The 144,179-nt window shown below is 44.8% G+C and overlaps 2 protein-coding genes and 1 pseudogene across 2 annotated transcripts in view; 2 read left to right on the forward strand and 1 right to left on the reverse strand.

The window, feature by feature from the left end:
• Positions 1 to 2,556: 2,556 nt before the first annotated feature.
• On the reverse strand, positions 2,557 to 11,225 carry LOC110504221 (D-aminoacyl-tRNA deacylase 2-like; annotated as a pseudogene).
• A 4,906-nt stretch (positions 11,226 to 16,131) lies between these two features.
• LOC110505773 (rho GTPase-activating protein 5) lies at positions 16,132 to 80,035 on the forward strand. Its single transcript, XM_021585205.3, has 7 exons — positions 16,132 to 16,472; positions 18,162 to 22,066; positions 23,135 to 23,285; positions 53,042 to 53,119; positions 66,479 to 66,610; positions 77,442 to 77,547; positions 78,262 to 80,035. The coding sequence occupies exons 2-7, from the start codon at positions 18,353 to 18,355 to the stop codon at positions 78,587 to 78,589; spliced, it is 4,509 nt and encodes a 1,502-aa protein (XP_021440880.1). The 5' UTR covers positions 16,132 to 16,472; positions 18,162 to 18,352; the 3' UTR covers positions 78,590 to 80,035.
• Positions 80,036 to 93,605: 13,570 nt separating this feature from the next.
• LOC110505775 (A-kinase anchor protein 6) overlaps positions 93,606 to 144,179 on the forward strand; it is a 234,487-nt gene continuing 183,913 nt past the window's right edge. The window contains exons 1-2 of the mRNA XM_090221110.1: positions 93,606 to 94,172; positions 127,364 to 127,745. Of these exons, the coding sequence (XP_090077236.1) occupies positions 127,413 to 127,745 (333 nt within the window). The 5' untranslated portion in view covers positions 93,606 to 94,172; positions 127,364 to 127,412. The remainder of the gene's footprint in view (positions 94,173 to 127,363; positions 127,746 to 144,179) is intronic.

The following is a 144,179-nucleotide window of genomic DNA, read 5'->3' on the forward strand; positions in this document are numbered from 1 at the left end:
CATGGTGGCGGTGGGGTTATGGTATGGGCAGGCATTAGCTATGGACAACAAACACAATTGCACAGAGACACCGTGACAAATTCCTGAGGCACATAGTCGTGCCATTCTTCCGCCACCATCACTTCATGTTTCAGCATGATGATGCACAACCCCTTGTCGCAAGGATCTGTACACAATTCATGGAAGATGAAAACGTCCCAGTTCTTCCATGGCCTGCATACTCACCAGACATGTCACCATCAATTGAGCACGTTTGGGATGCTCTGGATTGACGTGTACGCTAAATTGTTTTGAGAGACTAGTCAAGGACCATATCACCTCCTCCCTACCTGACACCCTAGACCCACTCCCATTTGCTTACCGCCCAAATAGGTCCACAGACGACGCAATCTCAACCACACTGCACACTGCCCTAACCCATCTGGACAAGAGGAATACCTATGTGAGAATGCTGTTCATCGATTACAGCTCAGCATTTAACACCATAGTACCCTCCAAACTCGCCATTAAGCTCGAGACCCTGGGTCTCGACCCTGCCCTGTGCAACTGGGTACTGGACTTCCTGATGGGTCGCCCCCAGGTGGTGAGGGTAGGTAACAACATCTCCACCCCGCTGATCCTCAACACTGGGTCCCCACAAGGGTGCGTTCTGAGCCCTCTCCTGTACTCTCTGTTCACCCACGACTGCGTGGCCATGCACGCCTCCAACTCAATCATCAAGTTTGCAGACGACACTACAGTGGTAGGCTTGATTACCAACAACTATGAGACGGCCTACAGGGAGGAGGTGAGGGCCCTCGGAGTGTTGTGTCAGGAAAATAACCTCACATTCAATGTCAACAAAACAAAGGAGATGATTGTGGACTTCAGGAAACAGCAGAGGGAGCAGCCCCCTATCTACGTTGACGGGACAGTAGTGAAGAGGTTGGAGAGTTTTAAGTTCCTTGGCGTACACATCTGAAATGGTCCACCCACACAGGCAGCGTCGTGAAGAAGGCGCAGCAGCGCCTCTTCAACCTCAGGAGGCTGAAGAAATTTGGCTTGTCACCAAAAACACTCACAAACTTTTACAGATGCACAATCGAGAGCATCCTGTCGGGCTGTATCACCGCCTGGTACGGCAGCTGCTCCGCCCACAACCGTAAGGCTCTCCAAAAGGTAGTGAGGTCTGCACAACGCATCACCGGGTGCAAACTACCTGCCCTCCAGGACAACTACAGCACCCGATGTCACAGGAAGGCCAAAAAGATAATCAAAGACAACAACCACCCGAGCCACTGCATGTTCACCCCCCTATCATCCAGAAGGCGAGGTCAGTACAGGTGCATCAAAGCGGGGACCGAGAGACTGAAAAACAGCTTCTATCTCAAGGCCATCAGACTGTTAAACAGTCATCACTAACATTGAGTGGCTGCTGCCAACATACTGACTCAACTCCAGCCACTTTAATAATGTAAAAATTGATGTAATCAATTTATCACTAGCCACTTTATATAATGTTTACATACCCTACATTACTCATCTCATATGTATATAGGGTACGCTATACCATCTACTGCATCTTGCCACCTTGATGTAATGTATCACGAGCCACTTTAAACAATGCCACTTCATATAATGTTTTCCTACCCTACATTACTCATCTCATATGTATATACTGTACTCTATACCTTCTACTGCATCTTGCCTATGCCGTTATGCCATCACTCATTTATATATTTTTATGTACATATTCGTATTCATTCCTTTACACTTGTAAAGTTAGTTGTTGTGAAATTGTTAGGTTATATTACTTGTTAGATATTACTGCATGGTCAGAAATAGAAGCAAAAGCATTTCGCAACACTTTCATTAACATCAGCTAACCATGTGTATGTGTATTTGATTTGACATGTCACCATCGATTGAGCATGTTTGGGATGCTCTGGATTGACGTGTACGACAGATTGTTCCAGTCCCCGCCAATATCTAGCAACAGCCATTGAAGAGAAGTGGGACAAAATTCCACAGGCCACAATCAACAGCCTGATCAACTCTATGTGAATGGGGATGTGTCACACTGCATGAGGCAAATGGTGGTCACACCAGATACTGACTGGTTTTCTGATCCATGCCCCTTACCATTTTTTAAGGTATCCGTGACCAACAGATGCATATATGTATTCCCAGTCATGTGAAATCCATAAATTAGGGCCTAGTGAATTCATTTAAATTGACTGATTTCCTTATGTGAACTGTAAATGTTGCATTTATATGTTTGTGTTGCTGGTGCAGTGCTTATAAATCCCCACTAGATGTCACAAGTTGCCATTTATAAACCAATTCACAAATTGCAACAAGGATGTCAAAACAAATATTTAAATTGAGTTCAGACTTTCTTTTGACTTCATTATCGTATTACATTTGTATAATTTAACAAAAGAACATGATACAAACACACAAATTATAATAAAAACTATTGGCAGCTTTCATCAGATCTACGCATACAGTACCACCATTTTGGGGACAAGAGTGCAATTGGTCATTCAATGTGAAATGTAATTAGTATTGGAAGTTTCAAAACTCCATCATGTGTGTGCATGGTCCGTTGGTATTCAGCTGCACCATGTTTGATGATGGTTGCAATCTCACTACTCTTACTGGACAAAGCAAGTTCCTTCTCAAAGAAGGAGACAAAGTTAGAATACAGCTGCAGGCCCTCTTCTTTCCCAATGTTATTGTGGTACTGCATGCCCTTCCCTTTGGCCTTGGGAGAGTGTAGCCTGAGGCACGATGAGAACGCTCCCAGGTAAGTCCAGCACTGACACATACTTCCCAGTCAGCCTCACACAGAGTGTTCGCTGTAGATTATAGTATAGCAAAGTGATTAATAACCACTCAGTAGCAATACTGCTTTACGATTCATTGAAGAACAGTAACATTTACTGTTCACAGTCTTGCGAAGCCCAGGTAGGTGCATTATTGCAGTATTGTCCAAAACTGGACAAGCTGAACACCTACCCATTTTGGGCATAATGTCCTCTGTAGCACATTTGAAAAAACAGATATATACCATCCCTCTGTCAATCTGAAAACATGAAATCTTATGAAAACACCAAATTATTATCTTAGGCAAGGTGCAATTATTATTATTAGCATGCATTCTCACTATAGACCATATTTGCATTTGAAAAAGGAGTAGAACATAATTCAGTAGTACCTCCACCCATTCAGCATCAGATTGATCATCTGCAAGTTTGACTTGAAGCATTGCATAGAGACACTGCTGAAGAACAGATCTTGCTTGTGGAGAACCTGCCTTTTCAGTCACACTATGTCACGCCCTGACCTTAGTTGTCTTTGTTTTCTTTATTATTTTGGTTAGGTCAGGGTATGTTTTTGTCTTGTCTATGGTTTTTTGTATATCTATGGGGTTTTGGTATATCTAGGTAAATGTAGGTCTATGGTGGTCTGAATTGGTTCCCAATCAGAGGCAGCTGTGTATGGTTGTCTCTGAATGAGGATCCTATTTAGGTTGCCATTTTCCATTTTGTGGGTTATTGTCTATGTGTAGTTGCATGTCAGCACTTGTTGTAATTAGCGTCACGGTCGTTTTGTTAGTTTGTTTAGTGTTCTTTGTTTATTAAAGAAGAATGTATTCTTATCACGCTGCGCCTTGGTCTCCTCGTTATAACGAACGTGACAGAATAACCCACCAAACAAGAACCAAGCAGCATGAAAAGGAGGAACAGTGCTTAATGGGGAGATGGACCTGGGAGGAGATATTAGATGGAGCAGGACCCTGGACACAGCCGGGGGAGTCTCGCCGTCCTAAGGAGGAGTTAGAGGCAGCGAAAGCGGAACGGCGATACTACGAGGAAAAATACCGGAGAATAGAGGAACAACGACGATATGAAGGTACGCAGCTAGCAAGGAAACCCGAGAGGAAGCCCCAAGAGGCAGCCCGAGAGGCAGCTCTATCCCGAGCCAGTATGGGAGTTGTAGCGATGAGACAAGATACAGTGCCTTGCGAAAGTATTCGGCCCCCTTGAACTTTGCGACCTTTTGCCACATTTCAGGCTTCAAACATAAAGATATAAAACTGTATTTTTTTGTGAAGAATCAACAACAAGTGGGACACAATCATGAAGTGGAACGACATTTATTGGATATTTCAAACTTTTTTACAAATCAAAAACTGAAAAATTGGGCGTGCAAAATTATTCAGCCCCCTTAAGTTAATACTTTGTAGCGCCACCTTTTGCTGCGATTACAGCTGTAAGTCGCTTGGGGTATGTCTCTATCAGTTTTGCACATCGAGAGACTGAAATTTTTTCCCATTCCTCCTTGCAAAACAGCTCGAGCTCAGTGAGGTTGGATGGAGAGCATTTGTGAACAGCAGTTTTCAGTTCTTTCCACAGATTCTCGATTGGATTCAGGTCTGGACTTTGACTTGGCCATTCTAACACCTGGATATGTTTATTTTTGAACAATTCCATTGTAGATTTTGCTTTATGTTTTGGATCATTGTCTTGTTGGAAGACAAATCTCCGTCCCAGTCTCAGGTCTTTTGCAGACTCCAGGTTTTCTTCTAGAATGGTCCTGTATTTGGCTCCATCCATCTTCCCATCAATTTTAACCATCTTCCCTGTCCCTGCTGAAGAAAAGCAGGCCCAAACCATGATGCTGCCACCACCATATTTGACAGTGGGGATGGTGTGTTCAGGGTGATGAGCTGTGTTGCTTTTACGCCAAACATAACGTTTTGCATTGTTGCCAAAAGGTTCAATTTTGGTTTCATCTGACCAGAGCACCTTCTTCCACATGTTTGGTGTGTCTCCCAGGTGGCTTGTGGCAAACTTTAAACGACACTTATGGATTTCTTTAAGAAATGGCTTTCTTCTTGCCACTCTTCCATAAAGGCCAGATTTGTGCAATATACGACTGATTGTTGTCCTATGGACAGAGTCTCCCACCTCAGCTGTAGATCTCTCTTCAATCTGTCTCTTCAAACCGGTGAGTATTCAATATATAGATTGTGTTCAGTCTGTTCAAATACAACAAGTTTAATTTAAGCCTTGAGACCACAATGTACAGTCCACAGTAAACTCATTGGTTGTTATTTTGTCCTAAAGCATAAGGTGAAAATAAATAAAGGAATGCTTTGGTTGTTTGTTGTTATTTTTACTTGATGCCTGGTGAGTTGTGCTTTTCTTTTTTAAATAATATTTAAACAATCTTCCATCTTCATGAAATGCAACATGTTACTAAGTCAGAGATGAAAATAAACAACCTACTATTGCCCACTTGACTTGGAAGCCTAATAAGAGTTGCAGTTACTCTCTATAAACACCTGGTGGCACTGCATATCCAATCAAACATCCCCAACCACCAGTCGTATCAGCCTGGTCTCATAGACTAGATGTAACATATTGAATGTAAATCTGGTACACTCAAACTAGTATGATATATTACATATGGTATGGTTACATATGACAGAAGGTTACTTAAGACAAAAACTAAAGTAGGGTGGCTGGTCAGGCGTATAACGTGAACATCTAGCAACCCAAAGATTGCATGTTCGAATCTCATCATGGACGACTTCAGCATTTTCCTAATTAGCAACTTTGCAACTACTTACTACTGTTTAGCTACTTTGCAAGTAATTTGCATGTTAGCTACCCCTAGCCTAGCTAACCTTAGCCACTTAGCTAACGTTAGCGACAACAAATAGAAATTCATAACATATCCCGTTTTGCAAATTTCAAAAATGTCGCAGGAATTGGTTTTCGGAACAACATATTGTACTAATTGCAATTCGTAACATATACGAATTTACAATTTGTTAAATATACTAAATGGATTATGGACATCCACAAATTAATACATACCATACAAATCGTAACATATCAAACTAATTGGACTTTCTCGGATTTACATTTACTATGTTATGTCTACCCATGAGTCCAGGTTGGTGATATTTATTTCCTCAGCCTGAGTGGGATGAGCACTCTGTGACATGCGTCAACAGGACTACTTCCCGCATATTTCTGTCACTCCCTAGACTCATCTAACTACAGCAGCTGTTTCACTTTCAACCAAACCAGCCACCAGGAAAGCCAAGCCAGACAGCTCAGTGTCTTATCAGGTCAATGAGCATTGAACATTTACTGCTTTTCCTGTGTAGCTGTGGTTATTCATTTGCATGCTGTTCTATATTTTAGGAACAAAGTATGACTGTGTTTATATAGGCAGCCCAATTCTGATGTTTGTTTCACTAATTGGTCTTTTGACCAATCAGATCAACTCTGAAAAAGCTCTGATGTAATTGGTGAATTTTTTTATCAGAATTGGGCTGCCTGTGAACGCAGCCTGAGAGGTCCTACCAAACCCCTTCAGACTAGTTCTTGACAAAATGACAAGTAAAAGTGCATTTAACCTAGTAAAATACTACTTGAGTAAAAGTTTTAAAGTATTTGGTTTTAAATATGCTTAAGTTTAAAAAGTAAATGTAATTGCTAGAATATACTTAAGTATCAAAAGTTAAAGTATTAATCATTTCAAATGTCTTATACAGTATTAATAAGTAGTACTTTAAAGTATTTTTTGTTAAGTACTTTACACCACTGCTGAGGCCTGTCCTGTGTTTGGAGACACTGGCTGGGGTTGAGACTGGTTGTTGATAGGATGCACTTCTGCTTAGATGGTCCCCATTAAAGAGGAAGGCCCACTAGTGCAGCCATCTATTTGTGGTTCTGTTTAAAGAACTGAACAGTATTGTGGTCAATTTATTTCCATTCAAGTCTTGTTTTCAGTTCTGTGCACTTATTTCACCTCAACTTGACCTTTATTTTTAGGGACACTGATCAGCATGATATTGTCTTTAATCCCATATATTCAATGCATTCAGAAATAATTCAGATCCCTTGACTTTTTCAACATTTTGTTATGTTACACCCTTATTCTAAAATGTATTTAAAAAATGTGCCTAATTAAATAAAGGTTAAATAAATTAAAATATTGGTGGAGTGCTGCAGAGATGGTTGTCCTTCTGAAAGGTTCTCCCATCTCCACAGAGGAACTCTGGAGCTATTTCAGAGTGATCATCGGGTTCTTGGCTCTGACATACACTGTCAACTGTGGAACCTTATAAAGACAGGTGTGTGCTTTTCGAAATCATGTCCAATCAATTGAATTTACCACAGGTGGACTCCAATCAAGTTGTAGAAACATCTCAAGAATGATCAATGGAAACAAGATGCACCTGAGCTCAATTTCGAGTCTCATAGCAAAGGGTCTGAATACTTATGTGAATGTGATGTTTCAGTTATTATTTTTTATACGTTTGCAAACATTTCTACAAATGTGTTTTCGCTTTGTCATTAGGGTATTTTGTGTAGATTGATGAGTGAACATTTAAAAACAAATCTATTTTAGAATAAAATGAGCAAAATGTGGAAAAAGTCAAGGAGTCGGAACACTTTCTGAACACACTGTCTTTACTGTACAAACCAACGTCCATTGACTTTAGGTCAACTTTCGGTATAATGCTAGTTGATCCCCAAAATATCATTACAACAACCATATAATTAATAACTAAATACGGCAGTATATCATTTGCTTTGTGTCCATCAGAAAATCACAAGTTCCTCTAAAAATAAAACTCTCCCTCCAGTAAGTCTAGATGTCTTCCTGAAAGGGGAATGGTGTAAAGCGAAGATGGAGAAGTGAGACTTAGAGAAAGATGAAAGGTGGCTGTAACAAATGAGATGAAATGAGGGAGATACTGCAAGGCAGACCTGCTAGCTCAAGGCTACACAGTCACACCTGACAACGCCAGCACTGAGGAGGAAAATGCCAAAGGGTCCAAAATGATGACTCCTGTGTACAGTAATTATTGGTGTGGCTCTTACAGACACCGGACAGGTTGGATGCTTTACAGATGAAACGTGTAGAGGATGGCCTCGTTTGCCAAGTTCTTCCTCCAGATTTCTTTCTCTGACATATAGAGTGTGTGTATTTGTGGGAGTGAGAGAGTGGGAGAAATCCATTCAGTGAGTATTTGATTCAGTACTGAGTGACTCCTTAGTGACTGGCACTCTTCCCTATGGGCAGCTGCCAGTGGCTCTTGCCCAGACATGTGGTGCTTTTCTAGGCAGAGAGAAGCAAGGTATTCCCATACAAACACAACAGCATAGTTAAACATAGGTCAGCTTACTTAAATGATCTCCCTCTCTAGGTTGGGGATTTCTCTCTGTCTCAGTCTGCAAGCTATTCCCTTTTTAGTGCACTATTTTTGACCAGGGCATTTACGGCTTCGGTCAAAGGTAGTGCACTCAATAGGGGGAAGAGTGTGTCATTTGGGACGTATCCTCAGTCTTTACTGCAATAAACATACCATGATACAAAGGAATGAACTACGGTACTTCCTGAAGAAAAATCTATAATGAAATTGGGAAAGCATGGGGGGGGGGGGGGGGGGGGGATTTGGGGAATTTATGTCTGTACACAGATTCTCAATTGTAATCTTATGAAGTGTAAGTCTCAAGGCTGTGGGTAACTGGTGAAAGGAGTCAGGCACAGGAGAGCTGAGATGCGTGGACAAGGTATTTAATTCAATAAAAACACCAGTATAAACACAATACTATGGTGCTGGAAAAATACCGATACCACAAAATAAACGGGCGTAACAACAAAACCCGGCAACAATAATACCAGCCCTCAGATACAGCCTTACAATAAAACAAACACGCACACAAACATGGGGGAAACCAGAGGGTTAAAGAATGAACGTGTAATGGGGGAATTGAAACCAGGTGTGTAGAAAACAAAGACAAAACAAACAGAAAATTAAAAGTGGATCGGTGATGGCTAGAAGGCCTGTGACGTCGACCGCCGAACGCCGCTCGAACAAGGAGAGGGACCGACTTCGGCGGAAGTCGTGACAGTAAGGAAAATAAAATGAATATGTGTGTCTAAAGAGTTTTAAAACGCCATAACCTCATAACTCATAACATGCTATGCACTCAATTAAAGTGCTCAAATATTTAAGATGTAAAAATAAGTCTTCATACTGTATATTTATTGCTGTAAATCATCCTAAGTGAAAACATCAATTCTACACGAGACATAAATATTTTATTGATTGAGGTTATGTTAAGTCATTTTTTTTCTTTGAGCGCTATACTTTAAAAAATATATTTTTACACTATGGTTAGTTTTGAAAATGTCCGATTGAAAAGATGGTTTGTATTTTCCGTTAAATATACCCATGAATTCAGTTGGGTGTCATTCCAACAGTTCACTCTGCTTCTGTCAGCAACTAAATTAACTATAACTCTCTATTGTTGTATAAGCCACATCCTGCATTCCAAAATTAGAGAAGAATGGATTTTCAGAGACGAAAAAAAAACAAAAAAAACATCTGCGATTTTTTTGCACTCTGCAGGCAGGGATACTTTCACTTTCTAAAATCAGTTACTAAACCTGCCATTCAAAATACAGAGCCCTGCTATTGCTGTATGCCGTGACCTAAAAAAAAACTTGTCTTTGAACTTATTATCAGACAGATTCATATCATGATAAAACAATCTCCAGACCTCATCATCCCAATTAAATAAAGCTTAGCTGCAGGGTAGGATGGAGTTGGTGTTCATGGTGGTGGTGGATGAAGTCTCTCACACTCCAGCTCTAGGCAATCTCCCCACTCCTTATCCCCCACATCACCCCCTTTCCCCTCTATCCATGGCCCCATCTCCCTTGACCTTGGGGTCCCTGTCCTGCCTGGCAGGCCCTAGCGTTGATCCATTGCCATGCCAATGCAGCTACGGCAAGGCTCTGGGTAAACAGCAGCAGCTGGTTGCAATTGTGCTGTGTCACTGGGAGGGCATGTGTTGGCTCAGAACAGGAGTGAAGGGGTGGGGGAGGTAGGGTGGAAGGAGGCGGAGGGGGGACTGCAGCAGCGCCCCCACACACCCCAGTCATCTGTCTTCCTGTTCTGCTCTCTGCTTACTGCTGAGAGCTCTAGAACTTTGCAGACTCAACGTTGCTAACAGAGCTGAAAAACGACATGCAGACTCAACACACTGCTAACAGAGTGGAAAAACGACATGCAGACTCAACACTGCTAACAGAGTGGAAAAACGACATGCAGACTCAACACACTGCTAACAGAGATGAAAACGACATGCAGACTCAACACACTGCTAACAGAGATGAAAAACGACATGCAGACTCAACACACTGCTAACAGAGCTGAAAAACGACATGCAGACTCAACACACTGCTAACAGAGCTGAAAAACGACATGCAGACTCAACACACTGCTAACAGAGCTGAAAAATGACATGCAGACTCAACACACTGCTAACAGAGCTGAAAAACGACATGCAGACTCAACACACTGCTAACAGAGATGAAAAACGACATGCAGACTCAACACACTGCTAACAGAGATGAAAAACGACATGCAGACTCAACACACTGCTAACAGAGCAGAAAAACGACATACAGACGCAACACACAGCTAGAAGAGCTGAAAAACGACATGCAGACTCAACACACTGCTAGAAGAGCTGAAAAACGACATGCAGACTCAACACAGCTAGAAGAGCTGAAAAACGACATGCAGACTCAACACACAGCTAGAAGAGCTGAAAAACGACATGCAGACTCAACACACAGCTAGAAGAGCTGAAAAACGACATGCAGACTCAACACACTGCTAGAAGAGCTGAGAAACGACATGCAGACTCAACACACTGCTAGCAGAGCTGAAAAACGACTTGCTTTCAGAGCCTAGGATCTCTGTTCAGTGCACAACAGGGGAAACCATCCATGTAAATTGGATGATATCCTAGGCCTAGGACACAGCAGTGTCAGATACACATTGGAAATACAAATACTGCTTTCTTTGGTATCAGGATACACATTTTTTATTCTCCTTTGAGTCAGATTTGATTCAGTTGTTTCAGTTTGGAGTTCTTTATTTCAGTGTCAAGCCTGGTTTGGAGCTTATTAGGGCTCACCTCTTCCCCTGCAGCTCCAGAGTAAACAAGAGACCAAAGATGTAGAGGGATGTAGAGGGACTCTCAAACACAACTGGCAGGAGACTGTAGATCTGAGGAGATAAAGAGAGAGATTTGAGGGTTGGGGAGGTGAATAATTCATGATTGTGGAGAAGGAGATTTTAGATGAAGCAGGGGTACTGTGTAGAGCCGGGACCATACCAGTATTGCAATAGTCATTAGTATTGTGGCAAGGAAACAAAACAGAAAGTGGATGTAACTTTTTTTTAGGAAAACAGCCCTAGAGAGACAGACAGAAGAAAGCTGGGGTATTGGCCTGCAGCTGGGTTTTTGATGTCTGGGCGGGCATGCCCATAGAAATGTCATTCTTAGAATGGGGACCCCCATTCCAGTGGGTGCTGAGGAGGCATTAAAATTGATGTGGTCTGAGGGGCTAAGTCCATTATAGGAACGTTGTGTCAATGGGCATGGCTGGGTGGTGTGTGAGACTTGGTCTGGGCGCATCAACGTCTTTACCTTGCTCTCTGTGTCTGCTGCTGAAGGACGTGTGTCTGAGGCATGGGCCAGTGGTGGGGATGGATGAAATGGAGGAGAACACTAATGTTGCCTCGACCTCAGGGTTCCATTAAAAATTAAGCTTAGGCTGCTATAGTAATATGTAGCAACTTCACCATCAGCTCTCAAGAACATTCGCTTCTGTACCAGGACTTGATCCAAGCAAAAGAATAAATCCAATATGCCTTTATTTTTCCCAAAACGTAGAGGTGATGATACACTGTACATCGATTTGAGGGGAATTGTATTTGTGATTGTTTGTTTGACAACCTTTCAAGCCCATAGTTAAAGAGATATAGCACACACTTGCCGTAAATGACATCACTATCTTCAGATTAATCATTTACCCACATAGTCACTGTAGTTTCAATAGCGATAGCAAGAAGGCAGTCAATATAGTATGAAGTGTTCTGCAATGTTTTAAGGCCTATTCTTGAGACAGATGGACCTTACATATCTAAGACAGATATGATGGTGGTGGTTATTCTAGGAGTTCCTTGTCTAAGGCCTACAGTATGTTATGTTTCAGCCAAAATACTAATGCACCATAAGTGCTGTGTTGGATGTTACAATAAATGCCCCCCATCTCTCACAGGAAGCTATAGCCTTTTGAAACTTAAGGAGATAATAGTTATAGATCAGAACATTGACCATTAGAAATCAGCATCACCACAACACAAAGCTACAGGGATTAATCAAGCTTTGTTTCCACTGTGAGACTGTTTCCTCGGCTGAACACTGCTTTCTATTCACATGCTGTGGCCTTCCTGGCTAATGCACAGAAAAAAACTTTTTAGTCTTGTTTCCGTCCACCTGTTAGCTAAAAGGACATATAAATACGTGGATGTGACAGGTGGCTTGGTGGCTACAAGCAGCTACCTCCCTGTTTGCAATCTACACAAGCAGGGCAGACTGAGGTTAAATGGAGGCGACATACGATTTCTCTCAGGTGATCAAGGGTCCAATTGATAGTGAAGTCTCACCGACACCTTAACCTGCAGACAGAGAGCATGAAGACACCATTGTTGTGAATTGAACACAAACACTCACTCACACAGACAGACTTGAAGCTGGTAGTAGCTACAGCCCTTAGTGCCCCCCCCCCCCCCCCCCCCCTCCCCGCCACATAATACAAATGAAGCCTTAAGCACATCTGAACATCAAAGGGTTGTTGTGAGTTGTTTTCATTGAGGCCCTTTTTATTTTCCTGACTAATTTGTCATCTGTTTCAAACCTATAAAAACATACGTTTTATAATGCAGACTAAGACCTGTTGCTGACAATGACAGAACCATGTGGATGTTGTGAGTTTTCTCCTGTACAGGCTGTACTGTAGTGTCATTGATGTTTAATACACGTGCATGGTGTTGTGCTGACAGGAATATATACAGTATAGAATAACATCCCATCCCCATCCTAAGAATTATAATTTTTTTGGGGCGTTTGCGAAAAAAATCGGTAAGAAGGAAGTTGCATGTCTATACTCTAGCAGCTTATAAGTGCATACGCTTCCAGTTCACCGTGGGAGGCTGTCATTAAGGTCTTTTAACATGAGTATCTCCCATAGGCAGCTGTTTCACGCCTTATGAAGGGCACCCTGTCGCGCATGGAAAACCCAACTTGTTTTTGCTCAAAGAGGAATGAATTGTTATGGTTCCTTATGATAACACCACTCCGCATCATTGACATGAAGAGGGCCAAAAGCAGAATGAACAGTCATTTAAAGGGTATAGGACTTCATACATTTATAACCCATACATACCACATACATAAGCAGTACATAAGTGTTTCATAACAACCACAAGACAACAAAAATGTCAACTTACTTATACAGTGCCTTCACAAAACATTCATACTCCTTGACTTACTCCACATTTTATTGTGTTACAGCCTGAATTCAAAATGGATTAAATATATATTTTTCTCTCAAACATTTACACACAATACCCTATAATGTCAAAGTGAAAACATGTTTTTAGAATCTTTTGCAAATGTATTGAAAATGAAATACAGAAATATCTATTTACATAAGTATTCACACCCCTGAGTCAGGGCGGCGGTAGACTCAGACTATACTGATCGTGCAGGGTAGTTGAAAGAGAAGGCAATTACCTTATTGTTCTGAGGACAAGGAGGGTGTAAGGACCAATAGTTGAGATTCTCAACCAACACTTACATCAGATGAGAACACACTACTTACTGCCTGTTGCTAGGAATCATCACATCTATTTACAGGTTGTTCTTGTTCCATCACAAGCTTCACACTTGCATGGCATGGCAACTTCACACATAGTCTGCTCTTGGAACTGATTTGAATTAAACCATTGGCTAATAAATACGTTTCCTCCTCCTCTTTTTACTGCATCACTTGTGACAACAATGACACTGATGACACTGTGCGAAAGTTATATTGATTGACCTTTGACATGTAAGCTGCAAAGCACTGAGAAAGAAAAAAATAGAGAGAGAGAAAAAAATAAAGAGAGAGAGAGAGAAAGAGAGAGAGAGAGAAAGCGAGAGAGAGAAAGAGAGAGAGAGGCAATGAGCCTTTTGGCTCTGAGTCTGTTAAGTTTGTAACTAACTAGTTAAATAAAGGTTCAATAAAAAATGTAAAATAAAACTAAGGCTCTGATTCCAATGCCTTGTTCATGTTCATATTTATAGATGCACTGAAACAACTCCCACTTTCTCTCCACATTCAGCGTTGGTTGGGAGAGAATGCCCACTCTCACTAGAATATTTACACTCTGTTTCAGTGTGCCATCATCAAAACAACAATGCATAGAACTATTAAAAACACGATTTTAGTTTGAAGGATTACATGAAAATATGAACACTTAAGTGACACAAACAATTGGACAAAGCTCCCTGAGCCTTCCAGCTTGTCCCTGGTGTTTAATGTCACAACAATTGAAGAGGGACAGTTGAGCCCAAAACAGACCCAGACAATGGAGCTTGGACTCTCAGCTTCACTGATTGCATTATGATGACTAACAATAAAACAGCACAGCGATGTCTGGATTTCCAACTCAATGTAGAAAAGGCTTGTATAAAAGGGTTGATAACTTTGTGTCTGTCAGTTGTGAGGGACACACTTTCTTTGATACAATTCTTTTTCAGAAACTTACTTCCTATCACATTTTTTTCATAAGATGCTTGATGCAGATATTTTACATGCACATTACAACATGTAAGTTGAACATCATCATGTACCATCATTGCATATGCATAGTTTATCTACTAGGGCTCTGTCAATCTTAATGGATAAAACCAAATCAGGTTGAAATTAACTGTACCTCCTGGATAAAACAAAATCAGGTTGAAATTAAATGTACCTCCTGGATAGAACCAAATCAGGTTGAAATGAACTGTACCTCCTGGATAGAACCAAATCAGGTTGAAATTAACTGTACCTCCTGGATAAAACCAAATCAGGTTGAAATGAACTGTACCTCCTGGATAGAACCAAATCAGGTTGAAATTAACTGTACCTCCTGGATAGAACCAAATCAGGTTGAAATTAACTGTACCTCCTGGATAAAACCAAATCAGGTTGAAATGAACTGTACCTCCTGGATAGAACCAAATCAGGTTGAAATGAACTGTACCTCCTGGATAGAACCAAATCAGGTTGAAATGAACTGTCCCTCCTGGATAGAACCAAATCAGGTTGAAATGAACTGTACCTCCTGGATAGAACCAAATCAGGTTGAAATGAACTGTACCTCCTGGATAGAACCAAATCAGGTTGAAATTAACTGTACCTCCTGGATAAAACCAAATCAGGTTGAAATTAACTGTACCTCCTGGATAGAACCAAATCAGGTTGAAATTAACTGTACCTCCTGGATAGAACCAAATCAGGTTGGAATGTATTCTACAATGAATTTCCACTTCAATGACAAATTAATCATCAACAGAAGACACTAATGTGTATAGAACAGTGTAAAAAATGTGTAGAAGTGTAGACTATGGTTGAGTGAGAGACAAGCTGTAGGGATTCCCCCTTCCCTCTAAGTCAAGATAAAAGCAAGAGCTTAACAAACAAGGTTTTGCAAATGTGCCTAGAATCCACTAGCGGAGCATTGGAAGTAAAGGCCTTAGGGTGAGCAGCATATTGTGTAGTATTAAAAACCTGCAGTTGAATTTCTCCAGAGAGCTGTACACTATTTTGAATAAAAAACTAGGTTTGTCTGTCATATAAAACCCTCATGGAATATTATTGTAATTCACATGAATGTTACTGAAATTCTTCAGATGGCTTCTTTCAGATGTGCATATCCCTGTAATAAACTTGCTATAACCATGTACTAACTTGGTTTGGCTCCACACTACAAGTAACCACAAAGATCTGTCAGTAGCATCCTGTATTTGCAAAACTAGATGGTCCAACCTTATGTACGATTGAACAATGTAGGTTATTACATTCTCTAAGTAGATGTTTATTCTGGTTGACAATGTGCCATCTCGTGGACATGATCCCTAATCACTGGTCTCTAATCACTATCACAAAAATAAGCCACCAAATGTTCAGGCATTAGCGAATACTATTTCCAGACATGATTAATTCACACTATTACATAGCAACCATGCACGAGCGTCGCGCCCCTGCTTTGAGCCCTAATGGAAAAGTTACTGGAGAGAGAGAGAGTGGGTGAGAGCAGGATGTATCAGTCGCCATTACTGACTGGGATGAGAGAGAGGAGGGAGCAGGTCTCCGATTACACACATACCACCAATTAAACAAAATATATAAAAACAAACACATTTGGAATAGAAAGAGGATACACGGAACGTTCCCCGTGAATTGCAGTGCACGAGCCGTTGAAAAATGGAATTTGCTGGAGTAAAATAATACACTTGGAATGCTACCTTTTTTCGTGGTCTCGGAGCTGGGAGCGACCATGTTAGGTAGGGGAATGTATTTGGAATGTACTGAATCGAATTTCTTCATTAGCTACACCCTGGATAAAATTGTCTGTGTCAAATAAATTCAATTTTTTTTTCAATTAAGGATCAAGGGACGTAACGAAATATTCCGGCAAGGTCATTCGTTTGTATTTTGCGCTGAGTGAAATGTATTATTGTTCGACCTGCTACCACTATTTTGCTATCTAACTAGGCAGTGTTAGCTACAGCTAGCTAGTGGGCTAAGCTCAGCCAGAGACTACTCTGGAAGCAAGCGATTTTAGCTTAGGCCCTTGAGTTGGCTATACAAGTCATTCTTCCAACCAAATGCCATTGATGATGGGGTTATCATTGTCATAGTTTCTGATTACAATGGCATAGCCAGACATAACCTTTTATTGCATGGGTTATTATAATTGTTACCATGTGCAGATAAAGCAAACCACGTTTGCTAGCAACCTAATTGGAAGTGTGACAGTTTCACTTGCTGGACGTTTCTTGCTTGATAGTTCGCACGCAGTTAATGTTAGCTAGCTAGGACAGGTACATTAGCTAGCTAACTAATGAACCTCGGATTGTTGCAAGATGATAATTGTTACTGACAAGTTGTCCAGAGCAGCGTCGTGCTTTTGAATAACCTCTACATCTCGTGGTAGAGGATTGCTTTTGAGTTTTGATTGATGTGCCTCCCTGGCAATGACATTCTTGGTTGAATACCATTATCATTCATTAATGACTGGGGTTTAGAAGGGCGCACCGTTCAGAACGTAGCAGATCAGAAAGAAATGTAACCACAGCCAGGCACTACAATGGTTTGCTAGTGATAGGCTACCTTCTCACCTGGGCAATACTAGTCACACATCTCGATAATAACAAAAAATGCAGTAGATATGCAATAACTAAATTCCTGTTTAATACTAGAAGCGCGGGACCGGTGTAACTACAGTATTATAAATCGGCCGTCAAAACTGGACTGTTTGCTTTGTAAGATGTCATGATGGGGTGTGTTGCATGATTCTTAGGTGACGAACATGCGAAGTGCAACAAATAATAGCCAGTATTGTTGTCAAAAGGTTCAATGATGACAGGTGCAATAGTTCTCTAGTAACATCTGCAACAATAGTATTGCTGGAGTAAACTGAAATATAATCCATATTGAATGATGATGAATAGTAGGTTTCTGGGATTTGATAAATAACTAAATTATGATCTTGTCTACTTACGCTTTTTTCATTATTTCTAGGTCACTGCCTCCAAGTCTGAAGTTGCATAACATTTTTTATCTTCTGCACAAATTGGATAAAATTATTATTTTTTAATGGAATGGCCAATATCTGTAGGGGAAAATTACTAATGAAAAGAGTCACTGACACTGAACAAGGAACTTATTTGTTACACTCCTGCAGACAGTACAGGATTTATCAACATTTTTATTTGCAGTTTATAATTTTTTTTTTGCAGGTTAACCTCTGTTGTAGGTTATTGCCTCATATGACTGACAGTCTCTAGAGCGGAAATAGCCTACTGTAACTGTTCAGATTGTATCATTAGTCCTGTGGCCTGTTTGCAAAAGTTGTTCACTATAAAGGGAATACTGTGCCATTTGGTACGTAGACCATATTAGGCCTATATGATCTGTTTTTTTGTGTTCCTATGTGTGTGTAGTTCAATTATACACTCTTTCTTTTTCAGGGAGGTCATAATAATGGAGAACCAGCTGCCCTATCCCAGCTCGAGGATCTAGGAGGATAGAGCGATTCACCACTAAAGGTAGAAAGCCATGAACGTGCACCAGCACCCTATCTAACCAATTGGAGTGGAATGATAGCTGTGCTGGTAGAAGCCTTTCTTGAAATTGACAAAGCAATGACAGGGGGAATATAATGGCCAAGAACAAGGAGGCACGCCCCCCAACATATGCTGTTAGTGTTGTCGGCCTCTCAGGGACAGAGAAGGAGAAGGGCAATTGTGGCGTGGGCAAGTCCTGCCTATGCAACAGATATGTGTGTTCCAATGCTGACGGCTACTACACTGAGCACACTTCTGTGTTGAGCACAATTGACTTTGGAGGTCGTGTGGTGAACAATGATCACTTCCTCTACTGGGGTGAAGTGCCACACCGAAGCGATGACGGGCTCGAGTGTAAAATTCAAATCATTGAACAAACAGAGTTCATTGATGATCAGACTTTCTTGCCACATCGCAGCACAAACCTGCAGCCCTATAGTAAAAGGGCTGCAGCCTTCAAGCTACAGTCTGCTGAGAAGCTGATGTACATTTGCACCGACCAGCTTGGCCTGGAACAGGATTTTGATCAGAAGCAGATGGCCGATGGGAAACTGAACATTGACGGTTTTTTATTGTGTATAGACGTGAGCAAAGGCTGCAATAGGAAATTTGAGGATCAGATGAAATTTGTCAACAGCCTTTATTCTCAAATGGTCAAATCGAAAAAGCCCATCGTCATTGCTGCAACTAAATGTGACGAGTGCATGGAGCAGTATCTAAGGGACCTTCAGGTGTTCGCTGCAAGCAAAAAGAACCTCCTGGTGGTAGAAACGTCAGCTCGATCGAGAATCAATGTAGACCTCTGTTTTAACGCGTTGACCCAGCAGATGGACAAAACACGAGGCAAACCTAAAATCATTCCTTATTTGGAGGCCTATAAAGTTCAGCGACAATTAGTAGCCACAGTGTCTGACAAGTTTGAAAAGAGGATTGTACAAACCGTCAGAGATTATCACACAAGTTGGAAAACAGTGAGTAACATGTTGAAAAACCACCCCGACTATGAGGAATACATCAACTTGGAAGGCACCCGAAAAGCTAGAAACACCCTCAACAAGCACATCGAACAGCTGAAGCAGGAACATATCAGGAAAAGGAGGGAAGAATACCTCTCGAGCCTGCCAAAAATTCTCAATAACTTGCTCAACAACTTGGAAGAACTCGAGAACCTGAGCTGGTCGGAGGCTCAAGGTATCTTGAAGAGCAGGGCTGAGTTTCATTTCTGGTTTGTGGTGCTGGAGCACACTCCGTGGGATGAGACGGACCAAATTGACAAAGTCAACGACAGAAGAGTGCCCTTTGATCTCCTTAAAACGTTGGAAGGGGAGAAGATTTTTCAGAACCATGTCCAACATCTGTTCTCAGAGAAAATGCGGTTAGAAATGAAGAATAGATTCAAGAAGACATTGGATAGAGTCCATTTCATCAGCCCTGGACAACCCTGGGAAGAGGTCATGTGTTTTGTCATGGAGGACGAGGCCTACAAGTATATCAGTGAATCTGATCACAGAGATGTTTACAGCCAGCATCAGCAGGAAATAGTTGAAAGGGCCAAAGAGGAATTTCAGGAAATGCTTTTTGAACACGCAGAGCTGTTTTATGACCTTGATTTAAATGCCACCCCAAGCTGTGACAAAATGAGCGAGATCCACACTGTGCTCAACGAGGAGCCCAGATACAGAGCTCTGCAGAAACTGGCCCCTGACAGGGAGTCACTTCTTCTCAAGCACATCGGGTTCGTCTACCACCCCACGAAGGAGACGTGTCTGAGCGGACAGAGCTGCGTTGACATGAATGTCGAGCAGGTACTGGCTAACAGGCTAGTTCAGCTGGACCATGGTCGCTCTAATCTCTACTATAACAGTGCCAACATTGATAAAGTCAATTTGTGTCTCTTGGGAAGGGAGGGTCTCGCACAAGAACTTGCAAATGAAATCCGAGCCCAGTCCACAGACGACGAGTACACCCTGGATGGGAAAATCTATGAACTGGAGCTTCTGCCTGTTGATGTCAACTCAACCTTGCTCTTTAGTCATACGTGGGCGTCGACCTTCAAACCTCACGGAATCTTCTGTGTCTTCAGCTCCATAGAGTCGCTAAATTGTATTGGTGACTGCGTAGGGAGAATCAGGGCAGAGATTGCACAGAACAGGAGGGAGAGATACGCTCCGCCATTGCCATTCATTCTAATCCTAGCAAACCAGAGAGACAGCGTTTGCAAAAATATGCCTATATTAAGGCATCAGGGCCAACAGCTTGCAAATAAGCTACAGTGCACCTTTGTAGATATACCTTCTGCTACCTTTCCACGGAAGTTTAACGAGTTCCAAATTAAACAGGCTCTCAGAGGAGTATTAGAAGGACTAAAGCACAACTTTGATGTGATGAGCCCTCTGCCGTCCATCAAAGACATGTCAGAGACCGACTTGAGGATTGTTATGTGTGCCATGTGTGGGGATCCATTTAGCGTAGACCTCATCCTCTCACCTTTCCTGGATTCACATTCCTGCAGCGCAGGGCAACCTGGCCAAAGTAACACTCTGATCCTCAACAAAATCATTGGCGACAGTCGCAGAAGAATACAGGTTACTGTCCTCTCCTACCACTCCTCCATCGGAATCAGGAAGGACGAGCTCGTCCATGGATACATCCTGGTCTACTCAGCAAAACGCAAGTCCTCCATGGCAATGCTCAGAGCTTTCCTGGCGGAGGTCCAAGATGTCATCCCTGTTCAAATGGTGGCCGTCACAGACAGTCAAGCAGACTTCTTTGAGAATGACCCAATCAAAGACCTCATGACTGAAGGAGAGCACATCGCTACAGAGATAACCGCCAAATTCACAGCTCTCTACTCTCTGTCTCAGTACCATCGTCAGACGGAAGTCTTCACGCCGTTCTTCAACGAGGTGCTAGAGAAGAAGAGCAGCATCGAGAGCGCCTTCATGTTTGACAGCTCTCGAGACTGCACGGGTGCGAGTGAAGATGTCTTCCCCCAGTCTCCCCACAGCCATTCCCCTGCTTACAGTTACTACCCTGACTCAGAGGACGACACCGAGGCTCCTCCGCCTTACAGCCCCATCGGGGACGACGTGCAGCTTCTTCCAACGCTTAGCGAACGTGGAAAGTGCAGGATCGATCTGGAGGGGAACGAGTACCCTGTCCATAGCACACCTATCGGTGACCAAGAGCGCAACCACAGAGTGCCTCCCCCGGTTAGACCCAAACCTATACTATCCAAGCCCAACGTCAAGAAGTTGGACCCCAATCTCCTGAAGACCATTGAGGCTGGGATGAGGAGCAACAGACGACAACGCAGCCCCATGGCCCAAGGTGAAGACATCGAGGCGTCCGACAATTACGCAGACCCTGTAGACACTCTCCTGAAATCAAAGGGCTTTACCGACAACATCTACGCTGTCCCGGAGGACACCCACAGCAGGACCCTCAAAATGCTCAACTCGTTTGAGGGGCTTCACGTCTCACACGGGGACGAGGAGAACGGCTTCGACCACAAGGCGCAGGCCAGCAGGAGGCCCACCAAGTATAAGCACCGCTCCAAAATACTCTTCAGCAAAACCAAGATGTACCACAGACGTGTCCACTCCGACGTCAGCGATGATGAGTCTGGGCCGGCCATGCAGAAGAAGAAGAAGGGCAGGGCCCATCGGGGCAGTGAGGAAGACCCCCTGCTGTCCCCTGCGGACCCCTGGAAGGGAGGGATAGACAACCCTGCCATCACCTCCGATCCAGAGCAGGATGACATGAAGAAGAAAAAGAAGAAAACGCCAAAGACAAAGGAACCTAAAAAGGTAGGCATTCTGATTCATGATTACTATAACACAGATTCAGAATGGTCTGCTCTCATGATTACTATAACACAGATTCAGAATGGTCTGCTCTCATGATTACTATAACACAGATTCAGAATGGTCTGCTCTCATGATTACTATAACACAGATTCAGAATGGTCTGCTCTCATGATTACTATAACACAGATTCAGAATGGTCTGCTCTCATGCATTGAAGAAAATCAATGTTTGAACTATCACACAGAGAGTAAATGTGAATTGTACTTTTTGTTGAATGTTGCAACATTACTTTCTCCTGGCCAAGCATGCACTCCCATTCCTTAGCAATTAACATGGGATATAACACAAGCAATGACAACACAATCACGGTTAAATATGACCGCCATAGTTGAGGAGTGAGAGGAGAATTGGGTATCCCACTGTATTGTAGTCTGTTAAAGGCATTTGGAGGCAGGCAGGGTTTCCAGTGTGTGGAGGAAGTGCTCTGAGGCATGAACCAGTGGACAGCTTTTATGGTCCAAATGGCACCCTATTCCCTATATAGTGCACTACATTTGACCAAAGCCCTATGGTCTCTGGTCAAAGGTAGTACACTATATAGGGAATAGGGTGACATTTGGGACATAAAAGCTGTCCACTTCAAATGTTCACTACAGTACTGGACAGTAGGTCCACACTCACAATGACGTTTCAAGGAGTTTGCTTCATTCTTCATTTTGTAAAATGATTTTGTCTGCACATAACAGGACAATCATACACAAATGTTTTGGTTGAATGCCAAACTTCATATATTAGCATCGTGAATCGTTTTCACTACAGTAGCACCACTGCCATTAAGTATACTCTTGTTGTTTGAACATTTTGCTGTCTTTGATAATCAGGCAACAGAACATTAACAAAAAACTAAATGTTAGTTCTTGGAAGGTGTTTTACACTTTTCTTTTTCAATTAGAGCTTAAGTCTTGTGGGGAATGACAACTCTTTTGAAGAATTGAAATTGAAAGGATGAACTTTATTTCTGTAGTTTGTTTTGAAAACGATGCTATTATGTTTTCCTTCAATTCACAGCCAAAATCCAAGCCCACAAAGCCTTTGTACCCTCCCACACGGAGGAATTGGGAGAGCCACTACTTTGGTGTTCCCCTACAGAATCTGGTCACCCCGGACCGGCCAATCCCCTTGTTCATTGAGAAGTGTGTGGACTACATTGAACGCACTGGTAGGTTATTTTATATCAGTTCTCCCTCATCCCTGATTTGAGTTGTTGTTACTATTTGACTGTGTGTGTGTGTGTGTGTGTGTGTGTGTGTGTGTGTGTGTGTGTGTGTGTGAAAACATAGGCTACCCCAAATATGTATGCTATTTGGTCGGAATTCACTTGAGCCTTTTGTGGCTGCTGCTAACAAAATGTGTCATTCAGTCATGCTGCCTTTTCACTATCAGCTGACAGTTCCTGGGATTTCAGTTGTGTGATAATATGATAACCCCTCTGCTCCAACTGACTGGCATGACCTTTATGACAGAACGTCATTGTGGTTGAGTTTACTGTTATTGCATTACAAACCACGGATTTCCAGAAAGAAGAGAGGATTCATTTATTACAGGTATAGTATGATTCCTTCTTAGATTCCCCGCCTGTTTGTATCGACTTAACCTGCTTAACATGTGCTTAAGCTCTTACTTAGCGCACTTGATCTTTTTAATTGTTGGATCTCATGTAATGTTAGGGGTTAATCTAGTGATTCATTCGGCCCATGGGTTTTAAACAAGCTTATTCACTGACATGCCAAGCTACATTTGTTCACAATCCTTTAGTTGTCAAACGTAGCATTGTAGCAATATTGTTTCCCCTTGCAGTGAATCAAAGGGTTTGAATCGCCTTAGTTTCTGCAAAGTGCATCAGTTGCCAGATGTAAGCCATGACTGGGGAGAGAAGACTCCTCTAACTGCTTACACATTCAATTGAGGATTTCATTAAATGCTTCCTTTTCCCCCACTAATAAATGGTGTTTAATGGGGGGCAGAAGAGGGGAGGGCGATGACTGGGCAGGGTGAATGATTAACTGGAATTTGATGTTGATGCATTTGGAAATCTCATTGGCCATTATTCTCTCACTTAGCCTAATGCTAATGCCGACCAATATTTTGAATGCAGCAGCAGAAATCTCCCTCTAGGTTATTCGTAATGATATCTGATTTGTAAATATGCAGTTTACCTTAGTGTCTGGAACTGGAAATTATATCATCTCTGACTGCAGTGAACCCTCAATGCAGCATTCATTTTTTATGAATTTTCTAAATTTAAAATGTTTATTTTTGGGGAGTTGAACATATATATGTGTTAAACCAACAAGCTCAGTAAAAAAAGTGGATTATTTTTGTTTGCTATGAAGTCAATGGAATAGAGTAAGTTCATTCCAGTAGTAGTCATTGGAAACTTCCTGCTTGCTAGGCTATTGGTATCAGGGGCATCTTTCATTGCACTGTGTGCCCCATGCATATCATGTGTATATGACGAAAAAACTCACTTGAAACCTGAACATGACCGCCGTGTTCACGGGAAACATTGACTGGTATTGACTCAATACCCAGTAAGTGAGAAGCCTGAGGTCCCAGACAAGCCAACATTGTGGTGAATATCAAAGAGGTGAATTTCACACGGATCTGAGTAGCCTAGTTTGTGGCAGGTTTACATGCCTTTGAAGCAGTGGGCTGTGTGGCAATGAAACAAGCCCAGCACTCTGCTGTGTGGCAATGAAACAAGCCCAGCACACTGCTGTGTGGCAATGAAACAAGCCCAGCACTCTGCTGTGTAGCAATGAAACAAGCCCAGCACACTGCTGTGTGGCAATGAAACAAGCCCAGCACTCTGCTGTGTAGCAATGAAACAAGCCCAGCACTCTGCTGTGTGGCAATGAGACAAGCCCAGCACACTGCTGTGTGGCAATGAGACAAGCCCAGCACACTGCTGTGTGGCAATGAGACAAGCCCAGCACACTGCTGTGTGGCAATGAGACAAGCCCATCACTCTGCTGTGTGGCAATGAGACAAGCCCAGCACACTGCTGTGTGGCAATGAGCCAAGCCCAGCACACTGCTGTGTGGTTGGATGAAACAGTTCCTGTTTGTGGTGCCTGTGGATGTTTGGAGATGGAAGTAGGGCACATTCTGGTGGTGCAGAAATGGTACCAGACTGGATCCTGTGGTTATGTTTGATGGTGGGAGCCTATTTCTGTACTCAACGATTGGCCGCTGGTGTTCTGTGGTGGCGATGGTTATAGACTGGTGTGTGTTCTGTGTTGGCGATGGCTATAGACTGGTGTGTGTTCTGTGGTGGAGATGGCTATAGACTGGTGTGTGTTCTGTGTTGGCGATGGATATAGACTGGTGTGTGTTCTGTGGTGTAGATGGCTATAGACTGGTGTGTGTTCTGTGGTGGAGATGGCTATAGACTGGTGTGTGTTCTGTGTTGGCGATGGCTATAGACTGGTGTGTGTTCTGTGGTGGCGATGGTTATAGACTGGTGTGTGTTCTGTGGTGGCGATGGTTATAGACTGGTGTGTGTTCTGTGGTGGCGATGGTAATAGACTGGTGTGTGTTCTGTGGTGGCGATGGCTATAGACTGGTGTGTGTTCTGTGTTGGCGATGGCTATAGACTGGTGTGTGTTCTGTGGTGGAGATGGTTATAGACTGGTGTGTGTTCTGTGTTGGCGATGGCTATAGACTGGTGTGTGTTCTGTGGTGGAGATGGCTATAGACTGGTGTGTGTTCTGTGTTGGCGATGGCTATAGACTGGTGTGTGTTCTGTGGTGGCGATGGTTATAGACTGGTATGTGTTCTGTGGTGGCGATGGTTATAGACTGGTGTGTGTTCTGTGGTGGCAATGGTAATAGACTGGTGTGTGTTCTGTGGTGGCGATGGCTATAGACTGGTGTGTGTTCTGTGTTGGCGATGGCTATAGACTGGTGTGTGTTCTGTGGTGGAGATGGTTATAGACTGGTGTGTGTTCTGTGTTGGCGATGGCTATAGACTGGTGTGTGTTCTGTGGTGGCGATGGTTAGAGACTGGTGCATGTGTGTGTGTGACTGTATGTGTGTTTCTCTCTTTTGACCATGTTGTGTGTGTGTGTATTTTTTCTTTGACCATGTGTGTACATGTGCGTGTGTGTTGAACCACAGAGTAGTTAATGGCTGATGCACACTGACAGTGATGAAGTGTTTGAGTCATTTGCTTCGGGAGCCAGTTGTATCTGCCTGGGAGAGATTGCTAGCCTCACCGTGTGTAGTTGCAAGCCAGGCCAGGGCTCCATGTTGCCCTTTGTGCACGCAGGGCTATGCCAACAACCATCTTGCGTCACCGTCAGACTTCAGAAATCATTGCCATGTTATCATCATCATTATACCAGTGTTTCCCACAGCACATGGAGTACCCAGCCTAATAGAAAAAGTAGCCAGCCAGTTAAGATTGTTTTGCCGAACAAGCTCTATTTTGGTGTTCTCTGTTACATTCTATTGCTTTGATTCCATCTGAAATACACAGATTGGAAAACATTGTTGTGGTATTGTGTTTACAATTTAAATGACTGAAAATGTATGAATTCAGTGTATTGTTTTTTAAATTTTTAGATAATCTTGAACTAGGCCTATATGATCAGGACTATTTTCTAAGTAAGAGAACATTAAACCTTTTAATCATTTAACCCATCTTCTCTTGAGATTCATGTATTTTACAACAAGATATGACTTCCCACAATTATATTTGTTCTTCGAATGATGTATTTTATTTAAACGGAACAATTTAAATTGCCTAAATGATCTTGAATAAAAAATAAAAGGTTACATTGTGTGTGTGTGCCACAAAACAATATGTGTGATGGCCACTTTTTCAAATGAAAAAATTGGTCTCTAAAATAAAAGGAACAGGTGCTCAAATAAGTTCCATACATGTTAAGAGAAGATAGAACGACATGAGTTAAATTAGTGAATAGATTTCAACAAGTGTTTGCAACTCTCTTTGTGAATTGCAGTATATCATTTATTCCAAAAAGTACTTGTTTAACAACTGACCCACAGGTTTCTTCTTAAAGAATCTTCTAAGAGTCTGCTGACTTCCACAGGCTTCAAGCTTTCTTTTAAGAGGCATTTTCTCAGCTATCTATGATACAGGTATGATTGAAGAATGAAGCAGGTGTTAATCATGAGCCTTGCTACACAGAAAGCAGCTGTTGACTTCTGCATTGTCAACACGTTGATTAAATCAGTACACCTACTTTATATCAATATTTTAGAAAATACCATAGAAGTAACATTAGCTTTTAAAACAATTCAATCAGTTTTTTTGTATCGTAATTTGGACCAGTGAGGCGCTCTAAACTAGCCTACATTTTGTCATTTGCAGTGAGTAGGATTCACCATCTTCATTGAATGTTTTCATAATTTATCTGCATGTCTGCCTGACATGACTCAGACAGGGCCTGGATTTTGCTCTGGGGGCCTTAGTTTCAACTGGACTGGAGTTTCTGTGCTAATAAAATAGTTCTTATAGGTATTAGGCTATCATCGGATCACTGAACATAACATACACAGTGCTGCAGAGTGCAGGAAGAGGGCAGCTGGCTTCATCAAGATTCTGAGGAATGCTGAGCAATCACATTCAATTAACAGACACCCGTTTCTTCCCATTTTCTCTCTCCATGTCTCTCTCTCGCTCTCTCTTGCACTTTCTCGCTCTCCTGCCGCTATGGACGTTCTCATCTCCACATCACAAAATGGAGGATAGGAAAAGATAATTAAATAATGACTGACTGCACATATGTGCATAAGAAGCATGTTCAGACTGACACGCAGACTAGTACTTAGGCTTGGGTCACATAGAGAGAGAGCAGAATAGAAAGAGGATTGGGAGGCCCTGGTGCACAACTGAGCAAGAAGACAAGTACATTAGAGTGTCTAGTTTGAGAAACAGATGCCTCACAAGTCCTCAGCTGGCAGCTTCATTAAATAGTACTCACAAATCAACGTCTCAACGTCAACAGTGAAGAGGCAAAGAAAAAGCAATATCTCAGACTGGCCAATAGAAAGAAAAGATTAAGATGGGCGCCTCTTCGCTGTTGACGTTGAGACGTTGATTTGTGAGTACTGATGTTTTGCGGGTACTATTTAATGAAGGACTTGTGAGGGTTCCCATAATTGCTGATGCTCCAGATACTCAACTAGTCTAAAGAAGGCCAGTTTTATTGCTTCTTTAATTAGCACAACAGTTTTCAGCTGTGCTAACAGAATTGCTAAAGGTTTTTCTAATGATCAATTAGCCTTTTAAAATGATAAACTTTGATTAGCTAACACAACGTGCCATTGGAACACAGGAGTGATGGTTGCTGATAATGGGCCTCTGTACGCCGATGAAGATATTCCATTTAAAAAATCAGTCTTTTCCAGCTACAATAATCATTTACAACATTAACAATGTCTACACTGTATTTCTGATTCATTTTATGTTATTTTAATGGACAAAAAATGAGCTTTTCTTTCAAAAACAAGGACATTTCAAAGTGAACCCAAACCTTTGGAAAGGTAGTGTATATATGTGATGGGATGTATAGAAATTATAGACATAATGGACACTACGTGGATAGAATATTTAGTATATCTGTAAAATACATAGGATAGAATAGTGTATATACACAGCAATAGTTGAATAGGATGGCATTGACTAGAATACAGTATATACATATGAAATTATTAAAACAGCATGTAAACATTATTAAAGTGACCAGTGTTCCATTATTAAGGTGACCAGTGATTCCACCTTAGAGGCAGTAGCAGGGTTGAGTAACCGGGCGGTAGCCAGCTAGTGATGGCTATTTAACAGTCTGAAGCCTTGAGATAGAATATGTTTTTTAGTCTCTCGTCCCCAGCGTTGATGCACCTGTACTGGCCTCGCCTTCCGGAAGATAGCGGGGTGAACAGGCCGTGGCTCAGGTGGTTGATGTGTCCTTCCTGTGACATCAGGTGCTGTAGGTGTCCTGGAGGGGAGGTAGTTTGCACCCGGTGATGCTTTGGGCAGACTGCACCACCCTCTGGAGAGCCCTGCATTTGTGGGTGGTGCAGTTGCCTTATCAGGCGGTGACACATTCCAACAGAATGCTCTCAATGGTGTATCTGTAAGAGTTTGTGAGGGTCTGAGGGGGCATAGCTGAATTTCTTCAGCCTCCTGAGGTTGAAGAGGCACTGTTGCGCCTTCTTCACCACACTATCTGTGTGGGTGGACTATTTCAGATTATCAGTGATGTGTACGCTAAGGAACTTGAAGCTTTTCACTTTCTCCACTGTGGCCCCGTCGATGTGGATGGAGCGTGCTCCCTCGGTGGTCCACTGAAGTCCATGATCAGCTCCTTCGTTTTGTTGACGTTGAGTGAGAGGTTATATTCCTGGCACCACTCTGTCAGGTCCCTCACCACTTCCCTGTAGGCTCTCGTCATTGTTGGTAATCAGGCCTACTATTGTTATGTCGTCTGCAAACTTGATGATTGAGTTGGAGGCGTGCATGGCCACGCAGTCATGGGGGAACAGGGAGTACAGGAGGGGGCTGAGCACGCACCCGTGTATGCCCTCTGTGCTGAGGATCAGCGAAGTGGTGTTGTCACCACCTGGGGGCGGCCCGTCAGGATGTCCAGGACCCAGTTGCACAGGGCGGGGTTCAGACCCAGGGCCTCGAGCTTAATGAGTTTGGAGGGTAGTATGGTGTTGATGGCTGCGCTGTAGTCAATGACCAGCATTCTTACATAGGTTTTCCTCTTGTCCAGATGGGTTAGGGCTGTGTGCAGTGTAATGGCGATTGCATCATCTGTGGATCTATTTGGACGTATGCAAATTGAAGTGGGTCTAGGGTGTCAGGTAGGGTGGAGGTGATATGATCCTTAACTAGACTTACAAAACACTTCATGATGACATTTAGTTCAGTTACCTTAGCCTTCTTGGGTACAGGAACAATGGTGGAATATCTTGAAGCAAGTGGGGACAGCAGACTGGGATATGTCTGAAAAACACTCCAGCCAGCTGGTCTGCACATGCTCTGAGGACGCGGCTAGGGATTCCATCTGGGCTGGCAGCACTGCGAGGGTTAACATGCTTAAATATCTTACTTACGTTGGCCTCGGAGAATGAGAGCCCACAGTCCTGCCTCGGTGCACTGTGTTATATAACACAGGAGAGATTATTTCACAGAAAATAATGTTTGTTGAGTTTTGTCATAGTTTAAAGTGATGAAAAGTAGCTTACAGCCAGCCATGCTCTGTGCTCTCATGTCTCGTCACTGAGCAGCCCAAGCGGAGCCGTTGTTCACACACACAGAGCACATGCAGTCTGCAGGGAGTGGGTGACATAGTGAGGACCAGCGAATGGATTTACTAATGCGGTTATTTCAAATTTAGGTTTTCGGTCAGAAGCAATTGAAGTGGGTCTAGGTCTGAACATCGCGGGCATGGGCTCTACTAAACATAGAAGATCATTTTAACTACACGCTCACCGTCGGTTGTACAGAGCAAGAGGTGGAGTCAGCTAGAGTGTGCAGCTTTCTGAGAATCACTGGCATAGAAGGGCAGGTTCGAAGTGCAAAGTCTTGTATGGTGATTTGACAAGGCTATGCAACTTTATTTTACAGACGGGGTGTTTCGATAGCTATGATGCAACCGTACAGTAAATTATGATATTTGGAGACTACAAATACACATGAACATTTATTTGATGTAAAATTCCCCTTTAACCCACAACAGATGGAGGGGTCACAATACAGGACACCTGTCTTCTCTAAGTAACATTTGTGTACATAAAATGTAGGTTATACAGTAAGTAAAGGAGATGAGTGCATTGGTATTCCGTGAGCATAACGGATTTACTCCTACATTTGTCACACACAAGTAACTGAGACCAAATTATATTTGGAAATATTGACCTGGTTAGCACTTCTGTGTCAGCCTGCATGTTGAGGCCTCACCTCAGTATGTCCTGATCAAGGTCTCAGAACAGATCACTGGTATTGTAATGTTACTAATGGACACCAGGCAAGATGCTGATCAGTAGGGTCTCAGAACAGATCACTGGTATTGTAATGTTACTAATGGACACCAGGCAAGAGGCTGATCAGTAGGGTCTCAGAACAGATCACTGGTCTTGTAATGTTACTATTGGACACCAGGCAAGAGGCTGATCAGTAGGGTCTCAGAACAGATCACGGCTATTGTAATGGTACTATTGGACACCAGGCAAGAGGCTAATCAGTAGGGTCTCAGAACAGATCACTGGTATTGTAATGTTACTAACGGACACCAGGCAAGATGCTGATCAGTAGGGTCTCAGAACAGATCACTGGTATTGTAATGTTACTAATGGACACCAGGCAAAAGGCTGATCAGTAGGGTCTCAGAACAGATCACTGGTATTGTAATGTTACTAATGGACACCAGGCAAGAGGCTGATCAGTAGGGTCTCAGAACAGATCACTGGTATTGTAATGTTACTAATGGACACCAGGCAAGAGGCTGATCAGTAGGGTCTCAGAACAGATCACTGGTATTGTAATGTTACTAATGGACACCAGGCAAGAGGCTGATCAGTAGGATCTCAGAACAGATCACTGGTATTGTAATGTTACTAACGGACACCAGGCAAGATGCTGATCAGTAGGGTCTCAGAACAGATCACTGGTATTGTAATGTTACTAATGGACACCAGGCAAGATGCTGATCAGTAGGGTCTCAGAACAGATCACTGGTGCTTTAACGTTACTAACAGAGGCTAAGCAGAGAGAGGACTCAGAACAGCTCACGGATACATTTTTAGACTGTAGTAGTGTTTTAAATACTTGGATGGCTCACAACTTCCTCCAAATAAATCAAGACAAGGCCAAGGTACTTATTGTCGGAGCCAAAGCACAGAGAGAGAATCTGCCGCACATTTTAATTAACAGGCAATAAAGATAAAACACTCGTTAAAAAAAACTAGGTTTTATTTTAGATTCTGAACTAAATTTCGAATCCCACATTAGGAATGTGAACAAAATAGCTTTTTACCACCTGAGGAACATTGCCACGGTGCAGCCGTTTCTCTCTCATGCTGATATAGAGAGACACATCCATGCTTTTATTACAAGCAGGCTTGACTACTGTAATGCTCTCCTGTCTGGCCTACCCAAGAAAGCCATTGGTCAATTGCAAAACATACAGAATGCTGCAGCACGGGTACTGACCAAGACCAGATGGTGAGCACATACAGTGCCTTGCGAAAGTATTCGGCCCCCTTGAACTTTGCGACCTTTTGCCACATTTCAGGCTTCAAACATAAAGATATAAAACTGTATTTTTTTGTGAAGAATCAACAACAAGTGGGACACAATCATGAAGTGGAACTACATTTATTGGATATTTCAAACTTTTTTAACAAATCAAAAACTGAAAAATTGTCAGTGCAAAATTATTCAGCCCCCTTAAGTTAATACTTTGTAGCGCCACCTTTTGCTGCGATTACAGCTGTAAGTCGCTTGGGGTATGTCTCTATCAGTTTTGCACATCGAGAGACTGACATTTTTTCCCATTCCTCCTTGCAAAACAGCTCGAGCTCAGTGAGGTTGGATGGAGAGCATTTGTGAACAGCAGTTTTCAGTTCTTTCCACAGATTCTCGATTGGATTCAGGTCTGGACTTTGACTTGGCCATTCTAACACTTGGATATGTTTATTTTTGAACCATTCCATTGTAGATTTTGCTTATGTTTTGGATCATTGTCTTGTTGGAAGACAAATCTCCGTCCCAGTCTCAGGTCTTTTGCAGACTCCATCAGGTTTTCTTCCAGAATGGTCCTGTATTTGGCTCCATCCATCTTCCCATCAATTTTAACCATCTTCCCTGTCCCTGCTGAAGAAAAGCAGGCCCAAACCATGATGCTGCCACCACCATGTTTGACAGTGGGGATGGTGTGTTCAGCTGTGTTGCTTTACGCCAAACATAACATTTTGCATTGTTGCCCCAAAGTTCAATTTTGGTTTCATCTGACCAGAGCACCTTCTTCCACATGTTTGGTGTGTCTCCCAGGTGGCTTGTGGCAAACTTTAAACCACACTTTTTATGGATATCTTTAAGAAATGGCTTTCTTCTTGCCACTCTTCCATAAAGGCCAGATTTGTGCAATATACAACTGATTGTTGTCCTATGGACAGAGTCTCCCACCTCAGCTGTAGATCTCTGCAGTTCATCCAGAGTGATCATGGGCCTCTTGGCTGCATCTCTGATCAGTCTTCTCCTTGTATGAGCTGAAAGTTTAGAGGGACGGCCAGGTCTTGGTAGATTTGCAGTGGTCTGATACTCCTTCCATTTCAATATTATCGCTTGCACAGTGCTCCTTGGGATGTTTAAAGCTTGGGAAATCTTTTTGTATCCAAATCCGGCTTTAAACTTCTTCACAACAGTATCTCGGACCTGCCTGGTGTGTTCCTTGTTCTTCATGATGCTCTCTGCGCTTTTAACGGACCTCTGAGACTATCACAGTGCAGGTGCATTTATACGGTGCATTTATTATGCCCCCAGCCTCTGGAATAGCCTGCCAGAGAATCTGAGGGGGACCAAGAGGCATGGAGAGGCAGCCTTTAGTTATTATGCCCCCAGCCTCTGGAATAGCCTGCCAGAGAATCTGAGGGGGACCAAGAGGCATGGAGAGGCAGCCTTTAGTTATTATGCCCCCAGCCTCTGGAATAGCCTGCCAGAGAACCTGAGGGGGACCAAGAGGCATGGAGAGGCAGCCTTTAGTTATTATGCCCCCAGCCTCTGGAATAGCCTGCCAGAGAATCTGAGGGGGGCCCAAACTGTGGACATATATAAAAGAGATCTTAAAACATATATTTTTAGCTTTGCTTTTCCTTAGGGTGCTTTTAATCGTTCAGTTTTTATAATTCTTTTGCATTTTATTTTATGTTTGTTGAGTAGCAAATATTTCATGTTTTTTTCATGTGAAGCACTTTGCGTTGCATTCCATTTCTGGAATGTGCTGTATAAATAAAGCTTGATTTGATGCAGTTAAAATGACCATATGCCTTTTCAGGATTCAAAGTGACTTCATGCTGAGTGGAAAAGCATCAGTCAGCTCTTCACAATAGTGTATGCATGAGTGTGTGCACACTTAGCCCCTGGATCTGAAGATGGGGCTGCGGCTTCCTGTTTAGCATTCTCCTCAGCCTCAGGGATTACTCTGCTCCTCAATGGGTCAATGATTGTCAGGCCCCAGTCATGCTAGTCTCTGAGTTACTCACGCTAGCCGTCAATGTCAAACAATAGATTTCGCCCTCAAGGATACTCACTGTACTACAGTCAATATTGAATAGGAAATAGTCAAATGTTTTAAATATATATTCTAACTTATTCTTATCTAGGTTTATTATATTATATATTTTGTTAGACTTCTTCTGTCTCTCTCTCTCTCTCTCTCTCTCTCTCTCTCTCTCTCTCTCTCCCATAATGCCCTGCAGCACATTGCCGTTGAGCCTCGGTGGAATTAGATGTTCAGGTGATTTGTTACGGCCCATCCAGGCAAGAGTTTTCAGATAGGGCCCAGTAAGCCAGACCCAGGGGGAGAGGGAGGAGCTGGAGAGAGGGAGGAGCTGTAGAGTCATGTTTCCTGGTTAGTGGTGCGCCAGGCCCAGGGAGAGAGAGAATAGCTGGGGAGAGGGAGGAGCTGTAGAGTCATGTTTCCTGGTTAGTAGTGAGCCAGGCCCAGGAGGAGAGAGCTGGAGGGAGGAGCTCTAGAGTCATGTTTACTGGTTAGTGGTGAGCCAGACCCAGGAGGAGAGAGCTGGAGGGAGGAGCTGTAGTCATGTTTCCTGGTTAGTGGTGAGCCAGGCCCAGGAGGAGAGCGCTGGAGGGAGGAGCTGTAGAGTCATGTTTCCTGGTTAGTGGTGAGCCAGGCCCAGGAGGAGAGGGAGGAGCAGTAGAGTCATGTTTCCTGGTTAGTGGTGAGCCAGGCCCAGGAGGAGAGAGAGGAGCTGTAGAGTCATGTTTCCTGGTTAGTGGTGAGCCAGGCCCAGGAGGAGAGCGCTGGAGGGAGGAGCTGTAGAGTCATGTTTCCTGGTTAGTGGTGAGCCAGGCCCAGGAGGAGAGGGAGGAGCTGTAGAGTCATGTTTCCTGGTTAGTGGTGAGCCAGGCCCAGGAGGAGAGAGAGGAGCTGTAGAGTCATGTTTCCTGGTTAGTGGTGAGCCAGGCCCAGGATGAGAGAGAGGAGGGAGGAGCTGTAGTAGGGCCATGATCAGATCTATTTGCCAAGCCTCCCTTCCATCCAGCTCCAGCATTAGCCTCTGGGGCTTGTTAAGCTTCATTGCAGGCTTTGTGCTCTGGTACTGAGGCTAGTCTCTGCTCTGTGTGGCTGGGATCTGCTCTGTTGGACTAGGCTCTGCTCTGTGGGGCTGGGCTCTGCTCTGTGGGGCTGGGCTCTGCTCTGTGGTTCTGGGCTCTGCTCTGTGGTTCTGGGCTCTGCTCTGTGGGGCTGGGCTCTGCTCTGTGTGGCTGGGATCTGCTCTGTGGAGCTGGGCTCTGCTCTGTGGTTCTGGGCTCTGCTCTGTGGTTCTGGGCTCTGCTCTGTGGGGCTGGGCTCTGCTCGGTGGTTCTGGGCTCTGCTCGGTGGTTCTGGGCTCTGCTCTGTGGTTCTGGGCTCTGCTCTGTGGGGCTGGGCTCTGCTCTGTGGGGCTGGGCTCTGCTCTGTGGTTCTGGGCTCTGCTCTGTGGTTCTGGGCTCTGCTCTGTGGTTCTGGGCTCTGCTCTGTGGGGCTGGGCTCTGCTCTGTGGGGCTGGGCTCTGCTCTGTGGGGCTGGGCTCTGCTCTGTGGATGCATGACATGTCAGGCCCTGTGCTCCAGATAATTGATTGTAGGGGCTTCTCTCTCTCTAAACTAATACTGGAACTGAGGATCTGACCCCTGCTTTGCTGCTGTTGTGTTATCTCTTCTCTTCCCCTGACGGATGTGACTCAAGCACCTTGCTACAGACCAGCTGCAGCCGGGGAAGTTTGTGATGATGCGGTAGGCAGGCTGCTTCATCAAGGTCTTGGCAGATAGGGCGAACGCTTAGCTGTCCATGTTGAACAAAACAATCTCCTGTTATTCCCTTTGGCAGTGTGTTCTGCTTTCTCCCCTCAGTGTGGGGCCAGGGGATGTCACAGAGGGAGCTTGAGTGAGTTGGATATGACAGAGCTGTCGACTCTACGCGAGTCAGGTCCCGTTCTTCTCTAGCTGTGGCTGCAAGCAGGCTGGGCTGGCTGGTGATAAGCACTCCTCCACCTCCTCTAGCCTGGTGCCGGCCCTAGGAGGCCCCGGTGTATAACAGCAGGCATGGGTCTTGTTCAGTAGAACACGCAACGCAAAACAAAAATCAATATTCTTATTGGACAAGATCAAGTGGTGCCTCCTTGTTTCACACCTATTCAAAACATTTTCTCCCTACGGAACACAACCCTGTTCAGAGCTGCCTGCCAGAGCCACCGTCCCTCCCTAGTGATTCCCCACCACAGGCACCGGGGGGGGTGCCTCTTCTGCTGCCCGTGACGTCAGCCTCACAATGGCAGAACAACACAACACTGCCTGAACAGAATACTCCCTGCCAGCAGGCGCTAAACACTGGCTTGTGTCCCAAATGGCACCATATCCCCTACATAGTGTACTAATTATAACCAGAGCCCTGGTCGAAAGTGGTGCACTACATATGGAATAGGGTGCCATTTGGGACGTAGTAATTGTACTGTGGCTCCATCAGTCATCAGCCAGCCCTACCCACCCATAGCACAGAGTTCACTAGAGTTCCTGTTCTCTGTTCTTCAACAACTGTTGGTATGTCAGCCAGGGCTAAATAACCCTGAGCGATGTACTAACCCACGCTCACACACACACTGTTACACTATAGAACATGTATTCTTGTTTGTAACAGTTTTCATGGCTCTATGCTTGAAGTTGAGGGGCCCTGGCATCGTGGCTTGACTTGTAGTCCTCCACATATCACACAGTTAGCCAGCATAGCTACTTCACCCCAGGTAGGAATGCTTCTCAGGGATGCTGGAGTGAAGTGTTTGAATGTGCGGATCATTGTGTTATACGCCTCTCTAACACTCCTAGCGTGATTAGCGTTAGGCGTGTGTGTGTGTGTGTGTGTGTGTGTGTGTGTGTGTGTGTGAATGAGAGAGTACATTTGGCACTTTCCAGACAAATCCACCAAACTACTCAAATCAAATCACAGTTTAACATAAGTATTTCAAAGTGAAATACTTACTTACAGGCTCATACTTTTCTAACCTGCCAGCAAAAAAGACAAGTACTGAGAAAGTTTAAGAAAGCAAAATAATATGGCCTAGCTGTTGATCAGAAAGTCATTCTGTCAATGTGACGTCAACGTCAATATCTATGGCTAATGTCATCAAAACACGAAGAGGTATATTCCCCAGTAGATTATCAGCACGGCTTTATCATACACTGTGTTCCTATTAGGTCAACTTTAATACACTGTTTAGAGGAATTCAGATTTGTCTTATTACAAGCCTTTTTGTTGCTAGCATAGGCACACACACACACACACACACACACACACAATGCAAATTATTATGCAATTGCTACAGTTTGAGAAGTAAAGGGTCTATTTTTAAAATGTGCCCCATCTGTTCATGATAAATTTGAGATGAGTTGAATCATATGATGAGATGGTGGTTGTGTCAGTTTGGCTCAGAGAGGGACAGATGTCCACCACTACCGTCTGTGACGGGAGGAGGAGGAGCTGTCTGACTGCATGCATCTTAAATGGAACCCTATTCCCTACAAAGTGCTCTCACTACTTTTGACCAGAGCCCATAGGGTTTTGACCATAATGAAAAGTAGTGCACTGTATAGGGAATAGGGTCTGACTGACCGTAGTCTCACTTGAGGATTGGTCCCAGGCTAACACCTCAGACAAGCTCCAGTGATCACAACAACACACAACAACAAGCCACCGGAAAACTTAATGAACACTTATGTTAGGCTGTTGTAGAGATCATTTTGCCATCAATATCAGTCTGACAATTTGTGGTTATTATTGCTCTGTTAATACTAAGGGTCTTAGTTAATTGATAGACTATGCCTTGATACCAAATGGCACCCTATACCCTACATAGTGCACTACTTTTGACCAGAGCCCTATGACACAGCCTATACAGCAACTAGAATATGATTTTACACTGACGGCTGGCCTGGAGCTCAACAATTTGCTCAGTTCTTTACCCTGTTCACTGTACGTCAGTGGTGAATTTAGGTAACATGGTCAGGTTACCAGACTTCTCATTATGGATTCCAATACCCATCTCTCTTCCTTCCTCTCATGATTAGCCAGTCTCTGCCCAGGTTTCCTGTATTGCTGAGTCATTTCAGACAGCCCTCTATCATCCCTGACGGAGAGACGGAGGGAGAGAGAGAGACAAGTAGAGGGAGAGAGATGAAGAGAGGATAGGGGGAGATATAGAAAGGGAGAGAGAAGAAGTAAATGATAATGACTGCCTCCTCTCTTCTAGTCAGAGCAGTAGCAGCATGAGGGACAGCACTGTGCTGCAGGCCCCAGATAAGAGTTGCTGCTTTCTTCCAGCCCGCTCTGCTGTATCTGTACACATTCCTGTGTGATAACACCTTACGTCCACAGACAGACAGACACTCAGACAGACAGCGCTCTGCTCTGGCACCTGGGCCTGACGTCTATGAGCTCATCCTTCACTCCTTTACTCTGCTGCTACCTCCCAAATGCTCCCTATTCCCTATTTAGTGCACTACTTTTATCCAGGACCCAAATGGCTCTGGATAAAAGTAGTGCACTATATAGGGAATAGAGTGCCATATGGAATGCAAACTGGATTAGGGTGTGCTCACTCAGCCCCAGCGAGGAGAGAAGCAGTCATGTGTCTTGTCTATCCAAGCTTGTGGTCCAAGTTCAAATTGTTTCAACACTGTCCTGCTGGGTTATTTGACCATTTCACTGCAAACGGTAGAGACCAAATTACATTTGATAAGGGGATCAATGATGCGGTAATCTTGCCTCGCTCGGATGACAAAAGACTCCAGCTATGAAGCTTAGTTCTAATTGTGCCTACTATAAGTGTCCTGTCTGGCTGGTCCTGGATATTGAGTCAGTGTGGCTTTAGTGGAGTTGAAGGTGTGTGTGAGGAATGGGTGTCTGGATATTGAGTCAGTGTTGAAGGTGGGTGTGAGGAATGGGTGTCTGGAAATTGAGTCAGTGTTGAAGATGTGTGAGGACTGGGTGTCTGGATATTGAGTCAGTGTTGAAGGTGTGTGAGGAATGAGTGTCTGGGTATTGAGTCAGTGTTGAAGGTGTGTGAGGTATGGGTGTCTGGATATTGAGTAAGTGTTGAAGGTGTGTGAGGAATGGGTGTCTGGATATTGAGTCAGTGTTGAAAGTGTGTGAGGAATGAGTGTCTGGGTATTGAGTCAGTGTTGAAGGTGTGTGAGGTATGGGTGTCTGGATATTGAGTAAGTGTTGAAGGTGTGTGAGGAATGAGTGTCTGGATATTGAGTCAGTGTTGAAGGTGTGTGAGGAATGGGTGTCTGGAAATTGAGTCAGTGTTGAAGATGTGTGAGGAATGGGTGTCTGGATATTGAGTCAGTGTTGAAGGTGTGTGAGGAATGAGTGTCTGGATATTGAGTCAGTTGAAGTTGTGTGTGAGAGGAATGAGTGTCTGGATATTGAGTCAGTGTTGAAGGTGTGTGAGGAATGAGTGTCTGGATATTGAGTCAGTGTTGAAGGTGTGTGAGGTATGGGTGTCTGGATATTGAGTAAGTGTTGAAGATGTGTAAGGAATGAGTGTCTGGATATTGAGTCAGTGTTGAAGGTGTGTGTGAGGAATGAGTGTCTGGATATTGAGTCAGTGTTGAAGTGGTGTGTGAGGAATGGGTGTCTGGATATTGAGTCAGTGTTGAAGGTGTGTGAGGAATGGGTGTCTTGATATTGAGTCAGTGTTGAAGGTGTGTGTGAGGAATGGGTGTCTGGATATTGAGTCAGTGTTGAAGGTGTTTGTGAGGAATGGGTGTCTGGATATTGAGTCAGTGTTGAAGGTGTGTGTGAGGAATGGGTGTCTTGATATTGAGTCAGTGTTGAAGGTGTGTGTGAGGAATGGGTGTCTGGATATTGAGTCAGTGTTGAAGGTGTGTGTGAGGAATGGGTGTCTGGATATTGAGTCAGTGTTGAAGGTGTGTGAGGAATGGGTGTCTTGATATTGAGTCAGTGTTGAAGGTGTGTGAGGAATGAGTGTCTGGATATTGAGTCAGTGTTTAAGGTGTGTGTGAGGAATGAGTGTCTGGATATTGAGTCAGTGTTGAAGGTGTGTGTGAGGAATGAGTGTCTGGATATTGAGTCAGTGTTGAAGGTGTATGTGAGGAATGGGTGTCTGGATATTGAGTCAGTGTTGAAGGTGTGTGAGGAATGGATGTCTTGATATTGTGTCAGTGTTGAAGGTGTGTGTGAGGAATGGGTGTCTTGATATTGAGTCAGTGTTGAAGGTGTGTGTGAGGAATGGGTGTCTGGATATTGAGTCAGTGTTGAAGGTGTGTGAGGAATGGGTGTCTTGATATTGAGTCAGTGTTGAAGGTGTGTGTGAGGAATGGGTGTCTGGTTGCTCATCTATTCCCTTTAACATTCACTACTGTTGCCCAAGTCCTAGTACTACGTCATAAGTAGTGCACTACATAGGGAATAGGGTGCCATTTGGGACACAGACTAGTCCCTCCCCCGCATTGCATCTAGGGCTGGTGATTTATGGGCACAGAGGGCTGCAAGGAAGGACAGTTAACGCACTAGGCTGGAAATTGATGAGTTGGCTCGGATGCTCTGGTCTCTTGACACAGTGCAGTAACTGTTACAGCTGCTGGAGGATGGGCTACTACTGTAATTACGCCTGCCAGGCCTTTTGGCCCTGGTCAGAAGTAAGTATATGAAATAAGGTGCCATTTAGGATGCACAGTGCACTAGCCTGAGCCTCCGTCTCTCACTGCTGAGGATGGAATAGGGCTCCTAGACTATTCCACACAGGATAGATGACAGAGTAGATACTAGCTACAAACGACCAGAACATTACAATAGATTTGGCTGTGATGTTTGGGTTCAGTCACCAGCACAACAGTCAAGGTCATTTGGGCGATAGTAGATTCTTTGTTTTATTTCTCTGACTGAATTAGCCTTGTGATGAATGGATTTAATAAAACACGTTTTATTTTTAAACCAATTTCCTGTGGAGTGTGGATGGGAATCTGTGGGCTGCTGCTGCTACTGGTGTAGGATAGCATTAGATCAGGAGGATGGGGAACACAGGCAGTGATAATGAAGACCCCAATTTGCTCAACCCTGCCCCCTGACTGGTTTAACACAGCATATTTCTCATACCATTGTTACCAAGGAGCATTTGGCTTCTATTTGGTTTCAATTAACATGTCACGGCTTTCGTCGGAAGAAGAGGAGTCATTGGACCAAAATGCAGCGGGGTACGTGTTCATCTTTATTAGCTTAACTGACTGAACACTGAATACAAAATATCAAACGAATAGCCAAAACAGTTCTGCAAGGTGCAACCACCAACAACTAATAGTGGGAAAACAGGCTACCTAAGTAGGGTTCTCAATCATAGACAGCTGCCTCTGATTGAGAACCACACCCGGCCAAACAACACAGAAATCCAAAACATAGAAAATGAACATAGAATGCCCATCCTAGTCACACCCTGGCCTAACCAAAATAGAGAATAAAAGCCTCTCTATGGCATGGGCGTGACATAACAGTTTTGATGCCGCACTTGTTTGTCCTGGAATTTAAACTAGGGGAATTACTGACAGCCCACAGGCTACATTATTTAAGCCTAAACTCTATATATACACTGCTCAAAAAAATAAAGGGAACACTTAAACAGCACAATGTAACTCCAAGTCAATCACACTTCTGTGAAATCAAACTGTCCACTTAGGAAGCAACACTGATTGACAATAAATGTCACATGCTGTTGTGCAAATGGAATAGACAACAGGTGGAAATTATAGGCAATTAGCAAGACAACCCCAATAAAGGAGTGGTTCTGCAGGTGGTGACCACAGACCACTTCTCAGTTCCTATGCTTTCTGGCTGATGTTTTGGACACTTTTGAATGCTGGCGGTGCTTTCACTCTAGTGGTAGCATGAGACGCAGTCTACAACCCACACAAGTTGCTCAGGTAGTGCAGCTCATCCAGGATGGGACATCAATGCAAGCTGTGGCAAGAAGGTTTGCTGTGTCTGTCAGCGTAGGGTCCAAAGCATGGAGGCGCTACCAGGAGACAGGCCTGTACATCAGGAGACGTGGAGGAGGCCGTAGGAGGGCAACAACCCAGCAGCAGGACCGCTACCTCCGCCTTTGTGCAAGGAGGAGCAGAAGGAGCACTGCCAGAGCCCTGCAAAATGACCTCCAGCAGGCCACAAATGTGCATGTGTCTGCTCAAACGGTCAGAAACCGACTCCATGAGGGTGGTATGAGGGCCCAACGTCCACAGGTGGGGGTTGTGCTTACAGCCCAACACCGTGCAGGACGTTTGGCATTTGCCAGAGAACACCAAGATTGGCAAATTCGGCACTGGCGCCCTGTGCTCTTCACAGATGAAAGCAGGTTCACACTGAGCACATGTGACAGACGTGACAGAGTCTGGAGACGCCGTGGAGAACGTCCTGCTGCCTGCAACATCCTCCAGCATGACCGGTTTGACGGTGGGTCAGTCATGGTGTGTGGTGGCATTTCTTTGGGGGGCCGCACAGCCCTCCATGTGCTCGCCAGAGGTAGCCTGACTGCCATTAGGTACCGAGATTAGATCCTCAGACCCCTTGTGAGACCATATGCTGGTGCGGTTGGCCCTGGGTTCCTCCTAATGCAAGACAATGCTAGAGCTCATGTGGCTGGAGTGTGTCAGCAGTTCCTGCAAGAGGAAGGCATTGATGCTATGGACTGGCCCGCCCGTTCCCCAGACCTGAATCCAATTGAGCACATATGGGACATCATGTCTCGCTCCATCCACCAACGCCACGTTGCACCACAGACTGTCCAGGAGTTGGCGGATGCTTTAGTCCAGGTCTGGGAAGAGATCCCTCATGAGACCATCCGCCACCTCATCAGGAGCATGCCCTGGCGTTGTAGGGAGGGTCATACAGGCACGTGGAGGCCACACACACTACTGAGCCTCATTTTGACTTGTTTTAAGGACATTACATCAAAGTTGGATCAGCCTGTAGTGTGGTTTTCCACTTTAATTTTGAGTGTGACTCCAAATCCTGACCTCCATGGGTTGATATTTTTTGTGTGATTTTGTTGTCAGCACATTCAACTATGTAAAGAAAAAAGTATTTAATAAGAATATTTCATTCATTCAGATCTAGGATGTGTCATTTTAGTGTTCCCTTTATTTTTTTGAGCAGTGTATATTTGTGTTCAACAACATTATGGAAGCGGTGGTAGAGTACAACTCTAGCTAACTGCTGACCTTTTGTACTAGCATCATGTGACAAGCACTGGCCAGGTTAGTGGATTTTATTGTTTCCGTTGCAGCAGATAAAAGTTAGTCATAAAACAATCCAGGCAGCTGCCCGGCAGTTAAACTAAACGCTTTAGTGGATTGTTCCACTGTTTCTAGGACGTTATGACGTCGTGAGGAACTACCGGTCACGCCCATCCAAAAGGATATCAGAAGTTTATCTACCGCTGGAGGTCAGATTTTGAAATGCAAAGATTCTAGTGCTGACATCAGTCTGCTACACTATTTACGAAAGTTGTAGTTGTAAAGAGAGCTTATGTTCTGTACTAGCCTGGTCCCAGATCTGTTTGTGCTGTCTTGCACCTACCAACTCCTGACAATGACCATAGGAGTTAGCATTGGCAATATGGCAAAAACAGATCTGGGACCAGGTTAACTTTGTATAGTGATATGTAGAACATGATGCTAATCACTTAATCAAGTGCTCTGACTCCCAGACAAAGACATAATGGGAGTAGTAGTATTGGTAGTCGTAGTAGTAGTGGTAGTAGTATTGGTAGTCGTAGTAGTATTGGTAGTGGTAGTAGTATTGGTAGTCGTAGTAGTATTGGTAGTGGTAGTAGTATTGGAAGTTGTATTGGTAGTGTAGTAGTATTGGTAGTCGTAGTCGTATTGGTAGTGGTAGTAGTATTGGTAGTCGTAGTAGTATTGGTAGTCGTAGTAGTATTGGTAGTAGTAGTAGTATTGGTAGTCGTAATAGTATTGGTAGTGGTAGTAGTATTGGAAGTTGTATTGGTAGTGTAGTAGTATTGGTAGTCGTAGTAGTATTGGTAGTGGTAGTAGTATTGGTAGTGGTAGTAGTATTGATAGTGGTAGTAGTATTGGTAGTCATAGTAGGTAGGTTGGTAGTCGTAGTAGTATTGGTAGTCGTAGTAGAATTGGTAGTGGTAGTAGTATTGGTAGTCGTAGTAGTATTGGTAGTCGTAGTAGTATTGGTAGTGGTAGTAGTATTGGTAGTCGTAGTAGTATTGGTAGTGGTAGTAGTATTGGTAGTCGTAGTACTATTGGTAGTGGTAGTAGTATTGGTAGTGGTGGTAGTATTGGTAGTGGTGGTAGTATTGGTAGTGGTAGTAGTATTGGTAGTTGTAGTACTATTGGTAGTGGTAGTAGTATTGGTAGTCGTAGTAGTATTGGTAGTGGTAGTAGTATTGGTAGTTGTATTGGTAGTGGTAGTAGTATTGGTAGTAGTATTGGTAGTGGTAGTGGTAGTAGTATTGGTGATGGTAGCGGCAGCGGCAACAGCAGCCTAGTGGGGCGGCAGGTAGTCTAGTGGTTAGAGCATTGGGCCAGTGACCGAAAGGTTGCTAGATCAAATCCCTGAGCTGACAAGGTAAAAATCTGTATTTCTGCCCCTGAACAAGGCAGTTAGCCTACTGTTCCTAGGACGTCATTATAAATAAGAATTTGTTCTTAACTGACTTTTTTTTAAAGTGGTGGTCGTGGTGGTGGTAGTAGTGGAGGTAGGGGTTGTGGTATTAGTGGTGGTAGTGGCAATAGTGGTGGTATTAGTGGTATTAGTGGTGGTAGTAGTAGTGGCATTAGTGGTGGTAGTAGTAGTGGTATCAGTGGTGGTATCAGTGGTGGTAGTAGTAGTGGTATTAGTGGTGGTAGTAGTAATGGTATTAGTGGTGGTAGTAGTAGTGGTATTAGTGGTGGTAGTAGTAATGGTATTAGTGGTGGTAGTAGTAGTGGTATTAGTGGTGGTAGTAGTAGTGGTATTAGTGGTAGTAGTGGTATTAGTGGTAGTAGTGGTATAGTAGTGGTAGTAATGGTGGTAGTAGTAGTGGAGGTGGTGGTAGTAGTGGTAGTAGTAATGGTATTAGTGGTGGAGGTAGTAATGGTGGTGGTAGTAGTAGTAGTGGTATTAGTGGTAGTAGTGGTATTAGTGGTGGTAGTAGTAGTGGTAGTAATGGTGGTAGTAGTAGTGGAGGTGGTGGTAGTACTAGTGATGGTATTATTGGTGGTAGTAGTAGTGGTAGTTGTAATGGTATTAGTGGTGGTAGTAGTAATGGTATTAGTGGTCGTAGTAGTAGTGGAGGTGGTGGTATTAGTGGTAGTAGTAGTGGTATTAGTGGTGGTAGTAGTAGTGGAGGTAGTGGTTGTAGTAGTGGAGGTGGTAGATGTAGTGGAGGTGATGTTCAGTTAATGTGTAGTTAGGGAGCAGGACAATGGAACATCCGGCTTGTAGAACACATCTAAATTCGGATAACTTCCCTATTGTGCTTCCCTCCCTCAGTTGAGTTCATTTTGTTCTTATTGTCTTTGGCTGCAACCTTCTTCCCAGTTATTTGACTAAAGTGCAGGCAGGGTCACTTCCAGTCAAAAACCTTGGCCCATCAGCATCAACACACACACACACGCACACGCACACAAGCAAAAAAACGTGTTTGTTTCAGCAATGTCATGACAACGGTCGGAGAAGTCATGATGTGGGGTGGAACTGACTAGAGGTTGACCGATTAATCGGAATGGCCGATTAATTAGGACCGATTTCAAGTTCTCATAACAATCGGTAGTCTGCATTTTTGGACACCGATTATGGCCGATTACATTGCACTCCACGAGGAGACTGTGTGGCAGGCTGACCACCTGTTATGCAAGTGCAGCAAGGAGCCAAGGTAAGTTGCTAGCTAGCATTAAACTTATCTTATAAAAAACAATCAATCTTAACATAATCACTAGTTAACTACACATGGTTGATGATATTACTAGTTTATGTAGCGTGTCCTGCGTTGCATATAATCTGTTAATGTCTGTTAATTTTTCATCGAATCACATCCTACTTCTCCAAACGGGTGGTGATTTAACAAGCGCATTCGTGAAAAAAGCACTGTCGTTGCACCAATGTGTACCTAACCATAAACATCAATGCCTTTCTTTATAATCAATACACAAGTATATATTTTTAAACCTGCATATTTAGTTAATATTGCCTGCTAACATGAATTTCTTTTAACTAGGGAAATTGTGTCACTTCTCTTGCGTTCTGTACAAGCAGAGTCAGGGTATATGCAGCAGTTTGGGCTGCCTGGCTCGTTGAGAACTGTGTGAAGACCATTTCTTCCTAACAAGCACCGTAATTCATTTGCCAGAATTGTACATAATTATGACATAACTTTGAAGGTTGTGCAATGTAACAGGAATATTTTGACTTAGGGATGCCACCCGTTAGATAAAATACGGAATGGTTCCGTATTTCACTGAAAGAATAAAAGTTTTGTTTTCGAAATGATAGTTTACGGATTTGACCATATTAATGACCTAAGGCTCACATTTCTGTGTGTTATTGTGTTATAATTAAGTCTATGATTTGATATTTGATAGAGCAGTCTGACTGAGCGGTGGTAGGCAGCAGCAGGCTCATACGCGTTCATTCAAACAGCACTTTCCTGCATTTGCCAACAGCTCTTCGCTGTGCTTCAAGCATTGAGCTGTTTATGACTTCAAGCCTATCAACTCCCGAGATAAGGCTGGTGTAACCGATGTGAAACGGCTAGCTATTAGCGTTCGGTGTGCATGCTAATAGCGTTTCAATCGGTGACGTCACTCGCTCTGAGACCTTGAAGTAGTTGTTCGCCGCGGCTTTTGTGGAGCGATGGGTAACGATGCGTCGAGGGTGGCTGTTGTCGATGTGTTCCTGGTTCGAGCCCAGGTAGGGGAGAGGAGAGGGATGGAAGCTATACTGTTACACTGGCAATTCTATAGTGCCTATAAGAACATACAATAGTCAAAGGTATATGAAATACAAATGGTATAGAGAGAAATAGTCCTATAATAACTACAACCTAAAACTTCTTACCTGGGAATATTGAAGACTCATGTTAAAAGGAATATCAAGCTTTAATATGTTCCCTTGTTCGGAGCAAGGAACTTAAATGTTAGCTTTCTTACTTTCTTCTCCAACACTTTGTTTTTGCATTATTTAAACTAAATTGAACATGTTTCATTATTTATTTGAGGCTAAATTGATTTTATTGATGTATCATATTAAGTTAAAATAAAAGTGTTCATTCAGTATTGTTGTAATTGTCATTATTACAAATAAATAAATCGTCCGATTAATCGGTATCGGCTTTTTTTGGTCCTCCAATAATCAGTATTGGTATCGGCGTTGAAAATTCATAATCGGTCGACCTCTAGAACTGACAGGTGCTGTGAACATAGAAATAGAATGAGTAGAACAAGATTAGGCTAGATAGATTCTATGGCTGTGACCTGCATGTCTGTATGTACAGTAAGTCGTTAGACTGGGCTATTTAGCCCTAGCACTGTCTTAGTATGATGCCTTCGGTCGCTTCTCAGAATAGACCTTGAATGGCTTTTTATTTGCTTCTAATAGTGGTTACAGGAAACATAGCTTAACTGGCTTCTAATGAAATAGTAGTTACAGGAAATATGAACATAAGTCATGAATGACAGCTTTAAGGGGGAGTCAGTGTTACACTCTGCCCTATAAAGTAGAAGCTCTTATCTCTATCTTATCATGCATGGAAATGTCCCCAGTGCCTCTCGTAAAGCAGCTGCTCTTGTGTAGTATTTTCACACACACACACACGCACACGCACACACACACACACACACACTCACACTCACACTCACACTCACACTCACACTCACACTCACACTCACACTCACACTCACACACACACATACATACACATACACATACACACACACAAATACACACTCTTTCAAACAGATTGCACAAGGGCCGTTTGGGGAGGAAATTTACGCTTCCCATTCCCATAAGACACTGCTGTTCATTTCATAACTAAACTAGGGCCGTGTGCCAAATGATCAAAAGTAATGCACTATATCAAATCAAATCAAATTTGATTTGTCACATACACATGGTTAGCAGATGTTAATGCGAGTGTAGCGAAATGCTTGTGCTTCTAGTTCCGACAATGCAGTAATAACCAACAAGTAATCTAGCTAACAATTCCAAAACTACTACCTTATAGACAGACACAAGTGTAAGGGGATAAAGAATATGTACATAAAGATATATGAATGAGTGATGGTACAGAGCGGCATAGGCAAGATACAGTAGATGGTATTGAGTGCAGTATATACATATGAGATGAGTATGTAAACAAAGTGGCATAGTTAAAGTGGCTAGTGATACATGTATTACATAAAGATGCAGTAGATGATATAGAGTACAGTATATACGTATACATATGAGATTAATAATGTAGGTTATGTAAACATTATATTAGGTAGCATTGTTTAAAGTGGCTAGTGATATATTTTACATAATTTCCCATCAATTCCCATTATTAAAGTGGCTGGAGTTGAGTCAGTGTGTTGGCAGCAGCCACTCAATGTTAGTGGTGGCTGTTTAACAGTCTGATGGCCTTGAGATAGAAGCTGTTTTTCAGTCTCTCGGTCCCAGCTTTGATGCACCTGTACTGACCTCGCCTTCTGGATGATAGCGGGGTGAACAGGCAGTGGCTCGGGTGGTTGTTGTCCTTGATGATCTTTATGGCCTTCCTGTGACATCGGGTGGTGTAGGTGTCCTGGAGGGCAGGTAGTTTGCCCCCGGTGATGCGTTGTGCAGACCTCACTACCCTCTGGAGAGCCTTACGGTTGTGGGCGGAGCAGTTGCAGTACCAGGCGGGGATACAGCCGGACAGGATGCTCTCGATTGTGCATCTGTAGAAGTTTGTGAGTGCTTTTGGTGACAAGCCGAATTTCTTCAGCCTCCTGAGGTTGAAGCGGCGCTGCTGCGCCTTCTTCACGATGCTGTCTATGTGGGTGGACCAATTCAGTTTGTCTGTGATGTGTACGCCGAGGAACTTAAAACTTACTACCCTCTCCACTACTGTTCCATCGATGTGGATAGGGGGGTGTTCCCTTTGCTGTTTCCTGAAGTCCACAATCATCTCCTTAGTTTTGTTGACGTTGAGTGTGAGGTTATTTTCCCGACACCACACTCCGAGGGCCCTCACCTCCTCCCTGTAGGCCGTCTCGTCGTTGTTGGTAATCAAGCCTACCACTGTTGTGTCGTCCGCAAACTTGATGACTGAGTTGGAGGCGTGCGTGGCCACGCAGTCGTGGGTGAACAGGGAGTACAGGAGAGGGCTCAGAACGCACCCTTGTGGGGCCCCAGTGTTGAGGATCAGCGGGGTGGAGATGTTGTTGCCTACCCTCACCACCTGGGGGCGGCCCGTCAGGAAGTCCAGTACCCAGTTGCACAGGGCGGGGTCGAGACCCAGGGTCTCGAGCTTGATGACGAGCTTGGAGGGCACTATGGTGTTAAATGCTGAGCTGTAGTCGATGAACAGCATTCTCACATAGTTATTCCTCTTGTCCAGATGGGTTAGGGCAGTGTGCAGTGTGGTTGAGATTGCATCGTCTGTGGACCTATTTGGGCGGTAAGCAAATTGGAGTGGGTCTAGGGTGTCAGGTAGGGTGGACGTGATATGGTCCTTGACTAGTCTCTCAAAGCACTTCATGATGACGGAAGTGAGTGCTACGGGGCGGTAGTCGTTTAGCTCAGTTACCTTAGCTTTCTTGGGAACAGGAACAATGGTGGCCCTCTTGGGAACAACAGACTGGGTTAGGGATTGATTGAATATGTCCGTAAACACACCAGCCAGCTGGTCTGCGCATGCTCTGAGGGCGCGGCTGGGGATTCCGTCTGGGCCTGCAGCCTTGCGAGGGTTGACACGTTTAAATGTTTTCCTCACGTCGGCTGCAGTGAAGGAGAGTCCGCATGTTTTGGTTGCGGGCCGTGTCAGTGGCAAAAAAGTTATTTAGTCTGCCTGGGAGCAAGACATCCTGGTCCGTGACGGGGCTGGTTTTCCTTTTGTAATACGTGATTGACTGTAGACCCTGCCACATACCTCTTGTGTCTGAGCCGTTGAATTGCGACTGTACTTTGTCTCTATACTGACGCTTAGCTTGTTTGATTGCCTTGCGGAGGGAATAGCTACACTGTTTGTATTCGGTCATGTTTCCGGTCACCTTGCCCTGATTAAAAGCAGTGGGTCGCGCTTTCAGTTTCACGCGAATGCTGCCATCAATCCACAGTTTCTGGTTTGGGAATGTTTTAATCGTTGCTATGGGAATGACATCTTCAACGCACGTTCTAATGAACTCGCTCACCGAATCAGCGTATTCGTCAATGTTGTTGTTTGATGAAATACGAAACATATCCCAGTCCACGTGATGGAAGCAGTCTTGGAGTGTGGAATCAGATTGGTCGGACCAGCGTTGAACAGACCTATAGGGAGTAGGGAGTGTGGGATTCATCTGGATTTCATCTGCCATTTATCGTTCAACTCTACCTGCACCCCTGTGCTTTACTATATATTAAATTCAGCTCCTACCGTTCCCCTCTACCTGCCCCTCTACCCCTCTACCTGCACCCCTGTGCTTTACTATATATTAAATTCAGCTCCTACCGTTCCCCTCTACCTGCCCCTCTAACCCTCTACCTGCACCCCTGTGCTTTACTATATATTAAATTCAGCTCCTACCGTTCCCCTCTACCTGCCCCTCTACCCCTCTACCTGCACCCCTGTGCTTTACTATATATTAAATTCAGCTCCTACCGTTCCCCTCTACCTGCCCCTCTAACCCTCTACCTGCACCCCTGTGCTTTACTATATATTAAATTCAGCTCCTACCGTTCCCCTCTACCTGCCCCTCTACCCCTCTACCTGCACCCCTGTGCTTTACTATATATTAAATTCAGCTCCTACCGTTCCCCTCTACCTGCACCCCTGTGCTTTACTATATAAAATGATTATATAAACACACTGCCATCACATCAATAGTCTAAGAGAGGACCTGCTCTGACATGTTACAGCATCTCAGGAATGTGTACTGTAGCTAGCTAGTCCCACACTATGTGTGTGCCTGTATGCGTGTGTGTGTGTGTGTGTATGCGTGTGTGTTTGTGTGCCTGTGTATGTGTGTGTGTGTTTGCCTGTGTGTCCGTGCCTGTGTGTGTGTGCCTGTGTATGTGTGTGTGGGTGTGTGTGTGTGTGTGCGTGTGCCTGTGTATGTGTGTGTGTGTGTTTGCCTGTGTGTTTGCCTGTGTGTCCGTGCCTGTGTGTGTGTATGTGTGCGTGTGTTTGCCTGTGTGTCCGTGCCTGTGTGTGTGTGTGCGTGTGTGTGTGTGTGTGTGTGTGCGTGTGCGTGTGTGTGTGTGTGTTTGCCTGTGTGTCCGTGCCTGTGTGTCCGTGCCTGTGTGTGTGTACTATAAACTGGCTCAGCGCTGCTCAGCTCTGTGTCTGAGATGCGCGCGCGCACACACACACACACACACACACACAGTGCCTGCATTTGCATTATTCTGCTGGTCAGATGCTCCCCAAGTGCTGTCCCCAGATCAACTGGTGTGACTGACAACCATCCAACCGGCGAACTGATGCTGCAAACATGCTATTGTGTCTCATCATGCAATGATGGATAGAAACATGAACCATTAATATATTGTGGACAATGTGAGGGGAGTTCAGATGGTCTAGCCAGATTAGCTGACAACGTCATGAAAACGATGCGCACGCTTAAGTGGGGCAGAAGGCTGTGTGCTGCTGTGATTCTGGATGGCCAGATAGCTAGCAACAATGACAACAAACTGCCATGTGGAGAATAGTAGGTGGCTCATTTCACTTAGTTTTTTATCTTGTTCTTGATTCAATGTCTTGTTTACAATAAACATTGGAGACTAAATATTATTTACATGTTGTCAACAGTCTAAGCCAACCCCGTCTGTTTTGCCCCATAGTTGCTGTTTTGTTCCTAAACATCCAACCTGTCCTATCACACTTAGAGTATTGTCCAGTTATATGGTCAATCCCTGGTCCTATCACACTTAGAGTACTGTCCAGTTATATGGACAATCCCTGGTCCTATCACACTTAGAGTACTGTCCAGTTATATGGCCAATCCCTGGTTCTGTCACACATAGAGTACTGTCCAATTATATGGTCAATCCCTGGTCCTATCTCCCCTCCCGCCTACATAGAGTACTAGATTAGGTTTGGAGTTGCTGCTTATTGTATCCCAAGGCCTGTTTTTCCTCTACCCCTGATAGCCTCTTCCTCCACCCCCTACACACTGTCTGTCTGTCGGTCCGTCCGTCCGTCCGTCCGTTCGTGTGTCCGTCCGTCTGTGTGTCCGTCCGTTCGTCCGTGTGTGTGTGTGTCTGTGTGTGTGTATAAAAATCGTCTCGGGCCATGCTTAATATCACGGTGGTTGTGTCTGTGTTTTATTTTTCTCTGATCAAAAATCATTGCTAAATGGAAAAGTGTCTTTAAACTTTTCCTGCCCTTTTCACAGTGGAACCATGTTGATAGCAGGTCAAGTAGTAGCTTCACAATGCCTGTACTTATGCTCTAAATATGTCTGTTCTTTTGTCCTCCAGGACTTACAACAGAGGGCCTGTATCGCGTGAGTGGGAACAAGACTGATCAAGACAATATTCAGAAGCAGTTTGATCAAGGTAAAACACAGCTGCAATTGTCAACTCACTATTTTACTTGCGGTCCTCTCCTCAAAATGTATTTTTTCTTTACAAGCTCACTGTTTTCCTTATTATCTTTACCAGCATAGTGTTTTCCTTATTATCTTTACAAGCTCTCTGTTTTACTTATTATCTTTACAAGCCAGTGTTTTCCTTATTATCTTTACAAGCTCTCTGTTTTCCTTATTATCTTTACCAGCTCAGTGTTTTCCTTATTATCTTTACAAGCCAGTGTTTTCCTTATTATCTTTACAAGCTCTCCATTGTCCTTATTATCTTTACAAGCTCTCTGTTTTCCTTATTATCTTTACAAGCTCTCTGTTTTCCTTATTGTCTTTACAAGCTCAGTGTTTTCCTTATTATCTTTACAAGCCAGTGTTTTCCTTATTATCTTTACAAGCACACTGTTTTCCTTATTATCTTTACAAGCTCACTGTTTTCCTTATTATCTTTACCAGCTCTCTGTTTTCCTTATTATCTTTACAAGCCAGTGTTTTCCTTATTATCTTTACAAGCTCTCTGTTTTCCTTATTATCTTTACAAGATCAGTGTTTTCCTCATTATCTTTACAAGCTCAGTGTTTTCCTTATTATCTTTACAAGCTCAGTGTTTTCCTTATTATCTTTACAAGCTCTCTGTTTTCCTTATTATCTTTACAAGCTCAGTGTTTTCCTTATTATCTTTACAAGCTCAGTGTTTTCCTTATTATATTTTCAAGCCCTCCATTGTCCTTATTATCTTTACAAGCCAGTGTTTTCCTTATTATCTTTACAAGATCAGTGTTTTCCTCATTATCTTTACAAGCTCAGTGTTTTCCTTATTATCTTTACAAGATCAGTGTTTTCCTCATTATCTTTACAAGCTCTCCATTGTCCTTATTATCTTTACAAGCTCTCCATTGTCCTTATTATCTTTACAAGCTCTCTGTTTTCCTTATTATCTTTACAAGCTCTCTGTTTTCCTTATTGTCTTTACAAGCTCAGTGTTTTCCTCATTATCTTTACAAGCCAGTGTTTTCCTTATTATCTTTACAAGCACACTGTTTTCCTTATTATCTTTACAAGCTCACTGTTTTCCTTATTATCTTTACCAGCTCTCTGTTTTCCTTATTATCTTTACAAGCCAGTGTTTTCCTTATTATCTTTACAAGCTCTCTGTTTTCCTTATTATCTTTACCAGCTCAGTGTTTTCCTTATTATCTTTACAAGCTCAGTGTTTTCCTTATTATCTTTACAAGTGTTCTGTTTTCCTTATTATCTTTACAAGCTCAGTGTTTTCCTTATTGTCTTTACGAGCTCACTGTTTTACTTATTATCTTTACGAGCTCAGTGTTTTCCTTATTATCTTTACAAGCTCTCCATTGTCCTTATTATCTTTACAAGCTCAGTGTTTTCCTTATTATCTTTTCAAGCTCAGTGTTTTCCTTATTATCTTTACAAGCTTAGTGTTTTCCTTATTAACTTTACAAGCTCAGTGTTTTCCTTATTATCTTTACAAGCTCTCTGTTTTCCTTATTATCTTTACAAGCTCAGTGTTTTCCTTATTATCTTTACAAGCTCAGTGTTTTCCTTATTATATTTTCAAGCTCTCCATTGTCCTTATTATCTTTACAAGCCAGTGTTTTCCTTATTATCTTTACAAGATCAGTGTTTTCCTCATTATCTTTACAAGCTCAGTGTTTTCCTTATTATCTTTACAAGATCAGTGTTTTCCTCATTATCTTTACAAGCTCTCCATTGTCCTTATTATCTTTACAAGCTCAGTGTTTTCCTTATTATCTTTACAAGCTCTCTGTTTTCCTTATTATCTTTACAAGATCAGTGTTTTCCTCATTATCTTTACAAGCTCAGTGTTTTCCTTATTATCTTTACAAGCTCAGTGTTTTCCTTATTATCTTTACAAGCTCTCCATTGTCCTTAGTATCTTTACAAGCTCAGTGTTTTCCTTATTATCTTTACAAGCTCAGTGTTTTCCTTGTTATCTTTACAAGCTCAGTGTTTTCCTTATTATCTTTACAAGCTCAGTGTTTTCCTTATTATCTTTACATGCTGTGTGTTTTCCTTATTATCTTTACAAGTTTTCTCTTTTCCTTATCATCTTTACAAGCTCAGTGTTTTCCTTATTATCTTTACAAGCTCACTGTTTTCCTTATTATCTTTACAAGCTCTCCATTGTCCTTATTATCTTTACAAGCCAGTGTTTTCCTTATTATCTTTACAAGCTCAGTGTTTTCCTCATTATCTTTACAAGCTCTCTGTTTTCCTTATTATCTTTACAAGCTCAGTGTTTTCCTCATTATCTTTACAAGCTTAGTGTTTTCCTTATTATCTTTACAAGTTTTCTGTTTTTCTTATTATCTTTACAAGCTCAGTGTTTTACTTATCTTTTCAAGCTCACTGTTTTCCTTATTATCTTTACAAGCTCAGTGTTTTCCTTATTATCTTTACAAGCTCAGTGTTTTCCTTATTATCTTTACAAGCTCTCTGTTTTCCTTATTATCTTTACAAGCTCACTGTTTTCCTTATTATCTTTACAAGCTCTCCATTGTCCTTATTATCTTTACAAGCTCTCCATTGTCCTTATTATCTTTACAAGCTCACTGTTTTCATTATTATCTTTATAAGCCAGTGTTTTCCTTATTATCTTTACACGCTCTCTGTTTTCCTTATTATCTTTACAAGCCAGTGTTTTCCTTATCTTTACAAGCTCAGTGTTTTCCTTATTATCTTTACAAGCTCAGTGTTTTCCTTATTATCTTTACAAGCTCACTGTTTTCCTCATTATCTTTACAAGCTCACTGTTTTCCTTATTGTCTTTACAAGCTCAGTGTTTTCCTTATTATCTTTACAAGCTCAGTGTTTTCCTTATTATCTTTACAAGTTTTCTCTTTTCCTTATTATCTTTACAAGCTCAGTGTTTTACTTATTATCTTTACAAGCTCACTGTTTTCCTTATTATCTTTACAAGTTTTCTGTTTTCCTTATCTTTACAAGCTCACTGTTTTCCTTATTATCTTTACAAGCTCACTGTTTTCCTTATTATCTTTACAAGTTTTCTGTTTTCCTTATTATCTTTACAAGCTTAGTGTTTTCCTTATTATCTTTACAAGCTCAGTGTTTTCCTTATTATCTTTACAAGCTCTCCATTGTCCTTATTATCTTTACAAGCTCTGTGTTTTCCTTATTATCTTTACAAGCTCAGTGTTTACCTTATTATCTTTACAAGCTCTCCATTGTCCTTATTATCTTTACAAGCTCAGTGTTTTCCTTATTATCTTTACAAGCTCCCCATTGTCCTTATTATCTTTACAAGCTCTGTGTTTTCCTTATTATCTTTACAAGCTCAGTGTTTACCTTATTATCTTTACAAGCTCTCCATTGTCCTTATTATCTTTACAAGCTCTCCATTGTCCTTATTATCTTTACAAGCTCTCTGTTTTCCTTATTATCTTGACAAGCTCAGTGTTTTCCTTAGTATCTTTACAAGCTCAGTGTTTACCTTATTATCTTTACAAGCTCTCTGTTTTCCTTATTATCTTGACAAGCTCAGTGTTTTCCTTAGTATCTTTACAAGCTCAGTGTTTACCTTATTATCTTTACAAGCTCTCTGTTTTCCTTATTATCTTTACAAGCTCTCCATTGTCCTTATTATCTTTACAAGCTCTCCATTGTCCTTATTATCTTTACAAGCTCACTGTTTTCCTTAGTATCTTTACAAGCTCACTGTTTTCCTTATTATCTTAACAAGCTCAGTGTTTTCCTTAGTATCTTTACAAGCTCACTGTTTTCCTTATTATCTTTACAAGCTCAGTGTTTTCCTTAGTATATTTACAAGCTCTCTGTTTTCCTTATTATCCTTACAAGCTCACTGTTTACCTTATTATCTTTACAAGCTCTCTGTTTTCCTTATTATCTTTACAGGCTCAGTGTTTTCCTTATTATCTTTACAAGCTCTCCATTGTCCTTATTATCTTTACAAGCTCTCCGTTGTCCTTATTATCTTTACAAGCTCTCCATTGTCCTTATTATCTTTACAAGCTCAGTGTTTTCCTTATTATCTTTACAAGCCAGTGTTTTCCTTATTATCTTTACAAGTTCAGTGTTTTCCTTATTATCTTTACAAGCTCTCCATTGTCCTTATTATCTTTACAAGCTCAGTGTTTTCCTTATTATCTTTACAAGCCAGTGTTTTCCTTATTATCTTTACAAGTTCAGTGTTTTCCTTATTATCTTTACAAGCTCTCCATTGTCCTTATTATCTTTACAAGTTCAGTGTTTTCCTTATTATCTTTACAAGCTCTCCATTGTCCTTATTATCTTTACAAGCCACTGTTTTCCTTATTATCTTTACAAGCTCAGTGTTTTCCTTAGTATCTTTACAATCTCTCTGTTTTCCTTATTATCTTTACAAGCTCTCTGTTTTCCTTATTATCTTTACAAGCTCACTGTTTTCCTTATTATCTTTACAAGCTCAGTGTTTTCCTTATTATCTTTACAAGCTCTCTGTTTTCCTTATTATCTTTACAAGCTCACTGTTTTCCTTATTATCTTTACAAGCTCTCCATTGTCCTTATTATCTTTACAAGCTCTCCATTGTCCTTATTATCTTTACAAGCTCACTGTTTTCCTTATTATCTTTATAAGCCAGTGTTTTCCTTATTATCTTTACAAGCTCTCTGTTTTCCTTATTATCTTTACAAGCCAGTGTTTTCCTTAGTATATTTACAAGCTCTCTGTTTTCCTTATTATCCTTACAAGCTCACTGTTTACCTTATTATCTTTACAAGCTCTCTGTTTTCCTTATTATTGTAACGATTCTCTTGTTGTGAAGTTGAGGCGGACCAAAACGCAGCGTGGTGGTTGTTCATTGTAATTTAATGAAGACACTATACATGAACAAACTAACGAAAACAAGAAACGTGAGAACTCAAAACAGCCCTATCTGGTGCAAACACAAAGACAGGAACAATCACCCACAAACACACAGTGAAACCCAGGCTACCTAAATATGGTTCCCAATCAGAGACAATGACGAACACCTGCCTCTGATTGAGAACCATATCAGGCCGAACATAGAACTAGACCAAAACATAGAAAAACAAACAGACTGCCCACCCAACTCACGCCCTGACCATACTAAATAAATACAAAAACAAAGGAAATAGAGGTCAGAACGTGACAGTACCCCCCCCCAAAGGTGCGGACTCCGGCCGCAAAACCTTGACCTATAGGGGAGGGTCTGGGTGGGCGTCTGTCCGCGGTGGCGGCTCTGGCGCGGGACGCGGACCCCACTTCGCCATTGTCTCAGTCCGCCTTATTGTCCGCCCCCGTGGCTTACTCACCATGCCCACCCCTCTCAATGACCCCACTGGACAGAGGGGCTGCTTGGGACAGAGGGGCAGCTTCTCGGGACAGAGGGACAGCTGCTCGGGACAGAGGGACAGCTGCTCGGGACAGAGGGACAGCTGCTCGGGACAGAGGGACAGCTGCTCGGGACAGAGGGACAGCTGCTCGGGACAGAGGGACAGCTGCTCCGGGCGGAGGGGCTCTAGCGGCCCCTGGCTGACTGGCGGCACTGGCGGCCCCTGGCTGACTGGCGGCCCCTGGCTGACTGGCGGCACTGGCGGCCCCTGGTTGACTGGCGGCGCTGGCGCTGGGCTGACTGGCGGCACTGGCGGCCCCTGGTTGACTGGCGGCACTGGCGGCCCCTGGCTGACTGGCGGCACTGGCGGCCCCTGGCTGACTGGCGGCACTGGCGGCCCCTGGCTGACTGGCGGCACTGGCGGCCCCTGGCTGACGGGCGGCATTGGCGGCTCCTGGCAGACGGGCGGCACTGGCGGCGCTGGGCAGACGGGCGGCGCTGGGCAGACGGGCGGCACTGGCGGCGCTGGGCAGACGGGCGGCACTGGCGGCGCTGGGCAGACGGGCGGCACTGGCGGCGCTGGGCAGACGGGCGGCGCTGGCGGCGCTGGTCAGACGGGCGGCGCTGGCGGCGCTGGGCAGACGGGCGGCGCTGGCGGCGCTGGGCAGACGGGAAGCTCCGATGGCGCCGGGCAGACGCGAAGCTCTGACAGAGGCGCCGGGCAGACGGGAAGCTCCGGCAGAGGCGCCGGACAGGCGGGAGGCTCCGGCAGAGGCGCCGGACAGGCGGGAGGCTCCGGCAGAGGCGCCGGACAGGCGGGAGGCTCCGGCAGAGGCGCCGGACAGGCGGGAGGCTCCGGCAGAGGCGCCGGACAGGCGGGAGGCTCCGGCAGAGGCGCCGGACAGGCGGGAGGCTCCGGCAGAGGCGCCGGACAGGCGGGAGGCTCCGGCAGAGGCGCCGGACAGGCGGGAGGCTCCGGCAGAGGCGCCGGGCAGGCGGGAGGCTCCGGCAGAGGCGCCGGGCAGGCGGGAGGTTCCGGCAGCGGCGCCGGACAGGCGGGAGGCTCCGGCAGAGGCGCCGGACAGGCGGGAGGCTCCGGCAGAGGCGCCGGACAGGCGGGAGGCTCCGGCAGAGGCGCCGGACAGGCGGGAGGCTCCGGCAGCGCTGGAGAGGAGGAAGGCTCTGGACGGATGGGCCGGAGAGACAGCCTGGTACGGGGAGCTGCCACCGGAGGGCTGGGGTGTGGAGGTGGTGACGGATAGACCGGGCCGTGCAGGCGCACTGGAGCTCTTGAGCACCGAGCCTGCCCAACCTTACCCGGTTGAATGGTCCCGGTCGCCCTGCCAGTGCGGCGAGGTGGAATAGCCCGCACTGGGCTATGCAGGCGAACCGGGGACACCGTGCGCAAGGCTGGTGCCATGTAAGCCGGCCCAAGGAGACGCACTGGAGACCAGATGCGTAGAGCCGGCTTCATGGCACTTGGCTCGATGCCCACTCTAGCCCGGCCGATACGCGGAGCTGGAATGTACCGCACCGGGCTGTGCACCCGCACTGGGGACACCGTGCGCTCCACAGCATAACACGGTGCCTGCCCGGTCTCTCTAGCCCCCCGGTAACCACAGGAAGTTGGCTCAGGTCTCCTACCTGGCGTAGCCATACTCCCTGTTAGCCCCCCCCCAAGAAATTTTTGGGGCTGACTCCCGGGCTTCCATCCACGACGCCGCGCTGCCTCCTCGTACCAGCGCCTCTCCGCTTTCGCCGCCTCCCGTTCTTCCTTGGGGCGGCGATATTCTCCTGGCTGAGCCCAAGGTCCTTTACCGTCTAATTCGTCCTCCCATGTCCATACCTCCTCGCGCTGCTCCTGCTGCTGCTTTCTCCTTTGCCCATTACCACACCGCTTGGTCCTGTTGTGGTGGGTGATTCTGTAACGATTCTCTTGTTGTGAAGTTGAGGCGGACCAAAACGCAGCGTGGTGGTTGTTCATTGTAATTTAATGAAGACACTATACATGAACAAACTAACGAAAACAAGAAACGTGAGAACTCAAAACAGCCCTATCTGGTGCAAACACAAAGACAGGAACAATCACCCACAAACACACAGTGAAACCCAGGCTACCTAAATATGGTTCCCAATCAGAGACAATGACGAACACCTGCCTCTGATTGAGAACCATATCAGGCCGAACATAGAACTAGACCAAAACATAGAAAAACAAACAGACTGCCCACCCAACTCACGCCCTGACCATACTAAATAAATACAAAAACAAAGGAAATAGAGGTCAGAACGTGACAATTATCTTTACAGGCTCAGTGTTTTCCTTATTATCTTTACAAGCTCTCTGTTTTCGTTATTATCTTTACAAGCCAGTGTTTTCCTTATTATCTTTACAAGCTCTCCATTGTCCTTATTATCTTTACAAGCTCTCCATTGTCCTTATTATCTTTACAAGCTCTCCATTGTCCTTATTATCTTTACAAGCTCAGTGTTGTCCTTATTATCTTTACAAGCTCACTCACCCGAAACTGAACAGGATCACACTGGTTCAGTAAGACGTCAGAGAGCGAAAGTGATTGTTTGGGAAAACGAAGAATGACTCTTTTCCTCCTAACTGTTTCATTTCAGACACAAATATATCTGAATGACTGTCAATGGGACTTTTATAACATACAGGGGATGGCTGATTGTATTAACCTGCTAATGAAGGAGTTCTGGGTATGTCCTATAATATGATTTAGACAAGGATGTAATCTCCACTCAGCTGCAGAGGAATCCTCCCCTCCCTCTTGTTATACATTTAGAAGTTATAAATACTGGTTGCGGTGTAGTGCAGTAAATATGGTCTCTAAATACGCCCGACCAAGTCAAAATGACTCCAATTTGCCTTATAGCTTGACTTACACAAGCAATCAATTTGATGTTATTTTATTTAGCCTGGAATTGAATTACTGAGTAAGCTATCTGGTTGGCTGTATTTCCCCGGGGGGGAGCCATCGAGCTGTGTAAAGGGGCTGGGTGGAAAGATCTTCCTTCCATCAAGTGGCCAAATGACTTCCTATCCACGAGACACTGTTTACCGAAGCCACTAGCCACTGCCTTCTCTCTTTCTCACTCTCTCTCACTCTCTCTCTCACTTCTTTCACCACAGGAATTTGGGGAATTAAGTGCATTTTTCTCCCTCTTTCCCTTTCCGTTCTCTGGGAGAGAGATCTACTCTGACAGCTGTCAGTTCATCTTAGGCCCTGTCCTGCTCTCACCAGCTCGTTCTCTCTCAGCCTCTTCCTCTTCTCACCACTCTTTATCTTGTTCTCTCACCAACTCTCTCCCTCTTACTCTTCCCGCTCTCCTTCTCGCTTTCCCCCCTCTCTCCCCTCTTACTCTCCCCCTCTCTCCCTCTTACTCTCTCCCTCCTCCCTTTACTCTCTCCCTCCCTCTTGCTCTCTCCCTCCCTCTTACTCTCCCTCCTTCCTTTTACTCTCTCCCCTCCCTCTTACTCTCTCCCTCCTCTTACTCTCTCCCTCTTGCTCTCTCCCTCCCTCTTACTCTCCCTCCTCCCTTTTACTCTCTCCCCTCCCTCTTACTCTCTCCCTCCCTCTTACTCTCTCCCTCCCTCATACTCTCTCCCTCTTACTCTCTCCCTCCCTCTTACTCTCTCCCCTCCCTCTTACTTTCTCCCCTCCCTCTTACTCTCTCCCTCCCTCCCTCTTACTCTCCCCTCCCTCCTCCCTTTTACTCTCTCCCTCCCTCCTCCCTTTTACTCTCTCCCTCCCTTTTACTCTCCCCTCCCTCTTACTCTCTCCCCTCCCTCTTACTCTCTCCCTCCCTCTACTCTCTCCCTCCCTCTTACTCTCCCTCCTTCCTCCCTTTTACTCTCTCCCCTCCCTCCTCCCTTTTACGCTCTTACTCTCTTCCTCCCTCCTCCCTTTTACTCTCTCCCTCTCTCTTACTCTCTCCCCTCCCTCTTACTCTCTCCCTCCCTCTTACTCTCCCCTCCCTCCTCCCTTTACTCTCCCTCCCTCCTGCCTTTTACTCTCTCCCCTCCCTCCTCCCTTTTACGCTCTTACTCTCTCCCTCCCTTTTACTCTCTCCCTCCCTCCTCCCTTTTACGCTCTCCCTCCCTCTTACTCTCCCCTCCCTCCTCCCTCTTACTCTCTCCCCTCCCTCCTCCCTTTTACTCTCTCCCTCCCTCCTCCCTCTTACTCTCTCCCTCCCTCCTCCCTTTTACTCTCTCCCTCCCTCTTACTCTCTCCCTCCCTCCTCCCTTTTACTCTCTCCCTCCCTCTTACTCTCTCCCTCCCTCCTCCCTCTTACTCTCTCCCTCCCTCCTCCCTCTTACTCTCCCCTCCCTCCTCCCTTTTACTCTCTCCCTCCCTTTTACTCTCTCCCTCCGTCTTACTCTCTCCCTCCCTCCTCCCTCTTACTCTCTCCCTCTCTCTTACACTCTTCCCTCCCTCTTACTCTCTCCCCTCCCTCCTCCCTTTTACTCTCTCCCTCCCTCCTGCCTTTTACTCTCTCCCCTCCCTCCTCCCTTTTACGCTCTTACTCTCTCCCTCCCTTTTACTCTCTCCCTCCCTCCTCCCTTTTACGCTCTCCCTCCCTCTTACTCTCCCCTCCCTCCTCCCTCTTACTCTCTCCCCTCCCTCCTCCCTTTTACTCTCTCCCTCCCTCCTCCCTTTTACTCTCTCCCTCCCTTTTACTCTCTCCCCTCCCTCTTACTCTCTCCCCTCCCTCTTACTCTCTCCCTCCCTCTTACTCTCTCCCTCCCTCTTACTCTCCCCTCCTTCCTCCCTTTTACTCTCTCCCCTCCCTCCTCCCTTTTACGCTCTTACTCTCTTCCTCCCTCCTCCCTTTTACGCTCTCACTCTCTCTTACTCTCTCCCCTCCCTCTTACTCTCTCCCTCCCTCTTACTCTCCCCTCCCTCCTCCCTTTTACTCTCCCGCCCTCCTGCCTTTTACTCTCTCCCCTCCCTCCTCCCTTTTACGCTCTTACTCTCTCCCTCCCTTTTACTCTCTCCCTCCCTCCTCCTTTTACGCTCTCCTCCCTCTTACTCTCCCTCCCTCCTCCCTCTTACTCTCTCCCCTCCCTCCTCCCGTTTACTCTCTCCCTCCTCCTCCCTCTTACTCTCTCCCTCCCTCCTCCCTTTTACTCTCTCCCTCCCTCTTACTCTCTCCCTCCCTCCTCCCTTTTACTCTCTCCCTCCCTCTTACTCTCTCCCTCCCTCCTCCCTCTTACTCTCTCCCTCCCTCCTCCCTCTTACTCTCTCCCCTCCCTCCTCCCTTTTACTCTCTCCCTCCCTTTACTCTCTCCCTCCGTCTTACTCTCTCCCTCCCTCCTCCCTTTTACTCTCTCCCTCCCTCCTCCCTCTTACTCTCTCCCTCCCTCCTCCCTCTTACTCTCTCCCTCTCTCTTACACTCTTCCCTCCCTCTTACTCTCTCCCCTCCCTCCTCCCTTTTACTCTCTCCCTCCCACTTACTCTCCCTCCCTCTTACTCTCTAACCCTTCCTCTCCCTCTGACTCTCTCTCCTCCTTCCTCCCTTTTACTCTCTCTCTCCCTCCCTCTTACTCTCCCTCCTCCCTTTTACTCTCTCCCCCCTCTTACTCTCCCCCTTCTCTCTCCCTTTACTCTCTTCCCTCCTCTCTCTCTCCCTCTTACTCTCTCCTTCTCTCTCCCTTTTCTCTCTTCCCTCTCCTCTGTCTCTCACCTCGCTCTCCCTTTACTCTCTCACTTTACTCTCTTCCCTCTCCTCTCTCTCTCCCTCTTACTCTCTCCCCTCGCTCTCCCTTTACTCTCTTCCCTCTCCTCTCCTCTCTCCCTCTTACTCTCTCCCCTCCCTCTTACTCTCTCCCTCCCTCTTACTCTCTCCCTCCCTCATACTCTCTCCCTCTTACTCTCTCCCTCCCTCTTACTCTCTCCCCTCCCTCTTATTCTCTCCCTCCCTCTTACTCTCTCCCTCCCTCCCTCTTACTCTCCCTCCCTCCTCCCTTTTACTCTCTCCCTCCCTCCTCCCTTTTACTCTCTCCCTCCCTCCTCCCTTTTACTCTCTCCCTCCCTTTTACTCTCCCCTCCCTCTTACTCTCTCCCCTCCCTCTTACTCTCTCCCTCCCTCTTACTCTCTCCCTCCCTCTTACTCTCTCCCTCCCTCATACTCTCTCCCTCTTACTCTCTCCCTCCCTCTTACTCTCTCCCCTCCCTCTTACTCTCTCCCCTCCCTCTTACTCTCTCCCTCCCTCCCTCTTACTCTCCCCTCCCTCCTCCCTTTTACTCTCTCCCTCCCTCCTCCCTTTTACTCTCTCCCTCCCTCCTCCTTTTACTCTCTCCCCTCCCTCTTACTCTCTCCCTCCCTCCCTCCCTCTTACTCTCCCCTCCCTCCTCCCTTTTACTCTCTCCCTCCCTCCTCCCTTTTACTCTCTCCCTCCCTCCTCCCTTTTACTCTCTCCCTCCCTTTTACTCTCCCCTCCCTCTTACTCTCTCCCCTCCCTCTTACTCTCTCCCTCCCTCTTACTCTTTCCCTCCCTCTTACTCTCTCCCTCCCTCTTACTCTCTCCCCTCCCTCTTACTCTCTCCCCTCCCTCTTACTCTCTCCCTCCCTCCCTCTTACTCTCCCCTCCCTCCTCCCTTTTACTCTCTCCCTCCCTCCTCCCTTTTACTCTCTCCCTCCCTCCTCCCTTTTACTCTCTCCCCTCCCTCTTACTCTCTCCCCTCCCTCTTACTCTCTCCCTCTCTCCCTCTTACTCTCCCCTCCCTCCTCCCTTTTACTCTCTCCCCTCCCTCCTCCCTTTTACGCTCTTACTCTCTTCCTCCCTCCTCCCTTTTACTCTCTCCCTCCCTCTTACTCTCTCCCTCCCTCTCTCCTCCCTCTTACTCTCTCCCTCCCTCCTCCCTCTTACTCTCTCCCTCCCTCCTCCCTTTTACTCTCTCCCTCCCTTTTACTCTCTCCCTCCCTCCTCCCTCTTACTCTCTCCCTCCCTCCTCCTCTTACTCTCTCCCTCCCTCCTCCCTCTTACTCTCTCCATCTCTCTTACACTCTCCCCTCCCTCTTACTCTCTCCTCTCCCTCTTACTCTCACCCCTCCCTCTTACTCTCTCCCCTCCCGCCTCCCTTTTACTCTCTCCCTCCCACTTACTCTCCCTCCCTCTTACTCTCTAACCCTTCCTCTCCCTCTGACTCTCTCCCCTCCTTCCTCCCTTTTACTCTCTCCCTCCCTCTTACTCCCTCTCTCCCCTCCCTCTTACTCCCATCTCTCCCCTCCCTCTTACTCCCTCTCTCCCCTCCCTCTTACTCTCTCCCCTCCCTCTTACTCTCTCCCCTCCCTCGTTTTCTCTCCCTCCCTCTTACTCTCTCCCCTCCCTCTTACTCTCTCCCCTCCCTCCTCTCTTTTACTCTCTCCCTCCCACTTACTCTCCCTCCCTCTTACTCTCTAACCCTTCCTCTCCCTCTGACTCTCTCCCCTCCTTCCTCCCTTTTACTCTCTCCCTCCCTCTTACTCTCCCTCCTCCCTTTTACTCTCTCCCCCCTCTTACTCTCTCCTTCTCTCTCCCTTTACTCTCTTCCCTCCTCTCTCTCTCCCTCTTACTCTCTCCTTCTCTCTCCCTTTTCTCTCTTCCCTCTCCTCTGTCTCTCACCTCGCTCTCCCTTTACTCTCTCACTTTACTCTCTTCCCTCTCCTCTCTCTCTCCCTCTTACTCTCTCCCCTCACTCTCCCTTTACTCTCTTCCCTCTCCTCTCTCCCTCTTACTCTCTCCCCTCGCTCTCCCTTTACTATCTTCCCTCTCCTCTCTCTCTCCCTCTTACTCTCTCCCCTCGCTCTCCCTTTACTCTCTTCCCTCTCCTCTCTCTCTTCCCTCGCTCTCCCTTTACTCTCTCACTTTACTCTCTTCCCTCACCTCTCTCTCTCCCTCTTACTCTCTCCCCTCTCTCTGTCTCTGTACCCCCCCCCCCCCAATCTAACCCTCCCTTTCTCTCTCCCTACAGACCACAGTATGGACCTGATAGTGATGGATGTGGCTGTGAATGCTGTGGCGGGGGCTCTGAAGGCCTTTTTTTCTGACCTACCTGACCCTCTCATCCCCTACACCCTGCACCCAGAGCTGGTGGAGGCAGCCAGTGAGTACTATACTGTACTGTTAGCTACACATTCTCTGGAGGCCTGACCTGGGTTCAGATAGTATTGTGTCTCTTTCAAATGCTTTTAGCTACGCTTGGTTAAGCTTGCCCACTGCAATACTCCCAACAGTGGCAGCACAAACCCTGCCCATCTGGCATTCTCAGGCAGGCTCAACAAAATGCTATTGAAAGAAAAAATATATTTTATCAACCCATGTCTTGTCTATAGAGGCCAGTGTCCTGACTCAATAACTACTAGCTGTGGGGAGGGTTGACACCCAGCGCCTCAGACCTCCCCCTTAAATCACAAACAGCAGCTAGAGAAGAGGGGTTCAACCAGTTATCTATCTCTGTCTCTCTTCTATCTCCCTCTCTCTCCCTCTCTCTCTCCCTCTGTCTCCCCCCTTTCTCTCTCTATCTCTCTCTCCCCCTCTCCCTTTCTCTCCACTCTATCTTTCTGCCTCTCTCTCCCTCTCCTCCCCCTCTTTCTCTCTCTTTCTCTGCCTCTCCCTCTTTCTCCCCCCTCTATCTCTCTGCCTCTCTCTCCCTCTCTCCCCCCTCTATCTCTCTGCCCCTCTCTCCCTCTCTCTCCCCCCTCTATCTCTCTGCCTCTCCCTCTCTCCCCCCTCTCTCTCTCTATCTCTCTGCCTCTCTCTCTCCCTCTCTTCCCCCTCTTTCTCTCTCTTTCTCTGCTTCTCCCTCTTTCTCCCCCCTCTATCTCTCTCCCTCTCTCTCTCTCTCTCTTTCTCTCTCTCCCCCCTCTCTCCCTCCCTCCCCCTCTCTGCCTTTCCCCCGCTCTCTCTAAAGTACTACTAAATAGAAGGTATTTTACTTTACAGTGCCCCAGTCTGTCCTTGTGCTTTTCCTGCTTGGTTCATTTCTGTGTTGTTTATTTTACTGTAGGGCCCTTTAGTCGATTGGTCGATTGTTTAATCAATATGCTGTTGGTCGACCGAGATTTCGTTAGTCAAGCATTATCAAAACATTTTTTTTAATGAATGGTGTACAAGACACCTGTGTGATTGGAGCCTGTCTGAGTGGACTGATCCATTGTGGAGGCCGTGGGGATGGCAACACTAATATCACATTTACATAAGTACTCAGGCCCTTTACTTTGTTGGAGCACGTTTGGCAGTGATTACAGCCTTGAGTCTTCTTGGGTATGACGCTACAAGCTTGGCACACCTGTATTTGGGGAGTTTCTCCCATTCTGCTCTACACATCCTCTCAAGCTCTGTCAGGTTGGATGGGGAGCGTTGCTGCACAGCTATTTTCAGGTCTCTCCAGAGATGTTCGATCGGGTTCAAGTCCGGGCTCTGGCTGAGCCACTCAAGAACATTCAGAGACTTGTCCCGAAACCACTCCTGAATTGTCTTGGCTGTGTGCTTAGGGTCATTGTCTTGTTGGGAGGTGAACCTTCGCCCCAGTATATAAATTAGGATGAGCTCTGTCCCCTCCTCCCCCCATCTGAAAGCGTTTGTCTTTAGTTACACATTTAGTTTGAACAGCCTTTGTGCCGTTTCCTCCATGCCCCTCATAGTGCCTCTCTTAGTACCAGTCAGTCACCTTTCTCTCTCTGTATGTGTACACACTTCTCTCTCTCTGTATGTATACACACTTCTCTCTCTCTCTGTATGTGTACACACTTCTCTCTCTCTCTGTATGTGTACACACTTCTCTCTCTCTCTGTATGTGTACACACTTCTCTCTCTCTCTGTATGTGTACACACTTCTCTCTCTCTCTGTATGTGTACACACTTCTCTCTCTCTCTGTATGTGTACACACTTCTCTCTCTCTCTGTATGTGTACACACTTCTCTCTCTCTCTGTATGTATACACACTTCTCTCTCTCTCTGTATGTGTACACACTTCTCTCTCTCTCTGTATGTATACACACTTCTCTCTCTCTCTGTATGTATACACACTTCTCTCTCTCTCTGTATGTATACACACTTCTCTCTCTCTCTGTATGTATACACACTTCTCTCTCTCTCTGTATGTATACACACTTCTCTCTCTCTCTGTATGTGTACACACTTCTCTCTCTCTCTGTATGTGTACACACTTCTCTCTCTCTCTGTATGTGTACACACTTCTCTCTCTCTCTGTATGTATACACACTTCTCTCTCTGTATGTATACACACTTCTCTCTCTCTGTATGTATTATACACACTTCTCTCTCTCTGTATGTATACACACTTCTCTCTCTCTGTATGTATACACACTTCTCTCTCTCTCTCTGTATGTATACACACACTTCTATCTCTGTATGTATACACACTTCTCTCTCTCTCTGTATGTATACACACTTCTCTCTCTCTGTATGTATTATACACACTTCTCTCTCTCTGTATGTATACACACTTCTCTCTCTCTCTGTATGTATACACACTTCTCTCTCTCTGTATGTATACACACTTCTCTCTCTCTGTATGTATACACACTTCTCTCTCTCTCTCTGTATGTATACACACTTCTCTCTCTCTGTATGTATACACACTTTTCTCTCTCTCTGTATGTATACACACTTCTCTCTCTCTGTATGTATACACACTTCTTTCTCTCTCTGTATGTATACACACTTCTCTCTCTCTGTATGTGTACACACTTCTCTCTCTCTCTGTATGTATACACACTTCTTTCTCTCTGTATGTATACACACTTCTCTCTCTCTCTGTATGTATACACACTTCTCTCTCTCTCTCTGTATGTGTGCACACTTCTCTCTCTCTCTCTGTATGTAAACACACTTCTCTCTCTCTCTGTATGTATACACACCTATCTCTCTGTATGTATACACACTTCTCTCTCTCTCTGTATGTATACACACTTCTATCTCTGTATGTATACACACTTCTCTCTCTGTATGTATACACACTTCTCTCTCTCTGTATGTATTATACACACTTCTCTCTCTCTGTATGTATACACACTTCTCTCTCTCTCTGTTTGTATACACACTTCTCTCTCTCTCTGTATATATACACACTTCTCTCTCTCTGTATGTGTACACACTTCTCTCTCTCTCTGTATGTGTACACACTTCTCTCTCTCTCTGTATGTATACACACTTCTCTCTCTCTGTATGTATACACACTTCTCTCTCTCTGTATGTATACACACTTCTCTCTCTCTGTATGTATACACACATCTTTCTCTCTCTGTATGTATACACACTTCTCTCTCTCTGTATGTGTACACACTTCTCTCTCTCTCTGTATGTATACACACTTCTCTCTCTCTGTATGTATACACACTTCTCTCTCTCTCTGTATGTATACACACTTCTCTCTCTCTCTGTATGTGTGCACACTTCTCTCTCTCTCTGTATGTAAACACACTTCTCTCTCTCTCTGTATGTATACACACCTATCTCTCTGTATGTATACACACTTCTCTCTCTCTCTGTATGTATACACACTTCTATCTCTGTATGTATACACACTTCTCTCTCTCTGTATGTATACACACTTCTCTCTCTCTGTATGTATTATACACACTTCTCTCTCTCTGTATGTATACACACTTCTCTCTCTCTGTATGTATACACACTTCTCTCTCTGTATGTATACACACTTCTCTCTCTCTGTATGTATACACACTTCTCTCTCTCTGTATGTATACACACTTCTCTCTCTCTGTATGTATACACACTTCTCTCTCTCTGTATGTATACACACTTCTCTCTCTCTGTATGTATACACACTTCTCTCTCTCTGTATGTATACACACTTCTCTCTCTCTGTATGTATACACACTTCTCTCTCTCTGTATGTATACACACTTCTCTCTCTCTGTATGTATACACACTTCTCTCTCTCTGTATGTATACACACTTCTCTCTCTCTCTGTTTGTATACACACAACATTGACGAATACGCTGATTCGGTGTGCGAGTTCATTAGAACGTGCGTTGAAGATGTCGTTCCCATAGCAACGATTAAAACATTCCCTAACCAGAAACCGTGGATTGATGGCAGCATTCGTGTGAAACTGAAAGCGCGAACCACTGCTTTTAATAAGGGCAAGGTGTCTGGTAACATGACCGAATACAAACAGTGCAGCTATTCCCTCCGCAAGGCTATCAAACAAGCTAAGCGCCAGTACAGAGACAAAGTAGAATCTCAATTCAACGGCTCAGACACAAGAGGCATGTGGCAGGGTCTACAGTCAATCACGGACTACAGGAAGAAACCCAGCCCAGTCACGGACCAGGATGTCTTGCTCCCAGGCAGACTAAATAACTTTTTTGCCCGCTTTGAGGACAATACAGTGCCACTGACACGGCCTGCAACGAAAACATGCGGTCTCTCCTTCACTGCAGCCGAGGTGAGTAAGACATTTAAACGTGTTAACCCTCGCAAGGCTGCAGGCCCAGATGGCATCCCCAGCCGCGCCCTCAGAGCATGCGCAGACCAGCTGGCCGGTGTGTTTACGGACATATTCAATCAATCCCTATACCAGTCTGCTGTTCCCACATGCTTCAAGAGGGCCACCATTGTTCCTGTTCCCAAGAAAGCTAAGGTAACTGAGCTAAATGACTACCGCCCCGTAGCACTCACATCCGTCATCATGAAGTGCTTTGAGAGACTAGTCAAGGACCATATCACCTCCACCCTACCTGACACCCTAGACCCACTCCAATTTGCTTACCGCCCAAATAGGTCCACAGACGATGCAATCTCAACCACACTGCACACTGCCCTAACCCATCTGGACAAGAGGAATACCTATGTGAGAATGCTGTTCATCGACTACAGCTCGGCATTCAACACCATAGTACCCTCCAAGCTCGTCATCAAGCTCGAGACCCTGGGTCTCGACCCCGCCCTGTGCAACTGGGTACTGGACTTCCTGACGGGCCGCCCCCAGGTGGTGAGGGTAGGCAACAACATCTCCTCCCCGCTGATCCTCAACACTGGGGCCCCACAAGGTTGCGTTCTGAGCCCTCTCCTGTACTCCCTGTTCACCCACGACTGCGTGGCCACGCACGCCTCCAACTCAATCATCAAGTTTGCGGACGACACAACAGTGGTAGGCTTGATTACCAACAACGATGAGACGGCCTACAGGGAGGAGGTGAGGGCCCTCGGAGTGTGGTGTCAGGAAAACAACCTCACACTCAACGTCAACAAAACTAAGGAGATGATTGTGGACTTCAGGAAACAGCAGAGGGAACACCCCCCTATCCACATCGATGGAACAGTAGTGGAGAGGGTAGCAAGTTTTAAGTTCCTCGGCATACACATCACAGACAAACTGAATTGGTCCACTCACACAGACAGCATCGTGAAGAAGGCGCAGCAGCGCCTCTTCAACCTCAGGAGGCTGAAGAAATTCGGCTTGTCACCAAAAGCACTCACAAACTTCTACAGATGCACAATCGAGAGCATCCTGGCGGGCTGTATCACCGCCTGGTATGGCAACTGCACCGCCCTCAACCGTAAGGCTCTCCAGAGGGTAGTGAGGTCTGCACAACGCATCACCGGGGGCAAACTACCTGCCCTCCAGGACACCTACACCACCCGATGTCACAGGAAGGCCATAAAGATCATCAAGGACATCAACCACCCGAGCCACTGCCTGTTCACCCCGCTATCATCCAGAAGGCGAGGTCAGTACAGGTGCATCAAAGCTGGGACCGAGAGACTGAAAAACAGCTTCTATCTCAAGGCCATCAGACTGTTAAACAGCCACCACTAACACTGAGTGGCTGCTGCCAACACACTGACACTGACTCAACTCCAGCCACTTTAATAATGGGAATTGATGGGAAATGATGTAAATATATCACTAGCCACTTTAAACAATGCTACCTTATATAAATGTTACTTACCCTACATTATTCATCTCATACGCATACGTATATACTGTACTCTATATCATCGACGGTATCCTTATGTAATACATGTATCACTAGCCACTTTATACTATACTATGCCACTTTGTTTACATACTCATCTCATTGTACATACTGTACCCGCTACCATCTACTGTATCTTGCCTATGCTGCTCTGTACCATCACTCATTCATATATCCTTATGTACATATTCTTTATCCCCTTACACTGTGTACAAGACAGTAGTTTTGGAATTGTTAGTTAGATTACTTGTTATTACTGCATTGTCGGAACTAGAAGCACAAGCATTTCGCTACACTCGCATTAACATCTGCTAACCATGTGTATGTGACAAATAAAATTTGATTTGATTTGATTTGATTTGTATGTATACACACTTCTCTCTCTCTCTGTATGTATACACACTTCTCTCTCTCTCTGTATGTATACACACTTCTCTCTCTCTGTATGTATACACACTTCTCTCTCTCTCTGTATGTGTGCACACTTCTCTCTCTCTGTATGTATGCACACTTCTCTCTCTCTCTGTATGTATGCACACTTCTCTCTCTCTCTGTATGTATACACACTTCTCTCTCTCTCTGTATGTGTGCACACTTCTCTCTCTCTGTATGTATACACACTTCTCTCTCTCTCTGTATGTATACACACTTCTCTCTCTCTCTGTATGTATACACACTTCTCTCTCTCTGTATGTATACACACTTCTCTCTCTCTGTATGTATACACACTTCTCTCTCTCTCTGTATGTATTATACACACTTCTCTCTCTTTGTATGTATACACACTTCTCTCTCTCTGTATGTATACACACTTCATAAATGTCAAAGGCTTTTATTGACCATTTTTGAAGTTGATGCAAAGAGTCAATATTTGCAGTGTTGACCGTTCTTTTTCAAGACCTCTGCAATCCGCCCTGGCATGCTGTAACTTCTGGGCCACATCCTGACTGATGGCAACCCATTCTTGCATAATCAATGCTTGGAGTTTGTCAGAATGTGGGTGTTTGTTTGTCCACCCGCCTCTTGAGGATTGACCACAAGTTCTCAATGGGATTAAGGTTTAGGGAGTTTCCTGGCCATGGACCCAAAATATCAATGTTTTGTTCCCTGAGCCACTTAGTTATCACTTTTGCCTTATGGCAAGGGTGTCACGTTCTGACCTTAGTTCCTTTATTCTTTGTTTTAGTATGGTCAGGGTGTGAGTTGGGTGGGCAGTCAATATTTGTTTTTCTATGTTGGTTTTTGAGTTCGGCCTAGTATGGTTCTCAATCAGAGGCAGCTGTCAATCGTTGTCCTTGGTTGAGAATCATACTTAGGTAGCCTGGGTTTCACTTTTGGTTTGTGGGTGTTTGCTTCCGTGTGAGTGTTTGGGCCACACGGTACTGTTTCGGTTTTGGTAAATTCACGTTGTCATTAATTGTTTAGTGTTCTGAGTTTTAATTAAACATCATCATGAACACTTACCACGCTGCGCTTTGGTCCTCCTCTCTTTCTCCCGACGACAACTCTTACAAAGGGGCTCCATCATTCTGGAAAAGGCATTGTTCGTCACCAAACTGTTCCTGGGTGGTTGGGAGAAGTTGCTCTCGGAGGATGTGTTGGTTCCATTCTTTATTCATGGCTGTGTTCTTAGGCCAAATTGTGAGTGAGCCCAACTCCCTTGGCTGAGAAGCAACCCCATGAATGGTCTCAGGATGCTTTAATGTTGGCATGACACAGGACTGATGGTAGCGCTCACCTTGTCTTCTCCGGACAAGTTTTTTTCCGGGTGACCCAAACAATTGGAAAGGGGATTCATCAGAGAAAATGACTTTACCCCATTCCTTAGCAGTCCAATCCCTGTACCTTTTGCAGAATATCAGTCTGTCCCTGATGTTTTTCCTGGAGAGAAGTGGCTTCTTTGCTGCCCTTCTTGACACCAGGCCATCCTCCAAAAGTCTTCGCCTCACTGTGCGTGCAAATGCACTCACACCTGCCTGCTGCCATTTCTGAGCAAGCTCTGTACTGGTGGTGCCCCGATCCCGTAGCTGAATCAACATTAGGAGACGGTCCTGGTGCTTGCTGGACTTTCTTGGGCGCCTTGAAGCCTTCTTCACAACAATTGAACCGCTCTCCTTGAAGTTCTTGATGATCTGATAAATGGTTGATTAAGGTTTAATCTTACTGACAGCAATATCCTTGCCTGTGAGGCCCTTTTTGTGCAAAGCAATGATGACGGCACATGTTTCCTTGCAGGTAACCATGATTGACAGAGGAAGAATAATGATTCCAAGCACCACCCTTCTTTTGAAGCTTCCAGGCTGTTATTCAAACTCAATCAGCATGACAGAGTGATCTCCAGCCTTGTCCTCGTCAACACTCATACCTGTGTTAACGAGAGAATCACTGACATGATGTCAGCTGGTCCTTTTGTGGCAGGGCTGAAATGCAGTGGAAATGTTTTTGGGGGATTCATTTCATTTGCATGGCAAAGAGGGACTTTGCAATTAATTGCAATTCATCTGATCATTCTTCATAACATTCTGGAGTATATTCAAATTGCCATCATACAAACTGAGGCAGCAGACTTTGTGAAAATAAATATTTGTGTCATTCTCAACTTTTGGCCACGACTGTATACACACTTATCTCTGTGTTTTTGCTGTAGAACTGCAAGCCTGCATTAACATTTCAACCCCAGTTATAATTCACACCTCTAAGTCACATCACACTCAGCTCACAGTCGTCTTCCTGAAAGACAAATTCCTGCCCAAGGATGCCAAGATGTTCATGCATCTGCATCTTTTTCCCCTGCCTGCCTGGCTCTCTGTGTCCCAAATGGCACCCTATATAGTGCACTACTTTCTTTTTTTTATACCAGGGCCCATGTGATAGTGCAATATATAGGGAGAAGGGTGCCATTTGGGACACAACCTGTGTGTTTAATTTTTATATATTTTTTTAACCCAATTATTTCTCCCCAAATCCATGGTATCCAATTGGTAGTTACGGTCTTGACTCATCGCTGCAACTCCCGTACGGACTCGGGAGAGGCGAAGGTCGACAGCCGTGCGTCCCCTGAAACACAACCCAACCATGTCGCACTGCTTCTTGACACACTGCTCGCTTAACCCGGAAGCCAGCCGCACCAATGTGTCGGAGGAAACACCATACACCTGGCGACCGTGTCAGCGTGCATTGCACCCGGCCCGCCACAGGAGTCGCTAGAACTTGATTGGACAAGGACATCCCTGCCGGCCAAACCCTCCTCTAACCCGGACGACGCTGGGCCAGTTGTGCGCCGCCCCATGGGTCTCCCGGTCGCTGGAGGCCCCAGCCTGTGTAGTTCTGTATGATCTCCGAGCTGGAGTCATGTGATCCTGGATCAGTGTTGAAACCAAGCCAGCTGTCGGCCTCCTTTCTGGCTCACTGCTGCAGATTAATGTCCCAGAAATAGGCCTCCATCTACTGTCCCCTGGATGGAGGGAAGGAAGGAGAGAGAGAGGGAGATGGGCGGAGGAAGAGACAGAGCCCTGGAGCTTGACTCTAAGAGTTTGGAGCAGCTCTGTAGAAATGATCATTCTGCAAGCAGCATAATGTGGAGGTGTTTGGACTAGGACCTCCAAGTCTCAGACTGCGTCCCAAATACATGGAGTGTAGTACTTTGGTCAAAAGTAGTGCACTATTGCCATCTGGGATGCAGCGTTGGTCTCAGGCCCTGGCCAGCCTTGGTGCCCAGTGCTCTGCTCTGGGACACATAACACTCACACTCATATGACGTTCTAACTATTGATTAGCCCAGTAGTCTCGGCCGGTTGACCTTGACAATAGCACTTTGGTCAGAGTTAATTGGCAGGCTGTGATAAAGTGTATCTGATTGGTCTAATATTAGATGATATGTTAAATGCCTTGACGTGGAGTTAGAGCTTCTCATCCAACACAGGAGTGCATTTGATGCTGTTATTCATTAGAGAAAGAGTGACAAGAAAATCACTGAGACATTGTGCCCCCAGATGATACCGACAGCCCCAATCTGGGGGGCCGGCTCATGGACTATGTATTTTGGTATGTAGTACTGTCAACGTACTGGGCTGGTGTTGTATCTGCCAAAGGTCTAGCTGGTATTTGAATGTGTTTCTTGTGTGGGAGGTCATTGGCAGCCCTGTCGGCTTCGTGATACTCCTTTAATTGTTTCTTCTTCTCCCAAGGGAAGGAATGAGTAAAAACTCTGTTCTCCTCCTTTAATTGTTTATTCTTCTCCCAAGGGAAGGAATCAGTAAAAACTCTGTTTTCCTCCTTTAATTGTTTCTTCTTCTCCCAAGGGAAGGAATGAGTAAAAACTCTGTTTTCCTCCTTTAATTGTTTCTTCTTCTCCCAAGGGAAGGAATGAGTAAAAACTCTGTTTTCCTCCTTTAATTGTTTCTTCTTCTCCCAAGGGAAGGAATCAGTAAAAACTCTGTTTTCCTCCTTTAATTGTTTCTTCTTCTCCCAAGGGAAGGAATCAGTAAAAACTCTGTTTTCCTCCTTTAATTGTTTCTTCTTCTCCCAAGGGAAGGAATGAGTAAAAACTCTGTTTTCCTCCTTTAATTGTTTCTTCTTCTCCCAAGGGAAGGAATGAGTAAAAACTCTGTTTTCCTCCTTTAATTGTTTCTTCTTCTCCCAAGGGAAGGAATGAGTAAAAACTCTGTTATCCTCCTTTAATTGTTTCTTCTTCTCCCAAGGGAAGGAATCAGTAAAAACTCTGTTTTCCTCCTTTAATTGTTTCTTCTTCTCCCAAGGGAAGGAATGAGTAAAAACTCTGTTATCCTCCTTTAATTGTTTCTTCTTCTCCCAAGGGAAGGAATGAGTAAAAACTCTGTTTTCCTCCTTTAATTGTTTCTTCTTCTCCCAAGGGAAGGAATGAGTAAAAACTCTGTTATCCTCCTTTAATTGTTTCTTCTTCTCCCAAGGGAAGGAATGAGTAAAAACTCTGTTCTCCTCCTTTCAGAAATTGTGGACCACATAGAAAGACTCCAAGTGCTGAAAGAAATAGTGAGGAAGTTCCCTGCAGTGAACTACGAGGTGTTTAAATACATCATCACTCACCTGAACAGGTAAGAGACAACCCTGTGACCCTAGATCAGAAACAGTCTCAGGCCTTCAGCTGACTGATACTGGGTGCAATTTGAAGTATGTCTGAAGTAAGCTGCAAAGTATACATGATGTTTGTTATGTGATAGTTGTCATAGAAACACGCATGTCATACAGTTGTGTAGTTGGACTGGGCCGTGTTCAGTAGGGAGAAAACGTAGTGATACGTGGAGATGCTACATGAACATAATTCCGTTCTGTTGTGATATACACGGAGTATACAAACATTAAGAGCACCTGCTCTTTCCATGACAGACTGACCAGGTGAAAGCTTTGATCCCTTATTAAGGTCACTTGTTAAATCCACTTCAATCAGTGCAGATGAAGGGGAGGAGACAGGTTAAAGAAGGATTTTTAAGCCTTAAGACAATTGAGGTGAGGGTGAATGGGCAAGACAAAATATTTAAGTGCCTTTGAACAGGGTATGGTAGTAGGTGCCAGGCGCACCGGTTTGTGTCAAAACCGCAATGCTGCTGGGTTTTTCATGCTCAACAGTTTCCCGTGTGTATCAAGAATGCAACTCAATATTAGGAAGGTATATTTAGTGTACAGCTACTGTTCTGGAGACCAGAGTTATCTGCACTCCCCTCTAATTGAGTACCTAATTATTTATTTTTGAAATAAAGTACAAAATAAGTATGGTTGGAATAAATCAGGGAAATTGTGTGTTTCCCCAGGGTGAGCCAGCAGAGTAAGACCACCCTGATGACAGCCGACAATCTATCCATCTGCTTCTGGCCCACGCTGATGCGTCCCGACTTTGAGAACAAGGACACACTCTCCACCACCAAGCTCAACCAGTCTGTCATCGAGTCCTTCATCCAGCAGAGCCACTACTTCTTCTACAGCGGAGACATCCAGGAGAGCTCCAGCACCGAGAGCACCCCACCACCCCACCACTGTCACAGCATGGTGGAGGCCCTGAGGCCCCTGCAGCTGCCCCCTCCTCTTCAGCCCCAGCAGATCCAGCACAGTATGTCCCTGCAGCCTGAACCACTCATATAGACCTAGGTGGGGTAGGGGAAAGGCTGGGCTGGTGGGGGGACATAGGGTGATGTGTCCTCCTTTCCCCTCCCTTTGGTGTCCCTCTGACTGCAAAACAACAACATTACTAAATGATCAACTTTGTTCTCTGCTCCCCTTTCTGGGTGACTGACTGGATTCAGGGGTGACTGACTCATCGAGCTCTCCCCCAGGAACAAAAAACAACATCAAAACAAATGCATTTTTCTTCATTCAGTGCTGTACAGTAATACACAGTAATAAAGATGCTGTATGCCTCCAGCAGACGGACAAAAACATGCGATGCAAAAATGATTTGCTAAATTCTACAACACCTTGCAAAATATAAGGAAAATATATTTATACTAGTTGTGTTTTGTTTTTTTAAACCCTTTATTCATTCAAGTGAACTTGACGTTAGATGAGGCATCATCTGTTATGATACTTCTACCAGCGTAGACATTCTTCTGCTTGTTTATTTTTGTATGATTTGGCGATGATGATGGATTCTTGTATTTTTACCAGTATGATTTACATTTTTATCTGAACGGTTTGAGGGACAGAAAGACAGTGAACGTTGGCAGGCTTTGTGTCTACCTGCTCCCAACGCCTCGCACTGTTTGGGAGGGAGGGGACTCTACGTGAAAGACTGATGCTGTACTGCACCAGACCGGGACATAAGACAGACTGGCCTCCTATTGGAGCAGAACTCATGCAATTCCTGAAGCTTATGAAGGAAGCATCCCACTACTAGAACCCTACTGGCACATCTCTGTGTTAACTCTGAAATGAACTCATTGCAAAGCAGTCTCGGTCTCTCTTGTTTTGTTTCATTGATGAAATGTCTTGGCGGTCTTGATACTCACCAATAAGAGACCTTTGTTTTCCTCTGTTTGTTCAACTAAATTTGCATGTATTTTTTTGCCTCCAAAAAATGAACAATAAAAAAAAAGACTGAATTTACAACTCAACATTAACCGCTTTCATTCAGATGATATTTTTTTATCTAACTTGATTGAGGGAAACATTGAAACAGGGCTGAAATTGTATCTATTGTTCATCCATTCTTTTTGCAATGCAAGTTAACTCTTAATATCATATTTTGGTTATCTGTCTAATTGTTTCCCTTAAATAGAGGGGGGGAAATTATATATAAGTGTATGTGTGTATATATATATATATATATGTGTGTGTGTAAGTATATATATATATGTATATATATATATATATATATATATATATACATATATATATATATATTTATCAGCAGATATGATTATTATTATTAGCAAAATACCATGGGGTACTGAAATTCTGTATAATCTTGTAAAACCTACTATAATCAGATTTATTTGTGGTATGATGTACAAAAATGTTTGGGCTAGATTAATTGACTGTGTACCTAATGCCATTCATCTTATGAATAAAGAACCATTGCTTCTTTGTAAATGGTACGGAATTCTGTTTTGCTGTAAGTAAAAGATGCTGCTTAGAAAGTTCTGGAAAGGAAAAGTGTAAGTAGAGGGAGAGAGGAGCTTGGTGGGATGAAGGGGGAAACAGATTGACAGATCGAAGACATTTTTAAGACTCAAGACTATGCCTGTGACTTAAATGGCACCCTAATTCCCTACGTAGTTCACTACATTTCACCAGAGCCCTATGGATCCTGGTCAAAAGAAGTGCACTATATAGGGAATAGGATGCCAGTTCAGACAACCTATTATTGTTATTCGTCTCTATAGAGACACTCCAGATAATGTGGTGGAAGGGGAGAAAGGAGTGTGCAGCTGCTAGATAGAATATACCTTTTGTGTAGTTTCAATTTTATTCATAAGATCTGCCTCATTCAAGCCGGTGTACAAACTCTTAAGATTTTAACATCTGCTATGTATTATAGTAAATAAATGATTTTGAGAAGAAGAAAAAAATCGAGAGTTTGGTTTACTCCATAATTGTTTCATAATAAAGTTTTTTATTTTTTTTATTTCTCCAAGCTTGAGTCTAAATGGTGTTGAAATATGCTCTCGTTTCTTATACAGCTGGGAATATGATTACAGGGTTTAGTCATTGTTGGACTGCATTGACATCAGTGGAGCCAGGTGGGAGGAGCAATATGAGGATGGGCTCATTGCAATGGCTGGAATGGAATTAATGGAATGATATCAAACACAAACAACATGGAGACATGTTTGACTCTGTTGCATTCATACCATCCCAGCCATTACAATGAGCCTGTCCTCCTATAGCTCCTCCCACCAGCCTCCTCTGATTGACATGGTGTAGTATGAAAGTAAAAGAGTCGCTAAAGAGCAATACAACACAATCAACATTTCATGTGACAGGACTAGAACCTATTTGTCACATGAATTAATTATTTAAGCTCATATCTGCTTGAAACCTAAATTACAGGATCTGCAGTAGTTTCGAGAACAGTTTGTTCAGTTCAATTAATTCGATGTCCAAGTCACACAACCCCCCTCAGGCGAGAAGTGATGAAAGTACACCACCTGGTGGGGAAACATGTCCTAGCCGCAACATGAAAATATGTATTTTTATATTCAGAAAAATGTATTGCAGCCTGGCCTGCTCATGTTTGTAGAACGTTTTTTAAAATTTTCTTTCTGTATTTTTTGTTCAAAATGTGTAATCATATTTGCACAGACATATAATATATTATTTAAATGTATGTATTTCAATAGAATTGTCCTCAGAAATATGCACCAAAAGGAAAAGTCTAGTGCTATCCGGGATCGTTTGAACCCTGCCCTAACCTTAAACCATTAGATTAGATAAACCACTTCAATTCAATGACGTCAGAGTTGGGACGTCACAAGGATCCCGCATAGCAAGGACCAAAATAAAAATACTCTTAACATCTGTTGTAAACTTGTCTTTCCTCCTGGTAAACATATGGGATGGTAATCGGAGACCAGTCAGAGGATACTCGGGTACAGGTGAAGATGGTTGATACAAAAGGTTACAATTAGCCTTCGGGGAATACAATGCAACTAGACATGTTTCATCAACACTATCAAAATCAACTCCAGTTTTGAAATATACACCATGAACGACAAGCAGGATAATGGAAGCTTCTCTGCCGTCCACCATGATATTCCTTGACGATAGCACACATACGCCATCTTCTATATAGGCCTGGTAGTGCCCCGTTAGGGTAGAAAAGCGTCCCGTTGTGCAGACGTTGTGCAGACGTCAATTCAACGTAATTTCATTAATTCAACCAGTATGCCCAGTGGGTTGATGCTTTTGGGATGAATAGAATAGAATATACAGTGCCTTGCGAAAGTATTCGGCCCCCTTGAACTTTGCGACCTTTTGCCACATTTCAGGCTTCAAACATAAAGATATAAAACTGTATTTTTTTGTGAAGAATCAACAACAAGTGGGACACAATCATGAAGTGGAACGACATTTATTGGATATTTCAAACTTTTTTAACAAATCAAAAACTGAAAAATTGGGTGTGCAAAATTATTCAGCCCCTTTACTTTCAGTGCAGCAAACTCTCTCCAGAAGTTCAGTGAGGATCTCTGAATGATCCAATGTTGACCTAAATGACTAATGATGATAAATACAATCCACCTGTGTGTAATCAAGTCTCTGTATAGATGCACCTGCACTGTGATAGTCTCAGAGGTCCGTCAAAAGCGCAGAGAGCATCATGAAGAACAAGGAACACACCAGGCAGGTCCGAGATACTGTTGTGAAGAAGTTTAAAGCCGGATTTGGATACAAAAAGATTTCCCACGCTTTAAACATCCCAAGGAGCACTGTGCAAGCGATAATATTGAAATGGAAGGAGTATCAGACCACTGCAAATCTACCAAGACCTGGCCGTCCCTCTAAACTTTCAGCTCATACAAGGAGAAGACTGATCAGAGATGCAGCCAAGAGGCCCATGATCACTCTGGATGAACTGCAGAGATCTACAGCTGAGGTGGGAGACTCTGTCCATAGGACAACAATCAGTCGTATATTGCACAAATCTGGCCTTTATGGAAGAGTGGCAAGAAGAAAGCCATTTCTTAAAGATATCCATAAAAAGTGTTGTTTAAAGTTTAAAGCAATTCAAGTAACAGACACATCTGAACATCAACTGTTCAGAGGAGACTGCATAAATCAGGCCTCAGAAGAAGAGACTTGCTTGGGCCAAGAAACACAAGCAATGAACATTAGACCGGTGGAAATCTGTCCTTTGGTCTGATGAGTCCAAATTTGAGATTTTTGGTTCCAACCGCCGTGTCTTTGTGAGACGCAGAGTAGGTGAACGAATGATCGCCTCATGTGTGAACACTACGTGAAGCATGGAGGTGGTGTGATGGTGCTTTGCTGGTGACACTGTAGGTGATTTTTTAGAATTCAAGGCACACTTAACCAGCATGGCTACCACAGCATTCTGCAGCAATACGCCATCCCATCTGGTTTGCGATTAGTGGGACTATCATTTGTTTTTCAACAGGACAATGACCCAACACACCTCCAGGCTATGTAAGGGTTATTTGACCAAGAAGGAGAGTGATGGAGTGCTGCATCAGATGACCTGGTCTCCACAATCACCCAACCTCAACCCAATTGAGATGGTTTGGGATGAATTGGACCACAGGGTGAATGAAAAGCAGCCAACAAGTGCTCAGCATATGTGGTAACTCTAGGTGAAGCTGGTTGAGAGAATGCCAGGAGTGTGCAAAGCTATCAAGGCAAAGGGTGGCTATTTTGTAGTATCTAAAATATATTTTGATTTGTTTAACACTTTTTTGGTTACTACATGATTCTATGTGTGTTATTTCATAGTTTATTCTACAATGTAGAAAATAGTAAAAATAAAGAAAAACCCTTGTGAATGGTACTGTGTGTGTGTGTGTATATATATATTCATAATTGAAAAAATATATGAACTCAAAGTGTTGGTACCATGTTCCATGAGCTGAAATAAAAGTTCCCAGAAACTTTTCTCGCAAATGTTTCTCACAAATTCGTTTAATCCCAGTTAGTGAGCATTTCTCCTTCGCCAAGATAATCCATCCACCTAACAGGCATGGCATATCAAGAAACTGATTAAACAGCATGATCATTACACAGGTGCACCGTGTGCTGGGGACAATAAGAGGCCACTAAAATGTGCAATTTTGTCACAACCCAATGCCACAGATGTGAGGGAGCGTGCAATTGTCATGACTGCAGAAATGTCCACCAGAGCGGTTGCCAGAGAATTCAATGTTTATTTCTCTACCATAAGCCACCTCCAATGTTATTGGCAGTACCTCCAACCGGCCTCACAACCGTAGACCACCCCAGCCCAGGACCTCCACATCAGGCTTCTTCACCTGCGGGATCATCCGAGACCAGCTACCCGGACAGTTGATGAAACAGGAGTATTTCTGTCTGTAATAAAGCCCTTTTGTGGAGAAAAACTAATTCTGATTGGCTGAGCCTGGCTCCCCAGTGGGGTGGTCCTGGGAAGGCATCGGCTCACCATGGCTGCTTCCCTGCCCAGTCATGTGAAATCCATAGATTAGGGCCAAATTCATTTATTTTTATTGATTGATTTCCTTATATGAAATGTAACTCAGTAAAATCTTTGAAATTGTTACATGTTGCATTTATATTTTTTCAGTATAGCTGCACGACCAGATAAATCTTAAAAAGGCACAGTATTTATTTATTCGGAGTGGTACATGCAATAACACAGTCTTCATTTATAGGATCCTTCCCACTATATAATTGATATGTCAAGTGATAAAATCCCAAGTTATCAATTCAAAGTCTATGGAAAAACCACTTGTCCTCATGAAAATTACAATTTATGAAATATTCTACAGCTGTAATGTCATCAAATAAATTACAATTCAAGGTGTTCAAAGTCATGCATTGAAAGGCTTGTGTCACTTAACATCCTTCCTCTTGGCAGGTCTCTATAGTTGACCAGAGCATTCTCTCTACCACATGAGTGTAGCCATGCAGCCTATTTGTGGTTCACAATATCTGCAGTACGGATATGGAATGTGAGTGGAGGAAACCAGCCGTGCCCAACAAGGTGCAGTCAGTGGAGGACCTGTGCCTGGCTCAAAGACTACAACATCTTCCGTGGATAAGGAACAGTCTCCGGGGCAGCTTCAGTGGAATGGCATGTCTCCTTGAACCTGAGCTAGAACAACCACTACCCTCCCTGCCATCCCTGTCTGTACCGGACATTGCTAAAAAACAAGGGCACCTGGGGCAATCTGGCATGGCGCTGTCGGTGGAGCAGCTGGAGGCAGGCAATAGTTGGACAGCGCACCAACCCCAACTGGCACACCATGAGGAGAGGGAGGTTGACGGTACAGCAATTATGGAGCAGTGGTTAGGGCCAAGCGTGGTACTCCGTTGCTTCTAAAAAGTGTCCTCTGATCACAGTCGTTGGATGGGGTGAGTCTGTAAAGTGGGGCACATAACGAAGAGGAGGGCAACAAGGAATTAAAAATGGCTACAGGGATGGATGTGCAAAAGTCAGGACTTTGCGTCACAGGGTCTGTGATCCTGGGTGCCTCACCGGATGGTCTAGTGGACACCACAGCAGTGGTGAGGTCAAGTGTCCCTATGGTGCAAGGGACCGTACCATTGAAGAGGCTGTGAAGTCAAAGGACGGAGGGCTTACAGTCTCCATGAACACCATCCTCACTAGCACCAGGTCGAGTAAGGATGGTCAGCTCCACATTACATCAGCTCCACATCACTGGAAGGGACACCTGCTTCTTCGTTTTGTGGACCACTAAAGCCTCCCCATCCAGCGTGAAACTCTGACAGACTCATAGTACTCCTCCTGTCAGTACCTATTGTCAGGGAAGACAATGGTTCAAAAATATTCCACATACAGTGCATGTGGAAAGTATTCAGACCCCTTGACTTTTTACACATGTTACATTACTGCCTCATTCTAAAACAGATTAAATAGATTCCCCCCCCTCATCAATCTACACACAATACCCCATAATGACAAAGCAAAAATAGGTTTAGACATTTTTGCAAATTTTTACAAATAAAAAAACGGAAATATCACATTTACATTAGTATTCAGACCCTTTACTCAGTACTTTGTTGCACCTTTGGTAGTGATTACAGCCTCAAGTTTTCTTGGGTATGACGCTACAAGCTTGGCAAACCTGATTTGGCGAGTTTCTCCTGCGTTGTCTGGGCTGTGTGCTTAGGGTCGTTATCCTGTTGGAAGGTGAACCTTCACCCCAGTCTGTCCTGAATGCTCTGGAGCCACTGAAAAACATCCCCAAAGCATGATGCTGCCACCACCATGCTTCACCGTAGGGATGTGTCAGGTTTCCTTCAGACGTGACACTTGTCATTCTGGCCAAAGAGTTCAATCTTGGTTTCATTAGACCAGAGAATGTTGTTTCTCATGGTCAGAGTCCTTTGGATGCCTTTTGAAAACTCCAATCGGGTGCTGCAGAAATATTTGTCCTTCTGGAAGGTTCTCCCATCTCCACAGAGGAACTGGATTTCTGTCAGAATGACCATCGGATTCTCCGGCACCTCCCTGACCAAGTCCCTTCTCCCCCGATTGCGCAGTTGGCTGGGCAGCCAGCTCTAGGAAGAGTCTAGGTGGTTCCAAACTTCTTCCATTTAAGAAGGATGGAGGCCCCTGTGTTCCTGGGAACCTAATGCTGCAGAAAGTTTTTGGTACCCATCCCCTGATCTGTGCCTTGACACAATCATGTCTTGGATGATCAATGGAAATGGGATGCACCTTACAGTAGCTCAATTTCAAGTCTCATAGCAAAGGGTCTGGATACTTATGTAAATAAGGTATTTCGCTATTATTTTTTATACATTTGCAAACATTTCTAAAAAACAGTTCTCTTTGTCATTATGGGGTAGTGTGTGTAGATTGATGAAAAATAAATAATTTTAATCAATTTTAGAATAACGCTGTAATTTAAAATGTGTAAAAAGTCAAGGTGTCTGAATACTTTTCGAATGCGCTGTAGTTCACACCCACCCATTAGGCTCCCATAATAGGTTATAATACATTCAAGTTTTGCTTGTATTTATATCTGTGACATTCAAATGATTTCTTACTGTGTCTTACTTGCTGAAGGCCCTATTCATCCCTGCCTGTACCTGACATTGAACAATGAATAAAGATCATACACAAACAATAGGCTTCTAGAATAGGTTGTTATACATTATAGAATATTAGAGAAGACATCACAATTATGAAATATCACCGGTCTCTCGAGTGCACCACATTCTGTAGTACAGACATGACCTGCTGTCCTTTATATAAGGAATTCGGCACTTCCATGTTTACTACAGTATGTATTCTAGACTGCACAGTAGCCTAATAAACCAATTTTGTTAATAAAATAATGATAAAAAAAACTCTTTCAAAATGCAGATGTTGATTTAGTTATGGATCCATAACAAATTACTATGGAAATAAATGTCAGTTATTTACAGAAATATTGGAACAAAGTTGTCTAATGAAGGCAAACAATATGTTTTTTTGATTTAACAGGTTTTTGAATCAATGTGAATCGTGTTCGAAGGGAAAATGACCAGTTCCCTGGGCTTTGGGTAAATATACAAATGTATTTTGTTCAGTCTGCATATAGAAGGAAAAATATGTTAATGAGGGTTGGCAGTTACTCCAAATGGATTGTGATGTGTATTGCTGATTTCATTTTTTTATTAAAATTTCACCAGATTGGGTCTGCTGGTGTAACGATCTGGGTGTAGTGGGTGCGAAGTCAGGCGCAGAAACAGAGAGTTCAAGGTAGTGCTCTTTAATACACACACGGTGAACATAGGCCACCCCACGAAACACTGGGCGCTCACAAAAACAAATGCCCCTAACACGGGGACTAAAACAGTCCAGAAAAACCCACAAACAGGAAAAAACACGTTTGTCTCAAACATGCACAAATGTCACAAAAACAATCCCGCACAAAGAACAGGCAGGCCGGCTGGCTAATAAAGCCCAACTAATCACCACAATACATAACAGGTGTAACCAATAAACAGACAAGGAGGGGGAGGAAAGAATCAGTGGCAGCTAGTAGGCCGGCGACGACGACTGCCGAGCGCCACCCGAACGGGGGCCACCTTCGGTAGGAGTCGTGACAGTACCCCCCCCTCCCCGACGCGCGGCACTAGCAGCGCGCCGACACCGGCGCAGGGCGATCCGGATGGAGGTGATGGAAATCCCTCAACGTTGACGGATCCAAAATGTCCCCAACCGGTACCCAGCACCTCTCTTCCGGACCGTGCAAGGTACTGCAGGCCCCTCACCTGGCGTCTCGAGTCCAGAATGGCCCGTATCGTGTACGCCGGGGACCCCTCAATATCCATCGGCCTGAGGAGAGACACATGAAACGAGGGGTTAATACGATAATAGGAATGGAGTTGTAATCGATAACACACCTCGTTTATTCTCCTCAGGACTTTGAAGGGCCCTACACACTGCGGCCCCAGCTTCCGGCAGGGCAAGCGGAGGGGTAGGTTTCGGGTCGAGAGCCAGACCCTGTCCCCCGGTACAAACACGGGGGCCTCACTGCGGTGGCGGTCAGCACTCCTTTTCTGCCGTCCACGCGCTAGTTGGAGGGATTCCTGGACGGCCCTCCGGTCTCCTTGGTGCGCTGCGCCCATTCCTCCACCGCAGGAGCCTCAGTCTGGCTCGGATGCCAGCTCACCCACTCCCCAGGCCGGTCCTGGCAATACGACCGCAGAAACCTACCCACCTCCTGGTTCACTCTCTCCACCTGCCCATTACTCTCGGGGTGATAACCGGAGGTCAGGCTGACCGAGACCCCCAGACGCTCCATGAACGCCCTCCATACCCGGGACGTGAACTGGGGACCCAGATCAGAGACGATGTCCTCCGGCACCCCGTAGTGACTGGGGTGTAGATCTGTGGGGGCTCAGGTTGTGGGAATAGAGTGGTGTCATTCCCAGAGACTCTGTATGTTGTTACAGGAGATAACTCGCAGCAGAGGTAGGACAGCTAACTGCACAATATAGGGACTATTGTGAAGTTAAATGGAACATTACACATACCCAGATCATGGTGAAAGTAGCAGAGATAGTGCTGGCATTTCAGACACGATTGTCAACTTTCAAGAAACCTGTGACTCAGAGTTTTGTTAGGTTGGATATTATTCCAACGTCATTAATCTCTTTCCCAATTTCAAACAGCCAGTGAACACTTGACAGATTCCATGCAGTAGTTAACAGCAGTCGCTGTAGGGACAGCAATTGAACGAGGCTATAGTTATGGGCCATGTTAGTAGTAGCAGGGGTTACTTTAGTAGCATTGTTGGGATAACATTAATGAGGACTAGTGCCACATGGCTTGGTAGATGGTAACTGGGAGACTGATGGGAGAATCGGGGGCTGTTATTCACGGCGCAAATTAGTGATCTTGCCATAATGAGAGAGTCTATGTTGTCAGGAAATGACCCATGCATTGCAGCACACATGAAGCATATGAGGAGCAGGAGCTAACTGAGGGCACGGGCTGAATTCTGGAGATTGTGTGTACATCAAGATACACCAGGCGGGGATGTTGGGACAGCGTTGGTCTGGTCCACACACAGTACTCCTTACAGCACCTTCTGCGGTAAAGACTGTCACATCTCTCCTCGGTGGGTTCACACTTCTCACGTGAAGTAAGATCCAGCTGCTTAATGGGTGAGCTTGAAGATGCCATGACAGAGGAAGCAGAGATAAGAGAGAAAAAAATACTAAATTCCACTGTAGACATGCAGATGGTTGGGTCTGGGAGCCACTTTAACCGCCATAGTTGGGTTTGTTGCTTAATGCGTCATATAAAAGGACAGATGTTGGGTAATTGTACTCTGGACAACATTCTGAAGGAATTGATGTGAAACGTAGTGTATTGGTGATTAGGGCTACTCACTTGCCTATCAGGTGACATGCCTATCAGGTGACATGCCTATCAGGTGACATGCCTATCAGGTGACATGCCTATCAGGTGGCAATGGAGGAGATGGGGAACAAAGTGAAAATGACATGGCCTGGGTACACCTCTCGGAACCTGTGGCCGGGAAGGGGAAGACTGGGTGAAAGCATGAGGAGGCTTTTTAGGGATTTCATTTTTGCCAAACTCCGTAGAAAAGTATCCTGGAGGCATAGAGTCAGGCAAAGAGAGTGGGAATTGTCATGCTATCAGACTTTGGGTTTTAATGCACATATAATTATGCATAGCTTACCACATTGTTAATACTGTTTTGTTTTGTGTTTCTCGTTGCTTTTAAAGTCTTGTGCTATCACTCTCTCAGGAACCAGAAGAAGAAAGTTGAAATGGAAGAAGTCAACGGCTCAGTGTTCTATGAGAAATGGAAATAAGGTGTGATCATAGAACACAGGCCATAAGTCTGAGTTTGTAAACCTCACGGTGAATGTTAATCGCGTTTATTTGTTTGTGTTCATGTTTTATTATCGTTTGTCAATTTATAAGTCATTTTCAAGTTTATGTAATGTTGAACAGTATGATGTCAATTGTTCAAAAAGGGGGGACTGATAGGTTTGGATTTCCGAACTTTAAAATGTTATTAATCATTAGTTGTAATAGAGGCCTAAAGGGTGCCATAGCCGAGAGGCTACACCAGAGGTTAATGGTTAAGCTTGGAATGTAGGGAAAGCGATCACATGTGACAGGCATTGATAAGGTGAGAGAGCCATGGATTGGTGATGAAGGGGGTTGAGGTCAGGTCACGTTAAAGGAGAAAGAAAAGATTATGGCCAGTATCACTTAGTTTCCTGCCTAGCAATATGAGATACAATGTTTGTTCAGATGTGTATGAGGAGACTCAGCATTGGACAAAGGGTTAAATATCAGTGCTTGTGTGAATATTTCTTGGTCTAATGCAGCTGTATTGACTCTCTGGAAGAATAAACTTGGTTTGAGCTTTCATAGTGTCCGTAGAGTTTTTACTCCGAGAATTAGAACCTAACAATATGCATGTCAATCTCTCATGGCTCAAATTAGAAGAGCGATTGACTTCATCACTACTTATAAGAAGTGTTGACAAGCTGAATGTACCGAGCTGTTTGTTTAAACTATTAGCACACAGCTCGGACACCCATGCATACCCCACAAGACATGTCACCAAAGGTACAGACTATGGGAGGCGCACAGTACTACATAGACCCATGAGTACATGGAACTCTATTCCACATCACGTAACTGATGCAAGCAGTAGAATCAGATTTGAAAAAAACAGGTAAAAATACACCTTATGGAACAACGGGGACTGTGAAGAGACACACGTACAGACACACACATACGCACACAAGCGCTAGCACATGCACTCTACACACACGTACATTGTAATATTGTTGTATGGTGGTATTATACATTTTGTACTGTAGATTTGTAGTGGAGTAATAATGTTACAGGATGTACCGTTTTATATTTTGTTTGTTATGTAATGTAAGTGCCTTAGGCAGCAGCTAATGGGGATCCCTAATAAATACAAAAACATCTAAAATCCTACATTGTGGATGGGACATTTCTGCTGGGATGGAGGAATTATCTGGTTGCTGAACTAAATGATCAGGACAGTCCAGGATACTATTTTCCCATAGAGGTGAAGTATTGCGATGAGCTATACGACTGTACTTCTGATTCTATTTCAAGAGGAAAGTTAAAACCCTCAGCCATGAGGTCACTGAGGAGGACCAACAGTGATAGAGGGATCATCTGAAAGAGACTGACGTGTAGGAATGGAACATGTCCCCCGGGGCAGGGATATTTAGGCACATTCACTAGCATATCACCACCGCCTGTCAGGAAACCACTGTGATACGGTACAACTTTAGCTGTAAGGTAGGTAAAGTGCACTGTACACAACTACAGTCGGTGGTTATCTTGCACATTTTCATAAGCATCTAGCTAACCACATATCTTTGACCTAACCAAAATAGCATGTTTGCAGCTAGCAAACAATCAAATGCAAGTGTGCTTGTTGGGGTACTGGTTACAATCCATAGCACAGAGCCATACTTGCTTCTGATTGATGCAGAGACCTAAGTTAGCTACAAAAGGCCAGGCTAATACATTTTTGGGGGTAATTAAAACATGCTAAGATAGCTAGCTAGGTCATTTGATGAACTCTAAACAAGAATACACACAATATCAATTATTTACATGAAAAACAAAAAGGCTATAATATATACTTACTACATGTCGATGAGTTTGTATGGAGAAATGTGGAGGTTTTCCCCACACTCTGCCTTGAGCGATGATGTCAAAACTTGCGACAGGATGTGCAGTTCTGATAGCCACATTAACAGCTAACTAGGTTTCTTTTTTTTTGGTGGGGGGAGGGGGGGGGGGGGTAATTACAGGCAAATATATTACCTTGTCCAAGTGAGATCTGCGCATGATCAAAACGTCACACCAGGGTAAGCGTATGCTAAAACGCAGGCCTTATAAGAAGAAGTTCTAAAATCCCCTATGGAAAAATGACATAAAAACTATTGGAACCATTTTTGTGTTTTATCGCTAGGTTTTATGGGTATTATGGCTGATACTGTGGTACTCAATTGTGTATGCTAAGCCCCTCCCACCAATTTGAGTTGATTGAATGCAGGTGTATATGTGTTTGGGAAGAGAGGCAGTTTGGAGTGGAAAGCAAGAGTAAATTGGCTAGATTTTATGCTTTTAACTTTTTTGCCTTGTTTTATAGTTTTAGTTTATGTCCTGATTTTAACCACTCTATTTATTCAAATAAATGATCCATTGGAGTAAAACTGTTCCTTACTTCAAGGTGCCCACCTTGCCACAATCTGAAATAACACTAACTTTATCTTATTGTGCTCATGTAGGCATGTTGCACTGTGCAATAGCTCCATTTCTAACTCAACAGTTACATTAGACAAAACGATATTTTAATAATTTGGATAAATCAATCTATGCTTAATTTGAATAAGTTTTAGAAGTAGAACCCAGATTACGAGGATTCTGTGTTATGCACTATAGCCCGTTACCATATATGTGATTGAATATTATCTGCTGTTGGCTTGTGTGGATGTATGTGTTATGCAACATAGCTGACTTGAAACATTGTTAACAGTTTCAGGGCCATGGGCCTTTCTCATGATGGAAAAATACAGAATAACATGAAGACAGGAACTGTGCAATGAGTTAGGGGGGGCACATTCAGAACGTAGTGTTGCGAGAACAAACAGTCTGTCACGTTCTGACCATAGTTCTTGTGTGTTTTCCCCTTGTTTTAGGGTTGGTCAGGACATGAGCTGGGTGGGCATTCTATGTTGTGTGTCTGGTTTGTCTATTTCTATGTTTAGCCTGATATGGTTCTCAATCAGAGGGAGGTGTTAGTCATTGTCTCTGATTGGGAACCATATTTAGGTGTTGGGATTTGTGGGTGGTTGTTTCCTGTCTTTGTGTTTTATGCACCAGTTAGGACTGTTTCGGTTTTCACGTTTATTGTTTTGTATCCTGTTCATGTTTGAGTTACCTTATTAAATTAACATGAACTCTAACCACGCTGCGTTTTGGTCCGCCTCTTGGTTCTGCCTTCCCAGGAAGAAAGCCATCACAGTCTTTTGTTAGATAACAGGAGCCAGGTGCCTGATAACTGTATATTCTACACAGTTACAATGACTGACCGCTGAAGCGCTTAGGGGGCTGGGACCAGCCTCTGCGCCAACAATCAACGATTGGGCGTGGTTTAGTCTCACCCAGCCTGTCTCTACTCTGACAGGCCGGCTCGGAAGCTGGAACTACCTCTGTCAGAATATATTTATAATATCTTTGTCAGGGACAAGTCAGTTCTCTGTTTGCCCTGCGAGGTGGGATAGAGAGCCCGTATTTACGAAAATTGCATTTACCACTTATTGCTTATGTAATAAATACATAGTACATAATATGACTCAATGTCATATTTATCCTGATACCAGATTCGAATTGACGCAACCCTAACAATATGCAGAATCTTTCCCTAGTGTTTTGTTCCATGCTGCTACTAGATGAGGTTGTTGTTTTAGCAGAGATCACTTTCTCCTCTACATCCAAGCTCTTTTCATTGCTCAGCCTGCCCTGGCTCTCATCTACAGCAACAGCACCTCCCACCGGTCATGTCTAGATGGGATCCAGCTTCTTTCTGTATTTTTTTGCATTTTAGCTAACCTTAACTCCTTTCCTAACCTGCCATGTTTATTCCCCTAATTTGCTGCGTAAATTGTCTTAAACCTGCTACGAAAGGTCAATTCTGACAAAAGATGGATCCCTTCGAGCCATGACCCTCCCAGTCCCAGCAAGGGAGCCCCTCATTGGGGGGGGGGGGACCAATTGCCACGCAGCACCACCTCTCCATCACTTTGTAGTTTCCAAGGCAACGGGCAGGGCCTTTCTCCTGAAAGGCACCGCATCATCATCATTATCATCCACGCAGGTCTGGTCGAGAGGAAGCAGGAGCTATCAGCCCAGCAGTGGGTAACATCAAGCACCTCCTTCTCTTGCTTCATGTCGCGCTGCAGCACAGACTCCAACACTCAGTAAAAGGAAAATGATGTGGACGCGAAAAGGGATATGGTAGGTAGGTGCTGGGTTTTCTGTGCTCTCTGTGTTTGACTGTTGTGTTGTGGGTTTTACAAGCAGGCAGTGGGAGGGTGTGTGTGTAATCCTCTCAAGCAGGCTGATTTAATGGGCTGTTTGATGCTAACACCATTAGAATGAGAGAGGCAGCTTTGCTAAAGGGGCCAGGCGGCCTGCAGAGCTAAGGGTCTGCCTGCCGCATACACAAACTCCCCAGCCCCCAGCTGGGATGGCTGGATCATTACCTCTTTTTACCAGCCATAGCTGTTGCTCCTTTTATGGGATGTGATTGTCATGTTCTCCACCCATCTCTCTAGGTCTAGGATGTGTCAGGTAGTTTCCCTTCCCTTTTGCATGAGCATGACGAAACAAAATGCCCAGGGAGCGTTAGTTAGTTAATACCCCAGCCACACAACCCTTTCATCCCACCCTTTCCTCTCCTCCTACATTGCTGTTTTTTAATCCCACCCTGAAAGGGAAGAAAAAGGTTTGTCTGAATGTTTCAGGTGGGGAGGGCACGCCTTAATATCTTCTTCATAATGGCTTTGGCCTGGCTAGCCTCCCTCAGTGTCAGAAGTAGTGCACTAAATAGGGAACAGGGTGCCATTTGGGATGCGAACTGGACCTCCTTAACATCATCCACCATCCAACAACATCCAGCACAGCCACGAAATCTGTCCTTTTCATTATGACAGCATGGGATTAGTATGGGACTTGGCTCACTATCCTTGCTAGGCCTTTATGTTATTATTAGCCTAGCTAGCCTGTTGTGCCTTGGCCATGTGCTGCATGCAGTCTTTGTAATATGTTGTCCAATGTCCATGTTATGGCCTGGTACTGTATGTTATTATTAGCCTAGCTAGCCTGTTGTGCCTACAGTATTAGCTGCAGTCTCTCGAGTTTCCTTATGTTACCGCCTGGTCCAGGACTGTATGATGTGTTTTGGAGGTGTGGTGTCAGATTCAGGAACCATTACTGGAGCACGTCCCCTGTGTCCTATTCCCCACCCCTGTTCACGACGGGAGGTGTGTGTGTGTGTTGGTGCTGTCTCAGGTGAGGAGGAGGATGAGATGCGGATTCTATCTCTCTCTCGCGCTCTCAGCCCCAGAATCCTCTTTGAAGCTTTCTGTTATTATTGATGCTTTAGATCTCACAGGAAAGAAACACTCGGAGGTTGTTTGGAGTTCATTGAGCAGATTGGTTGAGGTTGGGCCTATTTATCTCATAAACGCAGCACTTGCCTTGAATCCTTGTATGATTTGTTTGTTGTTAAGTATCCTTACTGGTATTAGCCGTTTAATGATTTGTTTCATAATGACCTCATACAACTGAATAAAATATATTTTACACATTTTGCTCTGTCATGCAATAGCTGCATGCTATTTATCAGTTATAAGGGTAGTTTGTTTTCAATACTAAATGTGCCTGTACTGAGAACAGGTTGTTATTGTATCCCTCTGTAACACATTTGTTGTTTTTCCTTTCGCACTGTATAGAGCAGTTCTCTACAACCCTGTTTCTGGAAAGCTACCCTCCTCTAGGTTCACTCCTACCCTGTTCCTGGAAAGCTACTCCCTCTAGGTTCACTCCTACCCTGTTCCTGGAAAGCTACCCTCCTCTAGGTTCACTCCTACCCTGTTCCTGGAAAGCTACTCCCTCTAGGTTCACTCCTACCCTGTTCCTGGAAAGCTACCCTCCTCTAGGTTCACTCCTACCCTGTTCCTGGAAAGCTACTCCCTCTAGGTTCACTCCAACCCTGTTTCTGGAAAGCTACTCCCTCTAGGTTCACTCCTACCCTGTTCCTGGAAAGCTACCCTCCTCTAGGTTCACTCCTACCCTGTTCCTGGAAAGCTACTCCCTCTAGGTTCACTCCTACCCTGTTCCTGGAAAGCTACACCCTCCTCTAGGTTCACTCCAACCCTGTTTCTGGAAAGCTACTCCCTCCTCTAGGTTCACTCCAACCCTGTTTCTGGAAAGCTACTCCCTCCTCTAGGTTCACTCCAACCCTGTTTCTGGAAAGCTACTCCCTCCTCTAGGTTCACTCCAACCCTGTTTCTGGAAAGCTACTCCCTTCTCTAGGTTCACTCCAACCCTGTTTCTGGAAAGCTACTCTCTCTAGGTTCACTCCAACCCTATTCCTGGAAAGCTACTCCCTCCTCTAGGTTCACTCCAAACATGTTTCTGGAAAGCTACTCCCTCCTCTAGGTTCACTCCAAACATGTTCCTGGAAAGCTACTCCCTCCTCTAAGATCACTCCAAACATGTTTCTGGAAAGCTACTCCCTCCTCTAGGTTCACTCCAAACATGTTTCTGGAGAGCTATCCTCCTGTAGGTTTTCAGTCCAACCCTGGTCCTGGACTGCTTCTTCTGTGTAGGTTTTCTGTCCAACCCTGATCCCGGAGAGCTAGCATTTCAGTCCAAACCTGTTCCTGGAGAGCTGCCCTCCTCTAGGATTTCAGTTGAACCCTGTTCCTGGAGAGCTGCCCTCCTCTAGGATTTCAGTCGAACCCTGTTCCTGGAGAGCTGCCGCCCTCTAGGATTTCAGTCAAACCCTCTTCCTGGAGAGCTGCCCTCCTCTAGGTTTTCAGTCCAACCCATTATAATTAATGTATATTTTTTTAGTGGTTGATGCATCTTTCAGTGTTAATTACAAACTTTACAAGACTTACCTCAAATACACTACAAGTTTGCATTTCATGTTTTGAAGGAAAATTCTCAGCAACAAAAGAGTGATAAAATGAAAATCCTACATCGGTGTGGTGGATGTGTAACCAGGCCAGCTCAGGACAGCTTGTTCTGGTTTGACTGGGTTAGGTTAGTCACGTGATGTGTGTCAGGATACATTAGTATAATAACAGCTGGATACTAGCTAACAGGAAGGGGTGATTGATTGATGATTTCAGGGGTTAACAAACTATTGATTGAGATGAATACAGTAAAGGTAAGACCTCGGGCCACGAAATGAGAGCCTGGTGACATTCTGTCGGGATACATAAACAACAGGAGTAATAAAAACACATGTACACACAATACAAATGATGAGTATGTAAATAGGGTCTCAAGTGAGTAGCTAGCCTATCTACTATTTGAGTCAGATTTGTCTGGTTCTGGTCAATAGTTTGGTCAAGTAAGTCTTTACCAGGGTTGGGGTCAATTCCATTTCAATTTCAGAAAGTAAACGCAATTCCAAATGTCCTCTTTGAAGAGTTGGAATTTCAGTGTACATCCTGATTTGACTGGTTTGCTTTGCAGTACAGTGAGCATGGGTATCCAATCAGAATGATTCCAAAATGGCCCATGTCAGAGCAGGAAGGACTGACTGGCCACCATTATCTCTGACCAATGAATTATTGAACAGTGACTGACTGATCTTGCGCAAAGCAGACACAGGCATGCATGCCTCTGATTGAGTCCGACCTAGACATAGCAGGTGTGTGTGTGTCTGTCTGACTTTCATATGGTCTCTTCTACGCCATGTCACAGTGAGCCCCTCCCTCCTCCTCCACTCCTTCCCTCTCCTCTCCCCACCCTGCCAGGCTCCCTCTGCTGAGCTGAGGCCTGCTGGGAGGCTGAAGGGGTTTACACTGTTCAGTTGAATACTGCTGTAGCATGACTTCAATTATCCACATTGATTCTAAACTAATCTTGGCAATCCAGAACCAAATGTTGTTCCTGAGAACCCTCTTGAACTTTAGCCTCCCGACAGAACATTCCAATATTTTACTTTGTTAGGAGAGACTTCCTATTACTGAAAGAGGTTGCTATTCAACCAAATACAGTATTATGAAAAATAGATGTAAACATGCATTTTAAAAGCGGGCTGGCTCATTCAGTAATGCCAAGCCAGAGAAAACAATGTTGTGCCACATAAAAAGACAAGCATCCATTCACAAGCGTTAATGATGTCAGAGAGAGAGGGAGAGAGCACTCAAGGTTAAAGCCTTCCTTTGCTAGCCCATTGTTAGCCAATTGTATCATCTCTACCTATCATTGTCTTAACAGTAACTAGATACCACTGTGCATACAGAGAAATTTGCCATACTATGACCATGATACCTCAGCCCTGATCAGAGGAGATCTATCTGTCCCACTGTAGGGAGAGAGAGGATATGAGGAGAGGGGGAGAAAGAGAGAGAGAGACAGCTGGAACTACTCAACCTGAACCATTGTGGGGGAGAACACTGCTTCCGGCAGAACTGCTGCTGCTGCCAGAACTAGAGTGTGATGAAGGTCACAGAGAGGACCTTTCCCATTGCTAGCTTTCATGACCCTTCTTTCCTATTTCAATATATTACTTTTCATCAGCACAACCGATTATATTGACTTATAAGGAAATAGAAAGTTTGGTTTTATGGAATGGAAGAATAATAGCTAAAATCACAAACTTTATGGTAACCAATGAAACTAATTCAAGTTGCTAGTGTTTTACACTAAATAATTGACATTGAACAAATTCTTCTGTGTTTAGCTGTTGGCCTATACCAGGGGTACTCATTGCGTGGCCCGCAGGCCGCATGAGCCCTTAATTTGCAGCTCGCTGGGATTTTCATATTTTCCATTCTTAATAATGATAGTTTCAATTCAAGGTGTTTAATGCAGGGCTGAATCACGTCATTGAATATATCGATTGTTCTCTGGACGGCAGATAGATGGCAGTATAGCGCAGCTGTTGAACAGAAAGGCCGAAATAGAAGGCAAACTGCTCAGCTACAGCGACTGACACATGTCAGTTTGCTACTAGCTAATTTTGCAGTCTAAATCTATTGACAATGAAAATGAGGGGGGGGAGCTGCAGAACAATGTGACAGCTACAGTATGAACCAACAACCACTGGAGAACCAGGAAAATCAGGAAGATGGCGCGGGGGAAATGCAGCTAGCAACCGTGGCTCTGGTGGCTAAGAGAAGGATACGGTCAATTCAAGAAGAACACAGATAGTTCCAAGAGAAATGGACAGACAAATATTTTTTTGTACTGCATAATGGGACTAGCTCACTTTGTCTAATTTGCCAGAAGACAGTCAATTGAGAGCAACATTTCCAGTCACACCATGCCCACTTTGACAAAACATATCCACCTCAAAGCAACCTCAGAGACAACAAAATAGCGCAACTCAAAAGACAGCTCGAAGGACAACAACAAATGATGGACAGATCTAGCAGTGTTGCAGAGAAAACGACAGAGGCAACACATGAGATTGCTTGGATACTCGCGAGTAACAAGAAGACCATCACAGACGTAGAGATTGTCAAAGAATGTTTTTTGGCCTCAGCCAATTTTACAAACAAGGAAGATCTTTTAAAGCAAATTAAGGGACTGCAACTCTCAGACTCGACCATAACAAGACACATACAGTAGAAGACATCAGCGAGGACATCGGTTAGCAACTGATTACTGACATATCCGTGGCGCCTTGCTTTTAGTATTGTACTTGATGAAAGCACTGATGTAAGGGACATTGCCCAATTATGTGTTTGGGTCCGTTTCCCTCAAAATGAGTCGTTCAGAGAGGAACTTATGTTTACTGCCCCTTCAGGGACAAACACGAGGAAAGGATATTCTGAAAGCCCTTGTTACTTTTTTTGCTGATAATAATATTGACTGGTCAAATCTGGGATCTGTGTCCACTGACGGCGCCCCAAACATGCGAGGGAAGGAGACGGGACTCATAGGCCTGATGAGAAAAAGAGGATATTGGCAAATGTGTTACGTTTCATTGTATCATTCCTCAGGAAGCACTTGTGGCTACACTCAGACTGTGACTTAGAATGTGATGCAGCAAGTAGTCAAATCCGTGAATTTATTGCAAGCCAGGGGAGAGAGGAGCCAGAAATGGATGATCCACAAGGAATATTAAAGCTTTCTTTTTTAAGTCCCTGCCACCTGAACACGGTGAATCTCCAGCTCCAAGGGAAAGTTCAAATTCAGTGCAAAATGCTGCGTCTGGTCACAGCATTTCCAAATAAAGTCACCACACTGTTCATACCTGACATTTTGTTAATTTCCCAAAACTCAGAGCAGTCACCACATCCAACCCAGACAAACTGCAACATTTAGCTCTGATGCATTTGTGCGTGTGTTGGAAGAGTTGAAGTTTGAGTCAAGATTCAGTGGTATCATGGAGTACAAGCACTTTTTCAACTTCATTGAGAACCTCTTTCATGTGCCAGTGTCATCTCTGACCCCAGTCATCACAGCCCTCTGTCCTGACCGTGCTGGAATAGAGAGTGCGATAGTGGAGCTGCAGGCAAATGACACATTGCAAGGTGAACTAAGATCAGGTGTTTCCCATTTCTGGAGCCTCGTGTCAGACACAGAGTATCCACTTTTGAAGCAGTGTGTGCAAAAGGTGACATCATGTTTTGCTCAATTTCAAGGCTCACAACAAACATTTATAAAAACCTGTATTCGCTTTGTCATTATGGGGTGTTGTGTGTACAGTCGTGGCCAAAAGTTTTGAGAATGACACAAATATTAATTTTCACAAAGTCTGCTGCCTCGGTTTGTATGACGGCAATTTGCATATACAGTGGGGCAAAAAAAATCCAGAAAATCACATTGTAGGATTTTTAATGAATTTATTTGCAAAAAATGGTGGAAAATACGTTTTTGGTCACCTACAAACAAGCAAGATTTCTGGCTCTCACAGACCTGTAACTTCTTCTTTAAGAGGCTCCTCTGTCCTCCACTCGTTACCTGTATTAATGGCACCTGTTTGAACTTGTTATCAGTATAAAAGACACCTGTCCACAACCTCAAACAGTCACACTCCAAACTCCACTATGGCCAAGACCAAAGAGCTGTCAAAGGACACCAGAAACAAAATTGTAGACCTGCACCAGGCAGGGAAGACTGAATCTGCAATAGGTAAGCAGCTTGGTTTGAAGAAATCAACTGTGGGAGCAATTATTAGGAAATGGAAGACATACAAGACCACTGATAATCTCCTTCGATCTGGGGCTCCATGCAAGATCTCACCCCGTGGGGTCAAAATGATCACAAGAATGGTGAGCAAAAATCCCAGAATCACACGGGGGGACCTAGTGAATGACCTGCAGAGAGCTGGGACCAAAGTAACAAAGCCTACCATCAGTAACACACTACGCCGCCAGGGACACAAATCCTGCAGTGCCAGTACATGTCCAGGCCCATCTGAAGTTTGCTAGAGAGCATTTGGATGATCCAGAAGAAGATTGTGAGAATGTCATATGGTCAGATGAAATGCCATCAGTCAGGATGTGGCCCAGAAGTTAATTGACAGCATGCCAGGGCAGATTGCAGAGGTCTTGAAAAAGAAGGGTCAACACTGCAAATATTGACTCTTTGCATCAACTTCATGTAATTGTCAATAAAAGCCTGTGACACTTTTGAAATGCTGGTAATTATACTTCAGTATTCCATAGTAACATCTGACAAAAATATGAAGCAGCAAATTTTAGACAATGAAGCAGCAAATTTTGTGAAAATTAATATTTGTATCGTTCTCAACTTTTGGCCACGACTGTAGGTTGATGAAGATTTTTTTTTTAGAATAAGGCTTGCCTTACCCACCATGATCCATACATCTCAGGGCAGTGCTCTGGGAAGAAGCCCCAAATCAAAAAAATGATGCTATAGCCAGGCTATTGGGAATCATGGCTGGGCTGGAAATAGATTTTTAAATGTGGTTGATGTCAATGTTCTTCTCCCAAGATGGCATAGCAGTTCAGATGTATTTTTGTCCTCATCCTGTCGTGTCCCGTATATATATATATATATATATATATATATATATATATATATAACTTTTTTTTCACATACATTTTTAATTTTCCAAAAACTCATCTTCAGAACACTCTCCTGCAATCCGCTTCACCAATTTATATGTATATAAAAAAGTATTATTTACCTCAGATCTGTGATCCTCCGAGAGGCTAGCCAGAAATTAGCCAGAAGCTAGCCGGGAGCTAGCCAGAAGCTGGTCCAGAAGCTACTTTGAAGCTGGTTCAGGGGCTAGTTCAGAAGCTAGTTAGCTTATTTACTGGCTAATCGTTGGTACTCAGCTGACCACGGTTTGTGGTCATCGGCTGTCCTTTGGCTCGAGAATCTATCGCCAGTTTTTGTACGGCGCGGTGCGGTGCAGCGCAGCGCAGCTCGGAGCGGAACATATCGGACCAATTTTTCTCTCCATGTCCCTGGATTTCGGCCGCTGGCTCTGGACGTCCATGCCTGGATCTCGCAGCTGACTAGCTGCTGTCCGTGTGACTATCGGCTTTCGTCGATTCCGGAGCTAACATCAATTGTTCCGGAGCTAGCCAGCTGAAGAGTTCCATCAGTCACTCCTGGGCTGCAGTCAACTATCCGGACCCGTTTTGCTGCCTACGCGGCGCCCCACCGGGCCTTCACGGCTGGACTGCCGACGTTGTCTACCCGAGGGAATTGTCCGGCTGGCTCCTCCGGCGCAACGTTGCCTGGGCGCCCATCTGCGGCCTGCTAGCCGTTGGCTATCTTATCGGCTGCTATCTGAATAGACAATCGGACAATTTCTATTTTATTTTTATTTATTTATTTTTCTTCTTGGGCCTCTATAACTATATCTATTGTTTTTATTTTTGTTGTTGTTGTGTGATTTGGATTAATCCCCTCTACCACACGGAAACCCACTAATCTACTGACGGAACGCAAGAGTTGGCTAATAACAGACCTCCATCCTATGCTAGCTTGCTCCTATGCTAGCTTGCTACCGATTTAGCTGTCTGAATCGCCGTGACCCCCAACCGACCTCTCCACTCACTGGACCCTTTTGATCACTCGACTGAGCATGCCTCTCCTTAATGTCAATATGCCTTGTCCATTGCTGTTCTGGTTAGTGTTTATTGGCTTATTTCACTGTAGAGCCTCTAGTCCTGCTCATTATACCTTATCCAACCTATTAGTTCCACCACCCACACATGCAATGACATCTCCTGGTTTCAATGATGTTTCTAGAGACAATATCTCTCTCTTCATCACTCAATACCTAGGTTTACCTCCACTGTATTCACATCCTACCTTACCTTTGTCTGTTCATTATACCTTGATGCTATTTTATCGCCCCCAGAAACCTCCTTTTACTCTCTGTTCCAGACGTTCTAAACGACCAATTCTTATTGCTTTTAGCCGCACCCTTATTCTACTTCTACTCTGTTCATCTGGCGATGTAGAGGTGAATCCAGGCCCTGCAGTGCCTAGCTCCACTCCTATTCCCCAGGCGCTCTCTTTTGACGACTTCTGTAACTGTAATAGCCTTGGTTTCATGCATGTTAACATGAGAAGCCTCCTCCCTAAGTTTGTTCTATTCACTGCTTTAGCACACTCTGCCAACCCGGATGTTCTAGCTGTGTCTGAATCCTGGCTTAGGAAGACCACCAAAAATTCAGACATTTTAATTCCAAACTACAACATTTTCAGACAAGATAGAACTGCCAAAGGGGGCGGTGTTGCAATCTACTGCAAAGATAGCCTGCAGGGTTTTGTCCTACTATCCAGGTCTGTACCCAAACAATTTGAACTTCTACTTTTAAAAATCCACCTCTCTAAAAACAAGTCTCTCACCGTTGCCGCCTGCTATAGACCACCCTCTGCCCCCAGCTGTGCTCTGGACACCATATGTGAACTGATTGCCCCCCATCTATCTTCAGAGCTTGTGCTGCTAGGCGGCCTAAACTGGAACATGCTTAACACCCCAGCCATCCTACAATCTAAACGTGATGCCCTCAACCTCACACAAATTATCAATGAACCTACCAGGTACCTCCCCAAAGTCTTAAACACGGTCACCCTCATAGATATCATCCTAACCAACTTGCCCTCTAAATACACCTCTGCTGTTTTCAACCAAGATCTCAGCGATCACTGCCTCATTGCCTGCATCCGTAATGGGTCAGTGGACAAACGACCTCCACTCATCACTGTAAAACGCTCCCTGAAACACTTCAGCGAGCAGGCCTTTCTAATCGACCTGGCCGGGGTATCCTGGAAGGATATTGATCTCATCCCGTCAGTAGAGGATGCCTGGATATTTTTTTTAAATGCCTTCCTAACCATCTTAAATAAACATGCCCCATTCAATAAATTTAGAACCAGGAACAGATATAGCCCTTGGTTCTCTCCAGACCTGACTGCCCTTAACCAACACAAAAACATCCTATGGCGTTCTGCATTAGCATCGAACAGCCCCCGTGATATGCAGCTGTTCAGGGAAGCTAGAAACCATTATACACAGGCAGTTAGAAAAGCCAAGGCTAGCTTTTTCAAGCAGAAATTTGCTTCCTGCAACACTTACTCAAAAAAGTTCTGGGACACTGTAAAGTCCATGGAGAATAAGAACACCTCCTCCCAGCTGCCCACTGCACTGAAGATAGGAAACACTGTCACCACTGATAAATCCACCATAATTGAGAATTTCAATAAGCATTTTTCTACGGCTGGCCATGCTTTCCATCTGGCTACTCCTACCCCGGTCAACAGCACTGCACCCCCCACAACAACTCGCCCAAGCCTTCCCCATTTCTCCTTCTCCCAAATCTGCTCAGCTGATGTTCTGAATGAGCTGCAAAATCTGGACCCCTACAAATCAGCCGGGCTAGACAATCTGGACCATTTCTTTCTAAAATTATCTGCCAAAATTGTTGCCACCCCTATTACTAGCCTGTTCAACCTTTCTTTCGTGTCGTCTGAGATTCCCAAAGATTGGAAAGCAGCTGCGGTCATCCCCCTCTTCAAAGGGGGTGACACTCTTGACCCAAACTGCTACAGACCTATATCTATCCTACCATGCCTTTCTAAGGTCTTCGAAAGCCAAGTCAACAAACAGATTACCGACCATTTCGAATCTCACCATACCTTCTCTGCTATGCAATCTGGTTTCAGAGCTGGTCATGGGTGCACCTCAGCCACGCTCAAGGTCCTAAATGATATCTTAACCGCCATCGATAAGAAACATTACTGTGCAGCCGTATTCATTGATCTGGCCAAGGCTTTCGACTCTGTCAATCACCACATCCTCATCGGCAGACTCGACAGCCTTGGTTTCTCAAATGATTGCCTCGCCTGGTTCACCAACTACTTCTCTGATAGAGTTCAGTGTGTCAAATCGGAGGGTCTGCTGTCCGGACCTCTGGCAGTCTCTATGGGGGTGCCACAGGGTTAAATTATTGGACCGACTCTCTTCTCTGTATACATCAATGAGGTCGCTCTTGCTGCTGGTGAGTCTCTGATCCACCTCTACGCAGACACCATTCTGTATACTTCTGGCCCTTCTTTGGACACTGTGTTAACAACCCTCCAGGCAAGCCTCAATGCCATACAACTCTCCTTCCGTGGCCTCCAATTGCTCTTAAATACAAGTAAAACTAAATGCATGCTCTTCAACCGATCGCTACCTGTACCTACCCGCCTGTCCAACATTACTACTCTGGACGGCTCTGACTTAGAATACGTGGACAACTACAAATACTTAGGTGTCTGGTTAGACTGTAAACTCTCCTTCCAGACCCATATCAAACATCTCCAATCCAAAGTTAAATCTAGAATTGGCTTCCTATTTCGCAACAAAGCATCCTTCACTCATGCTGCCAAACATACCCTTGTAAAACTGACCATCCTACCAATCCTCGACTTTGGCGATGTCATTTACAAAATAGCCTCCAATACCCTACTCAACAAATTGGATGCAGTCTATCACAGTGCAATCCGTTTTGTCACCAAAGCCCCATATACTACCCACCATTGCGACCTGTACGCTCTCGTTGGCTGGCCCTCGCTTCATACTCGTCGCCAAACCCACTGGCTCCATGTCATCTACAAGACCCTGCTAGGTAAAGTCCCCCCTTATCTCAGCTCGCTGGTCACCATTGCATCTCCCACCTGTAGCACACGCTCCAGCAGGTATATCTCTCTAGTCACCCGCAAAACCAATTCTTTCTTTGGCCGCCTCTCCTTCCAGTTCTCTGCTGCCAATGACTGGAACGAACTACAAAAATCTCTGAAACTGGAAACACTCCCTCACTAGCTTTAAGCACCAACTGTCAGAGCAGCTCACAAATTACTGCACCTGTACATAGCCCACCTATAATTTAGCCTACTGTATTTAATTTATTTATTTATTTTGCTCCTTTGCACCCCATTATTTTTATTTCTACTTTGCACATTCTCCCATTGCAAATCTACCATTCCAGTGTTTTACTTGCTATATTGTATTTACTTTGCCACCATGGCCTTTTTGCCTTTACCTCCCTTATCTCACCTCATTTGCTCACATCGTATATAGACTTGTTTATACTGTCTTATTGACTGTATGTTTGTTTTACTCCATGTGTAACTCTGTGTCGTTGTATGTGTCGAACTGCTTTGCTTTATCTTGGCCAGGTCGCAGTTGTAAATGAGAACTTGTTCTCAACTTGCCTACCTGGTTAAATAAAGGTGAAATAAATAAAATAAAAATGTTACAGGTTTTACTGTAAAGCACTCTGCTGTTATTGAAGTCATCAGATGCATGGGTGATTCAACTCCCACCATGGTGCTTTGGTTTAGGAAAACAGTGACAGGTGTTACTGATTCAACTATCCTGGCTAAATAAATACAAATAGAATAGATGAATATGTTATGGCTGTGTTGTCATATGACATAGCCTTGGCATAGTTTGGAAACGGCTGTTTGAGAGAGAGACTGAAATGAGATGCTTGACTGTGTAGATATTTTCTGAAGATATTCATCATCACTGAAACTGGGCAATGTCTTACAATGCTTTTTTAAATTAATTTTTATTTAATCTTTATTTACTAGGTACAGGGGGGCAAAAAAAGTATTTAGTCAGCCACCAATTGTGAAAGTTCTCCCACTTAAAAAGATGAGAGAGGCCTGTAATTTTCATCATAGGCAAACTTCAACCATGACAGATAAAATTAGAAAAAAAATTCCAGAAAATCCTATTGTAGGATTTTTAATGAATTTATTTGCAAATTATGGTGGAAAATAAGTATTTGGTCAATAACAAAAGTTCATCTTACGACTTTGTTATATACCCTTAATTGCAATGACAGAGGTCAAACGTTTTCTGTAAGTCTTCACAAGGTTTTCACACACTGTTGCTGGTATTTTGGCCCATTCCTCCATGCAGATCTCCTCTAGAGCAGTGATGTTTTGTGGCTGTTGCAGGGCAATACGGACTTTCAACTCCCTCCAAAGATTCTCTATGGGGTTGAGATCTGGAGACTGGCTAGGCCACTCCAGGACCTTGAAATGCTTCTTACGAAGCCACTCCTTCGTTGCCCGGGCGGTGTGTTTGGGATCATTGTCATGCTGAAAGACCCAGCCATGTTTCATATCCAATGCCCTTGCTGATGGAAGGAGGTTTTCACTCAAAATCTCACGATACACGGCCCCACTCATTCTTTCCTTTACACGGATCCGTCGTCCTGGTCCCTTTGCAGAAAAACAGCCCCAAAGCATGATGTTTCCACCCCCATGCTTCACAGTAGGTATGGTGTTCTTTGGATGCAACTCAGCATTCTTTGTCCTCCAAACATGACGCAGTTTTTTCCAAAAAGTTATATTTTGGTTTCATCTGACCATATAACATTCTCCCAATCTTCTTCTGGATCATCCAAATGCTCTCTAGCAAACTTCAGATGGGCCTGGACATGTACTGGCTTAAGCAGGGGGACACGTCTGGCACTGCAGGATTTGAGTTCCTCGCGGCGTAGTGTGTTACTGATGGTAGGCTTTGTTACTTTGGTCCCAGCTCTCTCACACACACACACACACACAAAGATTGTTCGTTTTGGATGACTCGTAGCCTGCAAAAGCATAATCTCTATGAAAGTAGTTTGTTCAATATGTGTGGGGAAATAAGCATGATGTCACCATAAACAGAAGCCTTTTGTATTTTCCTAATAATGAGGATAAGCCATTATTTTTACTGACCGTGCCCACTGATTGCCCTGAAGGCTTCTATGCTGCAGTGCTCACACTGGTTCTATCTATGTTTTCCTTTGTTTCAAAATGTATGGCTGGCATCAGGTATCCTACTACATAGTATCAAGATGAAGTTGCCTTTAGATGCTGATCTAAGGCCAGATGTTGTTTTCAGTCTTTAATGGTTAAGATTTAGATTGGTGGTAGGGTAATCTGATGCTAGATCAGTGTTTATGGGCCCTTTAAGAGGCTGAGGAGGGTCATTAGCCGCATACAGCCAAGAGTGATGTAATAGCTCTGTAATAGACAAGGCCTCATTCAGCAAACCACGCATGGTGGTGGTGGTGGTGGTGATGATGATAGTGGTGGTGAACATGATGCACATGATGGTGACGATGCACATGATGATGCAAGTCTTGGCTCATAGACATCCACATGACTCACTGGGACAGAGTCAAAGTGGTCCCTTTTCTCATCCTAAAACAACCTAATTAATGAAAAAAAGCATCAAATCAACAGTGGCATTATTTTCAACGAACTCTGCAACTCTTCCAACTATTTACATTTTTCACAACTGCCACCAGTTTGACGCAAAACATTATAAAGGATATTTCCTGCTGAAACCATATTAAACATCAATGGTATTCACTAAGTTGATAATTTATATTTAGGATCATGTTTTGCATCTTTGTCATTCTATTTTTGTAAATTTTAAAATCATTTTATTTGATATATTTTACATGTGAAAAGGCCACACAGGGCCAGAGCTCATTAGGCACCTTAAGTGCCCAAAAGGGCCACTAGATGTCTTCTTATAGATGACATAAAATCCTTAAAAGACACACATTCTGGTAGTTTACTGGTAAACTTAGAAAGTTTCCAGTAATATACCCTCCCTTTGCAACCCTAGTAAGATGATAATACAACTTAAAAGATGAGGTCCTGTAGGCAGGCGGGATCTAGGCGCCTGGCCAATGATTAGAGAATAGATGTGTCGGTGCTCCATTTACTTCTTCCACGCTCTCTTTAACAGTCAATATCTACCATAGGCTACCCCTACAACAACACACCTCATGGAGATTTCAAATGGGAGTGGCTTGGACTTACAGCGCTTCTCCCACTCTCTCACACACACACAATCACATGGCTGTGGAAGGCTGACTGTCAGTCAGACAAACAGATGCACAGGTTGATTGGATTTACTCTTATCAATTGGCTTCCATTTCCCTAGCCTTGGCTCGGCTTCGCTACTTAGCATCATGGGATTTCCTTTTTTGGGCCGAGGGATCGGGATCAGGAATGCTGGGGGATATTGTCTGTGGACTTCATCTGTAGTAGGTGATCCATTATCGTTGGCCTGTAATTATTTTGTCAGGAGAGAGTTTAACTTGGAACGGCATAGCTGCAAATGGCACGCTGTTCCCTATTTAGTGCACTACTTCTGACACTGAGGGAGGCTAGCCAGGCCAAAGCCATGATGAAGAAGATATTAAGGCGTGCCCTCCCCACCTGCTCAGCATTTACTGGGAAGAAACATTCAGACAAACCTTGAGAATGTGCTCCTGGTGGGTGGAATTGATTATATTTACAAGGTGTGTGTGTGTGTGTGAACTATTTGTAGCAGCAGTTAATAAAGGCTTTATCATCTCCAGAATGAGCCCAGATGAGCCAGAAAGGTCAGGAGGTAATACAGATGCAGAATTTAGTTAAATGTCATTGTGTGGGCCACTTCTCATTGGTAGATGGAGCCATCAGTCAGGGAATCATGACTTCTCATTGGTAGATGGAGGCCTCTCACTGTCATAGTGTCATAATAAAGCAGCAGGATGCAATGCCTCATCCAAGCCATTGATTTCCAATGACATACTTCACTGCCTCATCACTCTATCAGCGAATGTTGTGTTTCCACTCACACTGCTCTGCTGTACTGGAGTGTAGAGGCAACATTGTTAATAGCTGCAACAGGAAGGCTAACCCACAAAAGCCATGGGGAAGGGGTTGGCTTAATGTGATTTATTTTCTACTGCATCTCTTCATTCAATGTACCAGCCATAGAAGTAGAATGAATCTCATTCTAAGTCCAGGCCTATGGTTCTAACTTCTTAAGGGGTCGGTGTGAATGAGTAAATATCTCAAATCACAGAACTCTGTTAAGTTTCATTGGTTTTGTAATACAAGGTAATATGTTTAATGTAAAGCAAGGAGCAGATTGTTCAGGGTGATATCATTTAGTGTCTACTGTATGGTAAAACATATTGGGTTGTTAAGCCTGTCCTAATTCAAAGGGAGACTAGGCGCATTAGACCACTGCAGGAATATCAGCTTCCACTGAGTCATATTGCTGAGCTTTAGAAGGGTTTAATGGGATGTAAGAGAGAGTGACATTTTCTCTGCCTCTGATTCACCAAGCTTTATAGACGGAGGCCTGAAGCCATAATATTACAGGTTCTTCAATGCTTTATCCTCAGGATTCCAAAACAATGTCAACATGGAGGAATCAGAAATGCTTAAAGGGCACACCGGTTCCCAACTAAGCTTTCCTTTAGATAGCATGTCTTTGCTTCGGGAAGCAGAGAAAATAACTCATCAATTCCAGTATTACCATATCACATGTACAGTATTATCTGTTGAAGAACCACTGCAGGACATCTAGGATGTGGTTTGGGAAACCAGCTTTGGTTACAGGAGAGAGAGGGTGAGGATGAAGCACCAGATGGATTAATCAAATCATATCAAATGTATTTATATAGCCCTTATTACATCAGCTGATATCTCAAAATGCTGTACAGAAACCCAGCCTAAAACCCCAAACAGCAAGCAATGCAGGTGTAGAAGCACGGTGGCTAGAAAAAACTCCCTAGAAAGGCCAAAACCTAGGGGTCCCGACTAGAGGTCGACCGATTATGATTTTTTGAAACCGATACCGATTATTGGACGACCAAAAAAAGCAGATACCAATTAATCGGATGATTTTTGTTACGGTGCGTGAATGAGGACCCAAAAGCGAATCAACTTAAACAGAGCTTCTTTAATTACCAAACATAGGTAGGCTCAGATGGACCGGCAGATTCCGACAGGACAGGACAAGGTTACAGCAAACATGACGGCAGTCTGGTTCAGGCATGAATGACACAAACAAACAAGAATCCGACAAGGACAGGAGCAGAAACAGAGAGAGATATAGGGACCTAATCAGAGGGAAAAAGGGAACAGGTGGGGAACGGGGTGAATGGGTAGTTAGAGGAGACAAGGGACAGCTGGGGGAAAGCGGGGGAGAAAAGGTAACCTAACACGACCAGCAGAGGGAGACAGGGTGAAGGGAAAGGACAGAGACAAGACAACATGACAGTACATGACAGTACCCCCCCACTCACCGAGCGCCTCCTGGCGCACTCGAGGAGGAAACCTGGCGGCAACGGAGGAAATCATCTATCAGCGCACGGTCCAGCACGTCCCGAGAGGGAACCCAACTCCTCTCCTCAGGACCGTACCCCTCCCAGTCAACTAGGTACTGATGACCACGGCCCCGAGGACGCATGTCCAAGATTTTACGGACCCTGTAGATAGGTGCGCCCTCGACAAGGATGGGGGGGGGGGGGGGAAGACGAGCGGGGGCGCGAAGAACGGGCTTAACACAGGAGACATGGAAGACCGGGTGGACGCGACGAAGATATCGCGGAAGAAGAAGTCGCACTGCGACAGGATTAATGACCTGAGAGATACGGAATGGACCAATGAACCGCGGGGTCAACTTGCGAGAAGCCGTCTTAAGGGGAAGGTTCTGAGTGGAGAGCCAAACTCTCTGACCGCGACAATATCTAGGGCTCTTCGTTCTACGCTTATTAGCAGCTCTCACAGTCTGCGCCCTATAACGGCAAAGTGCAGACCTGACCCTCTTCCAGGTGCGCTCGCAACGTTGGACAAAAGCCTGAGCGGAGGGGACGCTGGACTCGGCGAACTGAGATGAGAACAACGGAGGCTGGTACCCGAGGCTACTCTGAAAAGGAGATAGCCCGGTCGCAGACGAAGGAAGCGAGTTGTGGGCGTATTCTGCCCAGGGGAGCTGTTCTGACCAAGACGCAGGGTTGCGAAAAGAAAGACTGCGTAAGATGCGACCAATAGTCTGATTGGCCCGTTCTGCTTGACCGTTAGACTGGGGGTGAAAGCCGGAAGAGAGACTGACGGAAGCCCCAATCAAACGGCAAAACTCCCTCCAAAATTGAGACGTGAATTGCGGACCTCTGTCCGAAACGACGTCTGACGGAAGGCCATGAATTCTGAAAACATTCTCGATGATGATTTGTGCCGTCTCTTTAGCAGAAGGAAGCTTAGCAAGGGGAATGAAATGAGCCGCCTTAGAGAACCTATCGACAACCGTAAGAATAACAGTCTTCCCCGCTGACGAAGGCAGTCCGGTGACAAAATCTAAGGCGATGTGAGACCACGGTCGAGAGGGAATAGGAAGCGGCCTGAGACGGCCGGCAGGAGGAGAGTTACCGGACTTAGTCTGCGCGCAGACCGAACAAGCAGCCACGAAACGACGCGTGTCATGCTCCCGGGTGGGCCACCAGAAACGCTGGCGAATGGAAGCAAGCGTACCCCGAACGCCAGGGTGGCCGGCTAACTTGGCAGAGTGAGCCCACTGAAGAACGGCCAGACGAGTAGGAACGGGAACGAAAAGAAGGTTCCTAGGACAAGCGCGCGGCGACGGAGTTTGAGTGAGTGCTTGCTTTACCTGCCTCTCAATTCCCCAGACAGTCAACCCGACAACACGCCCCTCAGGGAGAATCCCCTCGGGGTCAGTGGAGGCTACTGAAGAACTGAAGAGACGAGACAAAGCATCAGGCTTGGTGTTCTTAGAGCCCGGACGATAAGAAATCACGAACTCGAAACGAGCGAAAAACAGCGCCCAACGCGCCTGACGCGCATTAAGTCGTTTGGCAGAACGGATGTACTCAAGGTTCCTATGGTCAGTCCAAACGACAAAAGGAACGGTCGCCCCCTCCAACCACTGTCGCCATTCGCCTAGGGCTAACCGGATGGCGAGCAGTTCGCGGTTACCCACATCATAGTTACGTTCCGACGGCGACAGGCGATGAGAAAAATACGAGCATGGGTGGACCTTGTCGTCAGAGAGGGAGCGCTGAGAAAGGATGGCTCCCACTCCCACCTCTGACGCGTCAACCTCGACAACGAACTGTCTAGAGACGTCAGGTGTAACAAGGATAGGAGCGGATGTAAAACGATTCTTGAGGAGATCAAAAGCTCCCTGGGCGGAAACGGACCACTTAAAGCACGTCTTGACAGAAGTAAGGGCTGTGAGAGGAGCTGCCACCTGACCGAAATTACGGATGAAACGACGATAGAAGTTCGCGAAGCCGAGAAAGCGCTGCAGCTCGACGCGTGACTTAGGGACGGGCCAATCAATGACAGCTTGGACCTTAGCGGGATCCATCTTAATGCCTTCAGCGGAAATAACAGAACCGAGAAATGTGACGGAGGAGGCATGAAAAGTGCACTTCTCAGCCTTCACAAAAAGACAATTCTCTAAAAGGCGCTGGAGGACACGTCGAACGTGCTGAACATGAATCTGGAGTGACGGTGAAAAAATCAGGATATCGTCAAGGTAAACGAAAACAAAGATGTTCAGCATGTCTCTCAGGACATCATTGACTAATGCCTGAAAGACAGCTGGAGCGTTAGCGAGGCCGAAAGGAAGAACCCGGTATTCAAAGTGCCCTAACGGAGTGTTAAACGCCGTCTTCCACTCGTCCCCCTCCCTGATGCGCACGAGATGGTAAGCGTTACGAAGGTCCAACTTAGTGAAAAACCTGGCTCCCTGCAGGATCTCGAAGGCTGAAGACATAAGAGGAAGCGGATAACGATTCTTCACTGTTATGTCATTCAGCCCTCGATAATCTATGCAGGGGCGCAGAGACCCGTCCTTCTTCTTGACAAAAAAAAACCCCGCTCCGGCGGGAGAGGAGGAGGGGACTATGGTACCGGCGTCAAGAGCTACAGACAAATAATCTTCGAGAGCCTTACGTTCGGGAGCCGACAGAGAGTATAGTCTACCCCGGGGGGGGGTGGTTCCCGGAAGGAGATCAATACTACAAGCATACGACCGGTGTGGAGGAAGAGAGGTGGCCCTGGACCGACTGAACACCGTGCGCAGATCGTGATATTCCTCCGGCACCCCTGTCAAATCACCAGGCTCCTCCTGTGAAGAAGAGACAGAGGAAACAGGAGGGATAGCAGACATTAAACATTTCACATGACAAGAGACGTTCCAGGAGAGGATAGAATTACTAGACCAATTAATGGAAGGATTATGACAAACTAGCCAGGGATGGCCCAAAACAACAGGTGTAAAAGGTGAACGAAAAATTAAAAAAGAAATGGTTTCACTATGATTACCAGAAACAGTGAGGGTTAAAGGTAGCGTCTCACGCTGAATCCTGGGGAGAGGACTACCATCCAGGGCGAACAAGGCCGTGGGCTCCTTTAACTGTCTGAGAGGAATGTCATGTTCCCGAGCCCAGGTCTCGTCCATAAAACAGCCCTCCGCCCCAGAGTCTATTAAGGCACTGCAGGAAGCTGACGAACCGGTCCAGCGTAGATGGACCGACAAGGTAGTGCAGGATCTTGAAGGAGAGACAGGAGTAGTAGCGCTCACCAGTAGCCCTCCGCTTACTGACGAGCTCTGGCCTTTTACTGGACATGAAGTGACAAAATGACCAGCGGAACCGCAATAGAGACAGAGGCGGTTGGTGATTCTCCGTTCCCTCTCCTTAGTCGAGATGCGGATACCTCCCAGCTGCATGGGCTCAGCACCCGAGCCGGCAGAGGAAGATGGTAGTGATGCGGAGAGGGAGGCGACGGAGAGCGCGAGCACCTTTCCACGAGCTCGGTGACGAAGATCAACCCGTCGCTCAATGCGAATAGCGAGTTCAATCAAGGAATCCACGCTGGAAGGAACCTCCCGGGAGAGAATCTCATCCTTTACCTCTGCGCGGAAACCCTCCAGAAGACGAGCGAGCAAGGCCGGCTCGTTCCAGCCACTGGAGACAGCAAGAGTGCGAAACTCAATAGAGTAGTCTGTTATGGATCGATTGCCTTGACATAGGGAAGACAGGGCCCTGGAAGCCTCCTCCCCAAAAACAGATCGATCAAAAACCCGTATCATCTCCTCCTTAAAGTCTTGATACTGGTTAGTACACTCAGCCCTTGCCTCCCAGATTGCCGTGCCCCACTCACGAGCCCGTCCAATAAGGAGAGATATGACGTAGGCGACACGAGCAGTGCTCCTGGAGTAAGTGTTGGGCTGGAGAGAAAACACAATATCACACTGGGTGAGGAACGAGCGGCATTCAGTGGGCTCCCCAGAGTAACACGGCGGGTTATTGATTCTGGGCTCCGGAGATTCGAAAGCCCTGGAAGTGGCCGGTGGATCGAGGCGGAGATGGTGAACCTGTTCTGTGAGGTTGGAGACTTGGGTGGCCAGGGTCTCAACGGCATGTCGAGCAGCAGACAATTCATGCTTGTGTCTGCCTAGCATCGCTCCCTGGATCTCGACGGCTGAGTGGAGAGGATCCGAAGTCGCTGGGTCCATTCTTGGTCGGATTCTTCTGTTACGGTGCGTGAATGAGGACCCAAAAGCGAATCAACTTAAACAGAGCTTCTTTAATTACCAAACATAGGTAGGCTCAGATGGACCGGCAGATTCCGACAGGACAGGACAAGGTTACAGCAAACATGACGGCAGTCTGGTTCAGGCATGAATGACACAAACAAACAAGAATCCGACAAGGACAGGAGCAGAAACAGAGAGAGATATAGGGACCTAATCAGAGGGAAAAAGGGAACAGGTGGGGAACGGGGTGAATGGGTAGTTAGAGGAGACAAGGGACAGCTGGGGGAAAGCGGGGGAGAAAAGGTAACCTAACACGACCAGCAGAGGGAGACAGGGTGAAGGGAAAGGACAGAGACAAGACAACATGACAGTACATGACAATTTTTGTTTATATATATTTGTAATTATGAAAATTACAACAATACTGAATGAACAATGAACACTTTTATTAATACTTAATATGATACATAAATAAAATCTATTTAGTCTCAAATAAATAATGAAACATGTTCAATTTGGTTTAAATAATGCAAAAACACAGTGTTGGAGAAGAAAGCAAAAGTGCAATATGTTCCATGTAAAAGAAAAGGAATGGGTGTCTGGATATTGAGTCAGTGTTGAAGGTGTGTGTGAGGAATGGGTGTCTGGATATTGAGTCAGTGTTGAAGGTGTGTGTGAGGAATGGGTGTCTGGATATTGAGTCAGTGTTGAAGGTGTGCGAGGAATGGGTGTCTGGATATTGAGTCAGTGTTGAAGGTGTGTGAGGAATGAGTGTCTGGGTATTGAGTCAGTGTTGAAGGTGTGTGAGGAATGGGTGTCTGGATATTGAGTCAGTGTTGAAGGTGTGTGAGGAATGGGTGTCTGGATATTGAGTCAGTGTTGAAGGTGTGCGAGGAATGGGTGTCTGGATATTGAGTCAGTGTTGAAGGTGTGTGAGGAATGGGTGTCTGGATATTGAGTCAGTGTTGAAGGTGTGTGAGGAATGGGTGTCTGGATATTGAGTCAGTGTTGAAGGTGTGTGTGAGGAATGGGTGTCTGGATATTGAGTCAGTGTTGAAGGTGTGTGAGGAATGGGTGTCTGGATATTGAGTCAGTGTTGAAGGTGTGTGTGAGGAATGGGTGTCTGGATTAGAGGTCGACAGATTATGATTTTTCAACCGATACCGATTATTGGAGGACCAAACAAAACCGATGCCGATTAATCGGCCATTTTTATTTATTTATTTGTAATAATGACAATTACAACAATACTGAATGAACACTTATTTTAACTTAATATAATACATCAATAAAATCAATTTAGCCTCAAATAAATAATGAAACATGTTCAATTTGGTTTAAATAATGCAAAAGTGTTGGAGAAGAAAGTAAGAAAGCTAACATTTAAGTTCCTTGCTCCAAACAAGGGGACATATTAAAAACTTCTTGCTCCTACTTGAGACGCAGATGTCTCAAGTAGGCACCTGGAAATGCAAATGCGCTACGCTAAATGCTAAATGCTAAATGTACTCGTTAAAACTCAAACGTTCATCAAAATACACATGCAGGGTATTGAATTAAAGCTACACTCGTTGTGAATCTAGCCAACAAGTCAGATTTTTAAAATGCCTTTCGGCGAAAGCATGAGAAGCTATTATCTGATAGCATGCAACACCCCAAAATGCCTGAATGCGACGTAAACAAAGATTTAGCGTAGCCGGCGCTACACAAAATGCAGAAATAAAATATAAAACATTCATTACCTTTGACGAGCTTCTTTCTTGGCACTCCTATATGCCCCATAAACATCACTATTGGGTCTTTTTTTTCGATTAAATCGGTCCATATATACCCAAAATAGCCATCTATGGAAGCTGTGTAAATCAGAAAAAAACATTGTTTTAAAACGCAGCGTCATTTTTTAAAATTAAAAAAGTCGACGATAAACTTTCACAAAACACTTCGAAATACTTTTGTAATCCAACTTTAGGTATTAGTAAACGTTTATAATCTATCAAAATGATTACAGGGCGATGTGTATTCAATAGCTCCTCGTCTTCAAATCAATGGCTGAAAATGTGCACTTCAAAACATCCTGGCGGAGACCGGAAGAAATGGAATCCAGTTAGTTGGATTTACCAACAAAAAACTCCCCGGATAATGACGACAATGGCGACATCGTGTGGAATCTGTAGGAATTGCATGCAGGTCCATAATTAATTTTGTGCCTTTTTAACAATCCATGAAAGTGACGCATGGATATTATTTTTAGCTTCCAGTGAGCAGTTTTTCTTGCGCTTTTCGATGAAACACACAATCTGTTATAGTCACAGCCGTGATTTAACCAGTTTTAGAAACTTCAGAGTGTTTTCTATCCACACATACTAATCATATGCATATACTATATTCCTAGCATGAGTAGCAGGACGCTGAAAAGTTGCGCGATTTTTAACAGAATGTTCGAAAAAGGAGGGGGTAGGATGAAGAGGTTTTAAAGCTTGATATTCCTTTTAATATCCTTTCCTTCAATATTACCAGGTAAGAGGTTTTAGGTTGTAGTTATTATAGGACTATTTCCCTCTATACCATTTGTATTTCATAGACCTTTGACTATTGGATGTTCTTATAGGCACTATAGTATTGCCAGCCTAATCTCAGGAGTTGATAGGCTTGAAGTCATAAACATTCTCGACTTCGGCGATGTCATTTACAAAATAGCCTGCAACACTCTACTCAACAAACTGGATGCAGTCTATCACAGTGCTGTCCGTTTTGTCACCAAAGCCCCATATACTACCCACCACTGCGACCTGTATGCTCTCGTTGGCTGGCCCTCGCTTCATACTCGTCACCAAACCCACTGGCTCCAGGTCATTTACAAGTCTCTGCTAGGTAAAGCCCCGCCTTCTCAGCTCACTGGTCACCATAGCAGCACCCACCGGTAGCATGCACTCCAGCAGGAATATCTTACTGGCCATCCCCAAAGCCAATTCTTCTTTCAGCCGCCTTTCCTTCCAGTTCTCTGCTGCCAATGACTGGAACGAACTGCAAAAATCACTGAAGCTGGAGACTCATATCTCCGTAACTAACTTTAAGCACCAGCTGTCAGAGCAGCTCACAGATCACTGCACCTGTACATAGCTCATCTGTAAATTAGTCCATCCAATCTACCTGATCCCCATACTGTATTTATGTATTTATCTTTCTCCTTTGCACCCCAGTATCTCTACTTGCACATTCATCTTTTGCACATTCTACCATTCCAGTGTTAAATTGCTATATTGTAATTACTTCGCCACCATGGCCCATTTATTGCCTTACCTCTCTTATCCTACCTCATTTGCACATGCTGTATATAGATTTTTCTACTGTATTATTGACTGTATGTTTTGTTTATTCCATGTGTAATTCTGTGTTGTTGTATGTGTCAAACTGCTTTGCTTTATCTTGGCCAGTTCGCAGTTGCAAATGAGAACTTGTTCTCAACTAGCCTACCTGGTTAAATAAAGGTGAACAAATAAAATTAACAGAGCTGTGCTTCGAGCATTGCGAAAAGCTGCTGGCAAACGCAGGAAAGTGCAGTTTGAATGAATGCTTAAGAGCTTGCTGCTGCCTACCACTGCTCAGTCAGACTGCTCTATCAAATATCAAATCATAGAGTTAATTATAATATAATAAACACACAGAAATACGAGCCTTGGGTCATTTAATATGGTAAAATCCAGAAACTATCATTTCGAAAACAAAACATTATTCTTTCAGTGAAATACGGAACTGTTCTGTATTTTATCGAAAGGGTTGCAACCGTAAGTCTTAATACTGCTGTTACATTGCACAACCTTCAAGGTTCTGTCATAATTACATGAAATTCTGGCAAATTAATTACGGTCGTTGTTAGAAAGAAATGGTCTTCACACAGTTCTCAACAAGCCAGGCGACACAAACTGTTGCATATACCCTGACTGTAATGGGGTCCTGTGTGTAGCTGGTGTAGAGAGTCAGGCGCAGGACAGCAGAAATGAGTAATCAACGTACTTTACTCAATAGACAAAAATACAAGGAAAATATACGAGCCCACAATAACGGACCGATTTACAAAGAACAATCACTCACAAACAAACATGGGGAACAGAGGGTTAAATAATAAACAGGTAATTGGGTGAGTGAAACCAGGTGTGTAAGACTAAGACAAAACAAATGGAAAATGAAAAGTGGATTGGCGGTGGCTAGAAGGCCGGTGACGTCAACCGCCGAACACCGCCCGAACAAGGAGAGGGACCGACTTTAGCAGAAGTCGTGACAGTACTCCCCCCACCCCCTTGATGCGCGGCTCCAGCAGCGCGCCGACACCGACCTCGGGGACAACCCGGAGAACGAGGCACAGGGCCGGGTGGAGACGGTGGAACTCCCGCAGCAACGAAGGGTCCAAAACGTCCTCCACTGGCACCCAGCATCTCTCCTCTGGACCGTACCCCTCCCACTCCACGAGGTACTGAAGGCCCCTCGCCCGACGCCTCGAGTCCAGGATGGCTCGAACAGCATACGCCGGAGCCCCTTCGATGTCCAGAGGGGGCAGAGGAACCTCCTGCACCTCAGACTCCTGGAGTGGACCAGCCACCACCGGCCTGAGGAAAGACACATGGAACGAGGGATTAATACAGTAATCTGGGGAACCTGTAATCTGTTTCATACCTCGTTCAGTCTCCTCAGGACTTTGAATGGCCGCGGGCCCAGCTTCCGGCAGGTCAGGCGGAGGGGCAGGTTTTGGGTCGAGAGCCAGACCCGGTCCCTTGGTGCGAACACCGAGGTCTCGCTACGGTGGTGGTCGGCGCTCGCCTTTTGCCGCCTCATGGCTCGTTGTAGGTGCACATGGGCGGCGTCCCAGGTCTCCTTCGAGCGCTTAAACCATTCGTCCACTGCAGGTGCTTCGATCTGGCTCTGATGCCATGGTGCCAGAACCAGCTGATACCCCAGTACGCACTGGAAAGGAAAGAAGTTAGTGGAGGTGTGGCGGAGTGAGTTTTGGGCCATCTCTGCCCAGGGGATGAATGCCGCCCACTCCCCGGCCGGTCCTGGCAATATGACCGCAGAAACTTACCCACATCCTGGTTTACTCTCTCCACCTGCCCGTTACTTTCGGGGTGAAAGCCTGAGGTGAGACTGACCGAGACCCCCAGACGTACCATGAACGCTCTCCAGACCCTGGACGTGAACTGGGGACCCCGATCAGAAACTATGTCCTCAGTTACCCTGTAGTGCCGGAAGATATGTGTAAACAGGGCCTCTGCAGTCTGTAGGGCCGTAGGGAGACCGGACAAAGGAAGTAGACGGCAAAACTTAGAAAAGCAATCCACAACGACCAGGATCGTGGTGTTGCCCTGTGAGGGAGGAAGATCCGTCAGGAAGTCCACCGACAGGTGCGACCATGGCCGTTGTGGAACGAGTAGGGGTTGTAACTTCCCTCTGGGCAGGTGCCTGGGAGCCTTGCACTGGGTGCACACTGAGCAGGAGGAAACATAAACCCTCACGTCCTTGGCCAAGGTGGACCACCATTATTTCCTACCAAGGCAAAGCACCGTCCGACCGATGCCAGGGTGACCAGAGGAGGGTGACGTGTGGGCCCAATAGATCAACCGGTCGCAGGCAGCAGACGGAACGTACAGGCGCCCAGCTGGACACTGGGGGGGAGTGGGCTCTGTGCGTAACACCCACCCGATGTCTGCGTCCAGCTCCCACACCACCGGTGCCATCAGGCAAGAGGCTGGAAGTATGGGAGTGTGATCTATGGACAGCTCCTCTGTGTCATGCACCTGGGACAGTGCGTCTGCCTTAGCGTTCTGGGAACCTGGTCTGTAGGATAGAGTGAAAACAAAACGTGTAAAAAAAATGGCCCACCTTGCCTGGCGAGGGTTCAGTCTCCTCGCCGCCCAGATATACTCCAGATTGCGGTGGTCAGTCCAGATGAGAACAGGGTGTTTATCCCCCTCAATCCAATGTCTCCATACCTTCAGAGCCTTGACAACAGCCAACAGCTCCCGGTCCCCCACATCATAGTTCCGCTCCGCCGGGCTGAGCTTCTTCGAAAAGAAAGCACAGGGGCGGAACTTTGGTGGTGTGCCCGAGCGCTGAGAGAGCGCTGAGAGAGCATAGCTCCTATCCCAGCCTCGGACACGTCCACCTCCACTATGAACGCCAAAGAGGGATCCGGATGAGCCGGCATGGGAGCCGAGTGAGGTAATGGGGCTGCTACCTGACCAAAACGCTGGATAAACCTCCGGTAGTAGTTGGCAAACCCTAAAAACCGCTGCACTTCCTTTACCGCGGTGGGATTCGGCCAATTACACACGGCTGAAATGCGGTCACTCTCCATCTCCACCCCTGAAGTGGAAATGCAGTACCCTAGGAAGGAGACGGACTGTTGGAAGAACAGACATTTCTTAGCCTTGACGTACAAGTCAAGCTCCAACAGTCGACCAAGCACCCTGCGCACCAGGGACACATACTCGGCCCGTGCAGGTCCCGGAAAATCTTGTCAACAAAGGCCTGGAAGACTGATGGAGCATTCATCAACCCGTACGGCATGATGAGGTACTCATAGTGCCTTGAGGTGGTACTAAATGCAGTCTTCCACTCATCCCCCTCCCTGATACGCAGTGAGCGCTCCTGAGATCCAATTTTATGAAGAAGCGCGCCCCGTGCATTTACTCGATCGCACTGGCGATGAGAGGCAGCTTGTAGCTATACCTCACTGTGATCTGATTGATCCCTCGATAGTCAATACACGGGCGCAAACCCACATCCTTCTTCTTCACAAAAAAGAAACTCGAGGAGGCAGGTGAAGTGCAGGGCCGAATGTATCTGATTCTGAGACATATGTTTCCATAGCCGCCATCTGTGACAGAGGATACACGTGACTCCTGGGAAGTGCAGCGTCTACCAGGAGATGTATTGCACAATCCCCCCATCGATGGGGTGGTAATTTATTCGACCTCTTCTTACAGAAGGCGAGAGCCAAATCAGCATATTCTGAGTGGATGCGCATGGTGGAGACTGGACTCTCCACCGTGGTCGCACCGATGGAAACCCCCACACACCTCCCTGAGCACTCTTGTGACCACCCCTTGAGAGCCTTTGTGTAACTTTCCAAAGGTGGGATCTTTTTGTGTTGGTAAAATTTTATTATGCAAGACATGTCGGTGGAAACGCTTTTATGTGCAAATACTTATATAATAACCATCATATTGTAGCGACCCGCACAGACAGCTGTGTGTTATGTGTTAGGCTAGTAGGTGGTTGTGTTGTACTTACCAGTACCCAGTGTTCGCGGGGTCCGACATGCCAATCAACCTGCTAGCTGCCAATCACGGGAATGCCTGGAATGTTCTGATGCCGGGCATCCTTGCAGTTGGCGGACTGGCGTGGATGGGGGTTGGGCAGGGGGATGGAGCATTGGAAGTTAAGACCAGGTTTAGCCTTTGTTCTCTCTCTTACGTCTGGCCTTCACAAGAGAAGGTTACGGTTGGCTTGTGGGGTATCTTTTGTTTATTTGGCGTGGGCTACGGCCAAACAGTAGCCTGTGTAAAGTTGGGTAATAAACCGTCAATTCGTAAACTCAACCCTCTGTCTGGACAATTGTTCCTTTATGATCTAGTCAGGTCGTTACAATATTAAAGTAAAGTTGGAGTCACGCCATGACATGTTGTGTGGTCCTCCCGGGAAAGCATGCAGTTTATTAGGCTACTGATTTTAAATAAATTATGATGAACTTCACATTGTGGTGATAAGTTTGATTCTCCTTATTCTGATGACATGATGATTGATGCTTGGCTGCCTTTTGACAAAAATACAAATAATGTCCATAATAAAATCATCATGTAGGCTGTTGTCTACTCACACTGTATCTGCGAACTGTTAATATAGACAAAGTAGATAGATTATTGTTATTTGTCAAATGGCAGCCAGGTGTCAATTATCATGTTACCAAAATAAGACCTTTGATAATTATGGGAAAGGAGCTAACTTTCACCACCCTGTGAAGTTCATCATAATTGATTTCATCTGTAGCCTAATAAACTGCATGTTTTCCTGATGAGTCATAGTGGGAGGACCACACAACATGTCATAGCGTAACTCCAAGTTAACTTTAATGGTTATTAATATTAGCGCATAAGTGTTTCCACCGCCATTTCTCACATGATTCATTTGACCAACAGTCTACCAAAACATGTTTCCATCAGTTCTGTCATGACTTTACCGTCAGTCCTGTCATGACTCAAACGTCATACTTGAATAAAATAGACCTTAATAGAAAGTCACCCAGTAAAATCCTACTTTAGTAAAAGTAAAAAAGTATTTGGTTTTAAATATACTTAAGTATCAAAAATATAAGTATGAATCTTTCAAAATTCCTTTTTTTTAAGCAAACCAGATAGCACGATTTTTTGAAATATTTACGGATACCCAGGGGTACACTCCAACACTCCCAAACAAAGCATTTGTGTTTAGGGAGTCCGCCAGATCAGATGCAGTAGGGATGACCAGGACTTTTCTCTTTAAGTGCGTGAATTGGACCGTTTTCCTGTCATACTAAGCATTCAAAATGTAACGACTACTTTTGGGTGTCAGGGAAAATGTACGGAGTATAAAGTCCATTATTTTTTTAGGAATATAGTGAAGTAAAACTTGCCAAATACCCCAAAAAACTGCTTAAGTAGTACTTTAAAGTATTTTTTACTTAAGTACTTTACACCACTGGTTAGTAGTAGCTAGGTTTCCATCCAATTTGGGATAGATTTTAATATGAATATTCTAAAATCTGCATAAAAGAATATGCGCATTTTCACACCAGAGATGTTTTTTCTGTCAAGCTTACTTTTTGCATATGCAATGTTGCGCGTGATGACAGTGCACATAAAAATAACTTTCCTGTGGTTAAATTCCCATGTACAGTATCAAATTAGAAATAGAAGTTTCCATGGCATTTTCAACTTTATTGAGGGTTTTGTCGCAAACTGTTGCGTTATATAGAAAATGTGCTCAGTTTGGTCTTGGCACATGCCCCCTAGCCAACATCTCGCGGGTAGGCTACCTATATTATGAAATTATTATGGATGAGAGCGATATTGTTTGTATTTGTCAAACTTCAGCCAAGCATCGATCATCATGTTCACAGAATAAGGCTTCGATATTTATGGGAAAGGAGCATCAAGCCCATCACCTTGCACTTTCACCACCCTGTGAAGTTCATCATCATTTATTTAATCTGGAGCCTAATAAACTGCATCGTTTCTCGAGTCATAGTAGGAGGACCACACAGCGTGACTCCAAATTTACTTCGATTTGATAGTTATTATATAAATATTTGCGCATAAAGGCGTTTCAACCACCATTTCTCACATAATTAATTTTACGGACACAAAAAGATCCATGTCGAACAAACAAATAGTCTGTAGTCATTTCTAAAATTGTACCGGCATTTCATGTTTTCCATCAGCCCAGTGCCGTTACTTTTTTCATGCATCAGGTAATTAATCCACATGACATGGCTGGATGGTAACGTGGTTAGTGATGTTCTTTTCTATACAGATTATCATACAAAGTGATTGCCTGATGTTATTCTGAACTGCCCAATACTCTTCTAATGCATTACAGTCACTTCAAACCATACTGTCTTCAGATTTAAATACTGTAAGACTGATTTTAAATAGACTGTCATAGCCAAATTAAAAAAGTAAAAGTGTGTGCAGACAGAGAATGCTGTCTGGTTTAAGCAGTTCATGTCGGTGGTATTTTGTGGACGTTGTTGGGTCTAATTTACAGTGCCTTCGGAAAGTATTCAGACCCCCTGACTTTTTCCACATTTTGTTACGTTACAGCCACATTATAAAATTGATTCAATTGTTGTTTCCCCCCTCATCAATCTACACACAATAACCCAATGACAAATGGTTTTTATTTGGATTTCATGTAATGGACATACACAAAATTGTCAAAATTGGTGAAGTGAAGTAAAAAAAAAAATACTTGTTTAAAAAAATAAATAAGGGAAAAGTGGTGCGTGCATATGTATTCACCCCCTTTGCTATGAAGCCCCTAAATAAGATCTGGTGCAACCAATTACCTTCAGAAGTCACAATTCGTTAAATAAAGTCCACCTGTCTGCAATATGTGTCACATGATCTCAGTAGATATACACCTGTTCTGAAATGCCCCAGAGTCTGTAACACCACTAAGCAAGGGGCACCATGAAGACCAAGGAGCTCTCCAAACAGGTCAAGGACGAAATTGTGGAGAAGTACAGATCGGGGTTGGGTTATAAAAAAATATATCCGTAACTTTGAGCACCATTAAATCCATTATTAAAAAATGTAAAGAACATGGCACGACAACAAACCTGCCAAGAGAGGGCTGCAAGGAGGGCATTAATCTGAGGCAACAAAGAGACCAATGGTAACCCTGAAGGAGCTGCAAAGCTCCACAGCGGAGATTGGAGTATCTGTCCATAGAACCACTTTAAGCCGTACACTCCACAGAGCTGGGCTTTATGGAAGAGTGGCCAGAAAAAAAGCCATTGCTTAAAGAAAAAATAAGCAAACACATGGTGTTCGCCAAAAGGCATGTGGGAAACTCCCCAAACATATGAAAGAAGGTACCCTTGTCAGATGAGACTTAAATTGAGCTTTTTGGCCATCAAGGATAAAGCTATGTCTGGCGCAAACCCAACACTTCCCATCACCCCGAAAACACCATCCCATGGTGGTGGCAGCATCCTGCTGTGGGGATGTTTTCATCAGCAGGGATTGGGAAACTGGTTGGAATTGAAGGAATGGCACTAAATACAGGGACATTCTTGAGGCAAACCTGTTTCAGTCTTCCAGAGATTTGAGACGGGGACAGAGGTTCACCTTCCAGCAGTACAATGACCCTAAGCATACTGCTATAGCAACGCTCAAATGGTTTAATGGAAAACATTTAAATGTTTTGGAATGGCCTAGTCAAGGCCCAGACTTCAATCCAATTGAGAATCTGTGGTATGACTTAAAGATTGCTGTACACCAGTGGAACCCATCCTAGTTGAAGGAGCTGAGCAGTTTTGCCATGAAGAAAGGTCAAAAATCCCAGTGGCTAGATGTGCCAAGCTTATAGAGACATACCCCAAGAGACTTGCAGCTGTAATTGCTGTGAAAGGTGGCTCTACAAAGTATTGACTTTGGGGGGGGTGAATAGTTATGTAAGCTCAAGTTTTCTGTTGTTTGTCTTATTTCTTGTTGTATTTCTGGTTGCATCTTCAAAGTGGTAGGCATGTTGTGTAAATGAAATGATACAACCCCCCCAAAATCTATTTTAATTCCAGGTTGTAAGGCAACAAAATATAAAAAATGTCAAGGGGTTGAATACTTTCCTCAAGCCACTGTAGCTCTGCTAATATTAGTAGTCTCTGTAGAACAACGACTAATTTATTCCCCAGACGAGCATGAATGGGACTATTTATAGTGTTGCACCCGAAAATACCCAGTTGGCTTCCCTCTGTATAAATAAAATATTCTCTGGCAGCTGTACAGTTATTAATGAATGTTTCTGTCCTTCTTTCCGCCCTGTCCTCCTTCCCTTCATCCCTCTTTCCCTCTCTGTCTCTCTGCAGCTGATTTGAGAACGGCCCGATCAACTATAGGATCTAGCTGTTATTCACCATGAACGTTGCGGTGTCTCCCATGGCCAGAGAGGCTGCCTCACCCATGATCACCTCCGTCACGCCCAGCTTTGAGGAGGAGGAGGCAGGCCCCAGCCTCAGCCAGGGTGGTCTCTGTAGAGAAGGGCTGGCCCAGGATAGGGACCCGGCCCGGAGGTATCAGAACCAGAAGCCCCCTCCCCTGCACACAGGGGCGGACTGGAAGGTGGTGCTGCACCTGCCTGAGATTGAGACGTGGCTGAGGGCCACCACTGACAGGGTCCGGGATCTCTCCCACTCTGTCCACCAGGACTCAGTCAACAAACACCTGGATGTACACCTAGTGCAGCTCAAGGTAAGAGGGACTAGACACTCTATAGGCTCTCATCGCATATTGTTATAATGATTATATTATGATTTCAAAGGGCCTAGTAGCAAAGAACTACCCGGTGCCCGTGATCACAAAGTGTCTCAGAATACAGCACTCGATGTCATAGGAAGGCCAAAAAGATCGTCAAGGACATTAACAGCCCGGGCCACTGCCTGTTCACCCCGCTATCATCCAGAAGGCGAGGTCAATACAGATGCATCCAAGCTGGGACCTAGAGACTGAAAAACAACTTCTATCTCAAGGCCGTCAGACTATTAAACAGCCATCAATAACGCAGAGAGGCTGCTGCCTACATGCAGACTTGAAATCATTGGCCACTTTAATAAATGGATCACTTGTCACTTTAAGAATGTTTACATATCTTGCATTACTCATCTCATATGTACAGTGGGGCAAAAAATGATCACAAGAACGGTGAGCAAAAATCCCAGAACCACATGGGGGGACGTAGTGAATGACCTGCAGAGAGCTAGGACCAAAGTAACAAAGCCTACCATCAGTAACACACTACGCCGCCAGGGACTCAAATCCTGCAGTGCCAGACGTGTCCCCCTGCTTAAGCCAGTACATGTCCAGGACCGTCTGAAATTTGCTAGACAGCATTTGGATGATCCAGAAGAAGATTGGGAGAATGTCATATGGTCAGATGAAACCAAAACATAACTTTTTGGTAAAAACTCAACTCGTCGTGTTTGGAGGACAAAGAATGCTGAGTTGCATTCAAAGAACACCATACCTACTGTGAAGCGTGGGGGTGGAAACATCATGCTTTTGGGCTGTTTTTCTGCAAAGTGACCAGGACGACTGATCCGTGTAAAGGAAAGAATGAATGGGGCCATGTATCGTGAGATTTTTTGTGAAAACATCCTTCCATCAGCAAGGGCATTGAAGATGAAACGTGGCTCTGTCTTTCAGCATGACAATGATCCCAAACACACCGCCCGGGCAACGAAGGAGTGGCTTCGTAAGAAGCATTTCAAGGTCCTGGAGTGGCCTAGCCAGTCTCCAGATCTCAACCCCATAGAAAATCTTTGGAGCGAGTTGAAAGTCCGTGTTGCCCAGCAACAGCCCCAAAACATCACTGCTCTAGAGGAGATCTGCATGGAGGAATGGGCCAAAATACCAGCAACAGTGTGTGAAAACCTTGTGAAGACTTACAGAAAACATTTGACCTCTGTCATTTCCAACAAAGGGTATATAACAAAGTATTGAGATAAACTTTTGTTATTGACCAAATACTTATTTTCCACGATACATCTGGATTTTTTTTTCTCATTTTGTCTGTCATAGTTGAAGTGTACCTATGATGAAAATTACAGGCCTCTCTCATCTTTTTAAGTGGGAGAACTTGCACAATTGGTGGCTGACTAAATACTTTTTTGCCCCACTGTATATACTGTACCTTATACCATCTATTGCGTCTTGCCTATGCCGCTCAGTCATCGCTCATCCATATATTTTTATGTACATATTCTTATTCCATCCCCTTACATTGTGTGTACAATGTAGTATTTGTGAATTTGTTAGATTACTTGTTAGATATTACTGCACTGTCGAAGCACAAGCATTTCACTACACTCGCAATAACATCTGTTAACCATGTGTATGTGAACAATAAAATTTGATATGATTTTGATTTGAATAGCAGCTCTAATCTACAAGTGGTTTTCCCTTTTCAATAAGATTATATTGACATGGCCTCCCGGGTGGCGCAGTGGTTAAGGGCGCTGTACTGCAGTGCCAGCTGTGCCATCAGAGTCCCTGGGTTCGCGCCCAGGCTCTGTCGTAACCGGCCGGTCCGTGGGGCGACGCACATTTGGCCTAGCGTCGTCCGGGTTAGGGAGGGCTTGGTCGGTAGGGATGTCCTTGGCTCATCGCGCACCAGCGACTCCTGTGGCGGGCTGGGCGCAGTGCGCGCTAACCAAGGTTGCCAGGTGCACGGTGTAGCCTCCAACACATTGGTGCGGCTGGCTTCCGGGTTGGATGCGTGCTGTGTTAAGAAGCAGTGCGGCTGGTTGGGTTGTGTATCGGAGGACGCATGACATTCAACCGTCGTCTCTCCCGAGCCCGTACGGGAGTTGTAGCGATGAGACAAGATAGTAGCAACAATTGGATACCACGAAATTGGGGAGAAAAAGGGGTAAAAAAAAAAAGATTATATTGACATGGAGTACCTGATGACAATCAGCACTCTCTGAGATCCTTTGTGAATATTGACCCATATTTGTTTTGGTCCTGAGGTCATTGTCATTGCCAGACAAGAGACAGCACAAACTGATCTGCTGGGACCAGCATAGCAAAGAACACCGTCAGATGCAGAATTGTCCAACATCAGATCCCAGTAATGACCCTGTAGGAGGAAGAGGTGATTAGATATAATGAGGGGAGCTGTACCTTCTCAGTAGCCTTGGAGCTGGACTGGTCTGTTGGTCTGACCAGCATAGCAAAGAACACCGTCAGATGCAGAATTGTCCAACATCAGATCCCAGTAATGACCCTGTAGGAGGAAGAGGTGATTAGATATAATGAGGGGAGCTGTACCTTCTCAGTAGCCTTGGAGCTGGACTGGTCTGTTGTTGTGACTTAGCGAGGTCTGCAGTCAGACTCAATGTTCAGGGTTTGTCCCAAATGGCAACCTAGTCCCTATATTGTGCAGATCTTTTGACCAGTGCTGATAGGGCTCTGGTCAAAAGCAGTGCATCATATAGTGAATAGGGTGCCATTTGGGACATAGCCTCGCATCAATGTTTAGAGAGAATCCATTCTCCCTCCCAACCCTAGTGCAGCAGTGCAGAGACCAGCCAGTCCAGGATATGAGTTGGCAGATAGCGGCTATTTTGAAGGTTTTACTTGCAATTATGGTGAATTGTGGTTGTTTTACAGTACCTACCTTAGTTGAATGAAGGTACATACTAAAATGTAAATGTAGACTACTGGGCTTAGTACTGTAGGCTGATGGGCTCAATTTCTGGGGGTACCTAGGGAGGTTCTCCCTTTAGACTGGCAGATGCGTGCGTGCGTGCGCGTGTGTGTACAAATGTCTACAGATCAAGCTGATGGGGTATCTATCTGGAGAAACTCTTCGCTCTATAGACTGGCTGATCAATCAGCTGATGGTCTTATTTTTTGTTAGAGGACAATGTTGAACCAGCCCTCAGTAGCCCTCTAATTAAAACAGGAAATGGAGGAACATAATTAGTTCAGCTGCAGCTACCATCAAGGCATTGGGAATGGCAGAATGTGTTTCCACAGCATTGGGATATGGGTCCTAGTCACTAAGAAGACGTAGAGTAGGAGTGCTGCAATCAGTTTTGCCTTTTAAATCATGATCAATAAGTGTCACGGAATTCTAGGAGTGGTGGGTGTAGAGTCAGGCGCAGAGAGCAATACTTCCAATGGATGCGTTTATTTCGCTTGGTCTAGCCAACAGGCAATGACCATAAATTAGGTATGTCTCCAAAAACCAGGAAATAACATACAACAAATTACGCAGGAGAAAAACAACTTCACCGCTGACAGTAGGAATAAGCCCGGCGGGCACTGTAAGTTTAAATAGACCATTGATGAACTAAAATAAGCAAATGTGGAAATCACTCAGCAGTGATGGATCCAAGAAGTCCTCCACCGGTACCCAGCACCTCTCCTCCGGACTGTACCCCTCCCAATCCACGAGGTACTGCAGGCTCCTCACCCGGCGTCTAGAGTCCAGGATGGAACGTACCGTGTATGCCGGGGGCCCCTCAATGTCCAGAGGGGGCGGAGGGACCTCTGGCACCTTACCTTCCTGCAGGGGACTGGTTACCACCGTCCTGAGGAGAGACACATGGGACGTACCTCGCCCATTCTCCTGGCCGGTCCTTGCAATACGACCGCAGAAACCTACCCACATCCTGGTTCCCTCTCTCTACCTGCTCATTGCTCTCGGGGTAAAAACCTGAGGTTAGGCTGATCGAGACCCCCAGATGCTCCATGAACGCCCTCCAAACCCCGGACATGAACTGGGGACCCCGATCAGAAACTATGTCCTCAGGCACCCCGTAGTGCCGGAAGACGTGGGTAAACAGGGCCTCCGCAGTCTGCAGGGCCGTAGGGAGACCGGAAACGAAAGGAGACGGCAGGACTTCGAAAACGACCAGGATCGTGGTGTTCCCCTGAGACGAGGGTAGGTCGGTGAGGAAGTCCACCGACAGATGTGACCAAGGCCGTTGTGGAATGGAAGGGGGCTGCCCTCTAGGCAGGTGTCTTACTTCCCTCTAGGTAGGTGTCTAGGAGCCTTACTCTGAGCGCACACTGAACTGGAGGAGACATAAAACCTCACGTCCTTAGCTAAAGTGGGCCACCAGTACCTTCCCCTAAGACTCCCTGCAACGTCCTCTCAATTCCCGGATGACCCGAGGAGGGTAGCGTGTGGGCCCACCGGATCAATTTGTCACGAACACCAAGCGGCACGTACTTCCGGCCCGCTGGACACTATGGTGGCATGGGTTCTAACCGTTACGCCCGCTCGATGTCCGTGTCCACCTCCCATATCACCGGTGCCACCAGACATGAGGCCGGACGTATGGGAGTCCTTAGTGTTACGGGAACCTGGTCTATAAGAGATGGTGAAACAAAATCTGGTTAAAAAAAATGGCCCACCTTGCCAGGATTCAGTCTCCTCGCTGCCTGGATGTACTCCAGATTGCGGTGGTCAGTCCAGATGAGAAAAGGGTGTTTAGCCCCCTCAAGCCAATGTCTCCACACCTTCAGAGCTTTTACCACAGCCAGCAACTCCCGGTCCGCCTCTGCTGACCACTGCAAACGCACCAGCCTACCCTTCAGCAGTGAGGTACTGGGAGCTGCCACCTGGCCAAAACCCCGGCTAAACCTCCAGTAGTAATTGGCAAACCCTCATTCTGCACCTCCTTTACCATGGTCGGAGTCGCCAATTACGCACGGCCACACAAATCACATTATCCTAATCTGTCTCTTTCTATGCTCCTTCTCTCAGCTGATATAGGGTATGACATATCTGTTATTTCTCTCAGTAAGTTTATTTTCCTCCTCCTTGCCTTTGTCTCCCTCAATCTATTTGAACCCACAACTTGACCAGCTGTAATGACCCCTGTAATCAATAGTATCAAATAACACAACGTGTCATTCTGTTGCCAGAGTGACTTCTTGGGACTTTCAGAATGACTGTGCCTGTTTGGATTCACTGGTGAAGTCTGCCATCTAGTGGGATTTGGTGGACATGTTACAATGTTATAATACTCACTGAATCATTTACATGTGAGTAATTTAGGAGACACTCTTATCCAGTAGTGTGTGTAACTCTCACAGTAGTGAGTTCATACAGTTTCATACTTTTTTTTTGTACTGGTCCCCCGTGGGAATCAAACCCACAACCCTGGCATTGCAAGCACCATGCTCTTACCAACTGAGCCACACCGGACCTTTTCATTTCAGTAGGTGGCTCTTTTAAAAGACAGACAGGCAATTGCCTTTGATTTAATTTAATTTGAGACTTTAAAAATGTTTCCTTTGAAATGGAATCCTGTATATCAATACATTGATTGTTACAGGCTGTTGATGCTGAAATGTTTGTGTGATCTCTCTCGATAATGACACACATCATGATGCCACAAGTATTCTCAGTGCATGTAGTTCTTATTCAGCCTATGGTCTTAAAGCAGTTTGTTTTTGGCATTGTGACCAATAGTCTGTTAAAAGTTCTGATGAAAGGGCTTTGTTCTAGCATCCATCCCCATCTCCATCCCATCCTGCCCTTGTCTAGTCTATTTTTAGGAGACCTGGGGCCCTCTTGTCGTAGTCATGGCCCGTATCCACAAAGCGTCTCAGAGTAGAAAATTGGTTGTGCTGAGAATAGAGCCATTTTACTTCTACTCTTATGGGTCAAAATAAAAGTGTTGCATGGAGCCTCTTTAATCATAAGAGTCACACCAAGTCGACAGATATTTAGGACAATGGTTCCCAAATTGTTTATACTTTTTTTAAAAGGAACTCAGTCTGGCTTTAAACTTACTCTTGAAAGTTGTAGTAGTAGAACAAGGTGAAATTTCGAAATTGGGTAGTGCGTAATCAATTCCTTTTGTCATGTTAGTCATTGCAAACCTTAGAGAACTGTTTATAACTTGTCAGAAATGTCTGGATCAACTAGCCCATGTCAGCTAATGTTTTTTATTTTATTTTTTAAGCCCATAGATATTATTGTCATTTTTAAGTCACTCAAATAGCACATGAATACACAGTAGACATTAGAGGTCGACCGATTATGATTTTTCAATGCCGATACGATACCGATTATTTGAGGACAAAAAAAAAAAGCAGATACCGATTAATCGGCCGATTTTTAAAAATGTATTTGTAACAATGACAATTACAACAATACTGAATGAACACTTATTTTAACTTAATATAATACATCAATCAAATCATTTTAGCCTCAAATAAATGAAACATGTTGAATTTGGTTTAAAGAATGCAAAAACAAAGTGTTGGAGAAGTAAAAGTGCAATATGTGCCATGTAAGAAAGCTAACGTTTAAGTTCCTTGCTCAGAACATGAGAACATATGAAAGCTGGTGGTTCCTTTTAATATGAGTCTTCAATATTCCCATAAGAAGTTTTAGGTTGTAGTTATTATAGGACTTATAGGACTATTTCTCTCTATACCATTTGTATTTCATATATTTTTGACTATTGGATGTTCTTATAGGCACTTTAGTATTGCCAGTGTAACAGTATAGCTTCCGTCCCTCTCCTCGCTCCTACCTGGGCTTGAACCAGGAACACAACGACAACAGCCACTCTCGAAGCAGCGTTACCCATGCAGAGCAAGGGGAACAACTACTCCAAGTCTCAGAGTGAGTGACGTTTGAAACGCTATTAGCTCGCACCCTGCTAACTAGCTAGCCATTTCACATCGGTTACACCAGCCAAATCTCGGGAGTTGATAGGCTTGAAGTCATAAACAGCAGACCTGCTGACAAAACGCACTAAAGTGCTGTTTGAATGAATGCTTATGAGCCTGCTGGTGCCTACCACCGCTCAGTCAGACTGCTCTATCAAATCATAGACTTAATTATAACATAATAACACACAGAAATGCGAGCCTTAGGTTATTCTTTCAGTGAAATACGGAACTGTTCCGTATTTCATCTAACGGGTGGCCTCCATCAGTCTAAATATTCCTGTTACATTGCACAACCTTCAATGTTATGTCATAATTACGTAAAATTCTGGCAAATTAGTTCGCAATGAGCCAGGCGGCCCAAACTGTTGCATATACCCTGACTCTGCGTGCAATGAACGCAAGAGAAGTGACAATTTTACCTAGTTAATATTGCCTGCCAACCTGAATTTCTTTTAGCTAAATATGCAGGTTTAAAAATATATACTTCTGTGTATTGATTTTAAGAAAGGCATTGGTGTTTATGGTTAGGTACATGTTGGAGCAACGACAGTCCCTTTTCACGAATACGCACTGCATCGATTATATGCAACGCAGGACACGCTAGATAAACTAGTGATATCATCAACCATGTGTAGTTAACTAGTGATTATGATTGATTAAGTTTAATGCTAGCTAGTAACTTACCTTGGCTTCTTACTGCATTCGAGTAACAGGCGGGCTCCTCGTGAGGCAGGTGGTTAGAGCGTTGGACTAGTTAACCGTAAGATTGCCAGATTGAATCCCTGAGCTGACAAGGTCAAAATCTGTCGTTCTGCCTCTGAACAAGGCAGTTAACCCACCGTTCCTAGGCCGTCATTGAAAAAAAGAATGTGTTCTTAACTGACTTTCCTAGTAAAATAAGATTAGGTGTAAAAAAAATAATCATAATTTAAATCGGCGTCCAAAATTACAGATCTCCGATTGTTATGAAAACTTGAAATCAGCCCTAATTAATCGGCCATTCTGATTAATCGGTCGACCTCTAGTAGACATGGCAAAATGTTTAGCATTGCAAGAAAATTTGCTATAAAACTGTACAATTTTATTTACACCCCATGACAAAATGTATAAAATTGCATGAAATAAGCTTTCTCTCCAACAACAAGTGGGGTGTGAACAGTTTTTTATGAACAGTGCCCATAGGAATTGACGTGGTGCGGAAACGCTCGGGATGTTCCCCAATGCTGGAAGGGGGGCCTGAGTGAAAGTTTAGGAACCCCTAATTTAGGACACCCGAGCTGTCTTAAAACCAGTTAAGAGTTACCAGCAGGTGTCTTTATTACAGTTTTTCTCAATTGATAAAACACAATTTCTGATACCTTGGTCCATTTCCTGAAAACATTAAACACAAAACCTCATCTTCAAGCACTATTTACATAACCTCTGACTCCTCTCGCAAAATGAAACATTCACCTCAAAACAGTTTTACCTGTGTTCAAAATCAAACACTGCTCTCAAATCATAAACAAAGTGATCAAAATGATATACACTCTCAAGTAAACTCTCAGTAAACAATACACTGAAAAATAGAAAACACATTGTTCAAAACATACAATTCTCAGGGAGAAGTACATTTTTAATCTAAAAAAAATTCATATTTTTCCATCATTGTCTTTTGATGAACGAAAACATGTTCTATCATAGTAGCTCAAAATTGATCAGAAATTACTACTCTGCTTTGCTCTTTGCAATTTTGTTTTTTGTTCTTCCTCCTCCTTGTACCCATATTTTTACAGTACTGTACCCTGCATCTCACAAACTTGTCCTTTGTCTCTGTGATACTGTAATTCTTGTTCTTTGTTGATATGAACCTGCAACCAGTCAAAATCTATGCAGGGTACAGGGTACAGTACTGTAAAATAGGGGTACAAGGAGGAGGAAGAACAAAAAAACAAATTGCAAAGAGCAAAGCAGAGTAGTAATTTCTGATCAATTTTGAGCTACTATGATAGAACATGTTTTCGTTCATCAAAAGACAATGATGGAAAAATATGAATTTTTTTTTTAGATTAAAAATGTACTTCTCCCTGAGAATTGTATGTTTTGAACAATGTGAGGTGAGTGAGGGAGTGAGGGAGATAAGTGTTTCCAGTTTCAGAGATTTTTGTAGTTCGTTCCAGTCATTGGCAGCAGAGAACTGGAAGGAAAGGCGGCCAAATTAAGAATTGGCATTGGGGGTGACCAGAGAGATATACCTGCTGGAGCGCGTGCTACAGGTGGGTGCTTCTATGGTGACCAGTGAGCTGAGATAAGGGGGGACTTTACCTAGCAGGGTCTTGTAGATGACCTGGAGCCAGTGGGTTTGGCGATGAGTATGAAGCGAGGGCCAGCCAACGAGAGCGTACAGGTCGCAGTGGTGGGTAGTATATGTGGCTTTGGTGACAAAAAAGATGGCACTGTGATAGACTTCATCCAATTTATTGAGTAGGGTATTGGAGGCTATTTTGTAAATGACATCGCCGAAGTCGAGGATCGGTAGGATGGTCAGTTTTACGAGGGTATGTTTGGCAGCATGAGTAAAGGATGCTTTGTTGCAAAATAGGAAGACAATTCTAGATTTAACTTTGGATTGGAGATGTTTGGTGTGAGTCTGGAAGGAGAGTTTACAGTCTAACCACAAACCTAGGTATTTGTAGTTGTTCACATATTCTAAGTCAGAACCGTCCAGAGTAGTGATGTTGGACGGGTGGGCAGGTGCAGGCAGCGATCGGTTGAAGAGCATGCATTTAGTTTTACTTGAATTTAAGAGCAATTGGAGGCCAGGAAAGGAGAGTTGTATGGCATTGAAGCTTGCCTGGAGGGTTGTTAACACAGTGTCCAAAGAAGGGCCAGAAGTATACAGAATGGTGTCGTCTGCGTAGAGGTGGATCAGAGACTCACCAGCAGCAAGAGCGACATCATTGATGTATACAGAGAAGAGAGTCGGTCCAAGAATTGAACCCTGTGGCACTCCCATAGAGACTGCCAGAGGCCCGGACAACAGGCCCTCCGATTTGACACACTGAACTCTATCAGAGAAGTAGTTGGTGAACCAGGCGAGGCAATCATTTGAAAAACCAAGGCTATCGAGTCTGCCGATGAGGATGTGGTGATTGACAGAGTCGAAAGCCTTGGCCAGGTCAATGAATACAGGTGCACAGTATTGTCTCTTATCGATGGCGTTTATGATGTCGTTTGGGACCTTGAGCGTGGCTGAGGTGCATCCATGACCAGCTCGGAAACCAGATTGCATAGCGGAGAAGGTACGGTGGGATTCAAAATGGTCTGTGATATGTTTGTTAACTTGGCTTTCGAAGACCTTAGAAAGGCAGGGTAGGATAAATATAGGTCTGTAGCAGTTTGGGTCAAGAGTGTAGCAGTTTGGGTCAAGAGTGTCCCCCCCTTTGAAGAGGGGGATGACCGCAGCTGCTTTCCAATCTATAGGAATCTCAGACGACACGAAAGAGAGGTTGAACAGGCTAGTAATAGGGGTTACAACAATTTCGGCAGATAATTTTAGAAAGAAATGGTCCAGATTGTCTAGCCCGGCTGATTTGTAGGGGTCCAGATTTTGCAGCTCTTTCAGAACATCAGCTATCTGGATTTGGGAGAAGGAGAAATGGGGAAAGCTTGGGGGGTACAGTGCTGTTGACCGGGGTAGGGGTAGCCAGATGGAAAGCATGGCCAGCCATAGAAAAATGCTTATTGAAATTCTCAATAGTGGATTTATCGGTGGTGACAGTGTTTCCTATCGTCAGTGCAGTGGGCAGCTGGGAGGAAGTGTTCTTATGACCCAAAACTTTTTTGAGTTTGTGTTGCAGGAAGCAACACAAAGTTGCATATCACGGGGGCTGTTCGATGCTAATGCAGAACGCTATAGGATGTTTTTTTGTTGGTTAAGGGCAGTCAGGTCTGGGGAGAACCAAGGGCTATATCTGTTCCTGGTTCTAAATTTCTTGAATTGGGCATGCTTATTTAAGATAGTGAGGAAGGCTTTTTTTTTAAATAACCAGGCATCCTCTACTGACGGGATGAGCTCAATATCCTTCCAGGAAACCCAGGCCAGGTCGATTAGAAAGGCCTGCTCGCTGAAGTGTTTCAGGGAGCGTTTGACAGTGATGAGTGGAGGTCATTTGACCGCTGACCCATTACGGATGCAGGCAATGAGGCAGTGATCACTGAGATCTTGGTTGAAAACAGCAGAGTTGTATTTAGAGGGCAAGTTGGTTAGGATGATATCTATGAGTGTGCCCGTGTTTATGGCTTTGGGGTGGTACTTGGTAGGTTCATTGATCATTTGTGTGAGATTGAGGGCATCAAGCTTAGATTGTAGGATGGCTGGGGTGTTAAGCATGTTCCAGTTTAGGTCGCCTAGCAGCACGAGCTCTGAAGATAGATGGGGGGCAATCAGTTCACATATGGTGTCCAGAGCACAGCTGGGGGCAGAGGGTGGTCTATAGCAGGCGGCAACAGTGAGAGACTTGCTTTTAGAGAGGTGGATTTTTAAGAGTAGAAGTTCAAATTGTTTGGGTTCAGACCTGGATAGTAGGACAGAACTCTGCAGTGTATCTTTGAAGTAGATTGCCGTTCTATCTTGTCTGAAAATGTTGTAGTAAAGGATGGAGAATTCAGAAGTTTTGGTGGTCTTCCTAAGCCAGGATTCAGACACGGCTAGAACATCCGGGTTGGCAGAGTGTGCTAAAGCAGTGAATAAAACAAACTTAGGGAGGAGGCTTCTAATGTTAACATGCATGAAACCAAGGCTATTACGGTTACAGAAGTCATCAAAAGAGAGCGCCTGGGGAATAGGAGTGGAGCTAGGCACTGCACGGCCTGGATTCACCTCTACATCACCAGAGGAACAGAGGAGGAGTAGGATAAGGTATTGAGTGATGATGAGAGAGAAATTGTCTCTAGAAACATAATTGAAACCAGGTGATGTCATCGCATGTGTGGGTGGTGGAACTGAAAGGTTGGGTAAGGTATAATGAGCAGGGCTAGAGGCTCTACAGTGAAATAAGTCAACACTAACCAGAACAGCAATGGACAAGGCATATTGACATTAAGGAGAGGCATGCTTAGCCGAGTGATCGTAAGGGTCCAGTGAGTAGTGAGGTTTGTTGGGGTCACAGCGATTCAGACAGCTAGCCGGGCCATCGGTAGCAAGCTAGCATAGGATAGTGGTCTGTTTTTAGCCAACTCGTGCATTTCCGTCGGTAGATTAGTGGGGTTCTGTGTGGTAGAGGGGATCAATCCAATTGGCAAAATAGATATAGTTATAGTGACCCAAGAACATTTTTCCGATAGACCTACTCAGATAGCAGCCGATAAGACAGCTAACGATTAGCGGGCCGCAGATGGGAGTTCAGGTAACATCGTGACAGAGGGGCCAGTTGGATAACTCCCTCGGGCAGATAACGTTGGTTGTCCAGTCGTGAAGGCCCGGTGGGGCTCCGCATCTGCAGTAAAACGGGTCCGGATAGGTGATCAGACAAGGAGTGGCTGATGGAACTCTTCAGCTGGCTAGCTCCGGAATAATTGTTTGCTCCGGGATCGACGTAAGCAGGATACACGGATAGCAGCTAGCTAGCTGCGAGATCCAGGTGTAAATGTCCAGAGCTTGCGGTTGAAATCCAGGGATATGGAGAGAAAAATAGGTCCGGTATGTTCTGGTCTGACTCGTGTTGTACAATACTGGCGATAGCTTTTCGAGCTAAAGGATAGCTGATGACCACAAACCGTGGTTAGCTGAATAGTAACGTTAGCCAGTAAACTGGCTAGCTTCTGGCTAGCTTCTACTGTGGATTTCAGGATTTGAGGTAAATAATACATTTTTTTTAAATTGGTGAGTCGGGTTGCAGGAGAGAGTTTTGAAGTTGAGTTTAGCTGTAATAGTTTAGCTGTAATTGAGTTAGCCTGTAATAAGTAAATGGGGCAGATTTGATGACTGAGATATGAACTGAGTAAGGAACCCATGTTTTGTTGTTGTTTTAGTGTCCAAACCCCAAGTGTGTAAGTGGAATGCCGAGGACTGTTCAGTGTGATTACACAGGCAGCCTATAGCTACTTTGTCTGAAACGTGTATGTTGGTATGATCAGCTCGTATAAAAATGATCGATACAAACTTGAAACCACTGATCATGACAATTTATCCCATGGGATGAAACTCATTGACAGCAGTTGTGAGTAGCCTGATTGTCCATTCAATATTGTCCATTATACTTTGACCTGTCCTGTTTTTAAGGATATGTTTGTTAACATGTCAGTGCATTTTGTATTTGATTGGAGCGCCATTTAGGTTAGGCTATTTGATCTGAGAAACCTGCAAGTTTCCGTCTTATTACATTGTCATACACTTTATCTCTAGACTGTAGGCTACAGAAAAGGCCACAAAGTCTTTCTACCGTATGCTATATCTGCTACGTGATTTATGTTAAGATTATTTTTTTTGACGGAATGTTGGTGGAGCGCCGCAGCGATGCGTCTCTCCAACAGCACCCTAGAGAGGCTTGCTGGGAATGGACAAGATAAATGTTTTGCGCCCCTGGCTGTGAGAAAGAGGGGACTTTTTATCACAGGGCGACAGGGTTGGGGGGTAACAGATTACATTACAAAAAAACGTTATCTGTAATCCGTTACATTACCAGCAAAAATATTGCAATCAGATTACGGATACTTTTGAAAAAATAGATTACTTTGAGGATTACTTTTAATTCAGAAAGGATGTTCGCGAAAAAAAGCTTTGACACTTCTCTGTTTTCTCAATGACATTCAAAACCGCATTGAGAAAAGGCGCAAGTTTAAGTTTGTTCCACCTGAGCGAGTCTGACCACAAGTCAGAGACCAGTATGATGACACACCAGATGTGTTTGATGGATCGCGAGAAAAGAGCATGAATAGGTTTTTGTAGGCTACAGTCCAAGCTATGTCTTCCAATGGTGCGACTGCTGTCGGCATCCAAAGATTAATCAACTTGAATAAACGGTAAGGACGACAGCAGTGGTGTACTGTAGTCTACGGCGTTACGGACGTCACTTATTAGTCTACAGTTGAAGTCGGAAGTTTACATACACTTAGGTTAGAGTCATTAAAACTAGTTTTTAAACCACTACACACATTTCTTGTTAACAAACTATAGTTTTGGCAAGTTGATTAGGACATCTACTTTGTGAATGACAAGTAATTTTTCAAACAATTGTTTACAAACAGATTATTTAATTTATAATTCACTGTATCACAATTCCAGTGGGTCAGAAGTTTACATACACTAAGTTGACTGTGCCTTTAAACAGCTTGGAACATTCCCGAAAATGATGTCATGGCTTCAGAAGCTTCTGATAGGCTAATTTACATAATTTGAGTTATTTAGAGGTGTACCTATGGATGTATTTCGATGCCTACCATTCTCAGTGCCTCTTTGCTTGACATCATGGGAAAATCTAAATAAATCAGCCAAGACCTCCACAAAAATTGTAGACCTCCACAAGTCCTTTTTATCCTTGGGAGCAATTTCCAAATGCCTGAAGGTACCACGTTCATCTGTACAACAATAGTACTGTCACGGTCGTCCTCCTCTTCATCTGTCGAGGAGAGGCAAGAAGGATAGGAGGACCAAAATGCAGCGAAGGTATGTGTTCATGATGAATATTTAATAAAAGAAAGCACTGAATACAAACTATACAAAAACAATAAACAAATAACGACCGTGAAGCTATAAATGATACCTGTGCTGACACAAGCAACTAACATAGACAATCACCCACAAACAAACAGTGAAACCCAGGCTACCTAAGTATGATTCTCAATCAGAGACAACTAATGACACCTGCCTCTGATTGAGAACCATACTAGGCCGAAACATACAAATCCCCAAATCATAGAAAAACAAACATAGACTGCCCACCCCAACTCATGCCCTGACCATACTAAATAAATACAAAACAAAGGAAAAAAAGGTCAGAACGTGACAGTACCCCCCCCCCCCCCCCCCCCCCCCCCCCCCCAAAGGTGCGGACTCTGGCCGCAAAACCTTAACCTATAGGGGAGGGTCTGGGTGGGCGTCTTTCCGCGGTGGCGGCTCTGGTGCGGGACGTGGACCCCACTTCACCATAGTCTTTGTCCGCCTCCGTGGCTTCCTAACCACGGCGACCTTTCTAAATGACCCCACTGGACAGAGGGCGGCTCGGGACAGAGGGGCGGCTCGGGACAGAGGGGCGGCTCGGGACATATGGGCAGCTCGGGACAGAGGGGCAGCTCGGGACAGAGGGGCAGCCCTGTACTGGCTGACGACTCTGGCAGATCCTGGCTGACTGGCGGCTCTGGCGGATCCTGGCTGACTGGCGGCTCCTTGCAGACTGGCGGCACTGGCGGCTCCTTGCAGACTGGCGGCACTGGCGGCTCCTTGCACACTGGCGGCACTGGCGGCTCCTTACACACTGGCGGCACTGGCGGCTCCTTGCACACTGGCGGCACTGGCGGCTCCTTGCACACTGGCGGCTCTGATGGCGCTGGGCAGACGGGTAGCTCAGGCGGCGCTGGGCAGACTGGAGACTCCAGCAGCGCTGGAGAGGAGGAAAGCTCTGGCAGCGCTGGATGGAGGAGCTCTGGCGCCTCTGGACTGAGGGGCGGAAGCTCTGGCAGCACCGGACAGGCGGGAACACCTGTAGGGAGGAGACAGAGAGACAGCCTGGTGCGTGGGGCTGCCACCGGACCCACCAGGCTGGGGAGACCTCCAGGAGGCTTGGTGTTAGGAGGAGGCACCTGAAGGACCGGGCTGTGGGGGAGCACTGGAGCTCTGGTGCGCAGCCTTGGCACCACTCCCCCAGGCTGGATGACTACTCTACCCCGGACCCTCCAGAGTGCAGGCACAGGTTGAACCGGGCTGTGGGTAAGCACGGGAGATCTAGTGCCTACTACGCGCACCTCTCCCTTAGGCTCCACTCCCACATTTGCCTGGCATGAGCGGAGCGCAGGCATAGGACAAACTGCACCCTCTCAGCGCCCCGCAGAGCCGGCGCAGGATACCCTGGACCAAAACTGCGTACCGGTGACCAGACACGCTGAGCAGGCACCATACGCCCTGGCTCGATGCCCACACTCGCATGACACTTTCGGGGGGCTGCCCTATAGCGCACCGGGCTATGGGCACGTACTGTCGACACCGTGCGCTTAACCGCATAACACGGTGCCTGACCAGTAACGCGCTGCTTATAATAAGCACGAGGAGTGAGCTCAGGTCTGCTACCTGGCTTAGCCCCACACCTCGTGTGCCTCCCCCAAAATGTTTTTGGGGCTGCCTCTCGTACCTGTCGCGCTGCCGGGCTGCCTCCTCATATCGCCGCCGCTCAGCTTTCGCTGCCTCCAGCTCTGCTTTGGGGCGGCGATATTCTCCAGCCTGTGCCCAGGGTCCCTCTCCGTTCAATATCTCCTCCCATGTCAAGGAGTCCTGTGATGCTGGCCGCTGTT

This window comes from Oncorhynchus mykiss, chromosome 25 (genome assembly GCF_057628025.1).
Source record: "Oncorhynchus mykiss isolate SJ-2025 chromosome 25, ASM5762802v1, whole genome shotgun sequence".
Lineage (NCBI taxonomy): Eukaryota > Metazoa > Chordata > Actinopteri > Salmoniformes > Salmonidae > Oncorhynchus > Oncorhynchus mykiss.

Coding starts and splice junctions, on each gene's coding strand:
- LOC110505773 (XM_021585205.3), top strand. CDS start 18,353: ATGGCCAAGAACAAGGAGGCACGCCCCCCAACATATGCTGTTAGTGTT. Junction 22,067..23,134: donor AGACAAAGGAACCTAAAAAG/GTAGGCATTCTG, acceptor TTCAATTCACAG/CCAAAATCCAAGCCCACAAA. Junction 53,120..66,478: donor TCAGAAGCAGTTTGATCAAG/GTAAAACACAGC, acceptor CTCTCCCTACAG/ACCACAGTATGGACCTGATA.